At 43.6% G+C, this 135,286-nt stretch overlaps 15 protein-coding genes across 28 annotated transcripts in view; 4 read left to right on the top strand and 11 right to left on the bottom strand.

Moving 5' to 3' along the window:
* Positions 1-10,472, bottom strand: part of LOC117966541 (NLR family member X1-like) — a 10,585-nt gene extending 113 nt beyond the window's left edge. Inside the window, exons 1-10 of one of the 5 annotated variants that reach the window (XM_059009564.1) lie at positions 10,202-10,472; positions 6,639-6,797; positions 6,371-6,510; positions 6,027-6,102; positions 5,769-5,857; positions 4,895-5,505; positions 3,149-4,566; positions 2,176-2,262; positions 1,493-1,744; positions 1-1,239 (exon numbers count right to left, since the gene is read on the bottom strand). The exon at positions 1-1,239 is cut by the window's left edge and continues 113 nt beyond it. In XM_059009564.1, coding sequence (XP_058865547.1) covers positions 909-1,239; positions 1,493-1,744; positions 2,176-2,262; positions 3,149-4,566; positions 4,895-5,505; positions 5,769-5,857; positions 6,027-6,102; positions 6,371-6,479 — 2,973 coding nt within the window. In that variant the 5' untranslated portion in view covers positions 6,480-6,510; positions 6,639-6,797; positions 10,202-10,472 and the 3' untranslated portion in view covers positions 1-908. Of the gene's footprint in view, positions 1,240-1,492; positions 1,745-2,175; positions 2,263-3,148; positions 4,567-4,894; positions 5,506-5,768; positions 5,858-6,026; positions 6,103-6,370; positions 6,511-6,638; positions 7,299-10,201 lie in introns of those variants that run through there. The other 4 variants (XM_059009566.1, XM_059009563.1, XM_059009565.1 and 1 more) reach the window with 4 other exon arrangements.
* A 4,567-nt stretch (positions 10,473-15,039) lies between these two features.
* LOC117966626 (ATP-binding cassette sub-family G member 4-like) lies at positions 15,040-37,008 on the bottom strand. 2 transcript variants are annotated; one of them, XM_059009871.1, is made up of 15 exons: positions 36,901-37,008; positions 28,637-28,877; positions 23,330-23,447; positions 23,102-23,234; positions 22,818-22,868; positions 21,910-22,055; positions 21,157-21,280; positions 19,734-19,848; positions 18,871-19,016; positions 18,450-18,545; positions 17,875-18,043; positions 17,471-17,571; positions 17,151-17,309; positions 16,581-16,699; positions 15,040-16,196 (listed from the first exon to the last, which is right to left on the bottom strand). In XM_059009871.1, the coding sequence occupies exons 1-15, from the start codon at positions 36,943-36,945 to the stop codon at positions 15,971-15,973; spliced, it is 1,989 nt and encodes a 662-aa protein (XP_058865854.1). In that variant the 5' UTR covers positions 36,946-37,008; the 3' UTR covers positions 15,040-15,970. The 2 variants fall into 2 exon arrangements, with proteins under 2 accessions (XP_058865854.1, XP_058865855.1); XM_059009872.1 differs by lacking the exon at positions 36,901-37,008 and adding an exon at positions 32,174-32,885 and having other exon boundaries at positions 15,041-16,196.
* A 1,430-nt stretch (positions 37,009-38,438) lies between these two features.
* On the bottom strand, positions 38,439-43,107 carry si:ch211-117m20.4 (CUB and sushi domain-containing protein 1). The gene is made up of 5 exons (XM_059009870.1): positions 42,464-43,107; positions 41,865-42,002; positions 41,371-41,538; positions 40,590-40,790; positions 38,439-39,338 (listed from the first exon to the last, which is right to left on the bottom strand). Exons 1-5 carry the CDS (start codon positions 42,543-42,545, stop codon positions 39,325-39,327), a joined length of 603 nt encoding a protein of 200 aa, XP_058865853.1. The 5' UTR covers positions 42,546-43,107; the 3' UTR covers positions 38,439-39,324.
* Positions 43,108-43,393: 286 nt separating this feature from the next.
* LOC117966614 (histone H4 transcription factor-like) lies at positions 43,394-50,633 on the bottom strand. 5 transcript variants are annotated; one of them, XM_059009865.1, is made up of 10 exons: positions 50,558-50,633; positions 49,207-49,388; positions 48,629-48,855; positions 48,051-48,165; positions 47,789-47,941; positions 47,278-47,355; positions 46,893-47,013; positions 46,444-46,582; positions 45,992-46,116; positions 43,394-45,722 (listed from the first exon to the last, which is right to left on the bottom strand). In XM_059009865.1, exons 2-10 carry the CDS (start codon positions 49,367-49,369, stop codon positions 45,290-45,292), a joined length of 1,554 nt encoding a protein of 517 aa, XP_058865848.1. In that variant the 5' UTR covers positions 49,370-49,388; positions 50,558-50,633; the 3' UTR covers positions 43,394-45,289. The 5 variants fall into 5 exon arrangements, with proteins under 5 accessions (XP_058865848.1, XP_058865852.1, XP_058865851.1 ...); XM_059009869.1 differs by having other exon boundaries at positions 48,051-48,162; XM_059009868.1 differs by having other exon boundaries at positions 49,207-49,385; positions 50,558-50,623.
* Positions 50,634-51,057: 424 nt separating this feature from the next.
* dpagt1 (dolichyl-phosphate (UDP-N-acetylglucosamine) N-acetylglucosaminephosphotransferase 1 (GlcNAc-1-P transferase)) lies at positions 51,058-56,620 on the bottom strand. Its single transcript, XM_033995650.3, has 9 exons — positions 55,770-56,620; positions 55,202-55,322; positions 54,898-55,111; positions 54,537-54,683; positions 54,079-54,163; positions 53,651-53,839; positions 53,052-53,139; positions 52,449-52,604; positions 51,058-51,725 (listed from the first exon to the last, which is right to left on the bottom strand). The coding sequence occupies exons 1-9, from the start codon at positions 55,928-55,930 to the stop codon at positions 51,660-51,662; spliced, it is 1,227 nt and encodes a 408-aa protein (XP_033851541.2). The 5' UTR covers positions 55,931-56,620; the 3' UTR covers positions 51,058-51,659.
* Positions 56,621-57,412: 792 nt separating this feature from the next.
* On the bottom strand, positions 57,413-59,881 carry LOC117397259 (uncharacterized). Its single transcript, XM_059009612.1, has 2 exons — positions 59,798-59,881; positions 57,413-58,810 (listed from the first exon to the last, which is right to left on the bottom strand). Exon 2 carries the CDS (start codon positions 58,785-58,787, stop codon positions 58,140-58,142), a length of 648 nt encoding a protein of 215 aa, XP_058865595.1. The 5' UTR covers positions 58,788-58,810; positions 59,798-59,881; the 3' UTR covers positions 57,413-58,139.
* Positions 59,882-60,359: 478 nt separating this feature from the next.
* LOC117397260 (uncharacterized) lies at positions 60,360-63,619 on the bottom strand. Its single transcript, XM_033995990.3, has 2 exons — positions 63,119-63,619; positions 60,360-62,171 (listed from the first exon to the last, which is right to left on the bottom strand). Exon 2 carries the CDS (start codon positions 62,155-62,157, stop codon positions 61,510-61,512), a length of 648 nt encoding a protein of 215 aa, XP_033851881.3. The 5' UTR covers positions 62,158-62,171; positions 63,119-63,619; the 3' UTR covers positions 60,360-61,509.
* Positions 63,620-63,746: 127 nt separating this feature from the next.
* On the bottom strand, positions 63,747-64,853 carry LOC117966502 (mitochondrial import inner membrane translocase subunit Tim8 A-like). Its single transcript, XM_034912594.2, has 2 exons — positions 64,636-64,853; positions 63,747-64,123 (listed from the first exon to the last, which is right to left on the bottom strand). Exons 1-2 carry the CDS (start codon positions 64,744-64,746, stop codon positions 63,956-63,958), a joined length of 279 nt encoding a protein of 92 aa, XP_034768485.1. The 5' UTR covers positions 64,747-64,853; the 3' UTR covers positions 63,747-63,955.
* Positions 64,854-65,186: 333 nt separating this feature from the next.
* LOC117397097 (succinate dehydrogenase [ubiquinone] cytochrome b small subunit B, mitochondrial) lies at positions 65,187-70,216 on the top strand. The gene is made up of 4 exons (XM_033995641.3): positions 65,187-65,303; positions 66,320-66,430; positions 66,961-67,108; positions 69,524-70,216. Exons 1-4 carry the CDS (start codon positions 65,255-65,257, stop codon positions 69,687-69,689), a joined length of 474 nt encoding a protein of 157 aa, XP_033851532.3. The 5' UTR covers positions 65,187-65,254; the 3' UTR covers positions 69,690-70,216.
* A 3,877-nt stretch (positions 70,217-74,093) lies between these two features.
* Positions 74,094-87,802, bottom strand: LOC117966510 (interleukin-18-like). 3 transcript variants are annotated; one of them, XM_059009435.1, is made up of 6 exons: positions 87,718-87,802; positions 77,806-77,886; positions 77,008-77,025; positions 76,779-76,916; positions 76,258-76,397; positions 74,094-75,858 (listed from the first exon to the last, which is right to left on the bottom strand). In XM_059009435.1, the coding sequence occupies exons 2-6, from the start codon at positions 77,882-77,884 to the stop codon at positions 75,622-75,624; spliced, it is 612 nt and encodes a 203-aa protein (XP_058865418.1). In that variant the 5' UTR covers positions 77,885-77,886; positions 87,718-87,802; the 3' UTR covers positions 74,094-75,621. The 3 variants fall into 3 exon arrangements, with proteins under 3 accessions (XP_058865418.1, XP_058865419.1, XP_058865420.1); XM_059009436.1 differs by lacking the exon at positions 87,718-87,802 and adding an exon at positions 79,921-80,028; XM_059009437.1 differs by lacking the exon at positions 87,718-87,802 and adding an exon at positions 79,431-79,451.
* Positions 84,926-95,070, top strand: LOC117397252 (carotenoid-cleaving dioxygenase, mitochondrial-like). 3 transcript variants are annotated; one of them, XM_059009432.1, is made up of 12 exons: positions 84,926-85,065; positions 87,726-87,933; positions 88,074-88,285; positions 88,622-88,737; positions 89,289-89,391; positions 90,325-90,453; positions 91,250-91,410; positions 91,977-92,144; positions 92,888-93,025; positions 93,422-93,604; positions 94,031-94,141; positions 94,416-95,070. In XM_059009432.1, the coding sequence occupies exons 1-12, from the start codon at positions 85,038-85,040 to the stop codon at positions 94,533-94,535; spliced, it is 1,677 nt and encodes a 558-aa protein (XP_058865415.1). In that variant the 5' UTR covers positions 84,926-85,037; the 3' UTR covers positions 94,536-95,070. The 3 variants fall into 3 exon arrangements, with proteins under 3 accessions (XP_058865415.1, XP_058865416.1, XP_058865414.1); XM_059009433.1 differs by having other exon boundaries at positions 85,026-85,065; positions 87,729-87,933; XM_059009431.1 differs by lacking the exon at positions 84,926-85,065 and adding an exon at positions 87,057-87,210.
* A 993-nt stretch (positions 95,071-96,063) lies between these two features.
* Positions 96,064-100,993, bottom strand: LOC131707212 (otoancorin-like). The gene is made up of 10 exons (XM_059009434.1): positions 100,533-100,993; positions 100,144-100,237; positions 99,755-99,917; positions 98,933-99,126; positions 98,553-98,699; positions 98,172-98,326; positions 97,631-97,767; positions 97,364-97,461; positions 97,004-97,157; positions 96,064-96,565 (listed from the first exon to the last, which is right to left on the bottom strand). The coding sequence occupies exons 1-10, from the start codon at positions 100,664-100,666 to the stop codon at positions 96,486-96,488; spliced, it is 1,356 nt and encodes a 451-aa protein (XP_058865417.1). The 5' UTR covers positions 100,667-100,993; the 3' UTR covers positions 96,064-96,485.
* On the top strand, positions 100,665-102,347 carry LOC131707231 (carotenoid-cleaving dioxygenase, mitochondrial-like). Its single transcript, XM_059009489.1, has 4 exons — positions 100,665-100,671; positions 100,986-101,194; positions 101,333-101,443; positions 101,718-102,347. Exons 1-4 carry the CDS (start codon positions 100,665-100,667, stop codon positions 101,835-101,837), a joined length of 447 nt encoding a protein of 148 aa, XP_058865472.1. The 3' UTR covers positions 101,838-102,347.
* Positions 102,348-103,342: 995 nt separating this feature from the next.
* Positions 103,343-115,655, bottom strand: LOC131707210 (otoancorin-like). The gene is made up of 25 exons (XM_059009430.1): positions 115,635-115,655; positions 115,002-115,106; positions 114,294-114,728; positions 113,779-113,944; positions 113,403-113,494; positions 112,576-112,685; positions 112,210-112,343; positions 111,874-111,982; positions 111,425-111,640; positions 111,094-111,261; positions 110,338-110,478; positions 110,118-110,173; positions 109,889-109,994; positions 109,046-109,149; positions 108,348-108,486; positions 107,812-108,008; positions 107,423-107,516; positions 107,034-107,196; positions 106,212-106,405; positions 105,832-105,978; positions 105,451-105,605; positions 104,910-105,046; positions 104,643-104,740; positions 104,283-104,436; positions 103,343-103,844 (listed from the first exon to the last, which is right to left on the bottom strand). Exons 2-25 carry the CDS (start codon positions 115,072-115,074, stop codon positions 103,765-103,767), a joined length of 3,468 nt encoding a protein of 1,155 aa, XP_058865413.1. The 5' UTR covers positions 115,075-115,106; positions 115,635-115,655; the 3' UTR covers positions 103,343-103,764.
* A 3,470-nt stretch (positions 115,656-119,125) lies between these two features.
* Positions 119,126-133,980, top strand: LOC117397117 (uncharacterized). Its single transcript, XM_059009765.1, has 22 exons — positions 119,126-119,238; positions 119,335-119,390; positions 120,371-120,463; positions 121,874-122,001; positions 122,767-122,913; positions 123,678-123,716; positions 124,310-124,486; positions 125,144-125,243; positions 125,569-125,783; positions 126,217-126,355; positions 127,631-127,836; positions 127,946-128,066; positions 128,366-128,562; positions 128,665-128,782; positions 129,060-129,229; positions 130,142-130,227; positions 130,352-130,482; positions 131,125-131,311; positions 131,423-131,570; positions 131,774-131,870; positions 133,188-133,283; positions 133,782-133,980. The coding sequence occupies exons 1-22, from the start codon at positions 119,177-119,179 to the stop codon at positions 133,910-133,912; spliced, it is 2,844 nt and encodes a 947-aa protein (XP_058865748.1). The 5' UTR covers positions 119,126-119,176; the 3' UTR covers positions 133,913-133,980.
* The last annotated feature ends 1,306 nt before the right edge of the window (positions 133,981-135,286 follow it).

The following is a 135,286-nucleotide window of genomic DNA, read 5'->3' as shown; positions in this document are numbered from 1 at the left end:
GGTTTTACAACGAGCTTCATTAGCACACAGTGCACACATTAGAACACATTTAAATGAATGACAAGCGCAGGTGTAATTAAGATTAGATCAAAGTGCTACGCAATAGGAGGCTTACAGCATTGCCCTGTGTTGGAGATCATTATTATAGCTCAGTCAACCTCTGTTATTCAAAATACTAGAGAGAGGTGAATATTCAGTCATAATCTCTGAAAGACCAACAGAGACTATTGCTTGTTTAGTACCTCTCTGACACACACCAGGACTGGAAATAAGAGTCCTGTTACACTGCAGTCTGATCCAGTCCAGGTTTACAATGATCCTACATAGCCACATTGGTAGCTCAGGTGTGACACCTGCTGGATGTAATACTACATGACACCCACATACACTTAAACATCCCCCAGTTCCCTTACCACACCTTGCAATGTTAATTAGGCCTTTTGCCTATATTTACAAACACGTGTTATTTTTTATCATCATTATACTCATGAAACACATTGCTGTACCTCATAAAAACCCAAACCATCAATACACAAACATAAAATAAACATAATGCAAACTGCCCTGACCCTTATAAAAGCAATTGTGCAGCAGCCTTCCCTTCATTATAACATGCTTGGTAACACTTCTCAGTGAAGTCCCATGCTCACCTGAGCTTTGATCATCACATACAAGGGTGGTCATTTCACTGTATATTTCATTTGCATGGCTTCTTGCATGTACAGCTATTATATATTTATTTACAAGGCATCCTTTTCACACCCTAATGTTTATAGCTCTGTGTTCACAGACCCAATCAGTCAAACCAAATCCTAGACTGCTTTACCTGAGCATACAGTGGTGCTAACTGGGGCCTGTGAAACAGCTACAAGTCACTAGACTTGATCCCTGGAGTCTTCAATGTGTTGCTAGCTGCTGGTCCCTTTCTCCAGATTCCTGATCTCCTCTGCCACCTGTCTCTGGACCCTCCAGAAGCTCAGTTTCTTCCCCACGCTGCGGTTCTGCTGCCTGGCCCCCTTCAGCTCCTGCAGGAAGCGCTGCAGGTTTTCTCGGACGCGCTGGCGGTTCCAGGAGGTGGCGTGGCTGCGGATGTTGTTGAGGATCAGCTCCCAGTCCTCGGAGAGCTCGTCCCCCTGCGTGATGGAGGCCAGCACCTTCACCCTGCCGCTCTCGCCCTGCCCGAGCCCGCGACTGTGCAGGGAATGCTTCCCGCTCTCGCTCAGCTCGTTCAGGTACAGGCTGGGTGAACACAGCGGAGAGAGGGACAGTCACCAACACAGACCATTCTCCCTCTGCGTTTAAACTGGGCTTATCATTCTAAATCACACAGCACACCGCAGGGTTTTACTTAGAATACATTTGAATAGAGGCATTTCTTTTGTTGTGGTGTGTGTGTCTGAGATACTCACTGTATGGTGTTCAGGAGGGGTGTGTGTGTGTGAGATACTCACTGTATGGTGTTCAGGGGGGTGTGTGTGTGTGAGATACTCACTGTATGGTGTTCAGAGTGGGGTTTGCCCTGCAGGCGTCGAGCAGTTGCAGTGCCGCGTTGTCCCCGATGGAGTTGTACGCCATGTTGATCTCCTCCAGCCCCTGGTTGCCCCCCAGCCCCGAGGCCAGCTCTCTAGCACCCCCATCCCCCAGGTCCGTGTTCATCAGGGAGAGGTGCCTCAGAGAGCGACTCTCCAACAGGGCCTCGGCCAGGCTGCGGGCACTCGACTCAGACAGCGGGTTATCACACAGACTGCAGGGAGAGAGGGGGTAATCAGGGCAACTGCAGAGTATCACACCTAACCACACTGCCGCAGCCTTATAGACCCCACATTATAAACACATTACAGTGCGCTTTGAAACAGGAAAAGAAAGTTCAACGACTGGACTAGAAGACATCACGGTAAACCTGCTTGTAACTGTTTTAATGGTATTTAGTTGTTAATGAACAACATTTACAGATCGTTCCTTTAACATACTTGCACTTCCATTCCCTTTCAAGGGGTTGCATAAAGATTGCATTGAAAACACACTGGAGTCATTGGAAAAGCAGAGGCTGGTTCCTGAGGACTTTAAAGAGAGCTCCAAGAAGCCTGGCTCACTTCTTTCCCCGTGCAGGTAACCAGTGGCTGCTTTTTCTATGAGTCAATGGAAAACACCAGGAGCAAGGGAGGGTGGTCTTACTGTAAAGACTGAACTGCACACGCGCTATCGATCAGCAGGCTCCTCAGGTGATCGCAGGCCTCGGGACCCAGGTTGTTACACTGCAAACTTGAGAGAGGGAACACAGACAACACACACGTGCACTTAGTGGTGCTGTACCGCGGTCTGCGTGCAGTACCAAGCAAATACACACAGACTCACTCTCGTGCGCTTACCAGCCCCAGGAATCCTCAGATACAGGCTGATCAACAATAGAATAAGATCATGTAGAACTGCATTTGGCTTTTAAAATACTGTGGATAATATATTAGGCTACAAAATCAGGGATGGAAATAAGACTCCTATTGCATAGCAGTTGCATCCATTCCAGGTTTTAATACAAGCTTGATTAGCCACAGTGTCTATAGGTAACAAGCTTGGGCGTGTCTTATTAAACTCATAGTAAAACCAGGAATGGATCAAACCGCTATGCAATGAGAGTGTTACTTCCATTCTTGCAAAACACTTATGCTTTGGCTGAAAATGTTGCTTTCACTAGATGTCAGACCCGGATATATTTTGTTAATCTGTGTTATATATATATTTTTGGTTTCTCTCTTTGTTGCTCATACAACATACCTTAACTCAGTAACAGGAGTACTTTCTGTGCTTGAGTTTAAAGTTGTGTTTTGGGTGGTTGGAAGGCTGGACTCTCAAAGCTCCTAACTGTCACAAGCGTGATTTTAGTTTGGAAAGGCAAAAGGAAACCCCTTCTAAAAGTTTACCACATCAAATTTGCACAGCTTTTCCCATGGTTGTACAATGCATTTACCATAGTTTACCTTCTTAATATGCTCTACCACACCTCTCTGTGCTTCAATGCTTACCCATGCCTTATCATGCTTTCGCTGTGCTTTATTACATTTTGCTCTGCTTTTACTATGGGAAACTTTTATAAGGGAAACACTGGCACATTTGGCTCGGAGAATCCAGCCCGAGAGGGAGTGAGACTCACTTCACAGTCTTGCAGCGGAGCAGGACTGGCCGCAGCGTGTCCAGCGACTCACAGGTCAGGCTACAGGAGGACAGGTCCAGCGATTCCAGCACGTGCCTGGGGGGGGTGCAGGCGAGCACAGCGGCCAGCACGAAGCACTTGAGGGGGGTCATGCGGACCCTGGAGAGGTTGAGGGCGGAGAGGGAGCCCAGCACCTCCGCTGTGAAGCGCTGGTTCTGGAACTCGTAGAGGAAGAACAGGAAGTCCACCAGCTCCTCTGGGGGCATCTGCTTCTGGCTGTTCCGCAGCAGGTGCCTCTTGAGCGTGCGGGTGATCTGCACCACGGCTGTGGTCCTGATGGAGATGCCCAGCTGGTCCAGCAGCACCCTGTTGCCGTGTGACAGCAGCCCTCCCATGAAGATAGGGAACAGCTCGAAGGACTCCTGCTCCTGCCTCTCCAGGGGGGCGGGGCCCTGCACCCCCAGCACGCTCTGCTCCACCTGGTCCAGCACGTCCTCGTTGAACTGGTCCTCCGTCTTGAACATCTCGCTGGCCATGGTCTTGCCGATCTTGCCATTGCTGTGGCCGCTGATCCTGCTGTACAGCCTGGGGAACATCTTGAGCAGGTTGAAGAAGGCGAAGACCCGCAGCGGGAGGAACTTGGAGAGCACGTTGAGCAGCGTGGTCAGGTCGTCACTAGCCTGCCCGATGACCTCCGAGGCGCCCTTGCCCAGCTTCTCCAGGACTGTCTTCTTCTCCCCCAGCACCACGTAGAGTGCGGCCAGGTACTCCTGCATGGCGGGCACGGTGAACACATAGCGGATCTCCCCCATCCCGCCTGCGGGAGAGCTCTGCACGCAGCGGGCCAAGAAGAAGCCCAGAACGTCGGTGCGGAAGACGGCCAGCTGCCTCAGCTCCTCATCGCTGTCATCCTCCTCGCCGATCTTCTCCATCACCTCCTCTTTAGTGAAGGAGGTCCTCTTGCAAGTGATCCCCTCGTAGGCCAGCTTGCCCACAGTCTTGGCCACGTAGTGCATGAGGGAGATGCCCTGCTGGTTCGGTCCCCCGGCCGCCTCCAGGATCTCCCCCCCGAAGTTGAGCCGCAGGAAGCTGGTGTAGATGCCCGTGAGAGTGCGGATGGGTGCCCTGACGTCTGTGAAGTGCAGAAAGTGCAGGGTGGCGCAGGTCAGCCAGCAGTAGGACGGCAGGAAGCAGGCAGCTGCGATCTGGCTCTCGCGCTGCAGGTTGAGGTACAGCATCTCCAGGAGCTCCTGAGAGTCGCGGCCCGACTGGCCCTCTGCCTGCTGCAGGAGCCGGCTGGTGAAGTATGCCCTCTGCTGCTCGATGTTGGTGAAGCCGCAGATCTCGGTGTAGCGGTCCACGTACTTGCTGGGGATCTTGTCCAGGGCCGAGGGGCGGGTGGTGACCAGGATGCTTGCCTTAACAAATACACATTAAATAAAACATTTAAAACTACACGGTAAGCATTCAAATAAATAAAAAAGAAGGGTTGCAGGTTGTGGTTCTTTTTATTCAACCTTACCTAGCGCTTTCAAGTTATTAAAACCAGCTGTGCACAACTCTGACCCTCAAGATCCATTAAAATCCATGTATTTATTCCAGGCAGGTCTGAAATGAGTTAACTGAACCTGTCGAGGGTCAGTGAACTAATTCAGGAACAAAAAGCCAGACTGGAATGGATCTAGGAGGGCTAAAGTTGTGCTCCACTGGTATAGACTACATGACCAGGCATGGGGACAGACAGACCTCGGGGAGCAGGTACTTCCTCAGCAAGTTGACGGCGATGGCTCCCGGGTGCAGGGGCTCCTCCGGGTTGCTGCAGAGCTCTGTTGCAGCGATGCTGAAGTTTAGCCTCATCTTCTCCATGCCGTTGAAGATGAAGAGCACGTCCCGGCCGTCCCCTCTCAGGTGATCCGAGTGGCGGAGGTGCCGGTACATCCTCCCCACCAGGGCCTGCAGGGAGGTGGGCCGGCTCTGCAGAGAAAGGTCCTCGCACGAGAGAGGGACCACCAGCTCAAACTGGGCCAGAGTCGACCCCGAGCACCAGTCCAGAACCAGCTTCCGGACCAGTGTGCTCTTGCCCGTCCCCACCGCGCCGTACAGAACCACGTTCTGGCCCTGTTCAGGATCCCACCCCGGGTCTGGGTCGAACAGCTCCCCCACTGTGAGGGAGCGATGTACCGAGCCGGGGGTCTCCCTCCCAGTCAGGGGGTTGACATTCTCCCCCGGGGGTCCCTCCAGGATCAGCGGCTCCACGTGCATGGTGTCTGGGGAGAAGAGACCCCCAAACTGCTTCTCCTCGTTCGGGAGGTGGCTGAACCACAGGGCCAGCTTCCGTTTGTGAATCTCCACGGGGTCTGAAAAAAGAACCAACAACAAATACATGTGTGCAATAAGGTACCAGGGCTGTTTCAATGTTTTAAACAGTGCCCCCCTTCAACTCTATATTAATCCTGATAGTGTTTCCCTAGTCTGGGCTACAAACACAGTTAAGGATGCAGTTTTCACTACCGCACCAGTGAAGCACTCCGAGATGCCAATAAAGGCGCAATATAAAAGCAATTTGATTGAAGACTTGATATTTCCTCTGATAATAATGTAACCCTAACCAGTCCCTCACCTGAAGGGGAGCTGGAAGCGAGGTGCCTGTTCTGAGACGCACACACTGGAAAGCACTTCTCCCACAGCCTCCCACTGTACCTCAGCCAGCTGTGAACAACAAGAAGACACTGTCAATCACACCACCCAACTCAATGCAGCTCAATACCACTTTTATTACAAGCACTCGAGGCTACACAGACTCTTCCGAGAAGACCAACATGACTAACACTCCTGGCATCACAGAGACACAAAACACCCCAGCCGCTGTCAATCTCACCTGCTGCCCGTCCTCGCTTCATGTTTCACAGGTTGTGCCCGATAGACTCTGCTTGAACCGAAGAGCCTCTCCATGCCTGAAACACAGAAAGTGAAAAAAAAAAAAAAAAAAAAAAAAGACGTGCACATGCAAAAATACAAAATGATACAATTAAAATAAACCATTCACGATTTGGGAAATCAGAGAGAAGTCAGTACACAATTATTTTATTTTAAGAAATGAGAGGTTTTTACACCAGACTGCTCTCCTGGTTTCTAAGTCCTGACATCCTCTTTGATACCCTCTCCTCCACCTTCACTCAAACCCTGCTGCACCGCTGAAGAGACGGACTCAGCTGCTCTTACCCTTCATCGTGTGAGAGGTCCGCGCTGTGTCCAGGAACCCCCGGTGTCCCCCAGCTCTAGAGATCCACTGTGTCCCCGTCCGGGGGACATGTCTCCAGCACTGCAGCATGACCTCGCAGCTTGCTTGCTCCTGTCCCCTGCTGGGAGAGAAATGCAATGACAGGGTGCTGCTCACTGAACAGCATTATAATATAATTACACATGCACTAGCTTTCTCTCCCCTCTATGCATTGAAATGTATCTCATTCGGGCTGAGTGATGCACATACCTTTCCTAACCACTAGGATCTCCAGAGAAACTCATTTTGCAATGTGAGGAGGATTAAGAGCGTTGGTTAATCTGGAGAACCAGACAGCCGTCAGAATGATTCTCCCACTGCCTCTCACCTCCGTCCTCAGGCTCTCCTGTCCTCACATCAGTGTCGTCGCTACAGTTCGAGAGAAAACCAGGTGGCTCAGACCACTGCAAATGAAGCTGTGAACATGCTGGAGCAGGCAGTCTCCTCTCCTTCCCTCCCCAGACAACCCGAAAGCACCAGGGAGGCCTGTGCAGCACAGGATCCTTGTGTTCCCTTCTCTCTCCCTCTCGGCATTCTTCTCTCTCTCTCTCTCTCTCATTGGAGAGCTGCCAAGCAGTGTGCGAGAATCGCAGAGCCTGTACTACGCTCCCTTCAGAGAGAAATTCCTGACCGAATTAGTTCAGATGCCAGAAGCCGGACGGATCTCACATTCATCTCTAGTTTTATTTGAGCGTCTAGAATATGAAGGTTATGCAGATAGAAACTGGGTCAATATTTACATAAATATCTTTCTTAATCTCTGTGCCAATTTAAAAAGGTTTGCAGCGAGATACATGCCCGTGCTGGGCTCTAGAAGTGATCAAGCACTGTAGACAGCAAAAAGCAAACTATTGATTACTTAAAACCACAAGCAAAGTACAGGACCTATACCCTTTGACCAACTGTTAATGTAATTGCTGAAGCACATCACACAAGCTCGAAGGGATTTGAAAGGGAACTTCTTCAGTGAAGTTTTTTTTTGTTTTCAGCAATAAAAACAGTTTTAGAGCCACATATTGCAAAATGCAACGTAGCTCTGCTAGGTTAAAGGTTATCTTGGCGTGTGCAGCTGTCAGGGTGTTTTCAGGCTGGCTTTTACAACGTGGTTACAACGCCACCTAGTGTCGAACGACAAATAAAACCTGACAGAAACTTTCCAGCAACCTGCAAATCTTGTGCGATTGCCAAAGCAATCCGAGTCACTCTTTATCTCCGATCACAGTCAATGGTGTGTAAACAGTCCACACATTAATCACTGCTGGGCGTGTGGCTCCTATCTACTGCTGCATGCAGGTCACGTTTGATGTGATATGCATTCTCAATACAAACGAAATGCAAATTTTCTGGGAGCTGTATCACAGCGTTCTTCTGCACCCATTGTAACTTCATGGAAAAACAGACAACAAGACTTCAGAATGAAAAGCATACAATGATACTGAGGTGCACGGCATGATTCCAGTAAACGTTATGCAGAAGTATTACCTTTAGCTCTCTGGGAAGGAAATTAGACTCTAATTGCATAGCAGTTTTTTCCCCCCATTCCAGGTTTAAAAATCTGATTCGCCCCAGTGTACAGGTAACAAGCTCAGGTGTGTCTTATTAAACTCCTAGTAAAACCAAGCATGGATTATAATATTTAAAAAAAAATGTGTAAAGTGCCCTGGGATGCTTACACATGACAGACACTATATACATTACATAGGTATGGTATGGTATGGATCACAGTGTTGTGCAATAGGAGTCCATCCCTGGCTCCTGTAACTCATTATTGAGCTGATCCCCCCACATGCCCCTCTGAAGTTTGGAATAGTAAATCTACACTACATGGGAGTCAATGCAAAGTCTTCAAACCTGTTCATACAGGCTTGTCTGTGGACAGATAATGGAGGTGAGCAGGCTTTGCAAGGTAGAAAACACCTGAAAAACCACACCAAGCTTTATCAAGAAAGGGATTCATCACTTGGCAAGTATTTCAACCTTTAAAGCTTTTAATTAACTTTCCTAGCTTTGGTGATCCATGTCCCTCTAGGCTTACCGTACATTTAATAGGAACTCCCACACAGCTATTGTACTGTACACACACACACACACACACACACACGAGTGGGTGCGTACGGCCTCACCAGCATAATCCAGGACTAGTTTGGGCTGGTCCCTCACACCGGCTAGCAGCCTGCTCTGCTGAAGCCTCCTCCTCATGCTCAATGTATATAATATACAGCGCTATGAATGCTACAGAGCGTCTCGTCATGGCACAGCCGCACAACCGTGACCAAAAGAGAACCGACCCCGGTATTTACTTTATCAGGGCACAGCAGTCATTTCCCACACTCAACCACAAAGGCTGGTTACACAGTGACAAAGCACAATGCGTATACACTACCCTGCTAGGGATGACTGGGCTTTTTCCATGTGCAGCAAAACTAAACAAGGGAGCTCACTGGTGCTGGATAAGCCAGCTCTGTGCAAGCTTGAGGGCAATGTGCAATGTGTAAGTACTGCAATTGTACCTGTATCTCCTGGGCAGAGGGATTGGAATTGGAACACCATATAATTGATCAACTACAGTTCAATTACACGCTTATCTGCCATCATTGGATTTTAAGCCACTTTTGGTGGCGATGCAGTTTTGCAGCATGGTTTATTGTGGATTATTACCTGCTAGGTATTCCATTAGGGGATGCGTTTCTGATTGCCCCAGGAAGCTCAGCGCTGGGAGGTCAATGTTCAGACTTTGAGTGACACTGAAGGCATGTGCATTCTCTTCCTAAAAATAACCCCCACGTTATTCGTAGGGGACTGTGAACCGGGGAGTCATCTCTGCGCAGTGCCCCAGACCTTCATCCTGTGTCAAACACGCTGGCACTGTGTTTTCATTCGTCATTGGAAAACGTTCGCATGCCCTTGATACAAGCTGCGTGAACAGCGTGAAAACTGACCAAGTCAAAAGTTTAGTGTTTATTATTAGAAGTTTATTTTTTAGTGCCGCGGCACTGGTAGTAGATACCAGCATTTTTATTGAGTCCATAATTTGTTTTGCAGGCTCTTCCGAACTTTACCCATTAACTCCCTCCAGTCTCAGGTGTTGATGGATTTTGTCATTGCACAGTGCAGTGTAATCCAAACATTACCGGTGCAAAATCCTTCACGGTAAATGTGTGTTTTACCATTTTGACCACGCCCGCTGGTGCTCGGTCACACTTCCGTTATGTTTTTGCTTTGCTAGAAATCTCTCTGTTTTTAAACACACACACATATCAGTTAAATTCTGTTTTGTTCCTGAGCTGTGACGGAACTTCGATACGTCATGGATTGCTCAGAACGTTTGCAACCTTTGGGGTATAAACAGAAATGACCATCAGGTGTTTTGTACGATCAGGTAGAATGCAGTTACCTATATTTGCGTGACACTGCAACTTTAAAATGCACAGGTGAGTCGCCATCTCATTACAACGCACTCGTGCAGAAAATAATAAATACAACTACATGTACACATGTACGCTCGTGAATTTTATTTTATAACGCCGGAAGTCCCTTTCCAGTTATTACCAACTCTGCAAAATAAAATAAAGCTGTTTCCATGCCAAAATAAATAACATATTGATCGACTATTAATGTAAATTCAAATTATAAAACTATATACCTGAAAAACAAAACAAATCTTCAAGTAAAAACTAAATAAATAAATAAATAAAAATAAAGGAGGTTTGAGAGATACAAATGCAACGTCCGTTAAACAAACAAACAAATAAGCACAGCGAAACCAGAATTACCGGCTGTTGTCTCGACTTCTGTAATCACCCGGCTTCGAGCAGTGAAGCTTCCCTCCGTCCCGTCCTCAGCGCCGAACACTCCGGTGCTTACGTGTGCGCCAGCACTGCACACATACGAGTCTGCTTTTATTACATTATTTAAAATGTGCTTAAACTGCAGTCACAGTTACTACGACAAATACCACACTGCCCCGTCTTCTCCGTTCAAAACTTGAGTACAGTCACAGTGTCAGATTCACTTCCTGAAACTCGACCCAATTCAGATGTTAAAAAAGAAAACTACGTTCAGTTTGACGTCTACTCTAGTCCAATCAAAAAACTAAGAGAGGTTTTGGGTTTGTTTTTTTTGCAGACTTTCTGAGATTTCTTTCGTTTCTATGTTGCGTAATCTGTAAATTGACTTTATGTTGAAATTTAAACATGTGACAGTGGTGCTGGATTTAGTTTGCTACAATATAATCATAGCCAATCTGAAAATAACTGAGTGCTACGTGAATTTGGTTGTATTTCATCAAGCTGCAGTGTGGAAGGCAGTGGGTTTGAGTAGCTCAGTGGTTAGAGCGCTGGGCTGCAGTGTGGAAGGCAGTGGGTTTGAGTAGCTCAGTGGTTAGAGCGCTGGGCTGCAGTGTGGAAGGCAGCGGGTTTGAGTAGCTCAGTGGTTAGAGCGCTGGGCTGCAGTGTGGAAGGCAGCGGGTTTGAGTAGCTCAGTGTGTTGGAGTGCTGGGCTGCAGTGTGGAAGGCAGCGGGTTTGAGTAGCTCAGTGTGTTGGAGTGCTGGGCTGCAGTGTGGAAGGCAGCGGGTTTGAGCAGCTCAGTGTGTTGGAGTGCTGGGCTGCAGTGTGGAAGGCAGCGGGTTTGAGTAGCTCAGTGGTTAGAGCGCTGGGCTGCAGTGTGGAAGGCAGTGGGTTTGAGGAGCTCAGTGGTTAGAGTGCTGGGCTGCAGTGTGGAAGGCAATGGGTTTGAGTAGCTCAGTGGTTAGAGTGCTGGGCTGCAGTGTGGAAGGCAGCGGGTTTGAGTAGCTCAGTGTGTTGGAGTGCTGGGCTGCAGTGTGGAAGGCAGTGGGTTTGAGTAGCTCAGTGTGTTGGAGTGCTGGGCTGCAGTGTGGAAGGCAGTGGGTTTGAGTAGCTCAGTGTGTTGGAGTGCTGGGCTGCAGTGTGGAAGGCAGTGGGTTTGAGTAGCTCAGTGTGTTGGAGTGCTGGGCTGCAGTGTGGAAGGCAGTGGGTTTGAGTAGCTCAGTGTGTTGGAGTGCTGGGCTGCAGTGTGGAAGGCAGTGGGTTTGAGCAGCTCAGTGTGTTGGAGTGCTGGGCTGCAGTGTGGAAGGCAGCGGGTTTGAGTAGCTCAGTGGTTAGAGCGCTGGGCTGCAGTGTGGAAGGCAGTGGGTTTGAGGAGCTCAGTGGTTAGAGTGCTGGGCTGCAGTGTGGAAGGCAATGGGTTTGAGTAGCTCAGTGGTTAGAGTGCTGGGCTGCAGTGTGGAAGGCAGCGGGTTTGAGTAGCTCAGTGTGTTGGAGTGCTGGGCTGCAGTGTGGAAGGCAGTGGGTTTGAGTAGCTCAGTGTGTTGGAGTGCTGGGCTGCAGTGTGGAAGGCAGTGGGTTTGAGTAGCTCAGTGTGTTGGAGTGCTGGGCTGCAGTGTGGAAGGCAGTGGGTTTGAGTAGCTCAGTGTGTTGGAGTGCTGGGCTGCAGTGTGGAAGGCAGTGGGTTTGAGTAGCTCAGTGTGTTGGAGTGCTGGGCTGCAGTGTGGAAGGCAGTGGGTTTGAGTAGCTCAGTGGTGAGAGTGCTGGGCTGCAGTGTGGAAGGCAGTGGGTTTGAGTAGCACAGTGTGTTGGAGTGCTGGGCTGCAGTGTGGAAGGCAGTGGGTTTGAGTAGCTCAGTGTGTTGGAGTGCTGGGCTGCAGTGTGGAAGGCAGTGGGTTTGAGTAGCTCAGTGTGTTGGAGTGCTGGGCTGCAGTGTGGAAGGCAGTGGGTTTGAGTAGCTCAGTGTGTTGGAGTGCTGGGCTGCAGTGTGGAAGGCAGTGGGTTTGAGTAGCTCAGTGTGTTGGAGTGCTGGGCTGCAGTGTGGAAGGCAGTGGGTTTGAGTAGCTCAGTGTGTTGGAGTGCTGGGCTGCAGTGTGGAAGGCAGTGGGTTTGAGTAGCTCAGTGGTGAGAGTGCTGGGCTGCAGTGTGGAAGGCAGTGGGTTTGAGTAGCACAGTGTGTTGGAGTGCTGGGCTGCAGTGTGGAAAGCATTGTTATTCAACATCTAACAATCTAAATACTGTATACATCTTTTGCTGTAAAATCGGGCTTGAGTATAACATAAACACATTTAAATATTGCTGTTTTTTTTTTTTTATTATTCTGCAGATTTACAGATTTACACAGCGGGGTGCGTTCGTTTTCCTTTTGCAAAACCCGTCAGTGCAAACATGCATTGTACTTTATCTCTTAAAAATAAAGAAATATTCTTTTGCATTCATTTTTTTTTTTAGCTTCGGACACCTCCAGCCTACCTCTGAAATTGCACATTTGTTCCCCTGTATCTTTGTAAAAACACGTAACACAGCAACACACAGCACAGGACCAGGACCAGGAACAGAACCAGGCTGGTGCAGTTCATTATATTTTGACATCTTATTGCCTTTTATTTAAAATGGGAGCTAGCATCTTTCCATTAGAACAGACAGGCATTTAGCTACAGGGCTGTCAACGTCCGAGCCTTTACCCCCTCTGCATCCTGGGACCTTGTGCGTCTCTATTCGCAGCTTTGACTTAAATAAACTGCAAATACAAGGAAGAGGCTGGGTTGAATAAACAGAAAATAAAGTTTGAATTGGGAATCCTGTTTGTGACATCGACATCAGCACCTGCATGGGATTCCAGGACAGGAAAGGTGAACACAGACCCAGCTGGTGTCTATTGTGACAGCGCTGTCCACCCTCCCTGTGTCAACACCTTGACCTGGATTCAAAGCAAATGCTGGCGGCGCTGTAGGCGGTATGGCGCCCGCCATCAATTTTTGATTGAATCCAGGCCCTTAGCTCAACTACAAGATCCAATCAGCTCAGCTGAACTCTCCCAAACAGTCCTGAATTAAATCAACGTTTTCATTCAACCATGGGATCGTCTTTAAAGCCACAGAGATTCCCTGCTCTTGATAGCTTCTTAAAAGTCAATTTCCGTGCCGGTGTGTTACCTCAGACCATCCAGATGTTGCCATTAACAAAATATTATTAAACAAGAAAGAAAGAAAGAACGAAAGAAAGTAAGAAAGAAAGAAAGAAACGAAAGATGCTACCTATTTATATTTTACAGCATAACAATCACACTACTGTACAATCTTTATTATTATTATTATTATTATTATTATTATTATTATTATTATTATTATTATTATTATAATCAGAACTCTTGTTAATTAGCAACACATTCTGTTGAAATTCTGTTGATTTTTGCAAACTGATCATTAACAGTAAAGCGGGCAGCCCAAAGAATTGGCCAATTGCTTTGGGATCTGCTGTGTCACTATTCTACATGATCTGGCAGTCTTTACGCTGTTGTCTTATACAGAAACAAAAATCAAACTGCTACTTTAAATCCAGATGTTGTTTGCGGTTCACTCCTCGCAGACAGCAAAACAGTTTTTTGTTTCAACCAGGATCTGAAGATTTATTTTAGAGGTATACTGATTACAATACATTGCACATAAAACAGTGCACACTGTTACTAGGACACACTGAGTGCACCATCAGACACCACTGAGATTCCGGTTGGAATGAAAACCTGGACTGCTGGACTCCAGGATTAGGAACCGACCCTGCTGTACTCCAATACAGTACCATGATCGATGTATTCTAATGGGGTGAAGCCACTGTACAATGCACAGCGCTAAAGATGCAGTATAAACCTGTCCTAAAGTATAAACCTGTAGTCTTTGAGTATACATGTGTGTACAATTGGAGTTTCTCTGAAATATGCGTCAAGTTTGTTGTCCATAAAAGGGTCCCATGCAATCGGTGTACAAGCTAAGTTTTCAGGTTTCTAATGCAAGAAAATGTCTTTATTGGTGCTCACAGAGTTGCAGTTCAGCCACGCTGCATCGCAGTCTCTCTGGGTTCGATGGGTTAATACAGCTGGGAGGTGAGTCATTCATTTTCTCAAAGCTGTAAAGAGTGACAGTCCGCAGTGTTTCACACAGGCAGTGGGCAAGACTGCAGCCAAATCCATCCGCTACCCACTTCCAAAATGAGTTTAGAAAACACTGCTTATTTGTATTCTCCTTTGTCCTCTTGTCAGGGGTTTAGCACCAGACAGTACCTCCAAAGTAACGAAAACAGCTCGCACGTACGAAAGTTTGCTTTCGAAAAGACAAACGACGAACAAACAAAAAAAGGAATAATACTGATTTTATGAAATTCTGTAAAAATCGTCTTAGGAGTACAGCTGAAGCTGTAGATAACACTTAGAAGATCAGCAGACAGAGACTCAAAATGCAGGAATGCCCCCCACTCTCGGTTGAAATGCAGTACTCTGTGATCACTAGATTGTTCTGCCAAACCGACTGAAGTCTATGCATTACAGGCAGGTCTGTACAGAACAGGTAATGGCAGCGCTGTATGGGTAGGGGCTGGAGAAAAACACCTGCACTATGTAGCACATACTTATATGCACAACAGCAACGGAATCCCTGATAATCGTTCTGAAATTTACTGACCTAAATTAATTAAATCAATAAAACTAATACAAATACAATGTAAGAGGTAAATTAAGTGTAATAGTTTCCAATTACTGTATATCTTACATATACAGTATATAGTGAAATATACAGGATAATATACAGATACAGATATATATATATATATATATATATATATATATATATATATATATATATTTGAAACCGATTTTATTATTTCATACATATATTGTATATTTTGTAATTCACAACATAATAAATCAACCCATATCAACACTATATTTTTTTGTATATTGCAATATATACTGTATTTCATTTGGATCTGCAGCAATCTGTCAGAGAGACTAGCGTTAACTGCAAAATAGCTGTTCTGTCCCTAAGCCCTGCCTGCTGCATTTCACTCAGAGCGGATTGTTTTAGAGTGTTATCAATGATAATCATTATTGGTATTCTCCTTTTATAAATCACCCTTGACACACAAGACATGCTCACATCATGCCGTAATATGAATGATCATTGCAGCAGTATCAAAAAACAAAAAATCTGTGCTTGCTTCTATAAATCACCAAAGCCTTGGACCCACAATTTCATTCAGAAACGAGAATTAAGAAACCAGGTAAATAAGTACATATCTATATAAATCTATATGCATAAAGAATATGTACATACATATATATATATATATATATAGATTGGTCAATAGATACATAGATAGACAGACAGACAGACAGATAGACAGATAGATAGATAGACAGACAGACAGATGTATAGCTATCACATTGAACATACTGGCCAGGGTGAGTAAAATGCTGTTGGAGACTGGACTGAAAGAGACAGATTCCCGTTTAAAGAACTGTTTGTTTTTTTGTCGGGAGCACCATTTTGTCTTGTGGCTCCCGTGAGAATGTAAACAAGGACCCCGTTGTCAAGGCAACACAATGGAGGTAAAACGCTGAGTTTCCAACAAACGTTTTCAAAATTCTGTTCGCGACCGATGCTCAGTGTGTACACTCCAGTCGGTGTTTCAGCCAGGGAGAAGCCTTGAGGTGGGTATCTGAAGGAGTGTGTGTCTCCTTCTCTCTCTCTCTCTCTCCAGTGGTCTCTCTACCTCTCGGACTTGACCCTGTAGCGCAGCACCAGGTACGCGGCGAGGCGCAGGAGCAGGAAGAAGATCCCCAGCATGATGAAGTCTAGGTAGAGCTTGGCATCCTCAACGTCCAACTCCTTCAGCACCCTCTTCGCCTCCTTGAAGGGGCACAGCTCCTCCGCACACTCCAGATCAGCCCGGTCCATCCCATAGATAGACAGGATCACTCCCTCGAACCCGTACCTGCCCGGGGGAGAGGGGGCTATCAGACAGAGAAACGTTTCCATAGCAAAGGAGAGGCAGGCATGGTACGGGTTCCATGGTAAAGCATGGAAACTCATAGTCATCTATGGTAAATGTAGTATAACAATGGGACATTACCCTTCAATATAACTGTAAACTTTTTGAAGGGCTAGCGTGGCTGCCAGTGCAAATTCACACCTCATTCACAGAACAGAAAGCATGTCTACTGCTTCTGTTGAGCTTTCTATTTCCCATGCACTTTTATCAGGCACTTAGACTGAAACTCGCAACCTGATCCAGTAATACAGTGGCAGGTAATACAGTGCATGCAGTGCTATTTTACAAGGGAGTCCTGGTGAGGACGGAATGCAAAGAGGATGGTACCTGACGTAGGACACATAGGAGCTCCACTGCAGGTATTTGGGGATGGTGTTGAAGTTAACAAAGAACCCAGAGAACAGCAGCACAGGGATGGCTGTGACGGGACCTGCAAAGGTGGCCACCTGGAGAGTGAGAGAGGGAGCGGGAGAGGGAGAGGGAGAGGGAGTGACAGGGAGGAGGAGAGGGAGAGATTTGAGTAAGAAAAGCAGCGATCCTCACAGACCCAAGCAGCAGCTGTTTCTTCACTCGTTTCACTTTGAATGGTGAATTAGCCCAATCAAAACCAATGACCCTCAGCTGATTTCCAGCGCTGCCTGGTTTCTGTGGACAGCGCCATCTCAATAATGGGTGTGAGGAGCGCTACCCTGCACCCACTCCTGGGTTTCAGGACTTCTCTTGTTGTGGTGTATCATCGCCAGGTCTCAAGCCCCTGGTACATGGAGCTCTGCTCTGAATGACCTGCCTGCCCGTCTCATCACAGTCTGTAGGTTTACTAACATGTGAATCATAGACGGAATTGAGGGTAGTGGGTCCAGGGCTCGTGTCAGTGTCCACTGAGATGGAGCCTCTTACCTGCAGTGAGTTGGACGCAGCCCCAATGAGCAGCCCCAGGGACTGAGCCACGAGCGCCGTGCACGTGGACAGAGCTGCGAAGAGGAGGAAGCGCGTGGCCTCGGGGGGCTGGGCTGTCATCCAGTATACGATACTGCAGTACATGATGGGACAGATCACCTGCAACACACCACAGGCAGACAGACACACCTGTTCATATTGCATCAATAGCACACCCTGCAGGACCAGTCACACTGCGCACACAGAGCTGGAGGAGAAGACAGAAGGAAACTACAGATAGAGAGACAGGGAGTGTGAGACAGACAGACAGGGAGCCTCACCTGGAACGGTATATCTGCCATGGTCTTGGCCAGGTAGTATGCCTTGAGGCTGTACCAGTAGTTGAGATGCTCTCTGAGGAAGACTGACATCTCCAAGGGGACTGTGAAAGAAACAGCAACGCATACCAGTCACCACACGGGGGCAGACCTCACTTATCCAAAACCCTGCACTCTGAGTCCATTTTATATAGTGATCGTTCTCTCTGTTGTATTTCCAACTGACCAACTTTTCTTTTGAACGGTATCACCAAAAGATGATTAGACTGCTTTCCAAAACTAGGAAGGTTTGGGGAAAGTATTTTTTATTCACAGAGGTAGTCACTGTCTCCTCATTTCCAGCCCCCCAGCCTCTCTCCCAGTCCCCCAGCCCCTCTCCCAGCCCCTCAGCCCCTCCGCTTGCTTACAGGTGAGGACGGTAGGCATGAGCGCTGCGAACATGAGGAAGAGCATGGAGAAGAAGAGGAAGCCGGTATTATTGAAGACCTTGCCAGCGTCGTTCCCGATGTTGAGGTACAGCAGACCGATCAGCACCCCGATAGAGAGGTGAGACATGACCCTCAGGTGAGTCAGGACCTGGACAAGACAGGAGGGCAATACGGGACAGTGAGCTACCAGAGCAGACAGCATGAGACAGGGAGGCAATACAGGACAGGGAGCTACCAGAGCAGACAGCATGAGACAGGACACAGACAGGACAGGGATCTACCAGAGCAGACAGCATGAGACAGGACACAGACAGGACAGGGAGCTACCAGAGCAGACAGCATGAGACAGGACACAGACAGGACAGGGAGCTACCAGAGCAGACAGCATGAGACAGGACACAGACAGGACAGGGAGCTACCAGAGCAGACAGCATGAGACAAGACACAGACAGGACAGGGATCTACCAGAGCAGACAGCATGAGACAGGACACAGACAGGACAGGGAGCTACCAGAGCAGACAGCATGAGACATAGGGAGGAGGTGCTGTCGTACCGTGTCTCTGCAGATGCAGATGAAGGTCCTCTTGAACAGGATACAGAACTGCGTCAGGGTGCTGGTAGCGAAGGTGTGGCTCTCAATGGGAGTGGACTGAGGGGAGAGACAGAGGTTTTTAAAGCAGGCATGGCATGGCTATTACCTAATACTGTATTACAGTGCTTTGCTTTGCAATCATTTTCACTGATGTTCTTTGTGTATTATACATGCAGTACCATGCTGTGGTGTTTCAGACACAGTCAGGAACCTCACAATGTTCATTTATAATGCCCTGACGTTAATAAGACACTACAATGAGATACGATATTTTCACATATCCGATGGCCCCCTGGACCCAATTCAATCAGATATGACAGACTCTGCTGCCTGTGATGCCTGTACGGGACGTCCTGCACACACAGCACGCAGCTCGACTCACGTTGTGACACTGCGTGGGGCAGGAGGACGCCGTGTCGTTTTTGTCGGTCTCGCTCTTCTTCACCTCCATCATGCACATCCCGTCCTGCACGGCCTTGAACAGCACGGGGTTCAGATCCCCATACTCCCCCGACGCCACCTCGATAACTGCAGAGAGAGCGAGGGAGAGGAGGGGGTGAGGGCAGGAACAAGCAGCGCCACTGCTGGGCATTTCAATGCTTCCAGTGTATTCGTTTCAACTGCAGCTGTCTATTATTATACTACTAGAGCGCTCTGCAGTGTGGAGTGGAGTTCTCTTTCCTATACTACTAGAGCGCTCTGCAGTGTGGAGTGGAGTTCTCTTTCCTATACTACTAGAGCGCTCTGCAGTGTGGAGTGGAGTTCTCTTTCCTATACTACTAGAGCGCTCTGCAGTGTGAAGTGGAGTTCTCTTTCCTATACTGCTAGAGCGCTCTGCAGTGTGGAGTGGAGTTCTCTTTCCTATTCTACTAGAGCGCTCTGCAGTGTGGAGTGGAGTTCTCTTTCCTATACTACTAGAGCGCTCTGCAGTGTGGAGTGGAGTTCTCTTTCCTATACTACTAGAGCGCTCTGCAGTGTGGAGTGGAGTTCTCTTTCCTATACGACTAGAGCGCTCTGCAGTGTGGAGTGGAGTTCTCTTTCCTATACGACTAGAGCACTCTGCAGTGTGGAGTGGAGTTCTCTTTCCTATACTACTAGAGCGCTCTGCAGTGTGGAGTGGAGTTCTCTTTCCTATACTACTAGAGCGCTCTGCAGTGTGGAGTGGAGTTCTCTTTCCTATACTACTAGAGCGCTCTGTAGTGTGGAGTAGAAAGGCAGCCCCAGACAGAGGGGGGAGGTACGTACTGAAATCTGCAGGGTTGTGGTAGGTGGGGCAGTGCAGACCTAGGTACTTCAGGTAGGGGATGAGGTGAGGCACGGAGCCCTTGTAGATACACTGTCCTTGACTCAGGATGTAGAGCTGTGGGATGACATAAAAACACACCACTTACAGGCTGTCATGACCATGGGAAGCACAAGAGGGCAGCAGAGACTCTGGGAAAATGCTTACTACATGTAGACCGTACCTGGTGAGGTCATTCCAGTGACGACAGTGTGGTTTGGTATTTTATAATCACAATGGGGAGGGAATTCATAAAGCCATTTACTCCAAAGTAGAAACGTCTCCCTTTGAAGTCACAATCCTTAAACAAACAACTCTACTAGGCCAGCTGTTTGTTTCTAGTTTTGTAATATTTGTTAGGGGTGTGCCGAAACTCGTATTTTTCAAGTCATTCCAAGTAATTACCTTTGAGCAGTGTTTGTCGGCAGGTATTAACTCAAAACACACCTATTTATTATTGTGTTGATTTCAAAACAAGACAAGCTGCCCTTCCCTCACCTGTACAATTGAGTGCTAATCAATGGACCGCACCGAAAGTTTCAAAATGTTTCTCTCGCCCGGGACCTTTCGATAAACTCTGGGATATGTAGTTCTTTGTGGAGGTTAATCAGTGATGACACCTTGCCCAGGACTACAATCCCACAATTCACTGCAGAGGTGACACATTTCTAAGGAAAGTGAACTAACCCTGTCGGATTGCTGTTGATTGCTACTCAATAATTGTGCAAACAAGGGAAGCCGATGGGGCTGCATTGAAATCCACACAGTAATAAAGAGGTATCTGTTAATACCTGCTGACAGATACCTCTCAAAGGCACAGCCCTAGTAAGTGGTCATGGGAGAGGCTCTGATGGCTGAAGCCCTGCCCTGGCAGCAGAAGATTAGAGGTCTTTCTTTTAGAAACCAATTGCTTCATTTATTTATGGTAATGCTCTGCTCGCCAAAGCATTTGTAAATTACAAACTTCAATTTCCACCTATAAATGATTTAGCTGGGTTCAAGCAGGATCTATAAAAACCATTCAACACTGTCTCCAGAGGGCTTGGCTGAGATCCACACGCATTTAACACACAGTAAAATCTTATCACCCTTCTTTATAGTAATGCAAACCAAGCTTTCAAAACCCAATTTCTCCCTGTGTGCATTATCACTGACACCGCGTTTCTTATCTTGAAGATCATGTGCATCTGTGTCATACTGGTAACAAAGGCAGTGGTTTCATACCAGGAAGCAGCAGCCACTTTTAATTTGATGGTGTTGCATAGTCCACTTTGAAGTGTAAAAACGAATTAATAAGCATGCTAAAACTGCAAAAAGACCACGCGAGAATACCGTGGTACACTTTTTACCAGGGCAGCGTTGGGTGTTTTGCCAATTTGCCCTCACCTTGTCAAACATCTCGAAGAGCTTGGCGCTGGGCTGGTGGATGGTGCAGATTATGGTGCGACCGCCCTGAGCCAGAGACTTCATGAGAGAGACCACCTGGAAACAAGAGGCGCTGTCGAGACCGCTGGGAGAGAGGGAAGAGAGAGAGAGGAGAGAGAGAGGAGAGAGGGAGGAGAGAGAGAGGAGAGAGGGAGGGAGAGAGGGAGGAGAGAGAGAGGAGAGAGGGAGGAGAGAGGGAGGGAGAGAGGGAGGAGAGAGAGAGGAGAGAGGGAAGAGAGAGGGAGGAGAGAGGGAGGAGAGAGGGAGGGAGAGAGGGAGGAGAGAGAGAGGAGAGAGGGAGGAGAGAGGGAGGAGAGAGGGAGGGAGAGAGGGAGGAGAGAGAGAGGAGAGAGGGAGGAGAGAGGGAGGGAGAGAGGGAGGAGAGAGAGAGGAGAGAGGGAGGAGAGAGGGAGGAGAGAGGGAGGGAGAGAGGGAGGAGAGAGAGAGGAGAGAGGGAGGAGAGAGGGAGGAGAGAGGGAGGGAGAGAGAGGAGAGAGGGAGGAGAGAGAGAGGAGAGAGGGAGGGAGAGAGGGAGGAGAGAGGGAGGAGAGAGGGAGGGAGCAGTGAGTTCAGTAGCTCATTCTAGGGCTCACAGGGGGGTGATTTTTGTTATTTTCAGTTTAATCACATGGCATGACCTCTAACCCTGCGTCTCTCTATAGACTGATCCCTTGTCCACAGCAGGACAGCGGCTGGCTGAGCTGGGACGGGTACCTGGTCGGCTCATCGAAGAACATGACGGGCGGGTTGTTGACCAGCTCCAGGGCGATGGCCAGGCGCTTGCGCTGCCCCCCCGACAGCGAGAGGGTGCGAGTGAGAGCACATTCCAGGAGACCCAGGGCTGTCAGGATCTCAGTCACCTGTACGGAGAGACAGACAGGGTTACAGGGAGACAGACAGGGTTACAGGGAGACAGACAGGGTTACAGGGAGACAGACAGGGTTACAGGGAGACAGACAGGGTTACAGGGTTACAGGGAGACAGACAGGGTTACAGGGAGACAGACAGGGTTACAGGGTTACAGGGAGACAGACAGGGTTACAGGGAGACAGACAGGGTTACAGGGAGACAGACAGGGTTACAGGGAGACAGACAGGGTTACAGGGAGACAGACAGGGTTACAGGGTTACAGGGAGACAGACAGGGTTACAGGGAGACAGACAGGGTTACAGGGTTACAGGGAGACAGACAGGGTTACAGGGTTACAGGGAGACAGACAGGGTTACAGGGAGACAGACAGGGTTACAGGGTTACAGGGAGACCATAGCTTACCATACTTCATCATAGCTCTGGTCATTGCAATACTTTACCACGCTTCCCTTATGCTAAGGGGCCCACCCTGTTATTTATATAGCCACCAGGTTATACAGATTCACTTTAATATACAGAAACAGATCTATAATGTATCAATTCACAAATCAAGTACCCATTCATATATCCAGTCCCTTCATACGTATGTCATGTTATATAGCCTATAACTCACAGTTCTGTATTTCCACATGTTATAACCTGTCTGTCATTGACCATTGCTCCAAAGCTGTTGCTTTGCTCAGGGCCACACATGCGGGTTGGCATCAGTGTTGTGGAGCGCTGGTTTAGGAGAAGGATTAGGTACAACTTACCAGCTCTTTCTTCATTTCCATCTTCTCGTTCAGTTTCAAGTTGGCTGAAACCTGCAGGGAAAGCAGGGAACATGTATAAGATTCAGCACTGGTTTTCAACACAGTGTGGTGACTGTAATGGCTCAGTCCTTTAACTAGCATGTTTAAAACGATCCCTGCACTGCTTTCATTCTGAGCACGCTGCACGTTCCCCGGCCGTGCCTTCACCAGGTGAGGCTGCAGCGGGCAGGAATGCGAGTGATGAGACGGGATCTGATGCTGGCTGTGGAATGAATGAGCCTCACCATCATGGCCTCGATGACAGTCAGGTGAGGCAGCAGCATATCGTCCTGCATGATGTAGCATGACATCTTCCGGAAGGTGCGGAGCTCCCTCTGCAGACCGTTCACCAGGATCTGACCCTTCATCCCCGTCTCCCTGCGGACGAGAGAGAGAGAGGGAGAGGGTGGGCAATGCCAGACTTTCCTGTCTCGTGGGGAGGGATCTGCCCCTCTGTGTCTCGTCTCGCTCACCTGTACCCCGCCAGGATGTTCATGAAGGTTGACTTGCCGGCCCCTGACGGCCCCATGATCCCGATCAGCTCCCGACTGCAGAACCTCCCGGACAGGCATTTGAGGAGCGCCTTATAGCCTGCAAACACAAGGGGGCACCAGTTACACTGTAGTGTGTTAATCGGAGGGGCCTAGAATCTGACTTTAAACAAGCCATGCCATAACAGTTTCATCCCTTATAAAAGTTCATCACAGTAAATTTGCATGATCATCTTGCAGTTCCCCCCATGTTTTTCTGATGCATTTACCAGAGTTTACCCTGGTTTGCCATGTTTTTAAATCTGCTTTACCACACCTCTCTGGGCTTGACAATGCTTACCTATGCTTTTACTATGGTAAGCCTTTCTAAGGAAGATACAGGGTGGGGAATTCCTAAACCAGCCACTGTAGGAAATAGCATTATAACAGAACCCTTAGTTTAGCTCTCCAGTGCTTTCGCCCTGCCTCTCACTAATAATGTTGGATAAACTATGTTTGCTTATCTTTTCAATGTTGTTAATGCAACAATGCCAGCAAAGCCCCTTCTGTCCTAAAAAATAGAAACTGATTACAGCTCTGTGTGCCAGGGAAAGAGCTGCAAACCTCTGACTAAATTCTCTGAGTGACGTTGAAAGCGTATGCAGCACACAAGAAATGTCACGTCTCACTCCAGTGTGATCCGAATGAATTAACCTCTAATAACCAGGGCGAAACACCCAGCCCCTCAGCTCTACCCACTGGACCGCCTCTTTCTGCTTTAAATGACAAGCGCTTTGAGATACTGTGGCATGAAATCTGACCTGCCTCAATCCACCATGCATTTAAACACATCGTATCAAGGTCTCTAACACACATTATGGATTCCTGCTGTCTTAAAAAGGGTGATCTCACAATGCCAGTCATATTCCTTGAATAACCAGTACACAATAAGATGGCAGCCAGGACTGACACAGTCACGTGGTTTAGCAGAACTGATTTGATTGCATAGGCAGGCTTCGGGTTTCCTGAGTGCTGTGTGGGCCAGTAATGTGCTTTTGTTCTCTGCTTACTCCTGTAGCAGCAATCCACACGCCACTTACTGGAAATGTGATCTGCTGTGTGTGTTACAATGCACAGCTACACTCACCCCTGACCACCCCTCCCCCTCCCTCCCTCCTCAGGGTGACATCACGAGGCAGAGCTCCGAAGCGTGACATCATCACCCCCTTGTTAAAGCTTAGCACGGTGGGCAATGAGAAAAGCGTAGAGCAGAATGGAGAAAGAAATGGTGCCTGCCTGCCTGTCTGTCTGTCTGCCTGCCTGCCTGCCTGCCTGCCTGTCTGTCTGCCTGCCTGCCTGCCTGCCTGTCTGCCTGCCTGCCTGCCTGCCTGCCTGCCTGCCTGTCTGTCTGTCTGTCTGCCTGCCTGCCTGCCTGCCTGTCTGCCTGCCTGCCTGCCTGTCTGCCTGCCTGCCTGCCTGCCTGCCTGTCTGCCTGTCTGTCTGTCTGTCTGTCTGTCTGTCTGTCTTTAGAGCTATGCAATAAAGCAGCACTGCACTGAAGGTTGATCTGGAACATGATTCATAAATAATAATAACGTAACCTGCCTGGTTACAAAAAAAGTAGGTTATCTAAAATGAGGACTGAAGGATCTTCATTAAATGCATAGATGCATCAGCACACTCCCAGATGTGCAGTATAACATACAGTTCATTCTTGCACAGAGAGCTGCCCACACACACTAGCACAACTGAATTCATATGGCTGACACTTTTATCCCAAGCGACTTACATTTGTACCCATTTATACAGCTGGGCATTTTACTGGAGCAATCCAAGTGAAGCACCTTGCTCAAGGGTAGAACAGCAGTGCCCCACCTGGGATTCAAACTCACAAACTTCCAGTTACGAGTCCAGAGCCCTAACCACTACTCCACACCTAACAGAATGGAGCTCTCTCCCACTCTCTCTCGCACGCTGTAGGGCTTACGACAGGACAAGGGTAAATGAAATCAATCTCACTGCATCTGGGGCATGAAGAACAGCATTGATGAGGCGTAGCGTTCCGTACGCTTTTAAAAATCCGAAGGTTATTACCTGCAGAACCGAACACACACTTCATGTGTAATAATGCTTGTGATTGAGCTGTTGGTGTTGTGTCACAGCTTTTTTTGCAAGTTTTTACGCTGCACCTTCACCCTCGGGAGACAGCCTGCACACAGTGCGGACCAGCCCTCCTCGCCATCGCCTTGCTGTGTGTGTGTGTGGATGACCTTGTTGGTGGCACACAGCCCTTATAAAAGTGTACCAGTTTACAGCCTTGGAAAGCCAGTAAAAATGTCAGAGAGAAAAATAATTTTAAAACACGCAGTGCAGAAGTGAACTGCCATTGACAGGTACTCAGCTGTAAAACCACACCAGAAGGATCTCAGTGATGACTTTTGATCTCAATGGTGACTTTTTCTTCATCGTGTTGCTTCATTGTAACTCTGCAATGGCACAGCCACAAAATGCTGAGACTGCACTGCGTGATAAAGACCGCACTAGAGCCGATTCCCAGTTCTCAGTGCTGAATTATTAATTTAACAGTGTTGGGCAGGGAGGAGGACAAATGCTGACCAGACTAGACCTGCGGTTCAGGACTTAAAGAATCATGACTTGAAATACATGAGCTGGCATCACAGCCCATTGAATTGAATGGGAAGGCCAGGATGCCACACTGTCTCAGATGGCACCCAGCCGCTGTTCAAATCTGCACTTTCTGCTTTAGCTTTTTGCTGATCCTTCAGCTTTTCCCCACACATACAGCTGCGGTCTGGTGAAGACTACAAGTTTTCCCAAACGTAAGCTGCTGTGGTTCCTGTCTGAACTGTGCTCAGGAAAATAATTATTAGACAGGGCTCAATTTTGAAACACTAAGTGTTTCAAAACACGAAACTCTCTGAAACACGAACTCTCTCTTTCGCTGCAGTTAGCCCAGAGATGTGCTTCTCCTTCCAGTGCACTCAGCCAGTGGATGAGCTGTGCTAGCAACAAGCCAGAGCTGCTCCTGACTCATCAATAAGGGATGACCTCAGACGTCTCGCCGGGGAGATTTACTGGAAGAGCCAGGACTTGATCATCACAGATGAGTATCAATGTCATCCTGCACGCAGAACACCAAATTCCAATGTTCAAAAATCAAAACAGAACAAAAAAAAAACAACACATACCTGCTATCTTTTGTAAAATAAAATACGAGACCTTACACACCACGTATTAACTTACAGCACAGACAACTCAGTACTGGGGATCTGAGATCTCTGTAGCATATGCTATGGTACACTCTGCAGTCAGCTATTGGTTCTGTATATATTGCTTCCTGTGTGCAGAGAAGGTCCCTTTGTGACATGGGACTGCAGGGATGAGTGAGCAGGAAGGCAGGCAGTGAAGGGTTAAGCCCGTCACGTGCTGAGCTGTGAAGGTGACCTAGGAAATCAAAGGCATCGCTGGCTGTCTCCCCAGGAGGGGGGCTCAGACCGAAAGCAGGCTGCCTTTCACAAGAAACGCAAAACCCCAGCTAAACACAGAGCTGCATCTGGAAGGAAGCATTGACTTTCTGAAGAGCAAAAGACGCTCCATTTAGAGTGAAATATCCGAGCTGCTGCCCTGCTCTGAATAATTACTTGATTCAAATGTAATTGCACAGTAATGTGACACACAGTGTGCTCTGGTTGATAAATCACAAATTCACGATTCAAGGGAATATGATGCAGAATAAGGCACTTCGCTAATTCATGGTTTTCTGTACGATTGCTGTAATACACGCATTCACTACACAAGTTACACACAATACATTTTAGCAACTCAAGACACTGCGGCGCAAAATACTGACCATTACGAAATTTGCAATTAACCCTTTCATGCTTGAAATATTGAAAATATATTTTTAATTGAACATTTCTGTTGCTTTATATGGGGGAAAAAAATGGCACCCTCATATGAGACTATCATGCATTTGCGTTGTCCGTATGTCCCCCATATAAAGACTAGAAGAGTCTTTTTTTTATCGGTCCCCATATGAGGTGGCCCTGCTTGAAAGGGCTTCACAGTATTCCACTGTCGTCGAGCCTTGAGGGTTACTAGGGTTCACAGAAGAGGGAGGGAAAGAGGAAGTGGCAAACGCACTCAGCGCTATCACTTCCTGTGGCGAGCCTGTCTCAACGGTGCAGCGAAACTGCAGCAGGACATGAGGCCGTGGGTTCTGTGAGCAGTCGCACAGAGCGGAGGCGATAGAGGTTACGTGTGTTCAGGAGCCAGCCCGAACCGTGAGAGAGAGTAAAAACAAAACAGTCAGAGATGCGTGTGTGGCTGCGAGGCGTCACGAGGGACTGGGAGCAGTACACGAAGCTGCAAAAAAAAAAAAAAAAAAGCCACAAAAAAAATCTTGTGACTCAAGAGTCATATTGGTTAACAGGGAATTTTTTCAGTCATAAAAATAATCTCTCTCTCTGACAGGAGACTGTACAGCCAGCAGCCACCTCACACCCTCGACGAAACTGCTAATGCCAGCATGGTTTAATAGCTCCGAAGTGTTTCGCAATCAATGGCATGCTGGCTCATGGCGATGGTGTATTGAACGAAGAGTTTGAAATATTTTAAAGTGCGAGAAATGAACAGCTCAAAGTGTTGCACAGGTGTATCAAGTAATCCACAGTTACAGTGGGTCTTGCAAAGTGATGTAAACGAGATGGGAAACGCAGTTCAAACTCCCCCTTCTCTCCCTTTCTCCTCTCCCCCGCTTTCCCTTCTCTCTCTACTCATCACTCTCTGCTTGAAATGGTGGCTAAAAGCATTCAGAGTGTCTGTGCAGCTCTGTCACTGTAGCTTCTCAGTACAGATCACAGCCTAACAGCAGAAAGCCCTCCAGCTCGCTACACATCCACATTCCCAGCCTCAGCATTTCCCAGCATGATGCAGTCTGCTTTACCGGGCCTTGTTGGCTTCCAGGTTTGTTTACATTCTCTAACTCTGAAAATGTTAGAACTCTGAAAATGTGACATCATCTCTTGACCCCCCCCCCCCCCCCAGTGAAATACTAAAAGGCAAAAAACCCCATCCTGTTTGCTCTTAGTAGCACTATCAGACACTCTCTGTATAATCTGTTTCTATAGAACCTGTTGTGTGACGTCATTATGCAAGGAAAATGTTGTTCTTTTCTCCAAGTAACTAATATAGTTTTTTGTTGCATTGAGACAAAGCAAGCAAGGCTAATGTATTCAGCACGGGGCTGTGGGGGTCCCTGTTTTTTTTATATTATTCAGAACGTCATACCTCTCTTCCGCCAGCAGGAGCCCTCGCGCACGGAGTACGACAGCTCGGTGAACTCCAGGTCGATGGCCGAGCGCTTGGGCAGGTGGGAGAAGCGCTGCGCCTCCGTGATGTGATTCTCCACCTTCTTCAGGTGTGTGGAGACGAGCAGGGGAGCGTCCTGGGCACCCCCATTATATATGGTCTCTTCCAAGGGGATGGAGACAGCACCAGGGTCCAGAGCCTTCTCGGCCATTCCTCCTCTCTGCACGGGGGGGAGAAGGCTAATTCAGTGCACAGCAAGCCATTTAAAATGGTATGACATGTTTTTAATATAGGGCACTCTTGTAATTTCACAATGAATTCATTCTGTAAATGTACAGTTAAAGCATATAGACAGTACAAATAAAATACTGTATACTGGTCTTCATGAATTCCTTGTTTTCAATACTACACAAGTGTTTTACATTGAAGGTGGATATCAAGATATCGAAGGAGCCCTCTACTTATATACACTTCAAAGGTAAGTTACCGACTCGCATGGGGGAAAATGAGAGAGAGGCAGAGGGAGCAGACACAATGAAAAAGAGTCAAGCTGTACAGACAAAGAGGAGGGATAGAGAGAGGGAGGGGGAAGTATGAGTGACAGACAGCGGGAGGGGGGGTGGGGGAGAGGGAGAGACTGAGAAAAGAGAGAACAAGAAGAGGAGGGGAAGAGAGAGGGAGGGGGAGAGAGACAATGGGTTATATATGTATAAAGAGAGAGAGAGAGAGAGAGAGAGAGAGAGAGAGAGAGAGAGAGGAGGGAGCTAGAGAGAGCTGTGCTGTGTGAATTATGTATCTGTGCTTGCAGCGAGGAATGCTGCCTGTCTGTCTCCTACAGACAGATAGGAACCGCTCAGGAAATACACAATACAGCATCCCTATCTCTGAGGACAGCCCAGCCCAGAGACTCTCTGAGCTTTACTACAACTGAATAACCACTGCAACACACTGAGCTGCTCAAACCCACTGCCTTCCACACTGCAGCCCAGCGCTCCAACACACTGAGCTACTCAAACCCACTGCCTTCCACACTGCAGCCCAGCGCCCTAACCACTGAGCTACTCAAACCCACTGCCTTCCACACTGCAGCCCAGCGCTCCAACACACTGAGCTACTCAAACCCACTGCCTTCCACACTGCAGCCCAACACTCCAACACACTGAGCTACTCAAACCCACTGCCTTCCACACTGCAGCCCAGCGCCCTAACCACTGAGCTACTCAAACCCACTGCCTTCCACACTGCAGCCCAGCGCCCTAACCACTGAGCTACTCAAACCCACTGCCTTCCACACTGCAGCCCAGCGCCCTAACCACTGAGCTACTCAAACCCACTGCCTTCCACACTGCAGCCCAGCGCTCCAACACACTGAGCTACTCAAACCCACTGCCTTCCACACTGCAGCCCAGCGCTCCAACACACTGAGCTACTCAAACCCACTGCCTTCCACACTGCAGCCCAGCACTCCAACACACTGAGCTACTCAAACCCACTGCCTTCCACACTGCAGCCCAGCGCTCCAACACACTGAGCTACTCAAACCCACTGCCTTCCACACTGCAGCCCAACACTCCAACACACTGAGCTACTCAAACCCACTGCCTTCCACACTGCAGCCCAGCGCCCTAACCACTGAGCTACTCAAACCCACTGCCTTCCACACTGCAGCCCAGCACTCCAACACACTGAGCTACTCAAACCCACTGCCTTCCACACTGCAGCCCAGCACCCTAACCACTGAGCTACTCAAACCCACTACCTTCCACACTGCAGCCCAGCGCCCTAACCACTGAGCTACTCAAACCCACTGCCTTCCACACTGCAGCCCAGCACTCCAACACACTGAGCTGCTCAAACCCACTGCCTTCCACACTGCAGCCCAGCGCTCCAACACACTGAGCTACTCAAACCCACTGCCTTCCACACTGCAGCCCAGCGCCCTAACCACTGAGCTACTCAAACCCACTGCCTTCCACACTGCAGCCCAGCGCTCCAACACACTGAGCTACTCAAACCCACTGCCTTCCACACTGCAGCCCAGCGCTCCAACACACTGAGCTACTCAAACCCACTGCCTTCCACACTGCAGCCCAGCGCCCTAACCACTGAGCTACTCAAACTCACTGCCTTCCACACTGCAGCCCAGCACTCCAACACACTGAGCTACTCAAACCCACTGCCTTCCACACTGCAGCCCAGCATTCGAACCACATTAGATGAAAAACTGACACAAAGAAATTTCACATGGCTCTATGACATCATCAATATCATGGTCTGTTGTAGTCAGTTCCAATAAATGAGTTTGCTGGTTGTCAGAGATGCTTGACAAGTCAGGAAGTGGATGGAACTCTTCTTGGAACTATGACATCATAGTTAACAACAAAGTGCCTCGCGACCCATTATAATGCGCTGCTTAAATGAAGGAGGAAAAACAAACCCTATTAAATGCCACTCTGGGGCTCTTGCCAGTACGCTTCAGCAGAGAGGCATTCTGTAATGCATTCTGCTCGTCTCAATCACTCACTGCCTCCCCGTTTGCACTTCCTCCAGGTCGATAAGCTGGGCCTTTTGTATTTCCAATAAAAAAAAAAAAAACACCAGGAAATAAAAAAGATAACTGATAGAAAACGCGGTGACTTAGAAAAGGAAGAGTGACGCGCGAGTAGACCCGTCTTCAGATAACACACAATGAATCGGAATAATGTCTTCTCAAAAGCAGAAATACTTTTCAATAATGAATGTGGTTGAATGAAAACCGATTACAATGCACGTGAATATCTACAGAGGATACACGCGCATGCATTATTCATCGCTGCTGCATTATATACCGAAAACACATTCTGTACCCAAATCCAGTTTACGGAATAGGAGCCAGGTGAAAACACCACTGTTAGAAAACAACACAATGCTGTAGGTGTCGGTTTACCAGCAGCCCTTGTTTAAATCTGTAATGCATTTTGTATACGTGTGATTCAGCTGTAATTTGCAAACAGCAGTACTTAGAGACAGTACTAAGAGCAGGCTGGATAATTTCAGGGAGATTTCAATTGAATACGATCCCCTTGCAAGGAAACTGCGTCCTCCTATCTGTTCTGTACGATGCATACACGACACACACAGTATCCCGTTCGGGCTGCAGCACCTACTTATCACATAGCATGCAGGGGTTGCTGTTTTAACGAGGAAAACAACCAGACCGACGCGTTCGCAATACAGAACAGTGTCAAAGGATGCAGATGCAAATCCAGCCACAAGAAGAATGAGAATAAATAAAAATATAAATACAATATTAAATATATAATAATACGTTTAAATTGAAAGATATGAACGTGTGTCACATATCACATTGCGACACCGACACAGCCCTATGCTATGTATTCTATACGTCTGCACTGTCAAGGGGTCACGGATACATTGATTTTTCCTTATACATGTCAACTGCAAACAAACATACACATACATGTTCATATTGCACAGCCAAACAACCTCAGGTAAGCAGTAACACAAATAACATACCGTTTTTTAATATAAGTGCAAATGCAGAAAACCTTCCTTCAGCCTTCCTTCCTCTTGCTCCGGTGTTACTGCGAGATTAACCGCTCCATTCCTATACATCGACTCTGAAAGCTTGCTCGGAACCCGGCCGCCAGCGGGAGTTTAATACGAAGATCCGTACGATCATACAGATCCTTCCGTGCATTGAGAAGACCAGACCACCAGGACTGATGCAGACTACATCAGACAAAAGCGTTCCTCTCTCTCTCTCCCTCTATCTCTCCTCCTCTCTCTTTCTCTCACTCTCTTCGATCAGGTTTGATTTCGGAAGGTGGCTGACTTCTACTCATGGGGACAATACAAATATCTGAATAATCCCAACACCTGTAGGTCCTATTGTCCAAGCGAGATCCGATAATACGCCCTTTAAAAAAAGACGTGCTTGTGCTAAAAAAAAAAAATTTAAAAATCACGCACACAAGTACAGTCGGTATAGAATGTTTTAGTTTTGTTTTGACGGGTGTCACTTTGATGTTCTCGACTGATATAACCTAATTTTCTCTCTCTCTCTCTCTCTCTCTCTCTCTCTCTCTCTCTCTCTCTCTCTCTCTCTCTCTCTTATCTGTAATGCTCAGTAAAGACTCGCAGATCGAAGCTCTGAGAAAGAGGCAGGGCATGTGAACAGGTTTAACAGAGAGATACCGCACACTCCGTCTGTGTATGTGTGTGTGAAAACAGTTCATCGTATAGAACCGCTTACTTCTTCTTTTAAAGGGACAGAGGTTATTTTTTTGGTTGCAAGCATACCTGTGCTGCTGGATTATACCATGCACCAGGTTGGGATAAATGCTATATGCATTTATCTGTGTGCTAATGCTTCCAGAATACAGCCCTGAGGCTATGGCACTGTGCACCAGCCCTGCTAATCTTGAATGAGCTTGTAATGTTCATGATGACAGCTGACACTGTGCTATGAGGTCGCTCAATTCCAGGGGAATAGGACAGGAATCCAATCTGCATGTGGAGACAGGCTGCCTGGGAGGAGGCGGGGGGAGTGGCAGGCAGGGGGGTGATGCATTGCTGAGGATCAGGGTCGCTCTCTCTCCATGATGCCTGGCAAGTCCAGGCTTGCACCTCATAGTTACTGTCTCAGTACTGACGCCCCTGTGCTGCAGACCCATACTGCAACATCTGGCCTTCTTTAAGAGGTACAACTATACAGTTAGTTCTGCCTTAGAACTGCGAGCGAGCGTTTTGAAGTTATGGGAGACTGGCCTTCTGCAACAGCACTCTAGGGACTTTCATGAATATCTTTGAAAGAAAAGTCTTTTACTATAACTTCATGTTTTCTAAGAGGAGCTGGGGACAACAGACAGACACAGACAGAGAGTCCAGGACATGGACAGACCACAGCGAACACAGTGAAAGATGGTATCAGAGCGTTCTGATGCTTTCAGTTGCTCTGTATCTGACTGGTACCCCGTCGCTTCACAGGCCTCTCGGGTATCTCCTAATGAAATCCCAGCTCCGCTGGCAGGCAGGTGGCAGTGTTTGTGCTTTATCTATTCCCTGATGGGGTGTGGATTCAATCTGCTCCCCTTTCATACCAGCCTCTAGCTCTTTGATGAGGGACCTGGGGAGGTGAGGAGAGGGAAGCAAAGTGAGCCTCTCCACTTACAAACCCCTTAGAACAAGCCTTTGTGTGCTCTACCGCTGAATTGCTGCATTGTTTGTGCTTAACTTCTTTCTTCGTTGAGGAGCGGCTGGACTACAAGTACCAGAATGCATTGTGGATGTACGACAGTGCTGCAACAGCCTGAGTGGGGATCACGAAGAACATGTCAGCTGGACTACAAGTACCAGAATGCATTGTGGCTGTACGACAGTGAAGCAACAGCCTGAGTGGGGATCATGAAGAACATATCAGCTGGACTACAAGTACCAGAATGCATTGTGGATGTACGACAGTGCTGCAACAGCCTGAGTGGGGATCATGAAGAACATGTCAGCTGGACTACAAGTACCAGAATGCATTGTGGATGTACGACAGTATTCCCAATTCCCTTTTATTGTCAGACGCTGAATTATTTCACCTAAATAATATTTTGTCAGTTTGCAGTGTAAGGTATTAATATGTCAACATCTGTATTGCAACGTGTGCATTAATAATACTAAGAACAGAAGAACATGATCCGGAAAAATAGCCCAAATGCAGTTAAAGCCCTGTTGTTAATGTACCTGCATGCAGACTGTGTCTGTGTGCTACAGTAGCTGTACTGCTATGCACTGTACCCCTGTGCATGCTGCTGTGTTTGATTCACGTGCTGCTGTCTCTTTAAATCCTGCACCTGTACTATGCTGCTGATGCTGCAGAGTGGTGGGGGGGGGGGGGGGGGGGGGGGGGGTTACTCTCGGTCACAGTGGCTGGGTTACTCTCGGTTAGTCTCTGCAGCAGCGCTACCTCACAGCTTTCTCTCTAATCACACACACGCACGCACACTGACTCAGGCACTTTCAGAGCCACCAGACAGGCAACAGATAAATGATCCTGCTTTATTTATATTTCAGCATAACCTAATCATCTATGTGCTTGTCTATAAGAGGCGGCATTCGAAATCCTCCGTGTAAATAACTTCCCCCCTCCCCTATAGGTATATCCTGGATGACAAGCTCTTGTACAGTGTGTCACTTTAATCTAGGCTTGAGGGTTTTCTTGTTTTGTTGTACTTTCACAGTGTTCTGTCCTTGCTTTCTTTTTTAAAATCTCATTTTAGCAGAGAAGCGGTGACGTGCTCTCTCTCTCTATCTCTCTCTCTCTCTCTCAGTTTAAAATTAGAACAGAGATCATTAAATATTAAATTATTTCAAATACAAAGGAGAGATAAAGCTTAAACACACACACAAGAGAAAAAAATCAAATGGCGCGACTGTACAGAATGAACAAATATTTGTTAACTAGCTGTAAAAAAATCATTAAAAATTTGAAGAGCGTTTATATAACAGTTGATAAAGGTTTTGAGAACTGCAAACATGACAAAGTGATTGCAGTTGACAGAATAAACACTGAATAATAAACCTGAGACATTTTGCACTTCCGTTATCTAAATGTGAAGTTTGAAACGTTTCATTGTGTGTTTCTTTCGAAACTGCACATTTGAGACCTATTCAATGAAAGATGTGCATGGCGCAGGCATTGTGTGGTGCTATTCTGCTAGGTGTGTGTGTGTGTGTGTGTGTGTGTGTGTGTGTGTGTGTATTGCCTGGAAGTATCATGTATTGATAGGTATTTAAAAAATCAATTTGTTCAAATCAACATTATCTTGAAATCAACACACCAATGAATGGATTTACTTTATACTTGCCCATAGATATTTCTTTAAGGTAATTACCAGTAGGAATATCTGTACACCCATAATATTCTGCTAGCTACATGGCAAAACATTGCAACACACCCTTGCTTGACAATGGTACCGTGGTTCTGCGCTTCATTTGTTCATAGCATCCGGACACATTGTCAAAACAGGAGCTATGTTGTACCTCCGAGCCATTGTAAACCCCCCCTTAGTCCTAAACCATTGCATTGAGATTGTAGAACACCTAATGCATTGCAACTAAGCATCACTGAGGAATAGGATCTCAGTGGAACTGCGAAGGTGCGAGGCTTGACTGGTTACGGGTTTGATTTCCACAGCTGCGTCATGTCAAACCACACGCCGAGGCAAAGGTGTGTGAATCGAGCGCTGCCGCTCTTCCGTTATCACGTGATGGGGTAAACGCTTCCTAAATGTATTAACAGGGCAGGTGACAAACCATATACGCAGAATGTGCTCAGAAAGAATGATGTCCCTTTTTTACCACGTATGAAAAATAAATCTGCAGAATGTATGAATAAATCAGTCTGCACAGGGATCCGATTCAATATTTCAGATCTAGCAAATCGTTCTTTCTGAACAGCTGGGGATTAAATCTAAATGATGCAGAGTTTAATTTTACACAACGTAGTTTATCCGGAACTGTACAACACCTGTGCAGCCGGACACCAGGAAAGACTCGATAAAGATGTTGGATGGTTTCTTGCACTGTTGCTACGCGTTCGTTCTGTGGTGTTTATTTAAAAGTATCAAAGTTAACAAACCGATTGACCTAAGTGTTCTATAAAAAAACAAACGATCACTCAGCTGAACTGTAATAAAGTTTTCGGAGCACCACAACCAAACACAACCCCCCTGAAAAAAGCACAACCAGCAACCGCACCCAAACATACACTTGCATACAACCGCTATGAGTCCTGGTATTAATAGAATAATGTCCGCTGCAATGTTACATAAACAGACAGACAGACTGACTGCAGACACACAAGAGATACGGACACAGATAGACAGAGACAGACAGACTGATAGAAACAGATAGACAGAGACAGACAGACAGACTGATAGAAACAGATAGATAGACAGATAGACAGACAGACTGATAGAAACAGATAGATAGACAGATAGACAGAACGACACTGTGCAATGGAATGAATAACACAATGTACGTGTATATGTCCTGCATATACAGTACAAAGAAATACATAGATAGATAGATAGATAGATCGATAGATCGATAGATCGATAGATAGATAGATAGATAGATAGATAGATAGATAGATAGATGGATAGATCGATCGATAGATAGATAGATAGATAGATAGATAGATAGATAGATAGATAGATAGATCGATCGATAGATTCATGCAGTCACTGTACCGTTTTGTTTATAGTGAAAGCAGCTGCGATACAGGAGCACGCCATGTCCAGCGTGTCTCAGTCAGGGCACTTAGCGAGGCTCCAATCGACACTGTGTTCGGTTTAACTTTATGAATTGTGCATTGCAGAGCATCAGGCTGAGAGTGATGGGGGGGGGGACGAGCTCAATGCATGTTTGATGTTAGGTTTCAGCAAGCGCGTCTGTAATGTTTAGTGGATTAGGAGCACTGCCCAGAACAAAAACAAAACACAGAACTGCATCATCATAAACACACACACGCACATGCATGCTCTAATGAGGACTGCAGATACATTTGCCTAAGTCGGGGTATGACCAACCGAAGCAAAACCAACTACGCGTTCTCAAATTTCTTAGTGTTTCCATTCTGAGTCTATTCTCAAAGCACCTCGACTGAGACATTTAAACGCAGCGCCATGGAAGCAGTCAAGTGATTTCTTACTCGATCAGGAATTGAAATTGGTGTTATTTTTTCCCTTAAGCGCTAAAGACGATTTGTAGTACATTTCTTTGAGAGTCGGGCCATGAAGGTGTATAACTCTTACGTAGACAATCCAATCTACCTGCCGACACAACGTTTTTAGATGTGCGCACGGACATTACCTTGCACGCACACACGTATTGCATCTTCACTGCTCTGCTGCAGTTTGGTGACGTGCTTGTAAATTGAGCGATGAAACAGCAGCACCTGGTGCTCATACTAGAAATAAAGACTCCAAAAGTGCACGCTTGGAAACTGACCAATTTCTCAGCGATTCCCCAAACTTGCAAGCACTTTACCATGCATTTCACTATACTGTAACTGACCACTTTACTATGCTTTCACCACAGGGAACTTTTGGACGGGACACACAGACCCTGGATGTGTTGGATAGCTTCAGCTCATCACTGTCTCTACAACAGGTAAGAAATGTGCACAATCATTCACTGCGTTACCAGAGTATTGATTTACCATTGAGCCAACACTATTACACATTATAGCAAGCAAAAAAAAAAAAAAAAAAAAGCAGCATACATTTGACTGAAGAAACTAGTATTACAAATCTTTAAAATAAATAAATAACCAAAACAAACCAGTGATCTTTTATCCCATGTAAACACTTTATTAAAATAATTATAAATTCACAGGAACCTCTCCACAGGGTCTGCTTTTGTGAGTGCTCTAGAAACCCATGCCTGGATGAGTGGTAGAGATTCATTTTAAACACTTTATTGGCTGTTTGACAATAATGATGAGCTCTATATTTAGACAATGATTCAAAACCCAAGACAGGCCCTTTCCTGGCAGTACCTGGCATTGTTCATACTGCTGTCTGATGGGAGACTTATTACAATGCAATACCCTCTCCCCCTTACCACCTCCTGTCTCCTCCCCTGTCCACCTCCCCTCTCCCCTCCTTACCACCTCCTCTCTTCTCTCCCCTCCCCCTCCTTACCACCTCCTCTCCTCTCTCCCCCTCCCCTCCTTACCACCTCCTCTCTTCTCCTGTCCCCCTCCTCTCCTCCCCCCTACCTCCCTTTTTTCCTGCCCCCCTCCCCTCCTGATCTTGAGCAGTAATAAGATTAAGTTCTTTGCTCCTGACAGATTGCTCTGCCAGGTGGTCTGAAATCAGATTGCTAATCCCAGAGGCTTAAACCAAGAAGGCGGCCCAAACTACCCATGAAAAACAAACAGCAGCAGCCAGCACACCACCCTACCAGTCAAACAAGACCTTGGTGTGTTCACAAAGCAGGCCTTGTTGGCTCACCGGTTAGTTTGCACCCCCCCCCCCTGACAGTATGAGCTGTAGACATATTCCAACTCCCTCTCTTCCAAACTGCCCATAACCTCCTGCTGCTGCAGGTAGCAGCGTCAGCTCTGCCATAGCTCAGGAAAGCAAAACAAAAACGAGAACAATTGAAAATCCTGTTTTTTTTTTGTTTGTTTTTTTCAGCATCTACAGCATGAAGCTGACGTTATCAGTCGTTCCCAAGCCTGACTAACAAGGGGTTCAGGATGCAGAGAGGTGGAGTAGCCTCTGCACTGCTCTCCTTTGAGCCTGTTGGGGTTCAGTCTGCCTTGAGAATCCTTGACAAGGAGATCTGGACAAACCCCCTTCATTGCACAATCAGAGAGGTCCTGGGAACACAGTGCTCATCTCCAGAGCAGGGCTGTGGATCTGGGAGTGTGGAGAGAGATTCCTGGGAATCGGCATCTGGGATTGCACTTCTGTGTTCTAGGTTTACCAGTGACCTCGGAGCTCAACCAGCTAGTCTGGTTTTTTTTCTCATGTATTGTTCAATGTACTTCCTGAGAATAGTGGAGACAATGAGGCTCTCTCCATTTGAAAAGGCTCTTTTTTTTTTTTTTAGTCTTTGTTGGAATGTAAAATGAATACAAACAGGAGCTGGGTGGTGCCATTCACTCAGCCGGAAGAACCTGGAATAATAATAATAATAATAATAATAATAATAATAATAATAATTTGCATGGTGGTTCTGCAGTTTTCCTATGCTTTTCCCCACAGTCAACATATGCATTTACCATTATTAAAGGCATGCTTGTTAATATTCTTTACCGTACCTCTCTGGACTTCACAGTGCTTCGCTATACTTTACCATGCCTTCACTTTGCTGTGATTTTACTATGGGGGGCGTTTAGAAGCAGGGAAGGAAGTGTGTGATTATTCTGCTGTAATTGTAATTGTGCTTATAACTGAGCTAAATCTGGCTGTACTGAGCTGCTCAGACTCGCTGCAGGGGATGAAGCAGTGGCTACCTCCCTAGCTGTACTGAGCCCAGGAGCAGGGTGCATGGTGCTGTTCAGACTCACTGCAGGGGATGAAGCAGTGGCTACCTCCCTAGCTGTACTGAGCCCAGGAGCAGGGTGCACGGTGCTGTTCAGACTCGCTGCAGGGGATGAAGCAGTGGCTACCTCCCTAGCTGTACTGAGCCCAGGAGCAGGGTGCATGGTGCTGTTCAGACTCACTGCAGGGGATGAAGCAGTGGCTACCTCCCTAGCTGTACTGAGCCCAGGAGCAGGGTGCACGGTGCTGTTCAGACTCACTGCAGGGGATGAAGCAGTGGCTACCTCCCTAGCTGTACTGAGCCCAGGAGCAGGGTGCACGGTGCTGTTCAGACTCACTGCAGGGGATGAAGCAGTGGCTACCTCCCTAGCTGTACTGAGCCCAGGAGCAGGGTGCACGGTGCTGTTCAGACTCACTGCAGGGGATGAAGCAGTGGCTACCTCCCTAGCTGTACTGAGCCCAGGAGCAGGGTGCATGGTGCTGTTCAGACTCACTGCAGGGGATGAAGCAGTGGCTACCTCCCTAGCTGTACTGAGCCCAGGAGCAGGGTGCATGGTGCTGTTCAGACTCACTGCAGGGGATGAAGCAGTGGCTACCTCCCCAGCTGTACTGAGCCCAGGAGCAGGGTGGACGGTGCTGTTCAGACTCGCTGCAGGGGATGAAGCAGTGGCTACCTCCCTAGCTGTACTGAGCCCAGGAGCAGGGTGCATGGTGCTGTTCAGACTCACTGCAGGGGATGAAGCAGTGGCTACCTCCCTAGCTGTACTGAGCCCAGGAGCAGGGTGCACGGTGCTGTTCAGACTCACTGCAGGGGATGAAGCAGTGGCTACCTCCCTAGCTGTACTGAGCCCAGGAGCAGGGTGCACGGTGCTGCTCAGACTCACTGCAGGGGATGAAGCAGTCACACTCGCAGACGTCACAGCGCATGAACCAGCGCTTCCAGCCAGACTGCTTGGTGAGGCAGTTGTCGATCTTGATGCAGCCGTGGTTCAGGGACCCGAAGTGGGCCTTGGAGGAGCAGGTGGAGGAGCAGCTGCCGTCGATGTCCTTCTCGTTGATCTCCAGCCGGCCGCGGAGGCAGATCCCTGGGGACGGGGCACAGGGCAGGGGTCAACGCAACACAGGGGGTCCTCAAACGGTTATAGGACACTGGCACATGAGGGCATGATCATTTCACTTTTCAACTACTTCAGATGTACCACAGCAGAGACAGGCAGCACAGAATGAGAAGCAGGTTGAGAAAGACTAATAGAAACATGCAAGCCAACGACACACTGTAATGAGTTGGCATCTCAGCCCACTGAATTAAATAGAGAGACGAGGGCTGGACGCAAACTGCAAACCACACGGATCAAAGATGAACATCTTAACTAAACAGCAAGCTCTGTGGTCAAGAGGCAAGTACAGGTCTTAGACTGATGTCTGTATTATTAACTCATTAGCCGCTGGGAGGAGTTTCACTACAACACGTTCAGATTAAAAGTCTCACTGTCTTTAGTGTCCCGTGTAGTTGATTGTAATGGCTTTAGTTCCTCTCCTAACACATCAGAATCACACTATTCTAGATTGTGTCAGCGGCAGTTGTGGGGTTTATAGAAAGTGGAGTTTAGGAAACGTTCTCTGTTGGGAGCCCCCTCCCCTCCTGTCGTCATGCAGGGTACTCACGGAGGCAGCTGGGTTTGGGGGTCCACTTGCCGTCGGACTGGCAGGCCCGGGCGGGGTCCCCGATCAGCAGGAAGCCGGGCCGGCAGGTGTACCTCACCACCGAGCCCACCCACCAGTCATTCCCAAAAACAAGAGAGTTGAAATCAGAGTCCGGCTTCCCACAGTTCACTGAGAGAGGGGAGAGAGGAGAGAGGGGGTAGAGGGGGTAGAGAGAAAAGACGGGAAAGGGGGTAGAGAGAATAGGGGAGAGAGGAGAGAGATGCATTCGTGTGGGCAGTCAGGCTGCTAGCACTGCTGTATACAGAAAAATCCTTCTAACCAGCTGTGTGGTAGCCACAGCAAACTGCCCAGGGTAGTAGTTAAATGATCTTGTCTACTGCCTGGAGGAGCACCCTGAGGCTGAGCTAGGAGCGAGTGTACAGCTGAACAGCGCAGCACACAGAATGCATGGCACATCTCATGGGAAATCTCATGCATGTTGAATAACCTGGTACCTCTGCAGAAGGACTTGTACCCCAGCCAGCAGCAGCTCCCATCCCCACAGTCGTCCTGCTTCAACTCCTTGTGCTTTCCGCGGCACCCGCCCACGCACAGGGGGGCCGTCCCGGACCAGTACGTGTCCAGAGCAGCGTCTGCACAGAGACACGGGCACGGCATCGTGGGGTTAAGAGACCAAAAACGAAAACGCACACAGCCCTATGAACTGCCCTGCGCGGTTTGGTCTACAGCACATTTCTGTCAAGATGAGAATACAGCACTGCGATAGCAAAACTTTTTCTTATCATACCATGTAAGCACTTCATTGAGAGAGAGAGAGACGCCTTCCAGCAGTTTAACTCAATAGATTACATATCCCTTTATAGCACCTTTCGCGTCACGCATGCAGATCACTGTAAGCAGCATGCAGTATAATTAGCTTCATGTTTGCTGTAAGCAGAATCTGTGTATAGGCAACATTTGCAACTTTTCTTATTTTAAAGCAATTTTTTGTTTTAATTTTTTTTTTATCACATGCAGAAAAACACCCTGAACATGCTGGATTGAAGCAGAGAAAGCTGCCTGTTTTTTCACAGGCTTCAGACCCCTGTATTACCTTGACTTCCCTCCAGCTGCTCCTGTGCGATGGCCCTCAGGGATCCGGTCAGCAGCAGATAGCTCAGCAGCAGCAGCCTCATGGTGTCTGCAGGCTGTCTGGCTCTCTGAGGGGGTCCAGCTGCTTCAGAGAATACGAGTGCAGACCTCCGGATCACCACACAGCCCACAGTCCATCGGCCGGGACAGTGACTGCTCCCTCCCTTTGTCAATCCGTCCTGTTTGTCTTTCTTTGTAATTATCCCGTAGATCTTTCTCGTCTCAGTTTCTTTACCTTCTCAGTCATTCGTTACTCTTCCAGTTCTGTCTCTCTGAGGCAAAACTTAGATGAAACTACGTCAATTACTAGATTATAAGAAAACTAAACCAATTAAACGTTTCAGCTCTCTGAATCAAGCAGAATCAAGACAGTATTTCTGATTACCTCTTGTTTTGTATCTCCTTACCCCAGCTTTCTTCTTCTTTAATGCAGCACACCAGCGAGCTTTCTTCTCTAGATGCTTTTCCGGTCACTGTACCCTCTCTCTCTCTCTCTCCCTCCCCTCCCCTCCCCTGCTCTGCTCTAAAGAACTGGATCTGCTTAGTTCTGGGTCTCCACACAGCTAGCTGCTTCTTCCAGCTCTTGTAGCAGCGCTAGCGTGCCTGTCTGCACTGATCTACCTGTTCCCAGAAGCTTTTTGTGCTAATCTGTTAAAGACAGATAAAGATCTGCCTAGCCCTGGGGAGGGGCGTCTGGGCTGCAAGAGGACAGAGTGCTAACAGGCAGCAGGGGGGCAAGTCAGGAGGGTTTATTTCATTATTAATTAATATATACACACACCCACCTTAGGGGGACTTTGCATTTTAAATCGAATATAGACATATACATACATTTGAATTAGAATTAGACTAGCTCTGCACTATGCACAGCATTTTAAGAAATGAATGAGAATTTTCGCATTTATATTAACTTAGTTTATTAATTAAAATAACCACTTTGTCTCAAAGTAACAGACACTGCAATTATTTGTGCAAGTACAGAAATGAATCATCATTATATCAAATTCAGAAGCTTATGAGTTTCAGCTGTTGGAAAAAGGCATTCTTCGATTTGGTAGCAGATTTAGTAGGAACACACAGATTTTGACATCTTCCCCCTGCCATGCAGGAGCAGTGAGATCAGGGCTCTGTGTTACTATTCAGGTAGACATGCTCTTTCACAGAACAAGGACAGGCTGGTTGGGAGTGCCTGGCTGCCTGCCCTGGGACTGGAGTGTGGACACTAATCTTCACTTCCATCCCATTCTGTAGCCCTTAGGAAGCAAGGTGATCTCTGAAGCCTGAGGGTCTCTGGAACATAGAGCCGAGCCCTCACAATGAAAGCACGGTCTTACAATACACCAGGTCTCAACTGCACAGGAACTATACAATAGTTAACCAGACCCAATCCTAGCAGGATCAGTTCAATACTTAATGACAAAGCTGGAATAGACAGACAGATTGAAAGGGCCACAAATCCAAGGAACAGACGCAGCACTGTCGATAGGACGATACTTTTCACACCTGAAACCAGAACCAAGTCCACTCCACACGGGTATGGAAGTGATCACCCATCGCCCAACTCTGTACGTGGAAAAGCACACAACACACACGAATCAAAATGAGAACTGGAATTTATCTGGGCAATAATTTATTATTCCAAAAACATACTGCAACAAAAACCACACACGTACCAAAAAAAAAAAAAAAAGCTGTGTACAGCGATGGAGGAAGTCCTCGGAAAACAGGCTGCCAAGGTAACCTTGCCCTGCCCTCCCCCTGAATCAGCAGCCAGTCTGACCCGTGCTAGGGGAGGCTAGCTCTGGAAACATTAATAGCATCAAGATCCTTCTTCGAAATGCAGCCGGGGTTTCCAAAGAGGAACACGGCGAAGGGGTGTCCCCTCAACTCTCTCAGGAGTTTACTAGCAGGTGCGGGTCTGTACTGGGGAGCTTGGAGGCTTTACTGGGAAGGTTACGGGTCTGTACTGCGAGTTAAACTACACAGCAGCTAGCACTCCTGACAGGACCCCTTCACTGCCTCCCACGAAGCAATACAGCACCTCATCAGCTAGGCCAGGTGCACTCGGTTCAGACTGCTTTAAAACTAAGTGGTGTCAAAGGTTTGCCCTCAGAACGGAGAAAGGAATAAGGTCCAATCTGCACAACAAACTCTTGATGCTCAGTCTCTGTGTTTTTATGATATTAATCTGCAGATACGGTACAATGTAGGTGCATCTGTATTAAACATCTACAAAACAAATACATCTCATTTCGGTAACTGCAATTATAGTGGAATTTATAAAGCCAATAACACAGTTCAACTGCATTCTATAAGGATCCTTTTGCAGGACCCAGTCTACGCTACCTGGAATGAAGGCTGACTTGTCCAGGTTATATTCTCTCAATAAATAAATCAATGTGATTCGCGCCTTTCAGTGCATGTAGAACTTCTGGAAAACCATGGGAAAAAAAATGCACATTGTTGTAATCTTGGGATGTTTTTGAACATTGATATTATATCTGAGATCTTGGGAGAGATTAGTCATTCCGAATGTTTAACAACATGAAAATTAGATGTTGCACCTAAACAGAAAATGCTGGCAATTTAAAATGCTTTTCCTCTTGTAGTTACTCCACATCTCGCGGTTTACTCAAGGGTTAGTTTTTCCCTTTAAGCTTTTGATAGCTTTAAAAACATCAATATATTTCACGTAGATCACTTGTTCACAAAAAAAAGAAGAAATGAGTTGGTGTGTACAGCTCAAAACGAACCCTCCACTCATTAAAATGGCACACTTTTCTCTTCGCTACACGATCTCCACTCCCAGCTGCTCTGCTGTGCTCTGCAGCTGCATCATCACCCCCCCATCCACCTCCATGGCTGCCCCAGTCTCAGAGGGGTCAGTGGGGAGGCAGGCCCCCCCAGCCGTGGCACTGGTCAGCACGTAATACACCGTCTCGCTCTCCCCCTTCTCGTTGGTCCTGCTCTGCACATGGATGATGGGGTTCACCTCCCCCTGGAGCTCCTCCGCCTCTGCTCCCTTCTCCCCCTCTCCCTCCTCGGACCTCCCAAACTCTGCGGTCTCCAGGACGATGCCCCTCAGACCCTCCCCCTCTTCGCACTGTCCCTCCGTGTCGGCCTGTCTGTCCTGCCGCTCCCTCATCAGCTGCTCTGTCAGCTCCACGCTCTCGTAGCGGATCAGCTGCAGCCTCATGTAGCCGTCTTCGTGCTCCATGTACCTGGGAGAGGGGAAAGCAGTTATTTTCATTTCACACGGGTCTTCTGCAGCCACAGCATTATCTGCTGGAATCCAAACCGTTCAATCAAAAACGTTTGCGTTACAGAATGTAAAAGTACTTCAGTGCTAGTCCCAGTCTGGGATTTGACCTCACCCTAGATTGTTTCAATGCATTAGTAAACCTCCGGGCTCATGCTAGACTTATTCATGCTGCGATGAGCAGCGCAATTGGTTCACATGACTAGAGTGAGTGTCTGTCTGTCTGCGTACCTGAAGCGAGGGTGCCCAGAGGGCCACTTGAACTGGTGTTTCTTCCTCAGGTGAGTGGTCAGGTTGTTCCCTCTTGTGAAACACTTCTCACACACGTGGCACTTGTAACGTGGCGTCATATCACCCTGAGAGGAGACAAGCAAAGACACCCCATTTGAAAGTGCGGAAAACTGCAAACCCACAAGAGGCAGCACAGCATTACTGGAGCCGGGGCAGAGCCAGATCCTTCCTAAAGACAATTCCATTCCAGGTTTTTGTTCCAGATCTCTACACCTGTCTGCAGTTTTGAGTTATCTTTCTTCTAGAACTGAAGCAGTCTACAGTGTTGCGTGGAGTTCTCTCTCCTACACTACTGGAGTGCTCTGCAGTTTGCATTTGTCTGCAGTGTAGTAGTAGTTTAAGGAGTACTGGATGAGCGGTTTGAAGCGCTGCCCTCTGCTGGTGCCTCTCACCTCATGCACCTTCTTGTAGTGGGACTTGATGGAGTAGAGAGACCTGGCTGTGAAGCCACAGTCTGTGAATTCGCAGCTGTACGCAGGCACAGTGCTGTGGGTATCCAGGTGCTTGCGCAAGTCAATCAGGTTCTTACAGCTGGGGAGACAGACGGGAACATTAACCAGGGACACAAATCGAAAACACATTCGCACATCCTTCACACACGCTTCTTATGAATACGCTTACACCTGCCTTGCATTTCGATCCCTTCGCATCCGAGCTTAGACAATGCATGTTTATTACAGGCCTGCTTTGCAATGGGAGACTAAATGAAACGCGGGTATACAGAAACATGTTCACAAGGTGGCGCATTAGTAAAATAAATCAACTGCTGAAGAGAGCGCAGCATCCCTACCTGTATTCACAGAGCTAAGGGTTTCCCCTGAAGAGAGCGCAGCATCCTTACCTGTATTCACAGTATTCACAGCGGTAAGGTTTCTCGTTGCTGTGTCTGAATTTGATGTGGTTTCTCAGCGAGGAAGGGGATGGACAGGTCATATCACACAGTGGACACTTGTAGTGACTCACTGGGGTGCGGGGCAGAGAGAGAGAGAGAGAGAGACTGGTTCAAGTTATATAATTTCACTTGACGGGTTTCACAAACTGATTAGCCCTTTAATTTTGGACTGCCTAATGCTAAATGTTAGGCAGTGGAGTCCAAGATTAGTGGTACTCGTGTCTGTGTAACAAGTCGAAGTGCTCCAGGCTGATGCCTTCCCTGTAACATCGCCTTGAACTCATCACTTGCACAGATGCTATTTATTGTATTTATTCAGCAGTAAAGAGCTCACCATGGTTCCTCATGTGGTCCCGGAGCAGCCTTTCAGTGGCAAAGCGTTTGGAGCAATGCGAGCACTGGAACCGCTGCCCTGGAGAGAGAGAGAAGGGGTACAGAACATAAGACAATGTTACAAAGGAGAGGAGGCCGTTTGGTCCATGAATGCTCCTCTGGTTTACACTCACACAGCTTCAATGCAACAAGACTTACTGTAACTATACACCTGCTGCATTGTCTCATTTACTGACCTACTTGTTTCCAAATTCCTTTGAACACTTTGACTGCTTAGCAGCTTGAGCCATTCCAGGTTTTACTACGAGCTTATGATTGCTAGGAGCTGAACACCACCAGTAAATCAAGCTCACAGTAAAATCTGGAATGGATCAAACTGCTTACTAGTCTGACTTGAATCCCTGCGGACTTAATTTTATTTGCCTTGCAGGGCTTTTGCAGTCAATCAATCAAATCGAATGTTCCAGTGACTCTAAGCCCCTCCCGGGACCCCCTCGTTCGCACAGCCTCACCCTCGATGGTGGTCTGCCGTCGGATGTGGTCAAAGAACTTGGTGTTGTTAGCGAACATGCCCCCGCAGGTGTGACAGGCCACCACCTTCTCCTGTGTGTGACTGCGCAGGTGCTCCCTCAGCTTGAAGCGGCTCTTGAAAGTCGCCTCGCACTCTGATCACCGGACAAAAGACAGAGAGAGAGAGAAAACAAACAGGCTGCATTCCTTTACATCTCGCCTTATCCCAGACTGACGGCAATACCCCCTCGCTCACCCACTCACCCTTCCACCCACAGGGCAAGACCGCGTCTTCACTGTTCTTGCACCTCGCTTCCGCACACAAGCCGTGCATGTCCACGTGCCGGTAAAACCACTCGGGGTTCTCGAACGAGTCCTGCTGCAAAACACAGACCAGGCTGTCAGGACCATATTATCGGCAGAAATAACATTTTTTGCTGTTTCTTGTATGTGTTTTAGCTGCTACAGCTTCACCTAGGCACACTAGAGGGGGAATCTTCATAATTTGTATTCATTTTGTATTCATCCCACTGGACACAATCCATCATGTCATCATTAATTGGGTCTCCTGGTTTAATTATGTGCTGCTTTATTTCTGTATCAGAAAAGATTTTACTACGAGCTTGACCAGACAGTGTGCAGAGAACAAGCTCAAGTGTATATTACTAAACTCATCGCAAATTCAAGAATGGATCAAACTGCAATGAGAGTCCTATTTCCATCCCTGCTTAAAATGACTGACCTCCCTTCTTTTCTAAGTCGTTTTGTACAGGCTAGCTGCAGTCAGATCGTATTCACAGCAGCTCTTCCCTTCCCTTCCCCGAGCTGTAGCGAGTCCTCACCTCGCAGTGCTCCCACAGGCACACCAAGTTGTCCTGGATTTCCGGGATGATGTTGCGGTTCTGGTAGTCCAGCGTGCAGGAGCCCAGATGGGGCTGGCCCTGCAGGGTGCGCAGCCCCCACTGCTTCAGCTTGGTGTGGTAGCAGTGGAAGTACACGTGTCTGGCCAGCTCCACTGGGTTGTCCAACGTGCAGAAGCCACACTCCAGCCACAGGCAGCTGTGTTCCTCTGAAACACACAGCATGTATGCATTGGTTCCCTTTGCTTGCAAGAAATCTTTTTGATATGCTATATGAACAAAAACAAACGTGGTCATTTCTGCATTTCAAAACACATTTTTTTTCAATCAGTTTTTTGTTTGATTAAATGCATGTCCCTGCATTTAATACAACACTGCTGAAGGCATTAGCTGTTTGAGAGTTTACTGTTTTGTGACCAAGAGAAAAGTGCTATGGAGTTCTGAATGAAGTGGAATGTATTGAAATAAACTGGTTGGGGTTTCACATGTTGCCCCCCCTAGAGGACCCTTCATTTCTGATAGTCATCCCCTTCCCTGCTGATCAATAAGCCAGCGCTCACCCAGAAGCTCCTCTTCCTCCTCACTGTTGACCTGCAGCTTCCCCTCCAGGTGCTCCCGCGCGTGTTCACAGAACTCCTCCATGCGCGCCGTGCTGAACTGGCAGCGGCCCCACTCACAGGACAGCTCCAGCCCATCCTTCTTCACTCGCTTCCCTGGAGCCATCGCACCCACCGGCCTGCTGCTGCACAGGGAACACAGCACAGCATCCTGGGAAAGGCTTAAAGGGACAGGCATCCAGTCCTGGGGTTCAGAACCACCCTCAAAACAATTTAGTCAACATCGAACCCCTGGTTCCTGATCATTTAAATAATATGCTTAATTGAGGATAGTTCTACGATGTGCGTCATGATACATGGGGTTGTCCCGACTGGCATAATCAAATGGTCATTTAAGGGCACTTTTTAAACATGACTCAAACACACACCAGTTCACCTCTACAGTGAGTCGAATAGCATTTTATACATTTTAGGAAAATGATGACAAAGCTTTCAAGAGGTATTTATTTGTTTGACAGTCCATCGATACCATCTGTTTGTTATTACTGTTAGAGTTTAGGGTTACAAAATAAAAACCCAAATCCAGCAACGCGTCATCACTTCAGTGCAGGCTTTAATCTGCGTGTATACTGTTTAAGAACAGTTCAGTAAACGACAATGGTAACTTCAGATTAAGGTAACAATAAACTAAGATTAGTTACACTTTATTTGAATTGAACAGGATGCAGTATTCACAGCACCGTTGTAAAAACGAAAGCCGAGACTAGTGAACGGGAACAATCCTTCAGAATCAGTCACTCAGGAAACCGGCATCACCCGCGTATTACAATACTATTCAAAACGGGCTATTGTCAAATGTGCTGTCGTAACTTCTTTAACTATAATGCTACAAAACGATATTATTTCAAATTATTACTGTGAACGGCGAGTCACAGAGACACTTCATTAAGACATTATACAATTCCAGTACCACTGAAACATTGCTATGGTTTATAAAGGTCTGTTCACTTACCCTTACCCGCCGTAGGCACAGATATGGATTATTATTATTATTATTATTATTATTATTATTATTAGGATTAATAGTATTAATTTTTTTACTGTTGGCTGTTCTTTATTAAGCAGTTCCTTTCATTAAAATAAAATATGGCGATTTGGTGGTAGAAATTGACCAGTCTACGCTAAACCACACCGTTTTAATCTCATTTTTAGGCATCACAATCTGTCGTGGAAGTGCGACGGTAAGATGTACGGTTCAAATATATACATACAGTTAACATAAAACACATATTTAAGAAACAAAACAAAAAAACACACAGCGTATTTCGGGTTTGAAAACTATAAACAAACCTACCTCTTGCCTTCTGACAAATAAAATCCTCCCCCTTCTCCCACACTTTCTGACTGAAGTCGCTCCTAACCAATTGGCGTTATCCTTTACTACTTTGATAACCAATCGTGAGCCGCGACTTGTCTGATTGGCCCCAATAATGTCTCAGAGCCCGGTCAGGGACGCTGCTCATTGGACAAAACTGCCGCTGGTGTAGTTGGGTTTCTGGTACGCTGGATAATGTGTCCCCCCCAGTCAACCTGGGCGTTAGGTAACATAAATACATTCCGTATTGATACTTTCTATCTGTTCAAAACAGGATGATTCTAGACTCATGTCAAATGATGGGTCTATTAAACATGTACATATGTTTAATAGACCCTGGGGTCATATAGATAGATAGATAGATAGATAGATAGATAGATAGATAGATAGATAGATAGATAGATAGATAGATATACACAAACACACACACATTTGCAAACATATGGGGGGCAGGGGAAGACGACAAAGAAGAAAAAAAGTCACGGTATTCCTGTGTTTTATTGCCATGTAGCACATACTAGGTAACATGCCCTTAATCACTTTACAAAGAGAAACGGCACTGTGTGACTCCTCAGAACGTGGAACACACAGCTAAAGCTTGTGAATCTACACAGCATCCACGATGAAACCTTGTTAAAACACATTATTATTTGAGATATCTATATCTATATCTATATCTCTCTCTATATAAATCGTGTTCACAGTATGTACTAGTCTTCATTGAGGTCCACAAGAACAGAGCAGATTCTTCTCTATAACTATCTCCAAATGTTCTGTACACAGCAAGCAGTAAAATCAGAGCCCCCCTTCTCTCCTGGGAAAAAAACCCCAGTCCATTCTGAATTCTGAGGTCTTGAAGTGGAGAACTGGGATCTGAGAGTCACTGGTTTCCATTCCTATTGGTTTCACTGGGATCAGCCAATCTTCAGTAACTGGGTGACAAGAGATTCTTTGCAGGGATTCCCTATTTAAACCAGGGTGTGAAACTCACAGGGACACTGCACCTCTCAATCAAAAAAAAAAAAAAAAGATAAGTGCAGACATAATCAGGAATTTAAATTTCCGTGGGTTTCGAGTTTCGTTAAACGTCGTAGAACAGCCTGACCAGGTGGTAGCGAATCCCAAAAGCCACGGCACTGCCCAGCACCTGGAAAGAAGGTCAAATTCAGTCTAAAGCAGCTCTGAAATGCATACAGTGCAAACCCCAACCAGGGCTCCCAGGGAGGCTGGTGTCTGGAGGGCGAGGATCAGGGGAATTCGAACGTATGCAAGTCTAGTTCAAGAGCCTTAACTCCATATCAAAGAATGCCAGTGAAAACCAGACAATGACCCAGTCTACAGCACTTGAGAAGGAACAGAGAAAGGCAGGTAACAGGTCACAGGTAAGAAGAACAAAGATTAGAAGCATTTACCCAGTCTAACTCCTAATCTTACACAACTAGAAAGCAATGCAACCCAAGTTGTTTCACTCTTATTTTTTTAATAAAATGTTATTCTCAGTAAAAGCTTAACACCTGGACCCCAAAACTCTTCAAGATCTCAAATGAAGAGGACACAAGCAGAGAGGGTAGAGCTGGATAAACCAAAGACTAGGAGTGGATCTCTCAGTATGAACCACAGACAGATTTGAGACTGCCTCTGCACTGGGGAGGCTTGCTTATTAATATTATTATTGAAGAGGAGAGGGATATCTATTCAGGGATGCCAGGATATCTGGTAAGCCAGTCTAGGCACCCAAATACAAAAATGAATGGGTGCTGAGTGTTTGTACCAAGGACACAGATCAAAGGCTGGCCCGGGGTGACCATGGCTATTCCTGATCCCCTGTCCTGCTCTCAGCCCCTCACAGAGCGCCCTGTCTCTGCTGTACCTGGATCAGCAGCATGATGACAGTGAGAGTCCTCTCGTGAGTGGGTCCGATCAGCTTCAGCACGAAGTTGATGAGCGTCAGGTTGTTGCACTCCATGAACTCCCCGTCCTCCTCCAGCCCTCGGCGCACCTCAACCACGCGCAGCGCTGACGCCACCTGCAGGAGGGAGAGGGTGGGGCAGCTGGAATTGGTTCTATGGTGTAGTTACATTTTTATTTTTTTCCAGTGGGTGTCACACACACCCCAGTTAAGGTAGCAAGGTAGTGCAAGACTAACGCAAATCAGCCAGTGTCTGTTTAACCAGTTAAAAGCCATGACTGTTTTAAAGATTTAAACCAAGATTTAAACCACAGCTGTTCAAGCCTTTTTGGTATGGAAAAAAAAAAAACAGATCACACACTGCTTCAGTACATGTTTCTCGGTTTGGTTTTTTGCATTCTGTCTTGCTTCGACCAAACACTACAGATTTTGCTCTTCAAAAAATACGCCTGACAGCCGTGCTCTAAACAGTGCACATCACAGTGATCTTTCCAACTTGTCAAGAATGGAAAATCTTTCTACAGTTTCCCAATGAAGCTGTGGACACGAGGCAGTGAAAGTCACCTTCAGTAGCAGCTCTCCCAGCTTGGACAGATCCCTGCTCTTAAACTTGGAGTAGCTCATCCCCAGCTTCCCTGTAGCAGGATCCAGCCTGCACACAAAACAACAAGGAAGAAAGACAGAGGAAATTCACACACACACACACACACTTACTTTATCACTCAGCCACTGTATGAATCTGTGCAGGCTGACAGCAGAAGTGTAGTTTCCTTAGCAGGCATAAGAATGGGGGGGCGTTGGTTATTTTTATTATTAACTGTGGCGTGGCAGGCTTACCTGGGCAGGTATGCCTGGCGGAGCTGGTAAGTGGTTTATCTGGACATGCAGTTCTGGGGAGGGCATTTTACGTGCAGATGGTATTTGGGTTTACCTGGGCAAGGCAATACTTTATGTTTCGTGCCTTCATCAGTGCATTTTCACCTGGGCAACCAGAGTCAGGGGCAGGCATGATCTGGATAGATGGTTCAAGAAGCAAAGGTAGAACTGGGTTGGGGTGGGGTTAGTGGGTAGTGACTGGGTGTGTGGTTCTGGTGGCAGGATCAGGGGCTTGGTGACTGGGTGGGACTCTGGAGGTGTGGTTTATCCGGATGGGCGGGGTTTACCTGGGGAGGCGATGCCGGGGGCAGGGCACCACATGGAAGAGCTGAGGCAGGGAATACAGGAAGTTCAGCACCTGAGGGATGAAGAACAGCAGCATGGTCTTGCTGAAGTGGCCCAGGATCCCCACCACGGCAAAGGTCATCCCTGCAAAGTAACAGAAGGTATCTCCCACGAACACAGAGGAGGGGTACCTGGAGCAAACCACAGACAGGCACGGGGGGGAGGTTACTGTCACATCAAAGAAGAAAACCCATCCCGTAACCCTCGACAATTAGGCTTCATGTAAAAAGCAGACATTTTGAATCTAGACCTGAATTAGATACAACTGAAGCAGCATTTAAGTGCCAGCAAATCTCTTCAGATAGCAGGGATATGCCATTAGCTAGGAAGACTGAAATAAATACACAGCAACACCGAGTGTGACTCTCACCAGTTGTGGTAGAACAGCCCCAGAGTGGTGAAGAAGAAAGGGATCATGAAGTAGAGAGAGAAAGTGTGGTCGGCCTTGTAATCACCTGGAGAGAGCGAGAGCGAGAGAGAGAGAGAGAGAGAGAACAGAACACGGTTTAAAAACACAACATACTTTGCTTTGCCCTGGTATGTCAACAACATGACTAGGTAGCCCACGCCATCCCCTCCCCACTCTCTGTGTGAAGGAGCATCTCCTTCCTTCTGTCCTGAGTCTATCTCCACTTCATTTCCAACTGCGTTTTCTGTTTCTGGTTTCTGTACTGTGCTTAAAGCATTGGTTTGGGTTAACTATGTCAACTCCTTTTAACATTTTGAAGACGTCAATCGTGTCGAACGATACAGTAAATCCAATGAAAAACGTTTTGACTAGAAGTCAATGTAAAGGTCTAGTACTGGGTGGGTGTACTGCTCCCTCACCGTTGAGCTCCAGCAGGTTGAAGAGGATGATGGAGGCGGATATGAGGAGCGCCTGGCCCGACTCGATCCCATTGATCCCGGCCAGGATATTGATAGCGTTGGTGCAGAACACAGCCAGCATGCCCATGTACACATAGTACAGGATACCTGAGAGGAGAGAGAGAAATAACACAGAGGTGAGACACAGAGCCAAGACAAACAAGGGCATCAACGGAGTACACTACCACAGGGGAGAGAAATAACACGCTTGGATTAAACATACAGGCAGAGAGACACAGCTGTGGGAGTGAGAGTGGGACAGTGTGTGTGTGATCGTGTCTGACCCCCCCTCCCCCTCCCCCTCCCCCTCCCCCTGGCTCACCCAGGTCGAGGTGCAGTCCCAGCAGAGCTCGGAAGGGCTTGGGCACCACGATGGTGGTGTTGCCGAAGTTGGTGAAGTAGACCATGAGCAGGGGCAGGGAGGCCATGGTGGGCAGCAGCAGCTTGTGCCTCCAGCGCAGGTTGAGCACGTCGTCCGCGAAGCCCAGGAAGATCATGCAGCAGATCGCCAAGAGGGCGCCAATCAGCTGCACAAACTGCATGGAGAGAACAGAGAATCAGAGCCCCGCCCTGCAGGAATACATCAACAGAGACGGACAGAGGCACTGCTTTCCAGAGCTGCTGACCTCGTCATGAGGGAAGAGCTTGCACTGCTCCTCCACGAAGCAGCTGAGGAAGGGCACAGGGATGAAGCAGAAGAGGATGATGAGGAACACAGCTCCGCTGATCACTCCCTGGGACTCGGGGCTGGGGAGGACAGAGAGACGGGTGTCACTTTCATTTCCACGTCGCAGGAATTCTTCAGACCTGTAGCCTGCGTTTTAGCCTGTTCAAGCAGAATAATCACTTCCAGAACCACATATAAAGTGTTACTGTCATCGTCTGTTCAGCCTACATTGGATTCGACCATCTATAGATTTCTGTTGTAAATGTATCATTCCATGCCAACACATTCCTAAGCCCCCCTCCCGGTAAGTAGTTAAATTAGAGGTAGAAAAAAAAAGACTTTCATCGCAGAGCAATTTGAAATCCAAATTGTTTCCATACCTCGATCTTTCACTTCGCTTTTTACCTGTACACTGCGTCCAACTATCCCGGTCTTGAAATTGGAACGGATCGAACTGCTATGGCATGGGAATCCACGCCTTTCAACGTTTTTTCAAGCTGCAATGAAACCCAGCCGAGTGTACTCACATTTCCTTCTTTGTGGTTTTGTTTAGATCCACGCCGGAGAGTCTGGCTGATATGAAATGCTCCTTGAAGGCTGGGATCAGCTTCAGAGTCGCTAGAAAGCCCAGGGCCGAGCTACAGAAGCTTATGAGCAGGGGGAAAAGGGGTGGCGATACGGTCCACATTTTCAGACGACTTGGGAATTAAAAACATGCACAGTTCAAGAAATGGGTCCCTCGCACAAACACGCAACGGATGGGTCGTGAGTTAATACAGTGTGTGCAAAACAAAACACGCAGAAAACAAAACCTGACTACAACAACCGGACAATCATAAGACTAACCTAAACGAGTGCGTTCCTTGTTTGTTTTCCAGACTCGTCAAAGTTTGACTGCAGGTGCATCGCTGTCACCGTGGTCACCGCTGTCATTATTCGCGCTTTCTACTGGTACGAAGCGTAAAATAAGATTATTACTCGTTCTAATCATATCGTATGACACCGCTGTCGAGCTTAATTTAAAACAATTAAAACAAAATAGAATGGCACAGAAAATATGTTATAATATTATATACGTATATTCTGTTTGTAGATTTTAAAGTAAACGAAGTGTCTCGTTTAACTCATTGACCGCGGTCTCTCGCCAAACAAAATGTCGATTTCTACATTTCGATTTGTATTTAAAGACTCCTATTACAGTTGTGACAACTGTTATCTTCTAGAGAAAAAAAAGAAAAAGCATTTCATATATATATTTACATACATCAAAGCAAATGACTAGCCGCTACAATATAAACTAATTCCTCTTTCCTGCTTCCCCTCCTCTGTGCACTTAGTGAAACTCCGCCCTTGTTCCCCGTCGGATTCTGGGACCTGCTTCCCTAGTTACACGTCTACTTCCTGTCTGAGACCGTGTTGTTTATCTTTATAAATCATTAGCTACTCTTTTTATTATTATTATTAAAATATCATAGATCTAAATTTTAAAGTGGTCCAAACCAGACTTCCCTTGACTGATATTGTGTTTAATTGCTCGGACCTATTAACGTTAGGTTTATTAAGGTAGGATTGACGGACGAAGTTGGTGGTTGCACTTAAGTGAAAGTTGCAACGTTGGCCTTTTTTTTTGTGATTCTGTAGTTAGATTTTTTTTACATGACATTTCACATTGGTGCAGCGTAAAGTCTTTCATTCAGTGTACGGTAGCAATGTAACAAGTGACTGGATTTGTGTGGGTAAAGTAGCATGCTGCGTGTGCTGTGCGTTTTCCTGGAATGAGATGTAATAAGATCCTGTCGAATCGGGACTTCAGATCCCATTGAGATGTGTAAAGGTTACAGTCAGGCTGAACATCAGTCACAGCTGTAAACGGACCGTCTCGGGATTGTAAATTTAAATGACTTATCAAGCACTGAAAACTATATCTAAAGTAGTACTGTACTACAAGAAGGCGCCATGACAAATTGTTTTTTTTTTAATAGAACTCTAGGGCAAGCTATTAGGGTGATATATTTAGCATATCGTATAGGGTTCTGTACCATACAAGCTGAAATCCTTTAACTCACCCTGCACACCGCACGGCCGTGCCTTTACCAGGTGGCCCCCTCAGGGATGTTTCATAAAATCAAAAGTCTGTACATTTGTTTTAATGAGGAAATGAAGAAAGAAATCAAGCAGTGGAATTTTATTGCCAAAGGTCATAGTAAACATGAATACATGATCACTTTCACGTTAAGTTCTCCAAGCCCATTTTACCCACCATTCGTCTTGCTGCATATGGCTGGTGATGAAAGTTTTACACCCTAAAATACTTAAATACAGAATTGGTAATTACCCATAGAACCGAATGTATAATATAACAAACCTGGAGTTATATGCTCTAAATGAGGCAGTGCAGTAGAAGGCAGTCAAATAAAGGAACTTTGGACTAGACTTTGAGGCAGTTATCTTTTTGAAACTGTAGAATAATTTGAATCCAGTGGCAGTGTCATGTCATAAATACAGTACTTATATGTAGCCCGTATTAAATCATTCAAACAGATTGGCTTTTCAAAAGAGGCAGTTACGTATCGTCTAATAGGCCATCTTTTCAAGGCGTTTCTTGAATTAACTCCTATTTTTTTGAAAGACTTAAAAACAGTTCTTCATTTTAAAAAACTGGAACCAAACAACTAAGTGATATATTTCAAGTGCTCTTAAGCACTCCCAGTGTGCTTTGGTTTTCATTTCGTAACATCATTAACATGATTTTTCTTTCTCCTTTCAAAAAATAGGAGTTCATTAAAGAATGGAGGAATCGCTTTGAAAATACGGCATAAAGAAATCACACAAACAGACCCGTGTTTGCATTGCGGTCGGCACCCTGTGAACTTAGTTAGGTAATCTAGACCCAGTGTTTAAACTCTACACTTGTGTTTCGTCATGAAAGTACAGATGTTGTTCCCACACCCCCAGCAGGTTTCTATTTGATGCGGAGTGGCCCTTGCCTTTCTGCACACTCCACAGTTCCCTGCCTGCTGCTGTGGCTTCATGCCGGTTCCCTTGTTCCTCTTTGCCCCTGAGATCAGCCCCTTCAGCTCAGCGGTGATGCTCTGATCCGGCGCCAGGGCGATATCAACCACCTCGATCCTGTTGGGATCCCACACGCAGTCCTCCTCCAGACCACTAGGGACAGCCTTCATTCCGCAGTTGGGGGGGACCCAGGCCGTATCGTAGCCGTTGGCGTGCCAGGTCTTCTGCATTGGGTGGTTGTCTGTGTCGATTTTCTTCACTTTGCCGGTGTCCACCTGGAGTTTGAGGACCACTCTGTCTGTCCTGGCGGAGTTGAGCGGGTAGCGCTCGGCTTTCTTTTGGTTCCTGCTGATGTAAACCCCCGGCCCCAGCATCCCGTCCCTCGACTGCTGGAACCCCGCTGTGATGATGTTGCGTGCGATCTGGATGGAGGTCCCGTGGTACATGGTGTATGTCCGGTCCGCCTTGGGCTCCTGTTCTGCAGAGAGGTGATGGTCATCATCGTAGAAGACCTCCCAACCATAAAACTCCATTTCAAATCAATGGATCAGCCTCCCTAAGGAGAAAAATAAAACACAGCCTCTGTAAAACTCAATGGCCAACGTTATGACTTTAAGCAATGATGTCATCTTTCCCAATGTCTTCAGAAGACTGAATGTTTGTCAACGAATTTTACAGTTTGTTTTATTATTTTTTAAAGTACATGGTTGATGTAATTATTTTAATAATTAACCTTCCCATTTTCCTTTTCTTCTTCTTTTTAAACGGTTCATTCATAGGTCTCGGTTTTTTAAATCATTTGATTATATTATTATTATTGGGATTGTATGTGTAAATTATATGCAAATGAGTTCAACAAATCTTACCAAACCAAACTTTATCACAAATAATGAAAGTCTATACCAAGCTTTAGAGAAAACAAACACGTTTAGTAGAAATCGTTATTTTCTTTTGTCAAATATATACATTTTGACCCAAAACAGATAAGAAACTGAAGTTGTTGGTCTACATTTCTAGCTTCACTTTACTATAATTGAGGCTAACTTCCTAAAGAAACAGCTGAAGTTTAAACTAGAGTTTCTTGACACGCATTCCTTTTTGTTACAGCCTTGCTATAGGTAAAAAAAAAACTTAGACTGGAGAAGAAAGAAAAGATGAGCGATTTTAAGGTTAGTACTCAGAAACGACATGACGTATCGCTATCGAGATCACACTGCACTGTATCTGCAGTAAATATTGTGTCGACATTTGGAGTTGAAAGCGCAGTCTGTCTCAACAGAACTTCAAACTTCACTATTTAAAATAATAGTTTAGGCTTACGCGTCACTTGTATTATATATGACCTAATTAGCCAGCGAACTCAATCTAGTCCTATTCTGATTTATAAAGTGAAACAAATCCATTGCTCTAGCACGGAACCGTCGAAAATCGAAAAACCGTCGAAAGAATGTTGAAACGACTATTATTGTATTTACTCGGATAGACTTTTGTTTTGAGAAGTGTCTTGTTTATATGTTATCTCTTTATGTAGATAAATGCGTACCTTCGGTGGAGAGTCCTTCCTTAGTTCTGAGCGATAGGACAGCGGGTCCACTTTCAGTTTCTTGTTCTACATATAAAAGGAAACAGTCCTGAACGTCACCGTGGGCGCAGCCGAAAGAATCACACCCGTTTCAGAAATGGGGGTTTTAATGCATCGTGTTTATTTAAACAGAGATACAGACATTGTTTTTATACTAGGCAGCTCAAATCTATTCTCAGTGCTGCATGCACACATGTAGACACTAGGTTTAGGGGTAGAGGATAGATTTTGGGGTTCGTAGGCTAGTAGGTACCTACTGGCCCATTCCTATGGGATGATTTTTGCTTGATAAAGTGCCATTCAATCGACTGATCTGGTACATTTACTATGGATACTTTATTAGTATTTATAGTAATAATTGGATGTAAAATTGCAATGAATCATCTTATAGTGAAGTATATTGCAGTTTACTAAAAGGAGATTCTATTGACTATGGCTGCAGTAATGATTGTAATAAAGTGTTCATATAAAGCAGTGCATTCAGCTTATCTGTTTATAGTAAAAAACGACACAATGGAAATCATTACAGTCAATTGGATGCAGTCATTTTTAATACAACACTTTTTAAAACAGAGATTTAACATAAACACTTTCCCATATTTTGCAATTCAGTTTTAGAGGTGCAATCACCTGCCTAAATAACCATTGAGGATTAGCCAGACGGATCAGTAATTTAAAAAGACGGCCCATTGACACAAGTGTGTGCTACATATCACAGGTGCTTCGTATATTGTGTCCCGTGCATAGCTATGTATCGGCAGTACTTTTGTAGATTATGTATTTGGCAGTGTCTTTTGGCAGATGGGTTACAGTTTATGCAGTGAAAAATCATAAGGCAGTGTTGACAGTCCAACTTCCCTGAGCTACACAGACATGACTAGACTTTTGTTGACTGTCCACTTTGTTTACATTCTCCAAATCTAGACACAGTCTTCTCTCAACGAGGGTTGCTGTAACAACCTGTGGATATGCTGTGAACCATACAGCAGGTGCAGTGCTTGTAAATGAGTGTTCACATGCCCTGAGACCTTTGAATGATTGAAAACAGAATACCTTATTACCCATGTTTGCTAAAAGGATTAAGCTGCGATTCAATTAACAAAGGTATACATTTAGGAAAGGACCACACAAATATATTCGAGTTTTCTGTAATCAAACCCGTTATACATGACCGTTAATAACCCTTACACCGATTTCAATCTGATGAAAATACTGCTGGAACTCTTCTTTAGAAGAGATACACACCGGCACAAATTATGGAAACAACCAATGATTTGGAGCAAGACCAGGGCTGGGGAGCGTATTGCCCATGTTTCCTCACTCAGACCCTTAACTTACTACAGGTATTGGTATCCCTGAATTGATAATCGTTTCCTCTTTAAAAATGTGCTAAATATTTTAATGAGCCAGAGATCTCACAAGTAGAATGGCTCCCCTATATATCACTCTCCCCTGTTACCTAATCACATCCTGTGCTGTAGGTCATAAGCTACTGCCTTCTATCACAGAGATGAGAGGAGTATTTTCTCATTCCCAAGATTGTACATGATTGCATCTAGACTACTAGAGTGAAACTGACCTACAGCAGAGGAAGCAGTTAAATATATACAGTGTTGTTTTTTTCTGTTTTGTTTTGTTTTTTGGCCGGCTCATTTCTGTCACTGTTAGCTTTGTTAATTTCTGCATTTGTGGCTATCCTGAAATGGACAGATCGTCTCGCTGCATTTCCAGCATGCTTGAAGGGGGTGCGGTGTGACGTCCTCCTTGCCACAGACTGTGCAGTTGGGCTTGTGAGGCGCCTGCGCGTCGCTCCCGGCGCCCGTCGCTTGTCTATCAATCAGTTGAAGGAGCTCTCGTTTGGCGACGTCGTTCAGGCAGTAGGCGATGCCCACAACGGCGATTCTCTTCGGGTCCCAGACACAGTCCTCCTCCCTGCCCGATTTGATCGAGGCTATGTTACAATGGGGCGGCACCCACGCCGTGTCGTAGCCGTTTTGGCTCCAGGTTTTCTGTAGCGGATGGTTATCGCAGTCGATTTTCTTCACTTTGCCAACTTGGACTTTGAGCTTCAAGACGACTCGCTGTTTTTTCTCGACGTTAAGAGGATAACACTTTGCTTTGTCGATGTTGCGACTCACGTATACCCCGGCTCCTAAGAGCCCGCCCTTCGACCTTTGAAACCCCCCTTTAATGATGTTCTTAGCGATGCTGATGTGGGTCCCGTGGTACATTGTGTAGCGTCCACCTCTTTCAGGCTTTGAACCCGAGCTTAAATGTGTTCTCTCCGTCCAGGCTTCCCAACCAGAGAATGTGATGGACATTTTCAAAATGTTTTCTGGACGGGGGAGAAAAAATAATACACTTAATTCAGTATGGAAACGTATTAGTTACTGTTAACGATCTTTGCATTCCTGTATTTAAAGCACAATTTGATACAGGCGTTCGGACATCAGAAATCCTAACTAATATATTCTTGTTGTTTAGATGCATGATTCTGTTATGGTCACCACATCCCCACCCTGTCATCACTGTCCATTATGGATGTAAAAAAAAATCCACATGTGTTCTATGTGGTAGGCCTACACATACATGTAAGATCTAGGTTTTAAAAAAAATTGCTTTAACAAACAGAACCAACACATAACTTAAATACTTAAGTAAATACAGATTACTGTGGACAAGTCCTTGCTGTTTATTCTACAGTAAAAACAAAACTGGATAAGCAGCTTACTACCCGTACTACACCTTTAACAGTATCATGTACTGTACATGTAAGTTAGGTTGCTATACAGGTAAATATACAGGTAAGCGCCACTTTTCTGTGTAATTATTACAATGTGTTCTACATGTACACCACAGTATAGACGGCACTCCTTAAAATGAATAATAACAATGACCTATCTGTAATACGTTACCTAATGCTTCTACAGCTAAACGGGCTATTGGTGGTTGCGCTTCTGTGTTTAAATGCTTATCGCTGAACTCTTCAGTCAGCTGTCGCTTATAATTCCTTAGCTCAGACCCGTAAGTGGATATAGGCTTCTGAAAAAGTTGTTATAATTCATAATCAACGCAAACTCTACCTTACATCGCTTAATTCTTCATTTTGGTCCCTCTTATTCCCCAACTGAAAGCAAAACTCTCAAAGTCCACACAGTTTCTATGAAAGTATTGGTTGCGACATATTTACAAAAATAAAAATCAGCTTCGTTTTCTTTATTAGTTCCAATACGGTACGGTAGGGTGCATTCGTTTTTGTTTGGAAGAATGAAAATGACAAACCTTGGATTCAAACCCGCTTGCTGATGGAACACGTCCGTCTCCTCTCGTTTTCACTGAAGCGTACAGTATGTTCATTCTTTCACTTTCGATTCTGCGCTCCATACGTCACATCTTTATATTACTGTAAAAGAGTTTTTAAACAGCTGCGCACTTGGAAAACATTTCGGCGTTGTTTTTATTTCTATTTGAAAACTCTTCTCTGAAAGTCACAGAGCAGCTTTGTACTCGTATAGTATTACACAAGTATTTAATATATACAAAAAAAAAACTGTTTTATAGGTGACACAAATTCACAAATGAACAGTGAATTGCTTCATGTAAAATACCAAGCGGGGTGGGAGAGGGGCTGTCTGGACAGCTGTGTGGCATTTTACTTATTTTCCAGCTCGGATGCAGTTTTCATCATTTAACAAAACGAGAAATATTAAACCAGTATTCTGCCCCCCTACTTGTCACAAGAACGTGCTTACTCTTAAAGACCAATAGTTCTCTTAACCAGCACCCCTGTGCCCTCAATACAGCTCTCAAACGTGTCTAAGTACAGCAGGTACACTAAAGTGTAACCGTTAACCAGCCCCCCCTGCAACACTAGCTATAAGTAATAAATCAGAAAGAAATACAAATAAAATAAAAAGACGCGTGTTCAATTTTATTTTCATAGAGAGCGTTGTGAATTTGCATAATTAGCAATAGGACAAAATGATCTGAACTCATAAATTACAACTTAAAAAAAAGTTTCAGTGTGTTCACATTTTTTTTTTTTTTTTTTTTTTGTGAGCTGACGTGCCTCCCCATTAAAGCGGGGGTCGTTCCTCCACTCCGGCGCCTCCTCCTGTCCTAGTTTGCCCCTTTCTGCACCATCTGTGTGAAGCGGTTGGTGATTGTCAGCGTCGTGTCGATGAAGCGCTCCACACAGCTCACAAGGCAGCCCTCGGTCCTGGAGTCCAGCTTGGAGCTGGGCTTGTCCACACACTTCTCCCAGCACACATCCGTGAAATTGTGAACCTTTAAAGTAACAGCGACATCGTATCCCAGTGAGAAGCGGCGACACAGTGGGCTGAACCATCATTTCTGTACAACTCTTTATGTTTTAAAACATTTTCTTTTGAATCGATTTATTATGTGTCCAAAACAGGGATCCAACTGACCCCATAATTCCGGGACACTAACACTGGTCAGGTTTATCAACTCCCTCCTCTAAAGGGCAAATGAATTGATTTTACTGAACACGTACAGTGAGTGTGGATTGCGTGATCTGCCGCTTATACAATTTCAAGCAATCCGATTTTAATACATGTTACGATGCTCTCCCCACTGAATCGCCACCGCAATTAAACATGCAGCCGCAATTCCTGCACACAACCTGACCACTGCATATGACACACATATTCTGTAAATGGAAACACGATCTAGCCATACTGAGATATGCACGCAGCTCCTGCAAACACAGGGCAGGGATGGGGTTTAAACTAGTTACTGGTATATTTCATTTGAAGGCGTCTTGCTGCCGTACCAACCTGTGCCTGGAACTGCGCTTTCTGCTGCTCGACTGCAATCATCCTTTGCAATTCGGAAGCCTCTGCTTTCTCAGAAGCGCTGGCGTTTGAAAAATCGTTAAAATCTGACATGTTTTACTTTTGTGTTACTCTGATTCGGGGTCTTATTTACTGCAGTGACCTTCATAGACCTACAGCAGAGCCCAGAGCAACGTGACACAAACCGGAAGTGCCAAACAGTGAGCTTTTTAATATTCATGAGGGGGGGCGTTTAAAGGTGACGTCACACACATCCCTTAAGCAGTTATTTGAACATTTTAAATATACATAAATATACATAAAATACATATTTTATAAACCTGTTAGAATGTATAAACAAGTATAGGAAGCAGTAAGCCGATATTATGATAACTGTTTTTTTTTTTTTCCAGCTTTCTGTTATATATTATTATTCCACAAAGTATAGCATGCCAGCTGTAGTCTGTTTGAAATTATATTTTCTTTGCATTTCATGCCAGCCACTACTGATAACCTTAAAAAAATAAAAATCTTCACAGCCTCCTCCGCTCATGACAGGACAGGCGTGTTTAGCGGAAGTGTTTCCGGGTAAGCCCGTGTCCTTGTGTCTGAGTGTTCAAACATGGCTGGCGTTACGAGGATCAGCGCTCTTTGTAACCGGGGTGTAAAACGTGAGTTTCTTTATGAAAACCCGTGAACGTTATCAAACATGACAGTGTTAATGTGTGTGCGTGTCGTATTCACACTGTGTTATGATATGACGTGGTTAAGTCGCACTGTGCTGGCTTTCATGCTGGTGGGTTCAAGTCCAAGTTCACAGTGACATTACCTCTAAATACAGCGATAACGCCCTCTTTGAACATGTATTAAATTAAAGACGTTTTAGAGCATGACACTACACTACTTTGTTTTTTAAACGCATCCATTGAGGGCTACGCTTCTAATAATAATATTGTAGTACCCGAGGGTTGTTTTGAATGTACTGGTCCGAAATACAAACTCACAGTTATTTAACTTGAATGATTATTTATTTTGTCAGTGTGTATAGCAGTGTTACTGTTTTTCAATGCATTGCAACATACATTAGTGTTGGTGGTATTGATTAATATTAACGTGAAAGCAATGTAGCAGTATTATTATTGTGTCGTATTACCTTGTTCCGTGGTATGAATGCAATTCACGAAGCAGTGTCGTATATATTAACGATTGCACTTTAAGTACGACGTTGCCATCTAGAGGATTTCTCTGATCCTGCAAAAACAGAAGTTCTCTGGCGTGCGGGTAGATCGAGTTTAAATAGTAACAAATGTCTCACCCCAAGTCGTTTATTTACTCGTATCTTACTCGTTGGAGGGCAGTCGTGTTAAACTTGACCCCCAAATTCTGAACGGCTTCAGTTTTAAATATTTTAATAGTTTTATTAAAAAAACAACACGTAGAACATTTTCAATGAGAAGGAAATATTTGAAACAAAGATGTGAACAATTATAGCTTTAAAAACAGAGCAATGTATTCCGATTCAAATAGTAAAAATGAATAAACCTCGTTTGCATAGCGTTTGAAAAGGTCGTTGATTGTGTGGTGTAGTTGTGAGTATTTTCTTTATTTTTTGGGAGGAGTAACTTTTGATGAACTTGGGAATGCAAAGAGCCTAAATACATGTAAAAACTGTACTGCTGTCTTGCAGCTCTGTTCCTCAGTAAATCTCTCCTGGCTCGGACCCTGGTGTCCTCTAAAAAGACCAGGGACCCCCCAGTTCTGCTGTCCGCACAGATCCACGCGTCCCCTGCACATTACGGTAGGTGCAGAATTCTTTACAGCCTGTTCCATTGTATAGGTATTCAAGCTGCCCACACGTGCTACACTACAACATTAGCACGTTTCCAGCTCTGATTCTATGTCTGTGGTTTAAGCCAGTGTATGGGGTTTGGGGGTGACAGTATCACTGTGACGTTAACAAATCAGCCTATGAAATAATAAATAATGAGTTTACACGTTTTGGATGTCTGTTCATTATCCTCTGATCTAATTCATATCCCCAGCTGTCTAGCACCATCTATTGCAAACCAATTGTGATTGAACTTGCTGTTGACATTCAGACAAGAGCTTGAGAGTATTTCAGTGTAGGTTTTATAACTTACTCATTTCTGAGTTTTTCATTTCAGGCCATATCTTCTAATTTTTTGCACTACTGACCACTAGAAAAACCAGACAAGACTCATAAGGGTTCCGGGCAATACAGTTTAGTGCTTGATTTCACAATAACGCTGCAGGGCAGCTATCGCAGCCTATTCATTGCTAAGACAGCTTTATTTTTTCTCTTCTCAGCTGCTGGCTCGAAGGCGGCATCATTGCACTGGACTGGTGAGCGAGCGCTGAGTGTGGCGTTACTGGGAATGATCCCAGTAGCCTACATGTACCCAGGCCCTGCTATGGACTACTCCCTTGCTGCAGCACTTACTCTCCACAGCCACTGGTAAGAAGCCATGCAACCCTTGATTTACCCAGGTAGGACTGTTGGAGGAGCACAGGCTCTCCTATGCACTGGAGCTGTGATGACCCCAGTGAGATTTGAATGCATATCCCGAGTGATCAGGCTGTAATGTGCACTTATGTTTTAGTTATGAATTTATGAAAAGTTTGATGTCGTGAAGGGCAAGGGCAAGGCTGTGTCTTCTGCCTCTATGATCTACAGATTGTGTATGTGCTCATCTTGATGATTTTTAAAACGTTTCATTTAGTTAAATACACTTGACTACAATACAATTGATAGTTTTCTGTCACGTGATTCACTGATACACAGTCACTGCACCCCGACACAGAGGCAGCCCAGCAAGTGAAAACACATTCTACTGAGATTCTTTCTGTTTTTGTAAACAGTAAGATATATATAGATATATAGATATAGATATATAATTTTTTTTTATAAACAAAGATTTAAAAAAATTCCAGCTGTTGTATTATTTATTTATTTATTTATTTATTTATTTATTGCAGGTATATTATTTATATCTTCTTGCATTTATTTAGAAAGGTCCAAACCAACAGGAAATGAGATCTGTATTTGACTTGTGGTAATTTCTTACCTCTTGCAGTCGTAAACATCCGGACGGGCTTGGTGGCGTCTTGTTCCAGTATATCAGATAGATAGATTTCTTTAACCTAGTGTAGTACCAGATATCCTTGTTTAAAATACAAATACGTGTTTACAATTCCATGTTTCTTTCAAACTTGACATTGGAGATTTTAATAACAAATGGAATATATATATAGGTACTCAAATCCACGGTTTATTGGGACGATTGTTCCTGGCCTCTGTCAGCCTGGGCCACACCAAAAACAACTAACAGTCTTACACTCTCACACAGCAGCTTGTCTGACTCGACTGTCAGCTCTGTCACTGCCTATCCAGACTCCAATCAATCCTGGCTGAGGCAAGCTTTCTGCTTCCCTGCTGCTTACACAGACACACAGACACAGACAGACAGACACGCACACAGACACACGCACACACACACGGTCCTTAGACCAGTCGTGTAACCGTGTACATCCCGGGTCGTTACAATATATGATACAGTGTAATAGAAGCTGCTATTCCACCAGTTTAAAGTGTACACCACTCTTATTTAAATTGTGTATTTTTTACAATAAATGTTGTAAACTGTAAATAAGTAACACAGAACTCAAGGACGTTTATACACACGTGTTTTGATTGTACTTCTTTTGTAACATTAACGGACAGTCTTTTGCTTTTATGAAGAAAATAAAATACAGGCAAACACAGGAGCTTTGTAAGTACTATATGTCCCAGTTTCAACTTAAATGGGTTTAGATACGGTAATATAAAACCCAATGTTTTGTGAGTCAAATTGCATTCTGGGAAATGGGAGCCATCACTTTTACTGTGTTATAACCTATTCCGCAGTATCACGGGTCGCGTTATAACTGGTTACCACTGTAATAATTTTGGGAGCGGCAATTATTTATCTGGCAAATATTAAACTGTATGACCAGTAAAATCTATATCATTCACTTTCTTTGACATACCAAACCCTGCTACCTGGCCAGAACACAGCACTGATTGGATCTGATCAAAACTAGTGATAATCAAATGTTTGTCTACTGTTGACCTATAACTCATACAGATGTATTTACTTGGCCTCACTCAATTGTCGTCACAATCCTGTAAGACTCGCTTGTGATGACAAATATCTATAGCAACTAATGACTAGACTTGGTTTAAAGGATTGCTGTGTGGGAATTCCCCTGCTGGTCTGTGTTTTTTCCTGTTATGCATAAACCTTTCAGCATTAGGTAACGTTTCATGGGAAAGTGGGTAGTTGACATTATTTTCAAACGTGATGTCAGGGTTTTAAAGGAAGCTAATTATTACCTGTTTTACACATTCTGCAGTCCTGGTGAGTCATCCCCTGTCACACTGTGTTGTGTATAAGAACATTGTTTTTAAAGGATGCCAGTGAACAACCTGTGCAGCCCACTCCATCCCCTCCCCACTCTCTGTGTGATGAAGTGTCTGCTTCACACTGTCCTAAATCTATCCCCACTTCATTTCCAACTGGGACCCCAACTGGGTTATGTTTGTGCTATTTGAGACTTAAGAATTCATGTCCCCTTAAATTCTTTTCTGTTGAAATTGAAATGGAACAACTCTCTTTTGCAAATAATACAAGTTGTGAAATATTCTTTCGCCAAACCAGCTTGTCCACTTTAACACCCCCACTTTTTAGGAATGTATTTGTGTGTGTGTGTGTGTGTGTGGCAGTCAGCCAGAACACAACGAGGGTACCAAGATAAAATCTGCAATGAACTAGGAGGGCAGAATTTCTGAAAGACGACTCCAATCTGAATGAGGCTTTGTTTTCTTTTGTAGGGGCCTTGGCCAGGTGCTGACGGACTATGTCCACGGAGACGCAGCAATCAAAGCCTCCAACGCAGGGCTCTTCGCTCTCTCTGCTGTCACCTTCGCAGGCCTCTGCTACTTCAACTACCACGATGTGGGCATCTGCAAGGCTGTGGCCATGCTCTGGAGCCTCTGAGTTATCGGCATGGGGGACAATTCACTTCATTGTAAACTTCTCCTTTTTATGATTTAAAAGAGACTGCTAAAACCACCTAGTAAATTGCATCGGGTTGCTTATTTCCAAGGGCTGCCTTGGATCAGTCAATCAGCCGTCTGAGGCAGAAGTCATTAGTGTGATTTCTAATTCGCCTCCTGTATCTTTTCAGATTTGCTCAGGTCAGCTGCTTGGTTATATCCAGAGCCTGGAAATTGCCTAATACAATTGAATTTCAACACTTCATTCTGTAGTCACTGTATAGTCCATAGTAATCATTATACAAATATAGAGCAGTGTTAATTTTGAGGTACAATTGGAGATTCCTGAAGGCACTTGGCTTGAATCCTCAGATTCTTGTAAATGCAATATAGACAGTCTCTGCACTTCCAGTAAGTGTTACCTGTGTGTAAGAGAGATGGATTAACTGATACTGTATCAATAGTTCATGTATTATAATTGTTTACAGAAAGTGTTCCAGACTTTTTCATTAAAGGATTGAGACAGTGGCAGGTTTTTGAGTTTTTATTTGCAATTTATTAAGGTTGTTCTTCAGTGTATATAGTGAACCTTTTTATTGCCAGCGTTGTTGCAAATGTCTACAAACAAGCCAGCGCTGGGTTACATGTTTGTGTCTTGGTGTACCACAAAACTGGAGCTGCTCTGTAACTGCAGACTAGCACATGGATGTAATGTTAAGATGTGTAAAGCACTGCACATTGGGTGCTGGACACCAGTACAAAATGTATTCAGAGCCAGGAGACTTTGAAAGAGACTTGCTGAGAGCAAGGCCTGCCTTTCTAGTGTAGTACCAGGTGTTTTAAAATAAAAACACATGTTTGCTAAACCTTTTTCAGAACTGTACATTTGAGACCGATATAGTGAATAGATGTGCAGGGTGAGGAAAATGCATGGAATTATTTTGTGAGCTGCAATCGCATAACAGGTCTGTATAGCGAGATGGAAGCTGATTGTAAAATGCAGAAATATTGTTCATCTTCTGAACATTGCCAAATGCGATTTGAGGCCATGAAACCTCCAGACGTCCACCCATTTGGGACCAAACCAACATGATGGATAGCTGGAGGGGTATCCCCTGCACCTCTCATAAGTGCAACAGAAAGAGGCAGGCGACAGATAGTTAACCCTTTGTGTTCTGTAGTTTTTTTGGGGCGGGCATTATGTTTTAAATTCTAGTTGTGTAAGGAGTTGCGATAATGAAATATTACATCTGAAAAGCTCTGATTTCTGTAAGATCACAGATTGTGCCTGTGTCTTTGATTGCGTCTGCCTTTTGACTGTTTTGTCACCACAACTAGCACGCATTTTGCAATGCTTGCGTCATGTACATGCTTTGACTGCTGTGAGTCATTACTAAACCACAACACATTTCTTCCCTGAAAAACAAGACCTTCTTCTATGTGTGGTCCAGTGGTTAAAGAAAAGGGCTTGTAACCAGGAGATCCCCGGTTCAAATCCCATCTCGGCCACTGATTCATTGTGTGACCCTGAGCAAGTCACTTAACCTCCTTGTGCTCCGTCTTTCGGGTGAGACGTTGTTGTAAGTGACTGCAGCTGATGCATAGTTCACACACCCTAGTCTCTGTAAGTCGCCTTGGATAAAGGCGTCTCCTAAATAAACAAATAATAATAATATGAGGCTGTGAATGTTGTGACTGCGGGTGTTTTGTTATGTAAATAAGTAGAGGTCTTGGAGCTGATGGGGGAACCTCAGTTGGATTTAATGTCGAGGGGGTCTTGCATTGCGATCTCGAAGATGAACGATCAGAATAAAAAGGATGCACAGGATAACTGCAATGGCTCATCTGAGGAATATTTCACAGCGATCTACTGAAGAACATTTTGCAGGAACGAGAGGAGGCTGTTCGGCCCATCAGTGCTGGTCTGGTTCCTAGAAGCTGTTTGATCTCAAAAGTTGGTTCTCTAAAAGGTCTCAGCGATTCAGCATCAACATGTCTAGGTATCCCATTCTGTACCCTCACCTCTGTGTCTCCTAGCCTCTGACCTGTCTAGGTCCACTTTATTTCCAACTGTGTCCTCTGGTCCTGGTTTCTGTGGTGTTGAGAAAGAAGCAAACCTACAAAAGCTGAGTATAAAATAAAGGCTGGCAAAAAGCTAATGTGACTATGTAAGACTTTATGGCAAGTCTAGTGCGTTGCCAAAGCTATTTCAAATATTGGAATGCTATCTGTCAGAGCAACGCACAAAAAACAAATACAGATGAAGAGCCAGTATATTGTAAAGAAAAGCAGATGTATTCTAACATCGTGTTTAAGTACTTGCAATAACAACTAAAATGGTTATTTTTTAGTATTTCTAAATGTAGCGATATTGAGTGCTGCTTTTAGTATTCACAATCCACTCACCCATCTAAATCCCCTCTTATTATCCCCATTAGCATAAGCAAAACTACAAGTGAATAGAAGACAACAGAAATACTAAAAGAAACTTCAATGACAAACATTTCCACTGGAAGTCTTTTAGAATGTCTTTGAATGTATGGTGTTTGTTTCAGTGTTTCTAAATGAGCAGTACTGAGTGCTCGTTGGTTAACTTGACCTGGTTAGCTGTACAATCCACCACAGGAAATGAAAACAGGAAATGCTTTTTTTTTTGATTAATACTAAAATTGGAATGTCCGTGTCGAAGTGTAAGAATGCTGTGAAATACCCATCAGCAAACCGCACATCGCAAGCTGAAAAACTGGGGCTTTCTGTGTCAGACGGAAATTTCCACCTGCCTACCAATACCTCACACAGCTTAGTAACTTTAGAGAACAGTTTTCAGAAACTCAAGACATTTTCGGGAAGGTCTGGAACTGGTTAATCCATTCTGTGACACTTTCTGAAGTGTGTTTAACCCTAGATCAGTCTAAGTAGTCCTGGGCTCGGAATTTAAACCTGCCTGGCTCTGAGCTTGTCTGGAGAATCCCGAGTGAACAGCTTTCCTTCCGTTCAAATCATGTGACAATGTGACCTTTCAACTCTGTCAGCCCCATCTACTCTCTCTCGTATCTATATATATATACTGTATGTGGAGTAGGTGAGGATAGTTTACACATTGTTCATTATCCTCTGATTTAATTCATATCCCCAGCTGTCTAACGCCATTTATTGTTCATCTGGTCATGTGATTTGAATGGAATGAGAGAAGCCCTTTCAGTCCTGGCAACTAGGATGCTCCAGACAACCTCAAAACAGCTTCAAGCTAAAAAAAACAAAACAAAAAAACAACAAATGGACCGAACCAGTCAGTTATTGCAAATAGCATAACGCTGTAAGAAAAGTGTACAAATGCATTATAGGAAATGGAATAATAAACCATTGCAACACTTGTTGTTGGCAAATGCTTTGTTACTCAATCGAAGAAAGACTGGAACAGCAGAAAGTGTGTGTTAGGAGGATCCTTCTAATGCACAGTCAGGACTTTTTAATATATATATATTTGATTGTTTTTTAAGTGGAATGTGTATACGGAAAGTCAGTTCATTAGTGAAGTGTATTATACCAACCCATTACTGAAATACATTTGTACATCTTGTATTTGAGTGTTTATGACATAGCCGCTGCCTTCCAGTAATGTAAGGCCAGATCACTGATGAGCTCCTTTGGTCACAGCCTTACTCCTGTTCATAGACATTTACCCCTGGGAGTTCAACATCTATGAGAACGTTCAATAGTGACTAATAGCAGCTTTCACTATGAGCCAGCGCTTACTGTAAGGTAAAAAATAAAGAGTCTGTCTCAGTACCGTCATTTGAAAACCTGTGGTGGTTTTTTTTTTTTTTTTAAACAATAAACTGTAAATAAAACAAATGACACACACACACACAAACGTGAATCTCACTCTGTGACTAAAATTAAGGATAGTAAGTATATTAAATTAATAATAATAATATTAATTTAATTAACGTAACAAAAAGGTTCAATCACACTAAGGACACATATCCTCTTGTCTTTCTGATTACTAAAATCTCAAAAAACCTTCACAGCCCTGGGGGTGAGAATTGGCCTGACAGGGTGAGGATTAGCCTAGGACAGAACTCACCCGGGGTGAAAATTAGCCTTTAACACCAGCTCCTATAATTCTGCACAATATAACACGAACCACGCACGCAGTTTTTGTTATTTTGTGCCGTACCTTTAAGACACAGTGAACTGCTTGTTCAATTACTTCTCTTGTCAGTGTTATTTGTGTAAGAAAGGCACACAAACTTATTAATTATTACCCAGGGTAAGATGCAATGAGAGTAGCTTTTCATGCAGTCCACAAAGAATATTTTAATCTACCCACCAAGTCTAAATATCTGCCTATTTGAAACCAGAACTGGAAACACATTAAAAGCACACACACACACACGAAATATTGAGGAGTACATTTTAATCAATCTCAGAATGATGATAATATAATAATAATAATAAAGACAACTGCATTTAAAAAAAAAAAAAAACACTGTATAATGAAGTATATAAAAAACAAAGCATAACTGTTACTGAAGTACCTTTTAAACGAAGCTTAATGTGATGGAATGTTAACTATACCTCTACTGTACACTGAAAACATTTTAATCATGAATCACACAACTATTATCCAGTAAACATGAATCTATATTTCTATTAAAAATACATACATCAAATAATCAGAGCCCTTTCCCCTTTGGTCACAAATTAGTATTATTATTATTATTATTATTTATTTCTTAGCAGACGCCCTTATCCAGGGCGACTTACAATTGTTACAAGATATTTTTGCATACAATTACCCATTTATACAGTTGGGTTTTTTACTGGAGCAATCTAGGTAAAGTACCTTGCTCAAGAGTACAGCAGCAGTGTCCCCACTGGGGATTGAACCCACAACCCTCCGGTCAAGAGTCCAGAGCCCTAACCACTACTCCACACTGCTGCCCTATGTTTTGAGATTTGTTTTGAGATTTTTAGAACTGGCTACGAGGTTGCTAAACACAAAAAGATACGCATTATAAAGTGTAGCATTAACAGCAAACAGTTTGTTGCATAGTTTCAGAATAGCTTTTTAAACTGATACCATTTTAATAAAATACATGAAATAAAGCTTCCCAAGTACAGATCCTCTCCACAATCACATTTAAACAACTGAGAAGGATTCTAGAAAGACACACAAGCTTTATACACGATAACCGGCGTTTGCAAAGAAACTGTAAAAAACAACCCATCTGTTCACCCTGGGTGAGAATGCTGGTTCACTGGAGACAGCAATCACAGATAAGAGTGCATGTATTTGATAAGTGCCACGTTTCTGTCAGTCTGACACTGTAACAGTAAAGCACCTGTTGAACTATATGCCATGATTGAAATATGTCAGTCTATTGAGTCGAGCAGATGTCTTTTTAAATGTTTTTTTTTTTTTTTACCTCCCTTTGTATTTTATGCTATATTTCAATCCGAGTGTTTCTAGGTACTATTCCCCCGATATTGAGGTTTTTTTTTTTGTTTTTTTTTTCTCAATGTTTCTCTGAAACTGACTTTCCCTGGCTTTGAGTTTGCCTGGAGAATCCTAAAGTGCCGGGACTGAACAGCGTCCCTGAAATTGTCCCCACCCCTTTAATGCCTTCTGTCCATTCGTTAACCAACCACTTGCATCCCCTATTGACGGACATGCTTTAAAGCCAATGAGGTGGCTGTGAAGACACTGCTGAGGTAAGAAGAGCTACAGGAAGTGCAAGAGTGACCCATTTCCCGAAGGAAAGGCAAACAAACTAAGAAATTTCTTTCAAAACTGCACACTCCTAACTAGAACTCCACTCCAATTATTTTGAAGTCCCTTTAAAGATTAAAAAATAAATAATAATAATTTAGTTTGATTTTCATTGAACTGTGCTGGACAAACACACTTTGAAAAAGGATGACGTTTTTTAATTCTGTTTCGACTCAAGTTCAAAATGAACGTTTTCGTCCACGTGACCATCCACCTCATCCTCCATGTACTTCAAAACCAGCTTGTATTGAGAATCTTCCTGCTCAAAGGCCAGGTACCAGCCCGACCACAGGGCAGACTGAAACGTGTACCTGTCATCAATATCTTCCACTCCCTTCATATAGAACACCATATCATGACAGTTATTCTCTATGTATCCTGGGGCTTCTCCTTCCTGAAATGAAATCAAATCTTCACATGAACTTTCAATATTATCATCTGTATAACTTATCTTAAGCTAGCCCAGTGATAAACAAACTTTTTTTTTTTTTTTTTTTTACAAATGTGAAGTCAAATACAGTAGACCCTGTCCTATCCTCTCCTGTAAGATGAGACACCTCTATTAAGCGATGGGGCTCTGGCGTGTGTCATTCACACACGCATGCCGCACAGTCATGCCTTTACCAGGGGAGCTCCTCGGGGGACATTCTTATAGTTTATTGCTTAACATCTTGGCTTTTTTTTATTTTTTTTCTTCTAATTGAAGCAATATAAATGCTTGTTACAAGTTACCTTATGAATCAAGTGTCTATTTGCCAGTTTGGTGTTTGGATGAAATGAAATGCAAACTCACCACCAGCAAAACTTTTCTTTTGTTTTCTTTTTCTTCACATTTCAAGCTTTTGAGTTTTGCTCCACTTTTAATTTGAATTGCCACAGGGAAGCTGCCCCCTTCCGTGTTTTTGTACAGCTTAATCATGAACAGGACATTATCTGCAAAGCAATTGAAAACAGGCATCAGTAACACACCTCTCTCCCCACAGCTGCCAACTCAAAACGCTCAGTGTGATGAGAAAGTCGATGAGTAGGACATACCCTCACTGTGTACAGAATACTATAGAAGAAGAATCATTTAACCACAATGTGATTCTCTAGCTGCATGTGTGTGTGACATATAGACGGATAAACGGACAGACAGACAGCTGCCTATATTGCTGAATCTAATAACGAGCTATACAATGTTAATATAATGTTTTCTCTTAACTGCTATGCAATAGGAGTCTTAGTAACTATGTGGTGCATGTTCCTGTTCTGAATAGAAAGTGGAGTGTTCTAATCATGGCAGATAAAGGGAATATTGGCGTTTCTCATCACCACAATCCAGCTGTCTTCTGGTCTGGTCTTCAAAATTCAGGATCAAGTCTTTACTGGCCACCAGGTACTGTCCTTTATTATTCCGGATCATTCTGGACAGCCCCTGACGACACTGCTCCAAAGCATCAGGTTCGTAATCTACCCCAAGAAACGAGTTTAAAGAACAAATCCCAACAGAAAATATTCACAAGCGTTCTAATGGAGAATATTCAAATGTTTGCAAGTTTACCTCCGCATTTCCCCTCGTCTTCAATTTCAGCAACAAGAGAGAAAGAGAAAGAGGGTTATTAAAATATTTAAACATTTTAAAAGCAGATTTCACAGTACTGTTGAGGCACGTGCTGTCCAAGTGAAATCAAAGACAACTCAGTACGTCAGCACATTGAATTCATTAAATACCAAATTGCGGTTTTTATGTAACTTGATACAGTCTAAATCAATATGTCTTCACAGAAGTGTAAACCCTTCTCGTTTTGGCTACAAACTGCTGCATCCTTGAGGTGGAGACTGGAGCTCAGAAGCGCTTTTATTACAAATAGAAACAAAATAAACAGAACAAACAAAACATGCAACGTAAAACTAGAACCCAAGCCACTGCTGTCTCTGTGCAGAACAGGGAGCACAGCCTCCTTCTGCCAGCCCATCCTCTAAACTCACAGCAGCCGTGGTGTTGGGCGCGGTCTCCCGGCACAGCGGGCGAATCACTTCTGGCCACATTCCACGCATGTTTTAGCAGGGAGGGGATTCTAAACCCAGCCCTTTTAAACACATACATTTTTTTCAAACACAATGTGGAACGAGAGCCCCTGCCCTACAGTAAGCAGGTATCGTTTCTATTTTGTTTCTTCCTTGTTTGACACTCCTTTTTAACTACCCTGGTTTCAGAAACATGCCTCCTTTGTATCTCTGAGCGTGCTTCTAGAAGGAAACAAGATCTCAGTGACGTGAAAGACATGAAGACGAGATGTACAATGGTCTGTTTCTTTTATGAGTGTATTGAATTCATTTTGCTTTGGGAATGACTTACCTTGGAAGTACAGCTCCTCTCCATCCAAGAAATCAATAACCTCTATACAGTGTTCCTCTGGCAGACCAAACAGATCCATTCCTACAAACAAATGTACACACACACACACACATATTTATATATATATACTTGATGTTGCGAGTTTGTGTGGTGATTTCATAGAGATGTTAACAGAGTATCATTAAGGGAACTCTTTGGGGGTTTTTAAGATTAGTTAAAACATATCTGCTTGGAATTTTAAATAAAATATGTGAAATGCGTGGTGCTTTACTCTTTAAAAGAGATCTAAGTGTCCCCTATTAAAAAGTATCACAGATAGGCACTAACACTCCATAACTCTAACTTTAGAAACACTATATCTTGATAAAATCGATGACGTACGTTTTGACTAGGAGTCCTTTTTAATCTCTTTAAGGTTTACTTTTGAAATACAAAAGTACAGGGATTTACTGAAGACTTCCGGGCAGGCTGCACCACCACTGTCAAGGACAGGAAATAGCACTGAGATCTAGTTTCACTTCCACAAACTTTCCACCAGATATAGAATTCCTGCAGACTTGTGTCAATTCCTGCAGACTTGTTAAAGACATCTTTGGAATCCATGCAGGGTTAACAAGTATTAAAATACTGTTTAAACAGGTGTGGAAATAAGACTCCTATTGCACAGCAGTGTCACCCATCCCAGGTTTTACTACGAGCTTGATTAGCCCCAGTGTGCAGAAGTAAACCCCCAAAGTCATATAAGAAATTGATGATGTTCTGTATATGCCTCTAAGACGTGTAATGTTAACGATGTAATATGTGTGCATTGTCTATTAATTAAATATCTACATCTGTAACACGGGAAAAAAATCATTCGAAATAAAAAATAAGACAGGGAAGCGGTATTTATCTGTTGAAATTCAAAGCGTCTCCGGTTTAAGTGTGTGTGTTTTGTTAAGTGAACAGCTTGTACGAGGTTTTAACTCCGAGGTGCTAACTATACAGTCAAGCACCCGCCTCTGTCAATAGCAACACGGTGTACGGTCATCGAGAAGCTACCAGCCTGCTACAGAGTTACACAACACATGTGAGGTGTTTGATTAATGAATCGTAAAAACATGAAAACCAATAGGCAACACAAATCTGCATAGGAAACCCCACGACCAAACGTTTATGATCATCAATAAAGATAACAAAAATATAAACAAAACACCGACGACCGGTGAAAGCAGGATTCACCCTCGTAACACAACACATGCAAACGAACGCGTACATGGAATTTGTAAATCACAGTAAAATAATCTAGCTGGAGTTGAAATATACAGTTTACAGATTTCACTGTACCATCATATATGTATTGGTTTTGAATACTGCTTTAATAGTAAAACATGTTACAATAGCAAAGAACAACTTGCAACCACAGCTCCAGACAGACAGCATTTCATTTTTTTAATCTAGCTTGAGTATCGTTTCCAAAGCTATTTAGCGCGCACCACTTCTGTATAAATTAAATACACGACTTCCCTTTTTACCGCCGGTATAATTAAATCCATAATGCTGTAGCTGTGTAGTAATAGCTGTTATAAAATGAGTAGGTTAAGGGTCGGGTTTTTAATAATGAATTTAGTCGTGTTGTTATTTACCTCGCAATGCTCTTAACTTTCTCGCGGTTTACCTGGGCAACACGCTTCAGTGAGTGAGACCCCGATAGCGCTGGATTGGAATACAGGTGCTATTCGAGCTAGTGCAAGATAGATTTTTACTTCGCTTAAAAAATTGAACAAAAGCTGCTATACTTAGCCCCTACAAATACAATTACAAAGCGTATTCTGAGAAATGAGGAAACGCGCTGCGGAACTTCTTTATTTAATCTGTTAAAGCAATTTTTTTAAATAAATAAATAAATAAATAAATAATAAAACTCCGATGAAATCATTACATCTAACTTGCGTCGTTATTTTAACACTGAAATTACAATCACGCGTTAGATAAATAACTGTACAGAGACGTTGTAAGTGTGACAGTCTATATACAAATAGGTACATTCCAAAATATCATTCTCGTTAAATCAATACCACGTTCAACAAAGCGCGCTCGATTAACCTGCATGCCACAGATGTGCAGCATCCTTACCTTTCTTGCAGATGCACACCTGTTTGAATGAACGACAGTTCCACGCACGGGATTTAAACACTCATAACATTTTGACGTACATAGTGACACGGACTGCTAGTTCCGCTCTCTGCTCCTCCTGCTATTTAAAGCAACAGTACGCATTTAGACGTATCTTTGCATTAATTACAGCTGCAATATTAAACATGCAAAGGTTGGTTCATACTTCAGACAGGTAGGAATGACGTCATCCACAGCTTTTATAGCTGTCTGACGTATCGCGTTCATCAGCGACAGAAGTATGAAGCAGCCCTATAGCCTCCAACGCTGGAGAAATACACTCCCCCAGTTGAGGCAGGACAGAACTTTTACGATATATATTGGTTTTCTGTATACGTTGTAGAAATGTATGTGCAAAAAAAACCAAACTTTAATACCCATCTACCTGTAGGCTACATGAAACATTGTTATATTTCTATTTTTGAGGAAAATAGTCATAACTTTGTATAAAAGCGCTAATTAATTAAATATTAGATGAACCCGTGCATGATGTGTTAATTACTGGTTGTTGTAATTACAGTTATCACAACTTCCATAGTGCAAGCCACAGGGGGGAGGTATTGTTTCATAAATGAATGAAACCTGAAATTACAGGCCCTTTTTCCATCCAACATTTTAACACAATTAAATTTATGCGCACAAGCAATGAAAAATAACGTCAGAGAAAACAAACCCACCGGCGTGGGTGGAGCAGAGAAGAAACGAGAGTTATTTCTAAAATGGTTAGATGAGTATGATGCTGCCTCTGCACTTGACGGGAAACGGCAGCGTAATGCTGAAAATATTCCAACTTTCTTTCTTTTTTTTTTTTTAACATTTGCATTACAGATATTGTGCATCTTCCAGAGACCCCTACACATACCTGACCATTTTGTAAGGTATATTTACAAAACTGGGTTTTAATACATTTTTTCCACACAAATACTTTTTTTTATTACCTGTTAAAATTATAGACCTAATCAGATGCACAAAGGGCAGGGCATTAAAATAGGGGAGATTTTAAATGACTAGATAGTGCGATTTTTTAAAAATAATGAATCGGGAATGCTTCTATCCATTAATTTGCAGTTAATGTCACAGTATTTACCAAACAAACACAAATCTGTTGAATTGTCCGATACCAAAAATAATCCATTTGATTTGATGTATTTTATAATGCCTCCTTACCACCAAACTGTTTCAGGTTTATACTAAAAAAAAAAATAACCGTTACTTTTAATTTAAATGTAGGACAGAGCGAGACACCTGTCCGCGTGATGGCGCGAGGTCCAGGCCAGCGCTGAAGAAAGAACAGACATTGTCGAGGAACGCAGGTTTTAGAAACGGTGGCGTACGTTTGTTTCTATAATAATATGTTAAATAATTATATGTTAAATAAATAACGGGTTATTTATAGTGATTAATGGGTATTTCATTTTCTAAAATTACGTTGATCTTTCTTATTGAAATTATTGTTTATTCTAAAGGTTCAACCTGGGTGAAAAGCCCTAAAACTGCCCGGATGGGGCACAAAAAGAATGCGAAACGTAAAAAACCAATATTTTAACTCAATCTCTAGTCTACATATTAAAAACAACTATTTATTTATTATTATTATTATTATTATTATTATTATTATTATTATTATTATTATTATTATTATTATTATTATTATTATTATATCACGAACCTGTAAGCGAGCGTAAACCACAATGCAAGAGAGTCTCGTTGCATCCGTGGTTTAAGAGCTTTTAAACTCACTTCACGACAGTGGACTTGGAACATAACGACACAAGAAAGTTTACAAACGAGAGGAGGCCATTCGGACCGTCTTGCTCGTTTGGTTGTTAGTAGCTTATTGTTCCCAGAATCTCATCAAGCAGCTTCTTGAAGGATCCCAGGGTGTCAGCTTCAACAGCATTATTGGGGAGTTGGTTCCAGACTCCAACAATTCTCTGTGTGAAAAAAGTGCCTCCTATTTTCTGTTCTGAATGCCCCTATATCTAATCTCCATTTGTGACCCCTGGTCCTTGTTTCTATTTTCAGGCTGAAACATTCCCCTGGGTCGACATTGTCAATACCTTTTAGAATTTTGAATGCTTGAGTCAGATTGCCACTTACTCTTTTTTGTTTAAGACTAGATTCAATTCTTTCAGCCTGTCTGCATTTGACATGCCTTTTAGACCTGGAATAATTCGGGTCGCTCTTCTTTGCACTCTTTCTAGAGCAGCAATATCCTTTTTGTAGCTAGATGACCAGAACTAAACACAGTATTCTAGATGAGGTCTTACTATTGCATATATGCCAACAAGAAGCATTTTTTGAAATACAGACAGAAGGTATAGTGCCAATGGTGTTTATGTTTTGTGAATATCTTGTATGCAGGTTGGTACACATTTTAAAATGGCAGCCATGGCTGGGAAGGGAACGGAGAAAGATGGACTCAAGACAAAAAAATCATATGAGGCAAGTGTTGAAAAAGATCCAATACTTTATACAGCACATTTGTTTGCTTTTATCAACGCCTTTAAGGATTTTTGTTTTTGTTTTTTTTCTGTTTCTATTCAACAGGTTGAACATCCAGAAGTTGAATGTGAAAGTTCAATTGCCAAAGGGGATGTCGTCTCCTCTGATAACATGACAGTGTTACATTTTTCAAACGCTTTTGAGGCTGTACTGGAAGGTGACTAATAATAATTATAATAATAAAATGATAATAATAAACATTTAGGATGTTTTACCAAGATTCCAATAAATGCCTGATTTTTTAAAGATAACCAAACAAGTTATCTTTAAAAAATCAGGCAAGTGTTTTATTCTGACAAAACACTTGCCTGAAAGCGTTATCATAACCAATGTTTGCGCCATAAACTTTGATTTAACTCAGGGGCGTCAGTTTTTTTTTTTTTTTAAATCACAATTTTATATTTGCTAGCAGAACTTTTTGTTTGGCGAATACAAAAACCTAAATTGAAATGAATTAAGCAATATTTGCATTGGGGTATTGTTTGGATACTAAAACACTGTGTTTCCATTAACAGATGTGAATAAAGAAATTAACATGCTGTTGTCAAAGTATGCACGATTTTTATGGTAGGTGGATTTTTATTTTAGACCTTACAACTTGTAAGTATTTAGCATCACCTTGAATTTTCTTAGATTTTGCTGGCAAAACAGTACTGTGCACCAGAGAGTTCAAGAGCTGCTCTTCGGTTCTAGTTGTCTGACTTCATAATGTACACTAAAATCAGCTTCACATTAATAAGCACCAGCGCTCTGGTGCACAGCAGTATTTTGACAGCAAAGTAAAAACAAAATCTAAGACTACTGAATTTGAAGCTACTTACTTTAAATACATTTGTGATATAAGTGGTCTGTAATTGGTAGTGAGAGGGCAGCAGCGGATGCTTCGCTGGTGCATGAGCTGGATGAAATCCTGACAGAGGCCAGAGCTTTGGAAACCCATCTGACACAGAAAAAAGAAAGCCTGAGACACAGCCTTGCTCTCATTTCAAACACACTGCAGAATCAGATGACACTTTCCTAAAGAGAAAACAGGGTAAAGTAGAAACAGGGTAAACAGGAAGGTAGTGCCACCATGATCAGCCAGGACAGCACTGCTTCACCACAATGAGCTCCAGCCTCTCTGAGCTGGGTGTGGAAATCTGCATACCAGCCTGTTCCCTTTTCTTTGTACAGTATCATATATTTTTGGGCTGTTTGTTGTTATTTGTTTATTGTCAGTACACTAATAAAAATTCCTATAAAAAAGAAAAATCTGTCCTCCAGAATGGTCGAAGGAACCATCACTTTAAATGCTACCAGTATCGTAATTGATGCTATCTTGGTTGTGGAAGCACTGGGTAGTAAATAATTTGTTTTTCAAAATCTGTCAGGATCTGCTTCCACAATGTACTTTTAAAGAATCACTTTGTTCTGATTACTGCAACATATTAATGAAGAAAAAAAAACTGTGTTTAGAGTCTGTATGCCCAAGTATTTGTCCTTGTAAACATAACAAAATGCACACGAACATGATTGTGGATTTTATCCACAAAGAGATCATTTGTCAACACACTCAAATAAACATTGTGGTGAAGACAAAGGGAATCTTTATAAGCTAGATATAGCACTATCGCAATACTATTTTTGACCTAACATTTTAGGAGGTTTACCGGTATCTTTGGAATAATAACCTTCATTACATTGACTAGTTTGGTATTTTGCCTCTCTGAAGATACATAATAATTTGTATAGAGGCATGACTGTTAAATGTACCATAGAAAGCACTTTGAAATCAGCCTGATTAATTTCCATCAGCAACAGATCAGGGCCCAATGGATTTCAGTTGGGACTGTCATCCCCAGTTAGGATTGAGGGCTGGCAGATTTCAATCTCTCCAACTTGTGTGATACATACGGTGACTTCTGTGCAATGTCTGATTGTAGACGCTAGACTGCAGCACTATTTATGTTTTACGTTTTATTTATTTCAAATTCATTTTTACATGCAGTATTAAAGTGAAATGTACAGTATCGGCAAGCGTACCTTAAATGATAACGCTTATTGAGTGTCTTGAGGTCACTACATTAGCTTCCAGTGAAGCATATTATTCCTCACTCATTTACTGTAAAACAGGAACATTTCGCGAGCAAGAAATGTTTGCTAATTTTGCGTTTATTAAAAATCCTCAAAATGAATGTGCCATGAAATATATTATTCATACATGTTAGTGTGCTACTTACTCTTTAAAGGTGCAGTGTGTTAAAAACAGAAGGAAAGAAAAAAAAAAGAAAAGAAAACATTCTGGGTGTTTCTTGTAAAATGTTATCAGTATACCAAGACATCCAAAATGTTAACTAAGAAAAACGAGGCGATAGATCTAAGACACAGCTCGCACTGCTGCTGCTGTAGGTAGCAGGATAATGGCTGTTTAGTTCACAGAGTGATCACCGAGTGGCCAGAAAGCTTCAAGAAGGGGCTCTTATTTTGACATTAAACTGTACTGTATTTCCTGATCGGCCATAAATAAAAGAAGGCTGTGACACAGCAGCCAATCTAAATCCTACCGAGGCTCAGCATTCTGCAGAACCGGAAGAATGATGGCGATGTTACAAAATATTCCAGGTAAGAAATACCATCCAATCTAACATTTATAGAGAGAGATCATCCTAGCCGGACGCTGCAGTAGGCTACTGTGTCATTTATTTATGTTTCACCCTGTAAATCTGAAGATGGATCTGTTGTATAATTAAAGTGCTTTATGTTGGCTGGAGGTCAAAAACGCCCACCAAAGTACCAGCATTTTATCTGTGCCTAAACATGGGTGTACTAGAAGTATATTATTATTATTATTATTATTATTATTATTATTATTATTATTATTAGATATAGATAACCTGTAGTTAGTACAAATATGCTAGCAATTGAATGAACACCTTGAATGATGTATATATTAAAAATAAGTAACATTTGTTTGCACAAACATATATTTTTCTTCAGCATGAATGCAGCTATAGCATGTTTTCATAACGGTCTCTCCGTAAGCTGTTTCTGTGGTGCCAAGCCCCGGGCATGATTGATGCAAGCATATGGTTCTACTTATAGTACTGTACCGTACAACTGTTGGCAAAAGTTTTGCATGACCTAGAATTTTATGACCAGGTGGCCAGGTAGCAGAGAGGTGATTTTACAAATCATAGCCCTGCCATAGATGGACAGAGCAATCTGGATTCAATATTACAAGCATGCAAACAACTGTGACCAGCATTATAATGATTCACCCCAAGAGCTCCTAACAGGGCATTCTGTAATACTGAATCCTCATAGAGATAGGCAGAGCTAAACAACACCGTTTTATCTTAACGTTAATGGTGTCATACTGGGAAGAAAAACAAGAACCTTGAAGTGTGGTAGAAAAGGAAAAAGGCCCTAATCTAGAACTGGGCTACAGAGCCTGTTGCAATATTGTGGGCATGATTGATGTGCTTTTATTTATTTATTTAGTATTTATTGATATGCTTCTAAAAGCAGTACATCAAGTTTGGAATAATGTTTCCAAAGTTTGAAACAAAATGGCTTGAAGCAGTTGGCAATAACTTTCTGGTTGTCCTTGTTTGTTTTTATATTGGCTCATACAACAGCAATTTGTTTTCACGATATTGTTAGACTAACCCACCCATTTCTGCACAATAAAACCATTCTTTGCATGGAAAAGATTCTCATAATTGCATATTACACGTTATGTAACCTAAATAAAGGGGATCTTGTTAACACAGCTCAATCTGTCTTCTAATTTTACAACCATTTTTATTTGATTTCAAGTCTTGGTTACACATGATCAAAAAAAAAAATGATTCTCTGTTTGGTGTTGGTGTTGACGGTATATATCCACGGGCTGGAGATCAAACCTCTGCAATGGATTTCTCACTAACGTGTACATGTTATGCCAAGAGCAGTGTTTAGAAAGGTACAACGAAATGTTCCTGTCAGGACAACTGAGGAGGTCCGCACCTCTGGTCACATGCATTTCAAAGTATAATAGTGCGAGAGGTAAATAAGAAGTGTGTTATTATTTTGGAATCGCAGCGAATGAAAGTAATTAACATGAGACAGGATTCGTTGCTTGTAAAACCTGTCATTCATTATGTTTCTGTGAACGCGACAGCCACAAAACTAAAACTGGTGCATCATCTCTCCGAAAGCACAGGTGTAACCCTCTTTCAACTGGTTACATGAAAGGAATAGACAGGTAGAGATAAGAGTTAATCTGTTACAATGTTAAAATCTATCCAGACCACTAGAGAACTGTGGAGAATAATGGTACTGCTGTAGATATATCTGTGTGTGAATGTGAGAGAGTCAGTTGGCAGGCGGTAGGTAAAGGACAAACACTTGCGGGTTCGGGTCGGGTTGCAGGTCTTATTAAAGCGGGTCGGGTCGCGGGTAAGAAGACTGTGTTGGGTGTTCGGGTCGGACCCGCGCAGGACTAACACGTGTTTGGTGTCCGATTGTGTGTTTAATAGCAATGACGTAAAAGACTCCCCCAGGTCCTGTCTTTTTTTTTTTTTTTGGTGTGTGTGTCGCAGCTGCGCAGTTTCCCACGTCTGTATTTTCCGGAGAGCTCAGTTTCAAGACTAGCCACGTACTTTGTACACACTATGTAACTTTTATAGTACTGCAGCTGACCCATTTTTTTTTTGTCGATTTCCTCAAAAGACCACAGTTCAGAAATGCTGTGCCTTAAACCGACCATGTTGAAGCTAGTAAAAGGTAAGCGATTAATTCGGTGTCGTGGTAATGTAAGCTGCAGAATAGGCTTGCTTGCTTGCTTGCTGATCTGATTACATTAAATTGTTTTTATTTCATGTCATCGTTGTTAAGTGCACACACCCCGATGCACCTTTGTACTCCGCGCACACACACACAGCGGCCCCGGGGTTTCAGGTTATATATGAGTTGTGTTTTTTTTTTTTTTTTTACTAAGTCGTTACAGCAAACGTTTCAAACAAGTTATATTGATTTCATGTACTAAAACTTTACAGAAATACAGTTTCAATATAACAACCCCCCCTTTTTTGGACTCATTTATTTTATAATGCAAAACATTCAAAAGTATCGACGTAATAAAACAGTCCACTTTCAAGGTGAATAAACGACTCTGCTATATAATAATATTAATAAAACAAATGACACATTACCTTAAGTGACGGGACCTGTTATAATGACGTGATAATCGATATGCTATCTGCTTGTTTTTTGTTCCCTACCCTTGTTTACCTTTCCAGTAGTCATAAACAGCTTCTTGCCCAGTTCCAGACGGGAGCTTGCACGCTTCGCTTCAGTACAGGGGCTGGAATGCATCGCCCCGCTGGTGAAGACTGTGGAAGAAACGCCAGAGCCTGTCACTGCAGACATCACTGGAGAAATACCCAGCTGGATCAATGGCAGCTTACTGAGGAACGGACCGGGGAAGTTTGAATTTGGAAATCAAAAGCAAGTATTTTTATAAGTTTAAGCCCCCTGGTTTTCTAACCAATCACCACAAAACACTACACTATTTATCTTGCTCTGCCACGGCTGCACTACTGTTTACAGCACATGCTGTAGAAATGTATTTTCTTGTTGTTTCTCAGATACAACCACTGGTTTGATGGGATGGCCCTGTTGCACCAGTTTAAAGTTGAGAACGGGACTGTTAAGTACAAGAGCAAGTTCCTGCAGAGTGACTCCTTCAAGATTAACAGCGAGCACGACCGAATCGTGGTTTCTGAGTTCGGAACTCTGGCCATGCCCGACCCCTGCAAGAATGTCTTCCAACGTTTTGTGTCCCGGTTTGAAATGCAAAGTAGGTCCCTGGAACGGAACGTCATGCACCATTCAGAGAGATTTAAAGAGCATTGCAGCTGACAGATAGTTAAATAAACCTTCTCCACCATCCATTCATTGTGCAAGTCTCAAGTATGCAGTTTTGAAAGAGTACAGTTTAAAATCTTCAGGGAGAAGTGCACGTCCGATTGGGAGGAACCTTACGAGGGTCACGCTGTTGCACAGGTTATTGATTCTGTTGTAATCTGAGAGTGTGTAGGGGTCTGTCCTTCATGTATGACTGCATGCATCATTGGATAGCCTTGCAAGCTGGGGAAGCCTTCTCATGAGGGTCTGTGGTGCTGGTCTGTTTCAGAGCCTACAGATAACAACAATGTGCACTATGTGAAGTACATGGGGGATTACTATGTCAGCACAGAAACCAACTACATGCACAAAGTGGATCCTGAAACCCTGGCAAGCATGGAAAAGGTACTGGGCTACTGTTACAATTCAGAGGTGTGACTGTAATACTTGTTCGGTACTTTTTCAATAGCTCGAATGAGCTATAGAAAAAATGCGAGAAGCACTTCTGTGCAGCAGAACGCATGCTGTTTATTTTAGAGATCATTTACGTTTTCCTTTTCAAGATACCTTTTTGATAGTCAGGTTAGCGTCAGTCTTCCTAGAAGTAAAAGCCAGTGCCATAGCGATCTGCCACTTTGCATGTAGTTTTTGTTTTTCTGTCAGTACACCGCTGTGCACTAGATGGCGCTGGTGCTTACTAATATGAAGACACTTTGGCTTATCTAGCCTGCAGTACGTACGTCTATGGCAGGCAACTATAACTGATGATCAGCTCCTGAACGTAGATTTCTCGGAAAATGCAGAAACGATATGAAAGTAACGATTGCAAGCATCATAAAAAGATAACAAACAGTCCAAAAAAAACAATTGTTGGAAAGCGTAATTGAAACTCTTAGATAAGACGTTTGTTTATTCTCCCGGGTCGTCATTGCATAGTTCTGTTTCTTTTTTAACAGGTCGACTGGAGCAAGTTTGTGGCTGTCAATGGAGCCACTGCCCACCCACACTACGATCCCAATGGCACCTCTTATAACATGGGCAACTCGTACAGCAGACAAGGTGTGACCGTGGATTACAGTGCACTTCTGCAATGACTCTGGCGCTGAATATGGTAGCATTTCACAATACATAAAGAGACTGGAATCTATACAGTGATTTCAGTAGTAAAGTCTCAACTCATTGTAAGAAAACAAGGCCTAATATTTTCTTAATATCTACGGAGTCCTGAGAGTAAGAATGACCAGACATGACTAACAATTTAAAATCACAGTAATCGGGCTTTATTATTAACATACAGGGAAAATTATACAGAGAAATTTACTGCTACTAGAGTTTATGAATTAGCCCTGATACAGAGCAACTTAAAGTAAAATACTTCTGTATTAACCCTGGACAACCAGCGGTGTTAGCACCCTCCTGTGTTTTCCAACTGTGAGGTTAGCATTGTAACGGCGCGATGAGGAGAAACAGTCCCCGCTGGTTTTGCCTCCCTAGCCCACAGACAGGGCCATGCAAATGTGTTTTCTGATGCATCAGATTGTGTTTGTTCCAGCAATCTGGGTCAAGAGACACACATAATCCGGTTGTGGTCCTGTGGTTTACTTGTTTTTTTTTTTTTTCTCAACAAGGAATCCTTGTTTCAAGTTCATTGTGAACAGTACCTAGCTCTGTGTTCAAAACCAGCAGCAGAACTATTAATATCTCAAAGTAAAGACCCGTCTCCATACCTCTGTCCAGTCTGTCATCCACTTCCTTTCCAACTGCGTTGTCTGCTCCTGCTTGAAGCCTAGCATGGGTCAATACGTTTGCTTGTTTTGATTGGCACTAAAAGCCTGTAAGGCATCTAAATTGTGTAGTGACTTCTCCTTTTGTCTTGGTCCAGACCCATTGCACTGTCATGCAGTCCCACCACTGCATTGATGCTGCATGTCCTTCTTTTTTGTACGGTGCCTTCAGTTACTGGAACAATGTTGTATTATTTCTGTAATCTAGGTACTCGTTACAACATCATCCGGATCCCCCCACAGAAGACGAATGACAGCGACACCCTCCAGGGCGCCCAGATTATCTGCTCCATCCCTCCGCAGGATGGCGCAAAGCCTTCCTACTATCACAGCTTTGGTAAGGTTCACCTGCTTCCAAGCGGCTCTCTTAAAAAGTATACTTTTAAATCGCCTCCGTTGTCATAATATTTAATTCCACACCTGATTTTAATGTCTTCTGTGTCATGTGGGGTTCTGCTTGGAGTTTTATTCGCTAGACTTGCAAACAATCCACCAACACGTGCTTCTGAAAAGACTCCTCACCTTTTGTCATTGGAGAGATTGATGCGGATTTGGGATTGGAATTCTGTTTGAGCAGTTGAGTAAGATGTACTGTAATAAAGTTAAACAAGATGTGATTGGGCGTAACTTTGGCCTCTTAGCCCCGTGTCTTTTTTGACTTCTGTATCGCATCTTCATCGTGGTTAATTCCAGAGAGCAGATTTCTCTGTATTAATCCCATACACCATTCCCAGAAGAAATTAGAGCGGGTAGTCGCTGACGAATGGTCAAGTACCCCATCCAGAACAATATGAATGACTTGCAGATTAGTCTTTAGAATAAAACAAGAGTGTTGTATGCTCAGAAAAGAGAGAGTCAGAATCTAAAACGCTTATATATAGTCTTTTATCAGCGTTACTATCACAAATTACCGTGGCGGTGTACAGAAAAGCACATTTAGAAACATCTTGTCTACCAGGCCTTGTATTAACGCTTCTCTGTGTCTTGTACTGAGAGACAGCACGTGGAAATCTTGCATATCTAAGTGCAGTATTAGCTCGTATGCCGATTTGTGCAATTATACGATAACTCTGAAATCCCTGATTTTTGATTTGCTGCGGCTCGTGGTCTCATCGATGTCTTTTGTTTTGAAGGGATGACGGAGAACTATGTTGTGTTCATCGAGCAGCCCATTAAATTAAATTTACTGGAGATTATCGCAGCGAAAATGAGAGGGAAGTGCTTATCGGATGGGATCAAGTGGGAGCCGGATCATGAAACCGTGATTCATGTAGCAAGCAAACAAACAGGACAAGTAAGCATTTTGTATTTTCCAGCTTTAAGAAACACTGCAGAAAGGACTTTTATTACTGCATGAGATTTTAGTAAAAAAAAAAAAAGAAAATGGAATCTGTTTTTGTTTTGCATAAGTGACCTGGAACGAGCGCGCTGCCCTGAGGCTTCTGTCGCTCTCTCTCAGAAATGAATGCCATTGTTCAAAAGCAACTGCTGTTTTAAAGTGAGAGCAGCTCACAAAACCATTCCCCAGAAGGTTGAAATTGTCTCCCCCTTTCAAAGGCTTATTTTCTGTCATTTAAACAGTATAACAGATCTCCGGGGGGGGGGAGACATAAAACTGATAACTTCCTTTAACCAACATTGTACCAGATGTCTTAAAACAAAATGTTTACTATACCCTGTGTTTCTTTCAACTGCACGCCACAAGCGAGTGGAGGTCAGAGCCTGTAACACACAGCACAGTCCGGCACACATGCAGCTTGTTGCAGTCTTGTTGCATTGAGTCTGTGCTGTCTGTGCTGCCCGTGGCAGACCTAACCCCTGGCAGATATGAGTGACTGTCTGGCGTTTTCTCTTCCATAGCTGATCCCTGTGAAATATTACGCCAAGCCCTTGGCCATGTTCCACCAGATCAATGCGTTTGAAGACCAGGGCTGCATTGTTCTGGACCTGTGCTTTTCAGATGATGGAGGTGCTTTGAATAACTTTACGATTCAGAATCTGCGCAAGTCTGGACAAGCACTAGATGAGGTAACTATGGCCTCTGTGAGATTTACGATAATTGAATATTTTTATGGGGATGACCATGTATAGTATGATATGTTAAACCGTGCAAAATGAAAGTGAAGAAGACCTGTATTTCATGAATACATCATTGATTTTATTCAGTTTCTTTTGGTCTTTCTAAATTTCAGCACTATCGAGTGTTTTAATAGTTATGGAAGATACAGATTTCAGCAAACGTCTTTGTCAGAGTAAGTTTTGCCACAGTGTTCCTGATTTAAGGCTGCACTGAATTGATCCAAGCAACGGAAAACCGAAATACTGCCACTTTCTAAATTTATAATTAAAATTTAATAAGAGGTTCAGTGTTGCTTACCGTACATATGTGTGATGTACTGTACAATACAGTCACAGGGCATTACTGGCTGGGAGAGTTTGACTTGTGAACTGCTGTTTTAAAGAGCCAGTCTTGCGTCTAGATAATACCTGTAAGGTGTATTGGACCTTTCTGTGGGGTTTCCTATTTCCCGGTTCACATGGAATAGCGTGCAGCACTTTTTTAGGGATTTCTGAACAGCCAGCTTGGTTGCAGTGTTTACAATAGAATCGCACAAAAGCGTTCTGAAGTAAGGTGTAATCGATCCTAATTTAAAAAGGATGCCTGTACAACACCACGAAGGCTCCTGAGTTGTCTTTTTTTCTTGGAACACTTGGAACCTCTTCTGTAGCTTGATCTCAAGTTTCCGATGCTCTCTCTGCTGCTGTTGCAGATGTACAATACCACTGCCAGAACGTTTCCACGCAGGTTTGTGCTGCCCCTCACTGTCGACTCCAGCACGGCCACCGGACAGAACCTCAACGCGCTACCTTACAGCTCTGCCACTGCAGTGAAGAGAGACGACAGGAAGGTAAGGATGTACTCTCTGCAGAGACAGGACCCTTTTTATTGAGTGGTGTTATCACATGCTCCAGCCCTTCAATTCGGTACATTTGTATGCTCATTTGGCAGTTTTTCCCGTGGATATACTGTGCATGGTTTGCCATGGTTTTTTTTTTTAATCTTTATTTCCTGCCATATATGTAATATAGCCAAAGTGTCTTTACACAAGAGATGGGGCTGGCTCTTGTTTCTCATAGCTGTGCACTAGGTGGCGCTAGCTCTTACTTCTATACTGACATTTTAACTGTAAAGAACAAAAAAATCACAATCGTTACAGGAACAAAGGGCTGCGTGCATGATCCTTTTCTCGTTGGCGCTCTGAATTATAACTGGGATGAGTTTTACAGGACCCCTTTTCATCCAGGTGTTCGTCTCTCATGAAGACCTCCACCTTGATGATTTAGTGGAAGCAGGGGGGCTTGAGTTCCCCCAGATCAACTACGACAAATACAACACCAAGAAGTACCGCTACTTCTACGGCTGTGGCTTCAGACACCTGGTGGGAGACTCCCTTTTAAAGATGGACATCGAGACCAAAGAAATGAAAGTAAGTGTACTGTAGTTAAAAAAAAAAAAAAAAAAAAAAAAAAAAAAAAAAAAAATACCTGCACCCCAGAATCACCCCAGTGATTCAGAGGGTTACCATAAATAAGAAACACTATCAAGCGCGGTACATTGTGGAGAGTCCAAGTCGGATTCAGTCATGACAGGAAAGACATTACTTCTGAGCTGATGGCACACGTTCGTTTGCCAGCAAAACAATAGGAAACTGGTTCCAAAGTGGAAGATCATTAGATGTATCTGATCTATGCGATGTATCTGTCAGACAGCTAGACCTGAAGAGAAGCAAACTCGGGTGAAAACCAAGGAACTGCAGCATTTGAGTTCTTGCAACATCACAACATGTTATGGGGGGGCACGGTTGAAAATGCTTGCTGTTTGACATATGAAAATGAAATATTATTTTACCCAGATGTGGAAGGAGCCTGGATTCTACCCATCAGAACCAGTCTTTGTTCCAGCGCCTAATGCAACAGAAGAAGATGAAGGAGTCATTTTATCAGCTGTGGTCACGCCTCAACAGGTAAGAGCTGCAGTCCCTCTCCCACACGACCCTTTTTATTTAAAGTCATCGTGGCTCACAAAATAAACTCCAGCTATGCTTGGATTGAAATGCAAGTCTAAACAAGAATTTAAAGCAAAGGCTTCAGTATATGGTTCTAAAACCGAGGAGGAGGTAGTGCTAGTGGCACAAACATTTTGCACTGCTGGCATCCCTTTCCAGAGTAACTGTGTGCTCCACAGACGCGGGGTTCCTTTGGCGTGGCAGTAACGTTGAATGTGCTGTTTGTTCCCAGGAGAAGAACACCTTCCTGCTGGTTTTGGATGCCAAGTCCTTCACAGAGCTAGGCAGGGCAGCAGTCCCTGTGAAAATGCCTTATGGCTTCCATGGGGTTTTTGCTTCCAGTAAGCAGTAGATGAACTGAAGGAGATTTCCTGGCAAATCAGAGGAGAGGAGGTCGCGACAAAACATAACGAAGGAAGCGAGCAAGAACATGATGTCGGTACGGACTTGCTGGAACACTGCAGAATGAGGATCCTAGTTAAAAGAGTTCTGAATTCTGCTCCCCTGGTTAGCTCTGCTTTCGTGTGTGTGTGTTATATATATATATATATATATATATATATATATATATATATATATATATATAATTTTTATATATTATGGTATACCTGATGGTGCCAATTATCAAAGTGCTTTTTTAATTTTTTTTTTAAATAGAATAGATAAATGTCTTGCAACTCAACACTACATCCCTAGCAAACATTTTAAGCAACCCTGGCAGGGATTGTATGTATTAATCCACAGCTGCCAATATGTCATGAACAATTGCAGGTGCTGATTTCATATTTTATTTCATAATTATTTTTATTGTTAGTTGTGTTTTTTTAATGAAATGCCTTTTATAGATTTACATTACTAAATAAAATGAAGTGGAAGGACCAGCAAAATATCCGATGTTTTCATTTATACAAGAGCCACCTCTGTTCATTAAAGTAGACCACTGTGTCAACCCAAATCCAGTCACTGCAATTCATTCTGTGTTAAAGATGGCACATAAATTCTTTCCAGTTTCAGGATTCCAGTGGTACAAATCTCACAGGCTTTGTGCAGCTCACTACATGTGAATAAGAAGTGTGATCTAGAAGTCTCCACTGCATGAACCAGTTTAAAAAAAAAAAAAAAAAAAAAATGCAAGTGCCTCTTGATACCTTTTCACAGCAACGCTGACATTTGTTGTGTATTTAAAACTATGTCGGTGCCTTATTTGTTGCTGGTTGTACATTCAATTTGAATTTTACATGCAAAATCATGAATGAACAGTAAATATCATTTTGTACTCTCCATGCTTGTGGTGTGCTGTAGATATAGCACTATAGAAATGCTTTGTACACTATACTACACTAAAGGCAACCTACAAAACACCCAGCAAAGAAATTCAAACAGAGAAAACAACTTTCATTCATTTTACAGACGTTAAACTGCCAGCTTTGGGACTGGCGTTCTAGCAAGGGTGGCATCATGCATCTTGATTTACAAAGGACTGTAACACACAGGTGTATTTTATAAGAGCAAAACAATCCGTAAAACTGGAATAAATAAATACAAATAGATAAACTTTGATAGGGACACTAGGACCCAAGCTGTAGTTTTCATTTTCTGTTGGAGAGTGAGTGCTTTGTCATTGCCACACAGGAAAATAGGTTACACAACCATGGGTGTTATTTTTCTAGTGCTTTATGTCATCCTTATTTTCTGTAGCTTCAGTGTAATTAATACCCCTTTAACTAGGGTTTAGACTTTTTTTTTTTTATTTATTTTGTGTCACCACGCAGATTACTGTGCTGCTCAGGTTAGATCTTCTGCAGAAGAAGCTGACATCAGCGCTTTGGAAGTCAATGTTTTACAACACCAGTTAACCACTAAAACGAAATACAACTGTGTTCTGCTAAAACATAATTAAGCTTTATTTGACACAGGTCATCAAACATACCCACCCTGTTTTTGTAAATTTGTCACAAACAGGTTTACACCTACCCTCCCAATAAAACAGATTGGATAAATAGAATGAAGAATACGGTTATGAGGAACCCTAGAAAATGAGAGAACAGCAGGGGATGGGACAGCTTGTAGACATCTTGCTTATTGAAATCGTGTGTTTTTTAAGAGGGGCGTTCGTGTAGTGAGTAATACCAAGATATACAGTATTTATTTATTTTTTTAAATGTAAAACTATGAACGATGTACAAACAGCACCGTTCACCCAGAATGCTCGTTGATTTGTTTGAGGAATTGGGAGGAAGTGTTCTTGTCCACACTGGAGATGCAGAGTCCTGTGAGGTTTCTGATTGGCTGGTGGCAAATCCTAGTGTGAAAGAGCCAGCAGAGTCAGAGCCAGAGCAATGGCTGCCGCCAGGGGGCTCTCACAAGCCAGAGAGGCACTCGCTGAGGAACACAAACAAAAGCATGTGGGCTAGTTGGGTGCTGTTCTGAAAAACGACACTTACTTTTGTATCTGTCTTTTGTGAATTGCCCATATCTCCCCTCGTCACAGCTTTTAAAACAGATCTTTACATACTATACTTGCTAGGATACAGTGCTAATGCTTAAAATGTACTGTGACTCCCTATGCTTTTAATAAACAGCGCCATACAAGACTGGACCCCAATAAAAACCAGTTAGCACCATGACAGGAAACGGGAAACCGAATTCCTGGTCCACAGTGTGAAGTAGCTCCTCTGCCCTGTGTTTTCTGTAGTTCACATCATTATTAGCAGTGATGAGCAGTTGCTTCCTCTGAAGCAAGGTTGTATAGCCATCCTGTCCTCAACACCAAAGCCCTGTAGATAACAGTGATTAAAACACACAATGCCTACGACTTACCTGACGTCAAAGGGGCAGAGGTAGGGGTAACCGTAGCTCCAGAGTTCTCGTTCAAAGCAAGTGCTTTGGTCGTGTCCAGCGATGCCTTTTGTTGAGATGACACAGCAGCTAAGTTTTCAGTGCCAAGAAATCTCAGTTGGTCAATGGTCAGGGTCTGCAAAAGCAGGCACAGTGTTGCTGCTTCAGAGACTGATATGCAAAGTTGTGCATCATCATCAAGCTATCTGACTCTAACGGTCCCGAGTGAGTTCAGAACCACAAAACAAGCTGTTTGCTAGCTAACCCCAGCAATTATATATATATATATATATATTGCTGGGGTTAGCAAATTATATATATATTGCAAACCATGATACTTACTTGAAACACAGCAGGAGGAATAAGGGACACAGCCTCAGGTGTAATGTATGACATCTTCTCTTTGCTGATGGCACTAAATTCAGCACTGGTTAGCGCAGCTGGAAAACACAAATGCAGAGACGTTGTTGTAAATTGAAGATACTTACTAATGGCAGGTGGTGTGGTCGGCTAGCCATTCACATCGGAGGCCTGGGTTACAACCTGGCTGAAGTTTGAAATGGTTACAAGTTGAAAGCTTGGGGCTGATCACTCAGATGGCCCCCCTACCTGTTAGGGTTCCGATGTCTTGCATTTGAACCGTGGTCCAGGCGCTGGGAGCTCCGAAGGCTTCCACAGCTTTGTTCTTTAACGCTGTCAGGACTGGCAGGGAACACTTCAGCTTTCCAATATTACTTGCAGCGGAGCTGGGAAACGAAGGGAAACACGACGACTTGAAATGACCCTCGAGTAATGCTGCACGATCTGACTCCCGGAAGAGACCAGGTCCTCATAACTGCATAATAAATCTCACAGTGAAGTTACTTTCACAGCACTATCGGATTACAGCCAAATGCAATCTAAAACTATAGGTGGCTAGGAATGTGTGATAAACGTTAGGTGCAAAGTGAAGGCGGTTAGCACATGATCAGTGCTTCAGGCTTCTTGAACGAGGGCACCGCATTCTAGTTTCAGATGATCTGAAATGGATAAAAAGCAATGCATCCATCGCGGAAACCACCCCCATATGCCCAGCGGCTCACTCAAGCTTCTGTCTGTCCACATCGCCATGCATTCTCCCTGTGGGCTCGAGACCACCCCCGTGGCTCACCTGTACTCTGCAGCAGAAACGGCTGCTATCTGCTCAGGGGTGAAAGCGCACAGGAGGTAGCCCAGCGCCAACAGATCTTTGCTGAGCAAGGTGTTCGACGCATTGGATTTCAGGAAGTTCTCAACAATCTGCTTAGCCGTAGCTGCCACTGTTGCCTGCAAGATATAAGACTGCATTGATTGGAAATGTTTCCCTTCAGGTTTTCAAATGTACCTTTCCCAGGATTCAACTGAATTACTAGGTTAGCTACAAGATGGTTGGGGGTGGATACGGTGCTATTTATACAGGATTTAGTTAAAAGTTTATATGACTAATAATGGAAATCGGTTCGTTCCATATTTTTAATGCCCTAGGTTCCTGATAATGTCCCCCTGTACTTACGTCACTGCTCCAATCCTGGTACTTTCCGATTGCTGCCAGCGCATCGATATTTGGAGTTGCAAAGTAAGTGTTGATCTCAGCTGCTGTGAAAGCCACCGTGATTCTCTTTAGCCCAGCAATGTCATTGTTGGTGGGTGTGGGGTACGCCTATTGAAAGAAACACAGATGCTATTAGTGCTTCCTTTACAGCTGAGCTATATAAACACATTGGGGATATTGCTGTTTTCCTTTTTTCGATTCAGATTTCTCAGATCGAGTTCAGCATGTGATGTGATGTGATTGAACGTGGTTGTGCCGTTGCCTGGCTATTCATATTGTAATGAACTGAAACGCCATTGAGAGTCCCAAGCTGCGCCCTATCAATATGCTGTATTCCATACCATTAGGGCCACAGTCTTCAAGGCAGTCAGCTTCTCCATAGGAAACGCAGTGATATCCCCCAGGATATCGACAGTCTCCTTAAACGTGTCATTGGACAAGCACCCCAGCTGGTCAACAGTGAGGGCGCTGCTTGAACTGCCCAGCTCCAGGATGAGGTCCTTTGTGGGGATGGTAATGCCAGAGCATGTGAGGGCTGTGGAACACACAAAGAAAATACATTACAGAACAGTGTATTCTACTTCACATTACAACATCGGGATCCCTTCTGACAGTGTACCACAATGAAGGAAGAGCAACGTTCAATAAAGCATGGATAAGCATTTTCAAGCCAAGCGAGATATGACAAAGCCTATGTTGGAGTACTCTGGTTTACATGTAGGAGACTGCAGTAAACAGAAAGCAAATAGAATGCTTTAGAATATCACTGAGCATGGTAGTGCGAATCTGCAACTTGTCTGTATATATAAAAAAAAAATCATAACTAATGCCAACAGCCAGAGAAAGGAAACATGCACATTTTATTTCACGAACAGCTATTCAAATGCAGAACTTCTGCAGTTCAACTGAAGCTCTTGATCAGCAGTTTAGAAAATGTAGTTCAATTGAAAACGCAGTTCTGAAGAGCTCAAGTACTGTGGCCGTTAGATCCAGCATTACTGCGTTATGCATTGTTTCACTACCTTTCCCCAGGTATAGCTGACCTGGAATGGTCTGGGCCAGGTGTAGCTCTAGTTTCCACTGACACTCAAGACCTGGAACGTGCAAGTGCTGTATTGTATCTCGGTGATATACAAGCAACACATAGCCACTCCTGTACGTACCTCTCTTTCTCCTGCTAACCTTGAAAAATAAATTAATCACTATTTTGCCGAATGAGCTCTTCAGACTTGTCACGTCAGGAGTGAAGTTCACATCTGCAGGTACAAACCCCTCCGGTTCCTTCACCTGAGACAGAATGCTTTTCAGGGTTTCTTTCAGGTCAACCTGAAGTATAAAAGAACAAAGTGTGAATATGGTGGGCAATGTGGTGCGTGTTACCTGCAAGACAACGGTCAGGTAATCTAGAACTGAAGATCAGGGCCACCAGTGCCTTATCAAATGCACCTGAACAAAATGATGCACTCTTGGAAGCTTCTAATCGTTCTTATTTGACAAATAAAAGTTTTTTTTTATTATTCTTTTGCACATGAGGCTGTTAAGAGACACTTACAGACGCAGATAACTTGTTAATCTCACTCTCATTAAACAGAGAGGCAAGGGTCTGCAGCTCGTTCACGGTATCAAAGGTCCAGGTTTCGAAAGCCCTGTTTGAAGGAAACAAATAGAGATGAAAATCCTGCTTTAGAAATCCACAACAAGTTTTGGTTTTTGCTCTACTGAGAAGAGACATTCAGAGAAAGGAGGATTTCGGTATGACCACGTGATAAACAGATAACAAAAAATGTGATTTCCTTGACAAGACCCAGTTAGATGAAAACCCAACATCTGATTGAAGTTGGCGTGGCGCCCGCTCATTTAAGTCAGGTTTTATTTAATAGTAACCCATGTGTGAGTCTGAAGCCCCTGATTGCTCTGAGGATTTGAACAGCCTGCTCTTACCCGTATGTGTCAATGATCTTGGTGCGAAGGGAAGCCTTCACGTCTCCTTCAAACTTGCCACATCCTCTCAGCTGATCTACAGCCTCCTTCAAATTGTTGTTGCTCAGCTTATCAATCTCCGCTGGGCCAAACATGCAGAGTACGTTCCCAAGCTGGTTGACTTGGTTGGCGGTCAGCTTGTCAGTAGAATTGAAGCTCTAGAAAGAAACACGATGAAGCCTAACTTCCATACAGCCTAGCAGCCTTCCAGGGCATACCTTATTTATGAATACTGTCCGAAGGTGATTTGAATATTTCAGTATTTCAGGTCAAGACAATGCCTAGGATTTACCTTTTAATCCACATGCAGCTTTTGCTGGAGGAATCAGAGAAATGCATGACCTGTTATATGTGTTACTAGAAGTTCAGCATACCGTGATGCAATGGGAATTGGTATAATAATTCTTGTTTAAGAAAAGCCATATCTTAGTGGCGTGCCGGTACCTTCACATTTCGGATTACACCCCTGTAGCTATGGAGTCAAAGCAGGGGGGCTTGAGCTCCCCCAGATCAACTACGACAAATACAACACCAAGAAGTACCGCTACTTCTACGGCTGTGGCTTCAGACACCTGGTGGGAGACTCCCTTTTAAAGATGGACATCGAGACCAAAGAAATGAAAGTAAGTGTACTGTAGTAAAAAAAAATACCCGCACCCCAGAATCAACATTTGAGTTCTTGCAACATCACAACATGTTATGGGGGGGCACGGTTGAAAGTGCTTGCTGTTTGACATATGAAAATGAAATATTTTACCCAGATGTGGAAGGAGCCTGGATTCTACCCATCAGAACCAGTCTTTGTTCCAGCGCCTAATGCAACAGAAGAAGATGAAGGAGTCATTTTATCAGCTGTGGTCACGCCTCAACAGGTAAGAGCTGCAGTCCCTCTCCCACACGACCCTTTTTATTTAAAGTCATCGTGGCTCACAAAATAAACTCCAGCTATGCTTGGATTGAAATGCAAGTCTAAACAAGAATTTAAAGCAAAGGCTTCAGTATATGGTTATAAAACCGAGGAGGAGGTAGTGCTAGTGGCACAAACATTTTGCACTGCTGGCATCCCTTTCCAGAGTAACTGTGTGCTCCACAGACGCGGGGTTCCTTTGGCGTGGCAGTAACGTTGAATGTGCTGTTTGTTCCCAGGAGAAGAACACCTTCCTGCTGGTTTTGGATGCCAAGTCCTTCACAGAGCTAGGCAGGGCAGCAGTCCCTGTGAAAATGCCTTATGGCTTCCATGGGGTTTTTGCTTCCAGTAAGCAGTAGATGAACTGAAGGAGATTTCCTGGCAAATCGGAGGAGAGGAGGTCGCGACAAAACATAACGAAGGAAGCGAGCAAGAACATGATGTCGGTACGGACTTGCTGGAACACTGCAGAATGAGGATCCTAGTTAAAGGAGTTCTGAATTCTGCTCCCCTGGTTAGCTCTGCTTTCGTGTGTGTGTTATATATATATATATATATATATATATATATATTTTTTATATATTATGGTATACCTGATGGTGCCAATTATCAAAGTGCTTTTTTAATTTTTTTTTAAATAGAATAGATAAATGTCTTGCAACTCAACACTACATCCCTAGCAAACATTTTAAGCAACCCTGGCAGGGATTGTGTGTATTAATCCACAGCTGCCAATATGTCATGAACAATTGCAGGTGCTGATTTCATATTTTATTTCATAATTTTTATTGTTAGTTGTGTTTTTTTTAATGAAATGCCTTTTATAGATTTACATTACTAAATAAAATGAAGTGGAAGTACCAGCAAAATATCCGATGTATTCATTTATACAAGAGCCACCTCTGTTCATTAAAGTAGACCACTGTGTCAACCCAAATCCAGTCACTGCAATTCATTCTGTGTTAAAGATGGCACATAAATTCTTTCCAGTTTCAGGATTCCAGTGGTACAAATCTCACAGGCTTTGTGCAGTTCACTACATGTGAATAAGAAGTGTGATCTAGAAGTCTCCACTGCATGAACCAGTTTAAAAAAAAAAAAAAAAAAAAAAAAATGCAAGTGCCTCTTGATACCTTTTCACAGCAACACTGACATTTGTGTATTTAAAACTATGTCGGTGCCTTATTTGTTGCTGGTTGTACATTCAATTTGAATTTTACATGCAAAATCATGAATGAACAGTAAATATCATTTTGTACTCTCCATGCTTGTGGTGTGCTGTAGATATAGCACTACAGAAATGCTTTGTACACTATACTACACTAAAGGCAACCTACAAAACACCCAGCAAAGAAATTCAAACAGAGAAAACAACTTTCATTCATTTTACAGACGTTAAACCGCCAGCGTTGGGACTGGCGTTCTAGCAAGGGTGGCATCTTGATTTACAAAGGACTGTGACACTCAGTAACACACACAGGTGTGTTTTATAAGAGCAAAACAATCCGTAAAACTGGAATAAATAAATACAAATAGATAAACTTTGATAGGGACACTAGAACCCAAGCTGTAGTTTTCATTTTCTGTTGGAGAGTGAGTGCTTTGTCATTGCCACACAGGAAAATAGGTTACACAACCATGGGTGTTATTTTTCTAGTGCTTTATGTCATCCTTATTTTCTGTAGCTTCAGTGTAATTAATACCCCTTTAACTAGGGTTTAGACTTGTTTTTTATTTATTTTGTGTCACCACGCAGATTACTGTGCTGCTCAGGTTAGATCTTCTGCAGAAGAAGCTGACATCAGCGCTTTGGAAGTCAATGTTTTACAACACCAGTTAACCACTAAAACGAAATACAACTGTGTTCTGCTAAAACATAATTAAGCTTTATTTGACACAGGTCATCAAACATACCCACCCTGTTTTTGTAAATTTGTCACAAACAGGTTTACACCTACCCTCCCAATAAAACAGATTGGATAAATAGAATGAAGAATACGGTTATGAGGAACCCTAGAAAATGAGAGAACAGCAGGGGATGGGACAGCTTGTAGACATCTTGCTTATTGAAATCGTGTGTTTTTTAAGAGGGGCGTTCGTGTAGTGAGTAATACCAAGATATACAGTATTTATTTATTTTTTTAAATGTAAAACTATGAACGATGTACAAACAGCACCGTTCACCCAGAATGCTCGTTGATTTGTTTGAGGAATTGGGAGGAAGTGTTCTTGTCCACACTGGAGATGCAGAGTCCTGTGAGGTTTCTGATTGGCTGGTGGCAAATCCTAGTGTGAAAGAGCCAGCAGAGTCAGAGCCAGAGCAATGGCTGCCGCCAGGGGGCTCTCACAAGCCAGAGAGGCACTCGCTGAGGAACACAAACAAAAGCATGTGGGCTAGTTGGGTGCTGTTCTGAAAAACGACACTTACTTTTGTATCTGTCTTTTGTGAATTGCCCATATCTCCCCTCGTCACAGCTTTTAAAACAGATCTTTACATACTATACTTGCTAGGATACAGTGCTAATGCTTAAAATGTACTGTGACTCCCTATGCTTTTAATAAACAGCGCCATACAAGACTGGACCCCAATAAAAACCAGTTAGCACCATGACAGGAAACGGGAAACCGAATTCCTGGTCCACAGTGTGAAGTAGCTCCTCTGCCCTGTGTTTTCTGTAGTTCACATCATTATTAGCAGTGATGAGCAGTTGCTTCCTCTGAAGCAAGGTTGTATAGCCATCCTGTCCTCAACACCAAAGCCCTGTAGATAACAGTGATTAAAACACACAATGCCTACGACTTACCTGACGTCAAAGGGGCAGAGGTAGGGGTAACCGTAGCTCCAGAGTTCTCGTTCAAAGCAAGTGCTTTGGTCGTGTCCAGCGATGCCTTTTGTTGAGATGACACAGCAGCTAAGTTTTCAGTGCCAAGAAATCTCAGTTGGTCAATGGTCAGGGTCTGCAAAAGCAGGCACAGTGTTGCTGCTTCAGAGACTGATATGCAAAGTTGTGCATCATCATCAAGCTATCTGACTCTAACGGTCCCGAGTGAGTTCAGAACCACAAAACAAGCTGTTTGCTAGCTAACCCCAGCAATTATATATATATATATATATATTGCTGGGGTTAGCAAATTATATATATATTGCAAACCATGATACTTACTTGAAACACAGCAGGAGGAATAAGGGACACAGCCTCAGGTGTAATGTATGACATCTTCTCTTTGCTGATGGCACTAAATTCAGCACTGGTTAGCGCAGCTGGAAAACACAAATGCAGAGACGTTGTTGTAAATTGAAGATACTTACTAATGGCAGGTGGTGTGGTCGGCTAGCCATTCACATCGGAGGCCTGGGTTACAACCTGGCTGAAGTTTGAAATGGTTACAAGTTGAAAGCTTGGGGCTGATCACTCAGATGGCCCCCCTACCTGTTAGGGTTCCGATGTCTTGCATTTGAACCGTGGTCCAGGCGCTGGGAGCTCCGAAGGCTTCCACAGCTTTGTTCTTTAACGCTGTCAGGACTGGCAGGGAACACTTCAGCTTTCCAATATTACTTGCAGCGGAGCTGGGAAACGAAGGGAAACACGACGACTTGAAATGACCCTCGAGTAATGCTGCACGATCTGACTCCCGGAAGAGACCAGGTCCTCATAACTGCATAATAAATCTCACAGTGAAGTTACTTTCACAGCACTATCGGATTACAGCCAAATGCAATCTAAAACTATAGGTGGCTAGGAATGTGTGATAAACGTTAGGTGCAAAGTGAAGGCGGTTAGCACATGATCAGTGCTTCAGGCTTCTTGAACGAGGGCACCGCATTCTAGTTTCAGATGATCTGAAATGGATAAAAAGCAATGCATCCATCGCGGAAACCACCCCCATATGCCCAGCGGCTCACTCAAGCTTCTGTCTGTCCACATCGCCATGCATTCTCCCTGTGGGCTCGAGACCACCCCCGTGGCTCACCTGTACTCTGCAGCAGAAACGGCTGCTATCTGCTCAGGGGTGAAAGCGCACAGGAGGTAGCCCAGCGCCAACAGATCTTTGCTGAGCAAGGTGTTCGACGCATTGGATTTCAGGAAGTTCTCAACAATCTGCTTAGCCGTAGCTGCCACTGTTGCCTGCAAGATATAAGACTGCATTGATTGGAAATGTTTCCCTTCAGGTTTTCAAATGTACCTTTCCCAGGATTCAACTGAATTACTAGGTTAGCTACAAGATGGTTGGGGGTGGATACGGTGCTATTTATACAGGATTTAGTTAAAAGTTTATATGACTAATAATGGAAATCGGTTCGTTCCATATTTTTAAGGCCCTAGGTTCCTGATAATGTCCCCCTGTACTTACGTCACTGCTCCAATCCTGGTACTTTCCGATTGCTGCCAGCGCATCGATATTTGGAGTTGCAAAGTAAGTGTTGATCTCAGCTGCTGTGAAAGCCACCGTGATTCTCTTTAGCCCAGCAATGTCATTGTTGGTGGGTGTGGGGTACGCCTATTGAAAGAAACACAGATGCTATTAGTGCTTCCTTTACAGCTGAGCTATATAAACACATTGGGGATATTGCTGTTTTCCTTTTTTCGATTCAGATTTCTCAGATCGAGTTCAGCATGTGATGTGATGTGATTGAACGTGGTTGTGCCGTTGCCTGGCTATTCATATTGTAATGAACTGAAACGCCATTGAGAGTCCCAAGCTGCGCCCTATCAATATGCTGTATTCCATACCATTAGGGCCACAGTCTTCAAGGCAGTCAGCTTCTCCATAGGAAACGCAGTGATATCCCCCAGGATATCGACAGTCTCCTTAAACGTGTCATTGGACAAGCACCCCAGCTGGTCAACAGTGAGGGCGCTGCTTGAACTGCCCAGCTCCAGGATGAGGTCCTTTGTGGGGATGGTAATGCCAGAGCATGTGAGGGCTGTGGAACACACAAAGAAAATACATTACAGAACAGTGTATTCTACTTCACATTACAACATCGGGATCCCTTCTGACAGTGTACCACAATGAAGGAAGAGCAACGTTCAATAAAGCATGGATAAGCATTTTCAAGCCAAGCGAGATATGACAAAGCCTATGTTGGAGTACTCTGGTTTACATGTAGGAGACTGCAGTAAACAGAAAGCAAATAGAATGCTTTAGAATATCACTGAGCATGGTAGTGCGAATCTGCAACTTGTCTGTATATATAAAAAAAAAATCATAACTAATGCCAACAGCCAGAGAAAGGAAACATGCACATTTTATTTCACGAACAGCTATTCAAATGCAGAACTTCTGCAGTTCAACTGAAGCTCTTGATCAGCAGTTTAGAAAATGTAGTTCAATTGAAAACGCAGTTCTGAAGAGCTCAAGTACTGTGGCCGTTAGATCCAGCATTACTGCGTTATGCATTGTTTCACTACCTTTCCCCAGGTATAGCTGACCTGGAATGGTCTGGGCCAGGTGTAGCTCTAGTTTCCACTGACACTCAAGACCTGGAACGTGCAAGTGCTGTATTGTATCTCGGTGATATACAAGCAACACATAGCCACTCCTGTACGTACCTCTCTTTCTCCTGCTAACCTTGAAAAATAAATTAATCACTATTTTGCCGAATGAGCTCTTCAGACTTGTCACGTCAGGAGTGAAGTTCACATCTGCAGGTACAAACCCCTCCGGTTCCTTCACCTGAGACAGAATGCTTTTCAGGGTTTCTTTCAGGTCAACCTGAAGTATAAAAGAACAAAGTGTGAATATGGTGGGCAATGTGGTGCGTGTTACCTGCAAGACAACGGTCAGGTAATCTAGAACTGAAGATCAGGGCCACCAGTGCCTTATCAAATGCACCTGAACAAAATGATGCACTCTTGGAAGCTTCTAATCGTTCTTATTTGACAAATAAAAGTTTTTTTTTATTATTCTTTTGCACATGAGGCTGTTAAGAGACACTTACAGACGCAGATAACTTGTTAATCTCACTCTCATTAAACAGAGAGGCAAGGGTCTGCAGCTCGTTCACGGTATCAAAGGTCCAGGTTTCGAAAGCCCTGTTTGAAGGAAACAAATAGAGATGAAAATCCTGCTTTAGAAATCCACAACAAGTTTTGGTTTTTGCTCTACTGAGAAGAGACATTCAGAGAAAGGAGGATTTCGGTATGACCACGTGATAAACAGATAACAAAAAATGTGATTTCCTTGACAAGACCCAGTTAGATGAAAACCCAACATCTGATTGAAGTTGGCGTGGCGCCCGCTCATTTAAGTCAGGTTTTATTTAATAGTAACCCATGTGTGAGTCTGAAGCCCCTGATTGCTCTGAGGATTTGAACAGCCTGCTCTTACCCGTATGTGTCAATGATCTTGGTGCGAAGGGAAGCCTTCACGTCTCCTTCAAACTTGCCACATCCTCTCAGCTGATCTACAGCCTCCTTCAAATTGTTGTTGCTCAGCTTATCAATCTCCGCTGGGCCAAACATGCAGAGTACGTTCCCAAGCTGGTTGACTTGGTTGGCGGTCAGCTTGTCAGTAGAATTGAAGCTCTAGAAAGAAACACGATGAAGCCTAACTTCCATACAGCCTAGCAGCCTTCCAGGGCATACCTTAGTTATGAATACTGTCCGAAGGTGATTTGAATATTTCAGTATTTCAGGTCAAGACAATGCCTAGGATTTACCTTTTAATCCACATGCAGCTTTTGCTGGAGGAATCAGAGAAATGCATGACCTGTTATATGTGTTACTAGAAGTTCAGCATACCATGATGCAATGGGAATTGGTATAATAATTCTTGTTTAAGAAAAGCCATATCTTAGTGGCGTGCCGGTACCTTCACATTTCGGATTACACCCCTGTAGCTATCGAGTCATCCCAGTCTCTTACCATGCAGGTCTTGATGTAGTTGAGAACTTCTTCCCTTCTCTTTGAGCTCTTACCCAGGAGTCTATGCTCAGCCTTAGCAAAGACTGAGACGACAAAAGTGCAGTTGGCTGTTGGTACAGCCTCTACATCCTTAAAGGACCTGAAACAGCATCAGAGGGTGAACTGTATTAACTGAGGAATGAGACGCTGCGTCAAACTGCTCTGGACAAAGGTTTGGCATCACCCTATGAGTTCAATGAAACCTGCTGGATAACATTACGTTAACATTTGGAATTACATACCGCTTTGTAGTTTCTCCATATACTTAATGAAAAACTGAAACAAATTGAGAGATGCGACATTTCTAAATCTAACATGAAATACTGTACTACTATTACGGCTTCTGGTAGACTTTTGCAGTATAATTTTGTAGTTTCTTTAATTACAAGATGAATGATCTAAATTATGTTCATATAGTTTATTGTTTTTAATTATGTCTCAGTCCTAACATGCTAGGTGATGCAAAGCTTCTGGCCATGGCTGTACACTCACTCAGCTGTGTACCAAATATTAACATTATGTTGTACGACTGTCTGCTCAGGTCATCCGATTCATAAAGGTGGCTCTGATTCTAGATCTGTCATCAAGCCCACAAAACAGCAGAGCAGAGCTCAGGAGTCGGACATGGCTTCCTTGCGAATGCTGGGACCATGACTCACTTTAGGTAGAGTAGATAATTGGAGGGAATTTTGCTGATTTCATCCGAAGTTATGGTGGTGAATGATTTAGCTGTCTTAAAATAAGCAGTACTGGCACAGCGGATCTAGAGGGTGAGAGCAGAACACTTATTATGGACAAGACTATTTAAAGTGCAAGCAATCACTAAACGCAAATACATCTCCATTACATTTCACACAAACCCCTCCTTGAAGCTGTTTAGAGGATGGTGACATCACAACAACTCAAACGCCAACACAGGGAGTGAACGAAATGACATATCTTATACACAAAATACCAGAAGAGACACCCTGCACACCACGTGCTAACTTATTACAAATCACACGACTCAAGAGCTTTAGCATGGACAAATGTTTTTTCTTTTCTTTTTTTAAAACATAGCTTTTATCAGTCCAGAATCAACAGCCACAGTCCCTGAAGAATAACGTGTAGGCCTACAGGTGTTGTGTCATGCGTGAGACTGTTTATTAAAAACAAAAGTGCTTTTCTGTTTGCAATTTCGGTAACATTGACTCTGGAGAAACTAGTGTTGAGTTCATCAAAATTTAAAGAAAGAGTGAAGCTGATAAGGGGATCCATTTTACAAAAGGTAGCAAGCATGTGTGTTTTTTGTTTGTTTTGAATATTGGAATCAGGAGTGGTGTTCTAGGCACGGGATGGCATCTGTACACAGGATAAGAGGAACTGGAATTTTGGCAAATACTGCACTGTGATTGGTTGATTTCTGATATGTGCTTTATAATGCACAGTGGTTGATCATATGGCCAGTTTATCAAGAACTTACAGATACACACACAGACACACACACACACACAGAGACCCACCTGATCACGAGAAAGAGAGTCGCTGGCAGATAGGGCTTCCAGGCTATCTACTGCCATGCCAGTTATTTGTTCACATGTTATACCTTGTGCAGCGCGTCCAAGTTTCCTTCAACAGAGAATAAGAAATGTAGGCTTGTCATATTGCACCTGTTTGTACAGGTAATATAGGCTACTATAAACCCCACCCATCTCCTCGACTGTAGCCAGAAAACAGTAGACTTGAACTCACTTGAAGTCCTCAGTGGTCTTCAGATTCGAGAACGCCTTTGCCATGACAACCAAAGCCTGAAAAGTTAACAAAACCGTTTTACAGAATTATTTCCTTGAACCCGTACACTTGAATCTGCCTTACTGCTTTCACACTTTCATGAAAAAGAGTTCAGGGATTGCTCCATAGCTTTTGGAACTGGTCTGAGCAGTGTCTGGTACAAATATCTGTGTGATTTTACCTGCCCCTTGTTCCATGGCATTTTCCCAAGCAACTCGGTGCTAAGCGCACTTGCTTCTTGCAGCTTTTTAGTCGTCATTTCTGTGATCAGTGCAGGAGGGAGAATGGACAGAGCTTCATTGGCAGACTTCGTTTTCAAGAACTGAGAAGGAGAAAGGCACAAGAAGCCTGGTAAATCTTTATTCACATTTAGAACGCTCATCCTTATTTTGATGGTTCAGTAAACAGGCTGGAAAACTTACTAAATGGCTTTTTTTTTTTTAAATCTCCTATTTTTTTTTATACTCAAAACTAACTGCCTTTTCTTTTTGATCTTTTTTTTTTTAAATTCCAATTTTATTAAATGCTCTTTCAACTGGTCTGTTTTTACAAACTAGCTTTTTATCTGAATCTTTTCAAATTCTGCAATTAAAAACACATTTTGTATCTCTTTTTTAACTTCTGTTTTTATTACATATTGCATGAAACTATTTTTCATTTAATGGTTGAATTGTTCATTTTTTTGTATGTTTGAAGCGTGTAACAGGGCGGAGGCTGGGCATGAACTGGCAACCCTGCATTCATCTGCATTCGTGGTTCTAGAGCTTTTAACCTCCTCTCATCTCACCGACCGGGGACAGAATCCTTAACCGCAGTGCATCACACAACACTGCCAGTGACAAGCACTTTGGGATCCTTGTGATCAAAGCTGCTATAGAAATGTGACTTGTATTGTATTGTATTGTATTGTATTGTATTGTATTGTATTGCAACGTACTGAAAGCACAAGCGATTTCTTCTGGAGTGGCTCCATGGCTGCTGTTGAAGCTGCAAAACTGGAGTCTGCAAAGGCAGTCGCAAGAGCTGCGGCTGGGATACTTCCTAGAGCACTGGAGTCCAAAGCACTGGCCAGCTTTCCCAAACTTGCAACGTTCCCTTTGCTAATCTGTAAACAAAGGGAAAACCTCAGCAAAGAGAAGAAGAAACGCCAGACTAAAAACATGTGCAAAGAGGGTCCAGTCATATAAGGCATGCTTTTTTTTGGCAGGGCAACTTCTCGATCACCATAGAGTTCACACTAAAAATTTCTAAAAAAAAGCATTCCTTACAATATCGGCTACTCCAGCAGCCTTTAGCAGGGCTTCCTTCTGGGATTTTGAAAAGCCTTCTATTTTGGAAAGTGTACTCAGCGATCCCACCACAGCCTCTTTGCTGAGGCTGGCTAACTGTTTCATCCCCAAGCCAGCTGCTGCATCTCCCAGCTCACCCAGCTGAGAGGAGTTGAAGCTCATGACGTTCATTGACTTCGTTAGTTTCTGGTACACCTGCACAGGAGAGAGGTTAGCAGGTTACACAGAGCGCAGAGCTCGTCCCATTCCTGAGTATTTGATATTTTGTGACAGTCAACCTTTTTGTAAGCAGGGTTTGTTTTAAATGAAGTGCAGAATTGTTTCAATAACAGCACACACAAGATTAGTTTGCAGGTGTGCTTTTGTGAGTGAAGTCCACTGTCCTTTTGTTATTGCACATGAGTATTTTATAGCTCCAGCAGGCTTACGTTTTTCACATCCCCTTTGCAGTTCTTCAGCAATTCCAATAATTTGTTCCTCGAACTATCTTCTAGCAGGTTGGCATCTACTGGATAGAGACAAGCCAGCTGCCCAAGTCTGGAATCAGAACAAAACAACACTACAAACAACCCCAGTAACAGCGATTGCATTTGAACTGCGCTGTACAGAGTATAGAGTCTCCTACATGCTTACCAGACTGTTTCATAGCTCTTTTTTTATGTACAGAAAATATTTAAATGATTAAAACATGATTTATTTCAGGACAAAAAACTTCAGCTGTAAGTTTATATATATTGAATTGAAATATGAATAGTTATACTTACTTTGCAATATTTGCTGCCTTTGCTACATCAATGCTGCATTTCTTGAGCCCAGTGAAAAAGACATTAGCTTGTGCAGGGTTTAGGTCGTAGAGACTTCTCCAGAGTTCATTGGAAGAGTTAAAGAAAGCACAGAGCTGCGGACATCAACAAGAGAAATCAGTGCAACTTTGAAAATACTCAGACTGTCTTCATCACATTCTGACAAGCAGCCAACTCTGCATGCAAAACTTTTGTTGTTTTTTTCCTACAGTTTAAACTTCCTTAAACTGTGCATTGTGTATCTCCAAACACCGCTTGTTAGGAAGCAGAGCGAGATATTGTTTCCAGTCTTTAGATTTGAAGATAGTCAATGAAGCAATTACTCACGGGACTGCTTTCCATGTCTGCCAGAGTCTTCAAGGAGGAAAGAGGGGCCTGCAGAAGAAAACGGTCCAGCAAAGCCAACTGCTCCACAGTCATCCAACTGCTCCCATTGGCTGCACATGAAAGAGGCAATGAAGCGGTTTCACTCTTCAAAATATCTGACATGAATTATTTGAAACTGGGCAAATTCAATGAGATGGAACTGATCTGTCATAAAATAACTATAAGCTAATTACTGGAGAAGAACAAAGCAGCACTCACAAAGGGTACAAGGTGACTATGACAGGGCAGCAGTGTGGAGTAGTGGTTAGGGCTCTGGACTCTGGACCGGAGGGTTGTGGGTTCAATCCCCAGTGGGGGACACTGCTGTTGTACCCTTGAGCAAGGTACTTTACCTAGATTGCTCCAGTAAAAACCCAACTGTATAAATGGGTAATTGTATGTAAAATAATGTGATATCTGTATAATGTGAAATAATGTATAATGTGATATCTTGTAACAATTGTAAGTCGCCCTGGATAAGGGCGTCTGCTAAGAAATAAATAATAAATAATAATAATGAAATCAACACAGATGTGCCTCATTGGACTGCTTTGAGAAGAAGCCGGTGGAGAGTTAAATCAGCCAGACCAGAATTATATTGGAATGTGACTAGAGCGAACCTCTTCTCTTTCAAAAGCGGGTCATGCCTCAAAATGCTAGTTTTGATATGAAGAATCGTATTTTTGATATAAAACCTACGTATCCAGCCACACTGATGAGAACTCTTTTCACAGCAGTAAGACGCGACACAAAGGCGCTGTGCTGTCTGTATTTCAGTGTAAAGTTACCTGGTTTCGGATTCAGTTGCTCTATCCACAGGAACACAGCGTGTCTGGAGCCAGCGTCAAGGATATCATACACTTTGTCCAGTTCAGCCATTCTAGGGAACAAACAAATCAGCCATCGTGGAAAACAAAGTCTAAAGACACCTGCAAATATGAGCACTTTGATTGATCTTTGCAACCATCACCTAAAGTCAAGCAGACATCCGGGTGTGATGCATGCTTTGGTTTCTTGAGCAGGGGTGTACGTGGCTCTAATACTGTAATGGGGGTAGGGTAGGAGGTTAATATATAAAGCCCCTGTTGACTTCACTGAAGTAGATGCTCCTTTAGCTAGCTAGGTAGAGGGAGGCAGTGCTGACCTCTTGCACGATCTACTTACAGTTTCATTAAATTGGCCTTGTTGGTTGTATTGCTGAATGTCTTCACACAGGATTCAGAGAGGGAAGGGAGCTTGTCTGTGTTGGCCGAGAGGAAAGGCGTGATATCTGCTGATGCAGCCAGCTTGGTTGCTAGTTCAGCTTCCCATTCTGTGCATTTTTTAGGACCTGGAAATCGACAAAAAAGTCGGGGTGTGGTGAGAAAATGCTCTTTCAATTTGTAATTGAAAATCGATTGTCAATTTAAAGGCAACTGAGTGGAAATGATGGATTTTTTTTTTTTTTACGTTCCCCATAGATGGCATCCAGCTTTCACTCCCTAAATGAGCAAGCTCATCTTTCAACAACATTCAAAGAGTTTATAACGAGTCTCACTGGAGAGGGGGTTGGGGTGTCAATTTAAATCCCAGGCTAGGCTATCATTTCACTGCAAACTATATTGTACTGAACTTATACAAAATAGGGAGGCAGGGTCTTAAAAGAAATGGGCAAACAGGCTGAAGAACTGTTCTCTTACCAGGTATTGTAGTGGTAGGGTTGGGTTTAGGGCCAGAGGTAGCAGCGGGTGTAGATTTAGCATTCACTGTAGTTGCAGGTTTAGCAGTCGCTGTAGTTGCAGATTTAGCAGTAGCTGTAGTTGTAGATTTAGCATTCACTGTAGTTGCAGGTTTAGCATTCACTGTAGTTGCAGGTTTAGCATTCACTGTAGTTGCAGATATAGCAGTAGCTGTAGTTGCAGGTTTAGCATTCACTGTAGTTGTAGGTTTAGCATTCACTGTAGTTGCAGGTTTAGCATTCACTGTAGTTGCAGATATAGCAGTCGCTGTAGTTGCAGATATAGCAGTAGCTGTAGTTGCAGATTTATCAGTAGCTGTTGTTGCAGGTTCAGCATCTGCAGTTGCTGAAGGGGTAGCAGCTGCAGCAGTAGTTGCAGGGTCAATAGTAGATATATCTGATAATAGAGAGAAATAAAAATACATTTCAATGACTTTATTTTGGGAGTCAGGGAACACTTTTGAAATCCACTCTCAGCCAGTGGTTTGGTCACGATGGAAACAAACCAGTTTGATTTCAAATCGCTTTCAATTCAGTTCCGGTGGCAGAAGGAAATGCAGCATAAAGATTATCCTGGAAGCGAGACAGCTTGCTTTTCAATATTCTTTTTTTGAATCCATGAATCCATTCAAAACTAATAAAGTAGGATCAATTAAAGGACTGCGCTTACCCGCTGATGACATCATCAGGCAAAATGAGAACATGAGCGCAGAGTTGAGCACAAAAAGAGCGGACTGGCCCATCACTGCAATCCGAGTCTGACACAACTCTCCTCCTAAGAAAGAAAAAGGATTTCGAAAGAGAAAGCAATATAAAAAGGGCTCATTAGTCTTGAAAATCTGCAGACAATTATTAAATCTAACTAGGTAAACATTCAAATGGCTCATTTCTGTAATAATCTGTCCGCCTACAATACTAATACCTGCCCTGTCTGTGGTGTTTACTGCAGTAAATACCATGTGGCTACTTGTCTAAAATGTATGCAGGATACTTCATGCTTCCAGTTAACCACTGATTTACAACTCTAATGCATTATAATGATCACACATAACCATTACAATAATTAGAACCATGGCGTTATACTTCAGTGTGGTATTCAATAGGACTGAGCGACACTGCACCTTTCTATCCTATATTTCCCTTTGTAAATTATAGTCATCAACACATGTCTTCAATTAACTGGAAGATTTTGAACCTGCACGAAAACAATCAGCAGTCAGTAATCTAAGGTAAAACTTACTATAGACCAACAATTCAGCTAGGGTACTGAAGTCTTCAGACAGAAGGTAGTAGACGGTCTTACCTGTATGGGTGCTACTGGACCACCTGCAGATTTCTTCCCTGCATTCTGCTTCTGTATTTAAACCCATAAGGGGGGGGGGGGGGGGCTCCTCCTTGCGACACGCCCACACGCTTCAAAAATAGAGGAAGCATCTCTGTGAGGGAGTCCTGGCTGCTGTAACCTGGATCCTTGGATCCTCACTTTGTTTTTACATAACAAAGAGGCCAGCAAAACAGCATTGTATCCATGGTGTACCTGTAACTAACAGCCTGCAACCAGTCTACTCAGCAGGCACCATTCCAGAATCAATCGGAAAAAACACTAAATAATAATGTAAGGATTAATGCACACCCAACTGTACATGCTAATGCTGGAATTCCATCAGTTGTAAATGGTGGGAACAGTTTGATGATTTTCTGACTTGTAAAAGAGATCCTTATTTAAAAATGGAAAAAAAGGAAGTAAAGAATAAATCGCCCCCAAAAGAAAAAGAGATTCTTAATATCAAGTGACTTCTCTGTAAAATAAAGGAGAACGCATTCGTGTTTGCAAATCACTTCAGCTTTAACTTTCGCTGCGTTTTCTAGAATTTGAATATGTTTTTTTAAATGGGATATCATGAAAAATACGTGAACATGATTTAAATGAGCGATCAGCCCCTAAGCACAATGCTACCCCTTATACGATCTATCTATAACCAATGCCAGATGAAGGCTCGGGTCTCCAGAACTGGGTTTGTACAACAGTGACTGGCAAAAGCACCTATCACACTGAATGCCAAGGGGTCTAATAGAAAGCCAGGAGGTTCTTTGCCATGCTGGGTAGAATAACATGTCACTGAATAAGGAGTCCAGACATTTTCCAAATAATGTTGTCCTTACAATCGGTGAAGAGACAGCTAGTCAGGTACAGTCAGCAGCGCACTCTCTAGTGCTTTTATAGTTTACTTTCTGGTACAGGTGCTCAGTGCCAGCTCTGAAATACATTCAGATAAGGTTTGATAAGGATTTTTAAAATGTTCTTATAACACAGCAAAAGATAATTATCAACAGCAGCATTTCACTATGCTTGCCCAGTTCCTTTTTGATTTCTTTGGGTGCACAGCTATACTGTATATAAGGGTTCGTGACAACAGGTGCCAAAGACTATCATTAGCATTCATTTGCGTGTGTGTGTAATGCATTTCTCCATAATGAATGTCAACTATATTTCGGTGTCATCTTCATTGCTGGTGACGCTGCAGTTTTTGTTGTTAGTAACAACTCATTTTGAATCCACGTAAATCTGTAATACAAAAGGTATAAAGTGTGTGAGTGTGTAGTTATAAGCTGTGGTGAAAACTACAATGGTTTCTAACAACAAACAAAGTGTTGAGCTCCCAACACAATAGACATCTCCATTCTTTGCTCATTCCTGAATGATTGCTAGGTTACTTTTTGTCTGTTTCATTTGACAAAACTAGACCCAAACAAATAAACAATACAACCCATTATGGAACGAAAATAGATTTAAATCTATTGACAAATGTAATGCAGTATACATTACAAAATGTATTATGCAGTATATGCCGATATATTGAAATCTGTTTTCGTTCCATAAGGGTCTTCAGCGCTCTGAGGGTGTTTTGTGCCTCACTTTGACATGTTTTAGTTTTACTCCTTTCAAAAGTAGAATCCTGGCACGGTGGAGGGGCGCATTATCATCCTGAAAGCTGCCATCACCACCCGGGTACGAGTGCAGCATTGTACCATCTGCAATGGCGCTCAGGTCAAGACTGAACAAGGGAATGCCAGGGGAATAGAGACCCTGTACCAGGGCGATGCCAAATCCAAACGTGCAGGTCCTTCTGTGTGTATGCATTGTCATCCCATTCAAGTGTGTGTGTAAGCAGTGTACTTACATATGTATCACATTCAACACAAGTATATGCAGGGCCCCAGAGCGCTTTGCTATGGAGATGACACTTGCAAAGGGTATTGTGTAGCTGGCCCCTGCTTTCTGAATTAAAACACAGTAACTAAAGAGAGGCTAGATTTCTCTTGATATATTTAGCGATGTTGTATATATATATATATACACACGCTAGTTTCCCCACTGTTTTTTGCTATTTCTTTTCTTTGAAAGAACTCAAACTCCCAGAAGCTAGACGCATTGGCTCACATCTGAGTAGCAATCACTGCTTTTCCTATGACTGACGTCATCTTAATTCAGTATCTGCAGCGTCAAATAAATTAGTGTTAGAACTTAGAATTCCCCTTTACCATAACGTGGGAGTTTTTCATATAGAAATATAGGACTTTGTGGCAATATATCTTACAGTAAGATTTACTGTAATACTTCAATAGCCTGTGCTTTAAACACACACGTCACTGTTAGCTTTCCCTTTCACGGTGTGCAGGAAACTCCAGCAGATAAAGAATCGTTTTCGTAATGTGTTGCTGATGCAAGTGAACAATAGTTGCTTGATGTTAAAAATATCTGGAGGGGGGGGGCGGAGTTTAATGCAATGGTAAATCTAATTATAAAACCATGGACAACTGTGTAAATGCATAGGAAAGCATAGGGAAACTGTAAAATGACCGTGTCAATTCACTGTGGAAAACCTTTATCACGGCTGCTCTACATATTAGATTGTCATTTTATCTCGTTTTAACTCCTGGGGTTGAAAAGCACTTTAATGAATTCTACCCTTCTTGTGGACAGTGGGGTTTACATGATTGCACTCACTATAAAAACTGGCCGTCCTGGCTCTGAGCTGATTGCAATAGGACATGCAAGGATCATGAGCGTACCTTCTCTGTTTGAGTTGTAAATATAGCCCTTGCTGAATCACTCGCACCCCAATAAAGACAGCAATGTTCTGCTGAAACACGAATAGTCGTTACCTGAGCTTTCAATGAAACACAAAGGCAACAGTGCATTGAATGAGATTCTATTTTAAACAGATTGGGAATTGAAAACGCACATCAGCAAAAGCACATGGTTCCTCTTTTCTTTTTTGTCTTCATCTAGACAATTTGGAGAAGCTATAAAAAAAGAAAAAAAACAAGATGCTTGGATATATTGTGAAAAGTGTTGTATTTAAATCAAGGGAAGTAATGTTAAAACTTGTTAAGACCTAGAATATCGTGTTCTGTTCTGGTCACCTTGTTACAAAAAGGACATTGCTGCTCTGGAAAGAGTGCAAAGAAGAGCGACCAGAATTATCCCCGGTTTAAAAGGCATGTCGTATGCAGACAGGCTCAAAGAATTGAATCAGTACAGTACAGCTTGTGTTTGTATACTGTCCAAAACAACACTCAACACATACATTGAGCTTCAATCTTTTCTATTTCCCAACGTAAAAGGAGCTCCCGAAGGACAGAGGGTTGAGATTGGTTTTGGAAAAAAAAAAGCTTTAATTGATAATCCCGAGCCATTTGTTTAATTAACAACACGTGCAGAGATCAATTTATTATAGAACCGGACTGCACAGCACCAGTCGATTCGCTAATTGATTGGGTACATACATGCAGGTGTGAGGAGACGTCTTTCATCGTTTGTTTATTCCGCTTCGTCTGTGAATGTGCAAGACTATGAATCGGCAGATGGAGGCCAGCATGAATTCTTTAGTGACGCGATACTGGTAATGTATTCGATTCTTAAAAATAATCGCACTTCAGAAAATTGATTTTAAAATGTGAATTATTTATTGATGCACGTACTTTACTTGCGTTCTCAGGTTTCTTTTAATTCTTGGCTGTCTACCTGGTTTCTCCGACCCCGTCATCCTTTCTGGTAGGTAAAGTAATGTTTAGTTACAGCTAGTCTTAAACGTTATTAATGTGGTTATTTTCAAATTAATTCAGACAAATTGTATTTCATTACAATGTCGTTATGTCAAAATTATTATTGAAAAACGCCACTTAATTCAGCACACTTTAATAAAACGCGTTTTTTTTCTAATGTTAAAATAAATTGATTGTTTTTAGATTCTTTTTAGGATGTAATTATAACTTAAATAAGTACCATTTTAAATTATGCAATTTCCACTAGCATGCTTTGTCTTCTGTAAACATAACTTTTCCAATCATAAATGGACCTACTTGTGGAGAATCGGAGATAGACAATAATTTGAGAGTTGAGCTGTCTTTATTTGTAAATTGGCTAAAAAAAAGTTACCCGTTTTTCGATTTGTTTTTATTTATTTGATTTCTTCCGTTGTATAAAACACTGCTCCCTCCAATTGTATATGCAAATCTGGAAAAAAGATTTTAAAAAAATAAGCTAAGTTTAGCTATTCAATCTAAACCCATGCTTTAAAATCCCTAGTTCTAAAACACCTGTGCTTGTTATCGCCAACACAATTGCCACAACCCTCTTAAATTTGAGGAGATTAAACTAGTACATACGTCTGAGTAAATACCATAACCTGATTGAGAAACGGTAAGAGACACAGATCCCTGCGGGCTAAAGGGGACTGCACTTAAAAGCATCATCATAAAGTAATCTGCCTTCTAAAATACTATCTAGTTCTCTGCCATTCATGTATATAGGTCTCAAATGTAGTTTTTGAAAGCAAGCCGAGCTCTCTCTTTGGTAGCAGATATCTGTTTTCCTATAAAGTGTGTGGTTAGAAACTGCACATTTGAAACCTATCTAACTAATAAAAGTGCAACATGGCTGGGTGCTGGGAAGGTGCAGTGTTGGCTCCCTTTGTCTGGTTCCCTCCAACCCGAGGGTGCGTCCTCAGACTCCTTCAATGTTCTGTGTTTCAGAAAACATTCAAGGACAGTGCTTGACTGACACCCTTCTGATCCAGATCACGAAGCCATTCCTAGATCTTTACAGCGTGGACATTTCTGTTAGAGGTGAGTGCCGTCCAGACCAGTGTGTGAACAGCCGGCCCACCTGATTGAGATCAGTCGATTGAATGGGATGTTACCAAGCAAAAATCATTCCACAGGAATGGGCCAGTAGGTACCTACTAACACCTAAATCTACCCCTACCCCTAATGTCTACAACTAACCTAATATCTACCCCTAAACCTGGTCTCAACCCCTGAACCTGTACTACTATTAAACACATTTTTACTATTTCAACACCACTTGTTTAGCGCCCTCTAGTGGCTGCTACATCCGACGTCTATTAAATTATTATTATTATTTATTTCTTAGCAGACGCCCTTATCCAGGGCGACTTACAATCGTAAGCAAAAACATTTCAAGCGTTACAATACAAGTAATACAATAAGAGCAAGAAATACAATAACTTTTGTTCAAGTAAAGTACAAGTTTGACAAACCACAATTCAATAATACAGCAGGTAATAGTGATAGTTACATCAGGATATGATTAAATAGTGATAGTTACATCAGGATGTGATTAAATGCAAAGTACTACAGGTTAAAACTTGGCAGATTACAGTATTCTGAAGTGCAGGATTAAATGCAGTAAAATAGGGGCTGATAAGAGCAAAATAAAGCACATTTACAGGAAGGGTGATGGTGTCCCAGGATACAAATAGAGGAGTTCTACAGGTGCTCTTTGAAGAGGTGAGTCTTAAGGAGGCGCCGGAATGTGGTCAGGGACTGGGCAGTCCTGACATCTGTAGGAAGGTCATTCCACCACTGATTCGGACTTGATTCGGACCGACTACTTGTTGGGAGGCTAGTAGGTACCTGCTGGCCCACTGCTATGGGGTGATTTATGCTTGATAACGTCCCATTCAATCGACTGATCTCAATCAGATTGGGTGCACCATCATGCGCTGGTTTATGCTATGCAATCAAGTGATCGGACACGAATGACACAAACATTTAAAAGCAAGCGGCTTAAACATCGCTCAATTACACAGACATTGTATTTTATAGATCTGTTATAGTATTGACTGAGTTCATGAGCCGAGATACATTATATAGCTTTGATTAACCAAAGCGTCTTTATATTAAGTGCCAATACCATCTAGCACGCTTCAGTGCCAGCTGAACAAAACTAGTATAGCGGCTCGCTAGATGGTGCTGGCACTGACTTCTATAAAGAATGACTGATCTCATCTGTGGTGCTGTCTAGTGATCTGACACAAGTTGACTTTGGTTTGCTTGGGATACACACTAAGCACTAGATCAGGGGTCTAGGGGAACCATTTAATCATAATAATAAACTGAAGCTACTTGCTGCATTCAAATGTTAACCGGCAAAACAAACGACTTACTTGTGCAGTAGTTTTGGCAGCCCTGGTTCCTCTGATTTGGTGTGTGTGTCGGGGGTTCCTCTTTCAGATGACCAAGGTTCGGCCCATCTGTTGGAGCCCTCCCTGAATGCCAAGTGTGGTTACAAGCTCAAGAAGAACTATAAAGGGGATTTAAACCTCCTGGTTTCACTGATGGCCTGCCACTTGTATTTGGAGGTAAGGGGTGTGTGTGAACCCTTTCATGCATTCATTGCTTTTTTTTTTTTTTTTTTTTTTTTTTTTTTTTTTTTTTTGGGGGGGGGGGGGGGGGGATCCTCCTATGAGGTCATCATGCATTTGCTCTAAGTGTCCCCCATGTAGAGGCTAGCAGTACATGTGTGTTTTTTTTTTTTTTTTTCATCCATCGCTCTGAGGTCAGCATGCATGAGAGGATTAATTGTGTGCATCCAGTTCATGTTTAACACTAGGTTATACCAGCTAGGTTTTCTATTTTCTATGTTTGAACAATGGTTTCTGATGACATTTAATACATTTTCCGTTCACTACATAACTCAAGTGCAACGCAATTGGAAAGCATGGCTTTCTAAACTACTTTTAATCTGGTGTGGTTCCAGAAACAACGTTAATTAAAATGCGTTTGCTTTTAAGATGTTTCTTTTCAAAAGTGTACAATTTACAACCTGTATCAAGAATGGTGTAAGAAGTCCACATGGACGCCTTAATCTCCATGTGTAAATTTCTGACCTCAAATGGGGGAATTGCATCCACAGCTACTCCAGAGGGACCCTGCTAAGAATAGTGCATTATATGCAAGTGCGTCTGTAGCGCATTATTATAACATGCTTAACCTGGCATTGGTCCTTTTTAAAGGATACTGTAATGTGTTCTGGCTAGGGTGTAACCTCATGCAAACTTGATAGCGGTGCAATGCCTCTGTGTTTGAGCCCCGGTTGATGGAGAGTATTTGAACTCCTCTTGCAGGGTGAGCGGGTGCTGCTGACGATCGAAGTGGAGTACGAGCAGCTGAGGAACTCCTCCGTGTCGGGAGCAGACGTGTTCTCCTTCACCTGTGTGCAGAAGGAGCTGGCGGTGAAGAGGAAAGTGTTCTGCGAGGAGGAGTATATTGAGGTATGATCTTTCACAGAGCTGCACAAACTGGGCGTTCAGGTTGTGGTGAGGTTCATTTACCATTAAGTGAAGAAACAGCTGCTTGGGTTTGTGTGGATTGCTGTTCTCCGCAATTGTCACCAATCCAAGCAGCTTTTTTTTCTCAATGGTAAATTAACCCAATCAACAGCAATGACCCTCGCCTGCCTGTACCTGATTTCTGTGGAGACCTCAATCACTTTAATTTGTGCATTTTAGAAATGTCCAGATGGGGTTTAGCACTCAATGCATTTTATAGTATGTGGATGGATTGTGCATCATAACCAGCAGATGGCAGCAAAACTTAAATTAAAACACACATTTTCTGAACTAATTCAAGGATTACAATTGGCTTATGACTTTCCCAGTCAAACGCGTTTTAAAGATGGACTGACTGTACCTGTAAAGCTTAAGGCTCAATAGCATGCTGTCTTTAACAACAAGGCAGGTTACCAAGGAGATAAGAGATGAATTATCAGATTCAGATTAGCATTATGGTCTACTGGTCCTGTTTCAAACGTTCCATTGTTCAAGATTAGTGCTAATCGGATCTGAGAAACAAGCCCTGCCTTGGTAGTAATCAGGGTCATTGATTTCAGTAATGAAATTATTCTACGCTGTTTCCTCTTCATTCAAGGGGATCATGACCTCCCCAGTGTTCTGTTCCTAGTATTGCACTTTATACAGGAGGTGTTCTGTACAAATGTGTGTCCCGTACCTTCTAAACTCCCCATTGCTTTTTGCAGGTGTCCCTGAAGGTTGACATTCCTTTCCAGGCTGGTCTGGTATGTACAGTTGAGCCCCAGTTGCATCATGTACTTCCACAGTGTACCCCAATTGCAATAGTTTTTGACTGTTTCAGAAGGGCTAGACTGCTAAGCTTTTGTTTTAATTAACCTTAAACCTAAATGTTAACCAAATTGTTCTAACCATTGGACACAACTGCCTGCAAGTGTAACTCCTGTATATTGTACATCATGGAGCCATGCATATTCCACAAGGGGGCGCAGTTACACACATGCGTATCTGCAGTGTACGTCTGAAGAACACTAATCATGTTAACCACCTACATGATTAATCTGTCTTAAAGGATCAACTTTGTATGAAATTATCTTGTCTAAAGCTGTATTCCTAATTTTATAGATCATTGTAGGTCCTCGCATCCTGGTGACTTTCGTTTTTTAAACCAGTTATAAAGCACTCCTGTGGCCTAAGTAGAGCTCTAAGAAACATGTCTCGCTTCTAAATCTGCCTGGTACACCACAGTGTAACCATTAACCTTCCACTCTGCCCCTAGTGGACGTAGTTTAGCCCTGAACACACGGGCTAAGCTTTACGACTAGCTCGCTGAGTGCTGCTTTCTTCTCTTGTGAATCAGCATCATGCTCAGGACCAGGAGGGCCCTTGGTTTTTTGAAGTCCATTATCCGGACGGGAGTCTGATCAACGTGGACCAGCCTTGGATATTGAGGAACGGCTTTGGTCTGAACATCAGCAGCTATTACGGCTGGATCACCCTGAGAGTTCCCCACAGCAGCCCGATCATCGGAAAAAAGGCAAGACCTAAAGAGTGTGGAGAACTGTGCCAGCTGACAGAATCTGTACAGGGTTAGAAATGCGCACTAGACCCACACAGGGGTTTGATTCAAATCGGTATATTTAAATGATCAGGAGCTCCTATTAAATTGCCTCCCACCTATAGGTACGTGAACTCCTTTTTTAGCAAGGGCCTGACTGCTCAAATTTCAGTCACCTGATCATTTCAATACTATACCTGGAGAGCTGTGAAAACCCAGACTTTGTGCAGGACTACAGTGTGACTCTAACCCTTATGCAGCAGTAGAGGAATTGGTCATTGCAATATGTGCTACTCTGCACTCTCAATCTCCTCTTGTGTACTATTTATCTGTGTTACTGTCATTTTCTTTTACATTTTGGAATAATTGAGAGATTCTGTCCTAGATAAATACATTGCTCCAAAGAAATTGTTTTCAGTGCCTATGAATAGAGGTCTCCTACTAACCTGCCAGGTCCTGTCATAAATATTTTGTTGATCATAAACGGTGTGTGTTGCCTAGAAGAAAGTAAGCAGCCTCATTTTAAATAAAGAAATCCCCAGCCCGTCTTGCTCTTGGGGAAATTGAAAGCTTGTTAGAAGTTGGAGCCAGGCTGTATTGAGTCGGGTTTGAAACACAGCTGTCTCCTCTGTTCAGGATGTCTTTGACTATCAATCCTTGACGTACACCATGATGGCAAAGCATGAGGAACTTCTCATCGGGCTGCGCTACGACTTGAGCGCCGTCTGTCCAGAAGGTATGTGATCGTAGGGGCTGTTGTGATGCTTCCTGCTTGTGCAGGGTCAGTAAGGGTGTGTTTCTAGCCTTTTGGTGTAGTCTACAAGATCACTGCATTGTTGAAGTATCAGTCTGCAGATTAGCAGGGGTCTGTGGACCATCATGGAACTGCTCTAAGAAAAGGAAGCGGACGTATTGCTGCCAGACCAGGGGACCCGTGATAATGATCTTGAAGTTAACGAAGGGTTCAGATGTTTAAACCTCTCTGTTTTACCCCTGCCTGACGGTGTCTGCTTGATGCCTTGCAGTTCTCGCTGACTCTCGTTGGCTCCGCTGTGTTTTAGTTCAGGTCCGCTGTGCAGGAGCCGACGTTACCGTGTCCGTGCCCATCGTGCGGACCCCCGCCAGCGGAGAAACGGTAGACCTCGTCTTCGGCATTCAGGTCGACGGGATCACTGTTTCTCAGACGGACATGGACGAGAGAGGCTTTCTGTTGCAGCACAGTGCCCAAGAGGTCACTGTGACCTACCCCAAAAAGAACAATGTTGAATACAAACTGGTGAGGGAATGTATGTGTGGTGGAGGGGTCTACACCTACTGAAGCTCCCTTTAACTACAATACTCAATCATCCCTAACTAAATTGCAATCGGTACATGTTAACCATGTCATTTTCTCTCCATTCAAAATGAAAACCTAAGTTGCAGTGTTTTCTATAGACTGGTAGAGCACTTTGCCATGCAAGCTGATCCACACTGCACAAGAGCCTTGAGTGGGGTTAGAATCCTCACAGCCCTATATTCTAGCTACACTGTATATGAATTATATACAGTATAGCTTATTGCAACATCATTTCCATCAGATACAGGCACCTGAAAGGTTTGTATCTCCTCAATGTCGGGGTTTACTGTGATTTCTAGAGGTAGTGTGGAAAGGGGTTTAACCTTTTATAGCCACTCTCTGCTAACCGGGCTTCCATTGCTCCCGATCACAGGAGGAGGAAATGGTCTACAGAAACCAGCTGAGTTTGGTGCACATGTGGAGGGACCAGGCTGACCGGAGCAATAACCTTGTGGTGATCTACCTTCCAGTGGACTCGTGTCACCCCGACGACCTGAATCCAGAGTTCACAGGCAAGAACACTTCTGCCTTTTGACAGCCCAGTCCCAGGTTTAGGAAATGGGATTATGTTAATGATCAGGAGCCTAATGTTTGAGCAAACCTGCTAATTTCTGTTTCCTTCCTACAGCTGCATGAAGAGAATTCTTAGCCTTGCATGGTATCGGATACCACAGAAATATGTGTGATATAAAATTGTAAGATTGCCTATATTAAAATATTGCTTTTTTTTTTTTTTTCAAAACTGCACTACATCCTAGGGAATAGGTGTGCGTGGCAGGTGAGCTGCTGAAGAGTCGGGCGAGAAACAATCTTATTTTTAATGGAATGCATTGATCTTGCTGAGAGTCTCTTCCCCCATCGGCAGAATAATATTTCCACCGCTGCAGTAAATGATTTTGATCAGGCGCTGCTGACCTTGGCTGGTTTTCCAATCTCCTGGATTTCTCAGTGCTTGTAATTTGTAGGAGGCGTGATGACGGGTCTGATAACTGGGGCAGAAGATTAATGCCTCTAATCAGCTTGTGTTCCTGCAGGGATGGCGAGCACTTATTAAAATGCACAGGAAGAAGTGAGGCTAACAGATGGGTTTTGTGCGTTTTTTTAGTAATGGGCATGGCTGTTCGTGTGTGGTTTTGAGATGCATATTGTAGTTCCATGTAAAACGGGATTCGGTCTCACAAGGTCAACTCCCAGTGAGTGCATAATGGATGAGAAATTTCCAATGCCATTTAATAATTTCCTTAACTTATGATTGCAATAATTGAGCTCTTCTGGGTTATGCATATTGCAAATAACAGTACTATTGCACTACCAAATGTTTTCTAAACAAATTTTATAACTCTGACCTGACAAGCCGGCTCTCAACATCTCCCCTGGTAAAAGCACAGCTGCATGGTGTGCAGTGGGAGTCCTGCATTCAGGGGAGAGTAGGTTCCTGTCCAGGCTGTTCAAAGTTACAGTTCTTTGCTTGGGATTCACCACTGAGCTGGCCAGTGTCCTCCAGAAGCCAATAGCTCTTCAACATCCACTCTCCACCTCCTGGGTGTAAAGAAGCAGTTGGCTTGGTTGTGGGATCAGAGGACCCTGACTGACCTTCAGTTCTCCTGAGCTGTTGTGGGGAGTTGCGGCAGTAAAGGGAACAGTTAGGCTTTCTGTATTGTATGAGGGGTTGTCCAAGCAAATCTATTCTATACAGGGCAAGAATCTTCAAAGTAACCAGGAAGGGACCTGCAAGCTCAACCCAGCCACACTACTGGAATTGATATTTCATTTCTGTTCGCTTCTAGTAACCGGTAATGAGATGGGATTCAACATCACCTATGGCCCGATACCTCTGGATTATATAGTCTCCAGCATTTCAATCGATGGCACCATCAGCTATTCACTCGCGGACATCGCAGCGCAGGGTGCCAATGTTACCATGATAAAAGATGTGAACTTCCAGTACGTCAATGTCTTTGCCAAGTATGGCACACCGGTGGTGCCACGCAAGGTAATCTCGATACATGTATGATGTGTTCTCTGTGAGGGTAGGTGTGTAGTGGGGCTTTTTTTTTTTTGTCCTTGTTAAACTTTTGCTTTTTGTGTCTCAATGTTGACAGTACATTGGAGGGACCAGCTCTCAGTACTCAACCACTCCCTCGTTTCTGTTTCTCAATTCCGAGAGGACAGAGGAGACTGTGAAAGAAACGGAGACGCATACCTATAACCGCTCGGATGTTGGTAAGAGCCACTTTAACTTTCAGACCAAGAAATTGTTTCATGATTCCCTAATTGACTTGCTTTGACTCGGACACTAAAAGTCCATTTCCTGTGCAGAAGGTAGAAGGACTTTATCTGCGCTCTGAATCCACTGTAGGTGGGTGGATGGGGTCCTATTACCTAGAACACAGGAAGTAAATGGGAGGAAACCAGGTTCTTCAAACTTGTGCTCTAGATACTGTCTAACGGAGTCGCATTGGAAATCTTGGCAGGCACTGGAGAGTACGTTCTGTGGTAAACCCAGTTTGTTTTTTTACCAGTGTTTCCTGTTCTGCATGGGAGCTGCGGCGACGAGCGGATTTGCTTCAATGTGAGCAAAGGAAACGCAGAGGAGTTCTGGCGCTTCTATGTGTGGGAGGTCCCTGTTCTCACCTCCCAGAGGGGCTACATCTACCGAGACCACGGCGCCAACTTCTGGCTCTGTGTGGGCATCCAGTCCCCCGACCTCCTCCACCGGGTAACCTAGTCCCCCTCTCATTGATTTAATAAACTTCAGAGGGGCACGGAACAGGCGGGAGGGTGCTAGTCTAAATTCCAATGAATGCTGTGTTTGTTGCAGAGTGTTACTGCAGATTCCAGGGTGATGGCGCTGGCAGTTTCTTTTCGTGACTCTGTGATGGGGAAGACTGTTGTGAAGGCAGAGCAGCTGTGCACCTTCCTCACCGGGGGAGAGCTGGGTATGAACGATTCCCATCCCTCTAGCGCCTTTCAGCACTATCGAAGGGGAAATTCCTTTTATATAGGAAGGAGAGACGGAGGCATTTTTGAGTGGTGCTGATTCTTTTTAGCTTTTAGATCACTGTCCTACTAAATGTTTTAAACATCCGTAATGTTGAGTAAAACCATAATGCTGTAGTCTGACACTGATGGTACTAGTAAAATGTGCAACGGGAGGAGGAATCCTTTGTTTCTGATGAAGATGACTTGGCCTGTGCTCACATCTGTGTTTTCCAGTTTGCACAGCGACGGGTGAAATGAAGGCGCGCGCTCTCAGGATCTCTGCGTCTCCAGCAGTGGATCTGCACAGCCTGTCTCTCCGGGACCCTCGCTGCGGCCCCTCCGAGGTCACAGACAACCTGACCTCCTTTGAGTTCACAGTCAATACCTGCGGGACCACCAAGGAGGTGAGAGGAGAGATACTGATGAGGGACACCTGCAGCGATCCCTTCAACTCATCGGGCAATAAGGAAATTAAACAAAGTCCCAAACATTTAACAATTCGGATTAACCAGTTCACATTTGAACGTTATGTTTGGACCTACCCAGCAAACTCGCAATTAGGGTGTGGTTCTTCATGATATATACTGCAACAGAATGTGGATGAGACAACGTTAATGGGTGTATAGGGTAAAGACTCAATATTGAATACATAGCTGTACATTGTACACATCCTTCTGTACTTGACATGCATATTGTTAATGGTTAAGATTTAGGGATAATTATCGCCAACACTTGCCATAAACTGTTAACACCCCTAATTCATAACTTGCGTTTTATTCACAAGCTTTGCAGACAGGGCTCAGTTATTCTATTACATGTACTATACATATTCTGTTCCTGTCATTAAAGTTCCTGTTAGATATAGGTTGGGACTTGAACATGACAATTCTACCCTCCCTTTTTTTACTGCTGCACCACTGTCAGCTGCCTTCAGCAACCGAAGCGAGTAAATGAATATTGCTGGTGTTCGTGGTCGGCACGAAGGCTGTGCAGAGATGCCCTTGGCAGATTGCATGTCAGTTGTGGGTTAAAGGTTAATTGGTAAAAATTCTGTCCGTCGGGTGTACAGAGTCGCTTCCTGTAATGCATTGGAATATGTCTTGGTTTTAATCCTTGGTATAGCCAGGATTTTCTTATCGCAATAGAGCAGGAGCAAGTAAACTATTTATTCCTTCAATGAAGTGGGTGAACTTGCTTTAACTTGGTTTACCCTTGACTATACTGGTAGCCACAGGGTTGTAAACAAAACGGGCAGTCTGACAGTTTTTGCCAAGGACAAGAATGTTTTCCTTATGAGATTTCTTTCGCTTTTTTAGGTTCATGGGGATTATGTTGTCTATGACAATGAGATTTCAAGTAAAGTAACGGCGAATGACAATACCACCAGACACACTCCGTACAAGTAAGTAAGCCACTGTGTTCAGGTAACCAGCTTGTATGTGTCTTATTAAATGTCGTGACACCAGGAATGGATCAATCTGCTATGCAATGGGAGTCTGATTTCCTACTCTGGTTCTTTATTGCAGGGTGACTCTGCTGTGCCAGTATCTGCAGACAGACCAGCTGTCTCTGGAGCTGTTCAGTAAATACAAGCAGAGCCTCCCTAAACCAGCCCTGGGACAGGGGGAGTTCAAGCTCTCCCTGGATATTATGAGAGGTAAGGTGACTGCAACCCACTCTCACCGCGTTCTCCAAGGGGGTTGGGGTTACAAACCAAAAGTCCAAAGAAGGATGCAAGAAACCTTTTGGATTAAATATAGTTCTGAATAAGAAAACGAATGCATACAACATAGATCAGTGCAAGGTAATAAACACATTTTAAATATTATCCTTGGTGTACCGACTTAGAAATGGTTAGTGATAAGTTTTTGGACTATAAGCAAGTTTATAGCTTGTGCCCACATAAAGCCACCAACCTGACTCCACTTATTGGACAATAAAAACAAGTGCCGTGTATGGCAGTATTTTGACTTGAGAGGTAAAGTAAACTCCAGGCACATCCCTGACTGTAAAGTGGTATACATTTACCTGGCTTGAGTTCTACTGGTAGGTAAAGACCTGAAATGTGGGAGTTGCCTCCTTGGTTCGATGTGTAGTGATGGTTGCAGGGATTGATCATTCCAACAGTATTTGCAGGTGCATTTGAGCTTTGTTACAATTTTGAATAACCCTTATTTTTCCCCAGTTATCATGACCAAGCCCTTTTGTCAGCATTCACATTTTATGGTGCACCTTTTCTGAAGTGGAGCCCTGGGTCCCTCTGTGCACTCCTGAGGTGTTTCACTGTGTTTCTCTTCAGACCCTGGCTACACTACACCATACCCCAAGGAGGAGTTCCCCATCACCAAGCTCCTGCGGGACCCCCTGTTTGTGGAGGTCTCTGTGCTTAGTGATGACCCTGGGATTGAGCTCTTTCTCAAGGACTGTTGGGGGACCCTGGGAGCCGACCCCTCAAGCACCCTCATGTGGCCAGTGATCAAGGACAGGTAGAGACCAGCGTTGTCCATACATAAGATTCGCTGGAAGAAGTTTGTACTTCCAATAAAACTATTTATTTCTCCAGTGGTTTTCATACAATCTCTAAATGTTTCTTTCAGCTGTGAGTTTAAAGGAGACAAGTACAAGACTGTGTTCCACCAGGTGAAGCCCACAAGGAGAGTACAGCTCCCGGGACACTACAAGCGCTTCGATGTGAAGATGTTCACCTTCGTAGACATGCAGTCCAAACAGCTCCTGGACAAGGAGGTCAGTAGAGTTTGGGTCTCGATCCCAGAGCATGCTGTAGTTTGCGTCAAATCTTGTTGTCCGAGCTACCATAAAGTAACTATTTTAAATCTGAATTTACAAAATGAAATGTTTAAATATTAATAAATTGATAAGTTCACTGGTTCGTCAATTTTTCAACTCGATTAAATGATGGCACTTTTTATATTCTGTATCTATTTCAGATCTATTTCCACTGTGCCGTGATCATATGTGATGCCCAAGCGCTGAGTTCTGACCAGGCTTGCTCAGGAGCCTGTATACCTGGCAAGCAGAGGAAAGGTGAGTTTGGCATGACTCCTGGAGGATCACCATTGGCTTAAAACCACTCGGTACTTGTGTGCTGGATATAGGTTAGTAAGTTCATGCAGTGTTTGGATTTGGTGCTCATGTATGCAGGTCATGGGCAAAACTCATGTGATAGAGGCCTTCCATGAGATGTATATCCTGACTGAGCAAAGTGAAGTCACATGACCTGCACTGAAGCATCATGGGAGTCCAATGCCAGCACTCATTGAACCATGTTCAACGCTAGTGTTATACAAATATTTACTACACACTTTGACAATTGACTCTCCACTTTGATTAGAAATGATTACTTTCCAAGGTCACCACTGTATATGAAGTGCTTTCACAATATCTCTGTAATTTTCCAGTAGGTCACAGTTGGGTGCTGAAATGCTTTTCAGTGGCAGGATATTAAGTAGTGTGCCCACCTGGCATGCATATGAGTCATTGGTTCTAATGAGTGCTGTTATTGGTCGGTCCTTTTGCCTGTGACGATGGGGACTATGTTTCTCCGGAGACACAGAGTGGCTGCTCTCATGGGCCTGTGTGGGAGGCACAGTGCTTGGAGCTAGTAGTTTGCTGGGCTGGTTCTTGTCCTAAGCTTGTCCTAACCTGAATGGGATCCAGTCTGAAGAAAAAGAACACTGTGCTATTACAGCAAGTGTTGTGCAACGCCCTGCTGCGTTTACAAGAAACACATTATTTTGCACGTGTGGGTCATAACTCAGCTGGGGGATTTCTCAACAAATCAGAAAGTGACATTCACAGAACATATCTAATTAATATTACAAGAACATTGCACCTTCGTGGCTGGTGGAACATTTTTTGCACATCAACCCCACTTGAATCCCTTGTTTATGGACTATCTTGTGTAACATGGCCATATTCACGGTTGTTAATTTGCCCCTATAGATGAGACCCAGGACACAACTTGTTGTTTAGCGCTTAAAACAAACAAACCTAACTCCCACTCGGAGTACTAACTGAACATTGATGCAGGTCCCTGACTAGCTCACAGAACGACTAAGCCATTTACTTGACATAAAAACAAAACAGTTTCACGCAGCAAATTAACATAATGCTTCACACAGTACCTTTTAGTACGTTTTGCTGGAGTTAGGCAAGTGTGGCCAATGAACTTGGAAGACTCCTCAAATCATACAGGACACACCCAAGAGGATATGTCATTTGAATGTTAATGTAGAAACCAAGTCCCTTTTGAATGTAACCAGCAGGACTTTTTTTTTTCTTGGAAGTGGTTTGTTTGGGTGTTGCAGTGCTGTCATGTGGAAGCCCCTTTTTTTGTTTCAGGGAGAGGTGCCTGGTCTCTGGGAGTGCAGCACGGTGTTGTGTCCTCTGGAGGAATCAGTCTGCAGAGTTCTGCTGATGCAGCCACCAGTCTGTTGGGTAATCTCAAGAAAGAACCCTTTCCTTTCCTGTCCTTGTCTAAAATATACATGCATAGCAAGTTCTGATCGAGATCTCTCGTGAAGATACTGAGTTAGTATCTTTTTACTCCGATCAAGTTTATCCCAATTGCTCTATAATAAAGCAATTTAAGTTTATATAAATGGTCATGCCTCCTCCTCACTCTTATAATGCAGCTGTTCCTTATCTGTTTAGTTTGGCTTGCCTTGCAGTATTTGAGCATCTGGCTGTCTGGCACAATTTGAGTTTCGAAATGACCAGATCTAGTCTGTTTTCCTGTAACAGATCTTGATTTGTCTCTAGATGCTGGTTTTCTTTGCAGTGTAGATTTTTATAGTTTTGGAATAATTACTCCCCATGTGTTTTCAATCAAGTTTTTTTTTTTTTGTATTAATTTGTCTATTGACCAACTTTCTTGGGCTTGTTTCTCAAAGCCTGTGACTCTGTTCCTAATTTTTTTTTTTTCTCTCTCCACAGATCCTGACACCCCTTCTTGGCTCATTATAGTGTCAGCGACTGGCCTCCTAGCTTGCTTAGCCTTCATGGTCTATGCCTACTGGCGACTTAAATTGAAAAAAAGAAACTCGAATAAACCTGCGACCACTTAACACCAGTGTCTGTCTGTTTATTTCAAAAACCACAGTTCAGACAGCGTGCTTATTAAACAAACCAGTTTGTTTTGTTTTTAGTTTAAGAGGAGACTACTTGGCTGTGTTTACAGTACATGAAGTGTGTTTCCCTCCTAATACATTGCACTTTTTTTTTGTACAGTAAATCTACAAGTATACTTCAACTTTTGCTTCTACTACTGCAAGAAATGGTACAATTTCACCTTTTTATTGCCAAATATCGGGTTTTGTTTAGCTTTATTTTGGTTTCTGTCTTTGCTTGTTGAATATAGCTGAGGAGGTTATTCTTCCCCCACCCTCCCCATACTGATATTGGGAACTTGCATCCACACTTTTAAAATGGTACATTGAAACAGTGCAGAGCTCAATTACCCCCCATAGCTGTTCCTAAGGACACTGGGGGCTGAAGTTGGTCCAATTCCCTCGTCTGGTGAAATGTATTATTTAGGATTATTCATTCTCTGCTGCCAAGAGCAGGGTGTGTTTCCCATCTCAAATAAATAATCCTCTTATTGACAGTAAGTTCATGAGCGTAGAGGAAGACTCAAATGAAATGCGAGAGCTACTGCAGCTGTGCTACAGAAGGACATGTTTTTATTCTTGAAATGTATTTGTTTACGATTGTAAGTCGCCTTGGATAAGGGCGTCTAAGAAATAAATATAATAATAAATAGGGTTTTTTATTGCAATCAAACCAAGGGGATCATTAAGCTGTCCGCCCCACCTACTGTGTGTGTGTTTTGAGGTGAGGAGGCACTGTTGAAGTGTCCCAGTGTTTTGAATGGATTGAAGAAGGCTGTTCAGTCTGGGTCCTTTTTGAATTCTACAGACTTTTCAAAACCAGGTAAAATCTGATCTGATCACTCGCTCCCTGAAACTGGGTAGTTGACCAACTTGGCATGAGTGTGACATATCAAAGTTAAGTAATGGAGTTGTCTTTTTGTTTAGTTTGGATATCATTTTCTGTTTGAGAAGAACAAGTTGAAAGCACCCCTGTGGCTTCAGCCAGGCTCTCAAACAAGTCTTCTCTCTGAGTTCTGCTGGTACACCAGAGTGTAACCATTAAACTGTCCCCCCCTGCAACACTCAGTGAATGGAAGAAATACACCAGTAAGGAATACAGTTTGAAATCTCAGACTGCAGAAAATACGTCAGCAGAACTTGAGGTCTGGAAATTAATCCAGTCAGGGAAATATTGGAGGTTGGGGAATGAATTTTGAAATAGTAATTACACAACGTGATCCAAGCAGCGGATGCTTGACTCTTGTGTAATGTTTTCAGATTGGATTGCAGACTGCAGAAGGAACCGGCTGCAGCCCCCGTGTGATATTGGAGACAACACTGAGTTTTACA

This window comes from Acipenser ruthenus, chromosome 39 (assembly GCF_902713425.1).
Source record: "Acipenser ruthenus chromosome 39, fAciRut3.2 maternal haplotype, whole genome shotgun sequence".
NCBI lineage: Eukaryota > Metazoa > Chordata > Actinopteri > Acipenseriformes > Acipenseridae > Acipenser > Acipenser ruthenus.
Note: the sequence above shows the minus strand (reverse complement) of the source record. Positions and strands in the feature narration are given on the sequence as shown.

What these genes read in the sequence shown, in the direction of transcription:
- LOC117966626 (XM_059009871.1), bottom strand. Translation starts at nt 36,945, where the DNA reads ATGGCGTGCTCCTGTATCGCAGCTGCTTTCACTATAAACAAAACG. An exon ending in AACATCCTGGCGGGGTACAG is followed by an intron (nt 23,235 to 23,329) that starts GTGAGCGAGACG and finishes TCTCGTCCGCAG; the next exon opens with GGAGACGGGGATGAAGGGTC. An exon ending in CATGCCTACCGTCCTCACCT is followed by an intron (nt 17,572 to 17,874) that starts GTAAGCAAGCGG and finishes TTTCTTTCACAG; the next exon opens with TCCCCTTGGAGATGTCAGTC.
- si:ch211-117m20.4 (XM_059009870.1), bottom strand. Translation starts at nt 42,545, where the DNA reads ATGAGGCTGCTGCTGCTGAGCTATCTGCTGCTGACCGGATCCCTGAGG. An exon ending in GCAGCTGGAGGGAAGTCAAG is followed by an intron (nt 42,003 to 42,463) that starts GTAATACAGGGG and finishes GTCTCTGTGCAG; the next exon opens with ACGCTGCTCTGGACACGTAC. An exon ending in GTACAAGTCCTTCTGCAGAG is followed by an intron (nt 41,539 to 41,864) that starts GTACCAGGTTAT and finishes CCCCTCTCTCAG; the next exon opens with TGAACTGTGGGAAGCCGGAC.
- LOC117966614 (XM_059009865.1), bottom strand. Translation starts at nt 49,369, where the DNA reads ATGGCTCCAGGGAAGCGAGTGAAGAAGGATGGGCTGGAGCTGTCCTGT. An exon ending in GGAGGAAGAGGAGCTTCTGG is followed by an intron (nt 48,856 to 49,206) that starts GTGAGCGCTGGC and finishes TGTGTGTTTCAG; the next exon opens with AGGAACACAGCTGCCTGTGG. An exon ending in GCCTGTGGGAGCACTGCGAG is followed by an intron (nt 48,166 to 48,628) that starts GTGAGGACTCGC and finishes TGTGTTTTGCAG; the next exon opens with CAGGACTCGTTCGAGAACCC.
- dpagt1 (XM_033995650.3), bottom strand. Translation starts at nt 55,930, where the DNA reads ATGTGGACCGTATCGCCACCCCTTTTCCCCCTGCTCATAAGCTTCTGT. An exon ending in AGCTCTTCCCTCATGACGAG is followed by an intron (nt 55,112 to 55,201) that starts GTCAGCAGCTCT and finishes CTCTCCATGCAG; the next exon opens with TTTGTGCAGCTGATTGGCGC. An exon ending in TGGGAGAGCTGCTACTGAAG is followed by an intron (nt 52,605 to 53,051) that starts GTGACTTTCACT and finishes TCCCTCCTGCAG; the next exon opens with GTGGCGTCAGCGCTGCGCGT.
- LOC117397259 (XM_059009612.1), bottom strand. Translation starts at nt 58,787, where the DNA reads ATGGAGTTTTATGGTTGGGAGGTCTTCTACGATGATGACCATCACCTC.
- LOC117397260 (XM_033995990.3), bottom strand. Translation starts at nt 62,157, where the DNA reads ATGTCCATCACATTCTCTGGTTGGGAAGCCTGGACGGAGAGAACACAT.
- LOC117966502 (XM_034912594.2), bottom strand. Translation starts at nt 64,746, where the DNA reads ATGTCAGATTTTAACGATTTTTCAAACGCCAGCGCTTCTGAGAAAGCA. An exon ending in AAGCGCAGTTCCAGGCACAG is followed by an intron (nt 64,124 to 64,635) that starts GTTGGTACGGCA and finishes GTTACTTTAAAG; the next exon opens with GTTCACAATTTCACGGATGT.
- LOC117397097 (XM_033995641.3), top strand. Translation starts at nt 65,255, where the DNA reads ATGGCTGGCGTTACGAGGATCAGCGCTCTTTGTAACCGGGGTGTAAAA. An exon ending in TTGTAACCGGGGTGTAAAAC is followed by an intron (nt 65,304 to 66,319) that starts GTGAGTTTCTTT and finishes GCTGTCTTGCAG; the next exon opens with CTCTGTTCCTCAGTAAATCT. An exon ending in CTTACTCTCCACAGCCACTG is followed by an intron (nt 67,109 to 69,523) that starts GTAAGAAGCCAT and finishes TTTCTTTTGTAG; the next exon opens with GGGCCTTGGCCAGGTGCTGA.
- LOC117966510 (XM_059009435.1), bottom strand. Translation starts at nt 77,884, where the DNA reads ATGGATCTGTTTGGTCTGCCAGAGGAACACTGTATAGAGGTTATTGAT. An exon ending in CAGAAGACAGCTGGATTGTG is followed by an intron (nt 76,398 to 76,778) that starts GTGATGAGAAAC and finishes ATTGCTTTGCAG; the next exon opens with ATAATGTCCTGTTCATGATT. An exon ending in AAAGAAAAGTTTTGCTGGTG is followed by an intron (nt 75,859 to 76,257) that starts GTGAGTTTGCAT and finishes ATTTCATTTCAG; the next exon opens with GAAGGAGAAGCCCCAGGATA.
- LOC117397252 (XM_059009431.1), top strand. Translation starts at nt 87,171, where the DNA reads ATGCTGTGCCTTAAACCGACCATGTTGAAGCTAGTAAAAG. An exon ending in CATGTTGAAGCTAGTAAAAG is followed by an intron (nt 87,211 to 87,725) that starts GTAAGCGATTAA and finishes TTACCTTTCCAG; the next exon opens with TAGTCATAAACAGCTTCTTG. An exon ending in CAACTCGTACAGCAGACAAG is followed by an intron (nt 89,392 to 90,324) that starts GTGTGACCGTGG and finishes TCTGTAATCTAG; the next exon opens with GTACTCGTTACAACATCATC.
- LOC131707231 (XM_059009489.1), top strand. An exon ending in TCGAGACCAAAGAAATGAAA is followed by an intron (nt 101,195 to 101,332) that starts GTAAGTGTACTG and finishes TATTTTACCCAG; the next exon opens with ATGTGGAAGGAGCCTGGATT. An exon ending in CTGTGGTCACGCCTCAACAG is followed by an intron (nt 101,444 to 101,717) that starts GTAAGAGCTGCA and finishes GTTTGTTCCCAG; the next exon opens with GAGAAGAACACCTTCCTGCT.
- LOC131707212 (XM_059009434.1), bottom strand. Translation starts at nt 100,666, where the DNA reads ATGTTTGGCCCAGCGGAGATTGATAAGCTGAGCAACAACAATTTGAAG. An exon ending in AAGATCATTGACACATACGG is followed by an intron (nt 100,238 to 100,532) that starts GTAAGAGCAGGC and finishes TCCTTCAAACAG; the next exon opens with GGCTTTCGAAACCTGGACCT. An exon ending in TGAAGACTGTGGCCCTAATG is followed by an intron (nt 98,700 to 98,932) that starts GTATGGAATACA and finishes TTCTTTCAATAG; the next exon opens with GCGTACCCCACACCCACCAA.
- LOC131707210 (XM_059009430.1), bottom strand. Translation starts at nt 115,074, where the DNA reads ATGGGCCAGTCCGCTCTTTTTGTGCTCAACTCTGCGCTCATGTTCTCA. An exon ending in CCCTACCACTACAATACCTG is followed by an intron (nt 113,945 to 114,293) that starts GTAAGAGAACAG and finishes GTCGATTTCCAG; the next exon opens with GTCCTAAAAAATGCACAGAA. An exon ending in GCAACTGAATCCGAAACCAG is followed by an intron (nt 112,686 to 113,402) that starts GTAACTTTACAC and finishes TTTCATGTGCAG; the next exon opens with CCAATGGGAGCAGTTGGATG.
- LOC117397117 (XM_059009765.1), top strand. Translation starts at nt 119,177, where the DNA reads ATGTGCAAGACTATGAATCGGCAGATGGAGGCCAGCATGAATTCTTTA. An exon ending in GAGCGCCGTCTGTCCAGAAG is followed by an intron (nt 125,244 to 125,568) that starts GTATGTGATCGT and finishes GCTGTGTTTTAG; the next exon opens with TTCAGGTCCGCTGTGCAGGA. An exon ending in TGGCCAGTGATCAAGGACAG is followed by an intron (nt 131,312 to 131,422) that starts GTAGAGACCAGC and finishes TGTTTCTTTCAG; the next exon opens with CTGTGAGTTTAAAGGAGACA.